The sequence below is a fragment of the Stenella coeruleoalba genome (genome assembly GCF_951394435.1).
Source record: "Stenella coeruleoalba genome assembly, chromosome: 5".
NCBI lineage: Eukaryota > Metazoa > Chordata > Mammalia > Artiodactyla > Delphinidae > Stenella > Stenella coeruleoalba.
Genome location: NC_137150.1, coordinates 116,099,799 through 116,243,977, shown reverse-complemented (window position 1 = coordinate 116,243,977; position 144,179 = coordinate 116,099,799). Strand labels below are relative to the sequence as shown.

The window sequence follows — 144,179 nt, the reverse complement described above, 5'->3', positions numbered from 1 at the left end:
CATCCCTAGTCTCCATCCTCTGGGGTATTTTCCCAACAAAACATGTTAGAACAAATTCTAATAATGAGGACATGCCTGGTGTTCAGCGGCTTTTAAAGTTGTTACTGCCTCCAGGGCCCAGATGAAACATCAAGGAGACACCTGGCCAGTGACACTCTGACACCTCCTTTTCTCAGTCCATCCCCTATTTTCAGGAACCTACCTTCTCTCAACTCAAATGATCTCATTCCTTCATACTGTTTTCTAGCTACTAAATACCCTCCAGTGTGGCAAGCACACACACACACACACACACACACACACACACACACACACACACACAATTGTCCCTCCTTCCTTTTCCCACATCTTTTCCCCCAGATCTCATTTGCTCACTGTTCAGGTCAACCCGTAGGAGCAAAGAATCTGACTACATTGATTAAAGTAATGAACAAGCATAAATCTCGAAAACAGGGAAGAGAAGAGAATTTTGAACAGAGGAGTGGGTTGTCTAATCCCTCTCATCATTGCCAGGTCTCCCCCAACAGACACCAGAAGAAGAGGGATTGGCTTGAGAACATGACAGCTTATTTATGAAAGTTTTCCAACCCTTAAGTTATAAATCACACGAAAAGTGTAAGAGACATCTGGATATCCAAAATTTTGCAATGCTAACATATGTGTGCTCTGGAAGGAAGCACACAAAAAGACATGTTTGAGACATTGGTCTCTTTCACAAAATTAGTTCAGAGCTACATAGGAGAACGCTAGTGGCAAAAACCAAATGCCAAACAACACTAGGGAAATACTGGGCAAGGAAATATTTCTAAAATAAGTTCTTATGTAAGAAAACTTGATTTTTATTTCCTTCGTGGTTTGGAGTAACTAGATGACAGTGACCATTATGTACTATTGCTTTCTCAGACAGCATCATGTTAACATCATAAATTGAGCATTTTGTGATGTTTATTTGATGTGTTTATGAAAATGACACAACATTTTTATTGTCAGTTACTTGAATCATCACTTTAGACTCTGGTAGAACCAGGTAATGCCCAGCTTTGGAATAATAACAGTTGATTAACATGGAAAAGAAAAAAAATCCAAACAATTTTGCTAATTAGAATTTTACACAAAACTTTTTCTCCCAGAATAACAAATTGCCTTTTGTGTTTCATTTCTCACTTGACATTTTTCTTTTAAATGAGAAAAGGAGTACCTGTGAAATTTATTGCCATGTACTGACCCAGAGTGGGAGCAAATTATGGAGACAGGAATAGACTAGGTTTCTCTCTTTTATTCTCTCGTTTAGTTTATATGCAAATTTCTTCACGCCAATTTGAAACTATGTACTATTCAAGTAAATTAATCTCTTTTATAAACCACCCATCTGTCCCTTTTGTTCTTCCTTGAGTCGTTTTGGAATTCACGATTGAGAATAAAGTTAATATCTTTAACCTATGTAATAACTGTACATAGGACACATAAAGAAAATGAAAACATCAACATTTGTTCTCCTACATTCATGACACTCATTATCAGAACCAGAAAATTATCACAATAGTAAAAATACAGACTCCAACAGACCAATGTGCTCCCAAACCTTTTATTTCCAAATAGGTTGTTTAGACCATTAACGCTTAAAATAGAAATAATGTTCTACCTCATAGTTAGGACCCTCAGTCATTCTGTGAATGTTTATTTAGTCCAGAAGCATGGAAATCATAGTCCAAATGGACTGATTTCTCCAAATGGACAGATGGGTCCAAGGATGAATAAGAAAGGGAGAGGAAGAGAGGATGGAAGAGGAAAAGTTTATTCCCCTCCACGGTACAGACCTGAGCCCATTTTTGAAATGACCAAACTCGCCTTTGGCCCCCTCCCACTTCCCTTGTGGCATCCCTTCCTGCCTTTTGGTACCTTTAGTTTTTGGTTTCCAGACACTTGGACCTTTACATTTCCCTAAGACCCGCATTATAGAAATCTAGACAGATGTGTCCCCTTGAACCATGTGTTCCATGGTAAAAATTAACCTATCATCAGACAAAAAGGTCTATTCTTTCTGGTAATATTTGTTCACTATGATATCCTCCACATTTAGACTAATGCCTGGCGTATATTAGGTGGTCAATAAATATTTGTTGAGCGAATAAATGAGTGAGATATAGCTGATATCAACACCATGTGAAGGAGGAATTTCTAAATTAGGGAGAATTATATTTGCATTGGCTTGGAGTCCTTAGTTTTGTTGAAATTCATCCATAATTAGTTTTGCTCTCACTGTATTGTAGGGAGCTGGTATACAAAGTTATTCAATTATCCATAGTTTAAAGTGAAACCTGGTGGCTTCTTCAAATTACCTTATAATGACAACAACAACAATAATAACAGGTAACAGGTATAGCACGTGCTGTGATTCAGGCATTTTTCTAAGTGCTTCTCATATCTTAATGTATTTAATCCTCTCATTAACCCTACGGGCATGTACTATTTTATTCCCACTTCAGAGATGAGCAAACTAAGGCAACGTTTTATCAACTTCCCAAAATCACAGAGCTGCCCAACTTAGTGGGCAGGTTTAAGCCTGAGCGCTTATCTCCTCCACCATCTGTGGGGTAATGTGGTCTCCTTTCCCACTGACCATTATCTATCCCTGATATGAATGTTCCTTAGTGAGAAGGAGTCATCCCCGATAAATAGGCTGTGTTCTACTTGTCAGAGTCAGTGATGGTGTCACCACTGTACACTCACAATCCCAATGACAACAGGAGAAAAAACGAAAGTGGCAGAGTAGTATGCAAAAAGAGCTCTGCCACATTTTTCAGATTTCTCAACATTTCTCTAAACACTAGATAGAATGAACAATTTCTAGCCTTCAGGATTGATAATTGACATAGGAATTTCTTTTACGTGGTATTTTTCATATTGCAGATTTTCGTATCATCAAAGCAGGCAGCTTGGCGTGTTGCCTCTAGTTAAGTTTCCTCCTTACCAGGTACATCTCCATTCCTGGACTAACATTGAGAAAACTGGTTTTCAACTTGTAGACTGTCAAAACAAACTCCAAACCTGCATCTTGTATTACCATAAACTTCCAATACTTTTTTTTTTTTTTATTTTACTCTGGTCACTGGTATGCTACATGATAAAATAGAATAATAGTTTATAGTGAGATGTCTCCTGAAAATAAAATGATTTAGTTTCAAAAACTAGAAACCATGAATGCTATTTTCCCTTTTTTGCAATAAATTCCTTTATGTTATCTAAATCACCACATATTATCTAAGTTAAATTTTCAATAAAAATTTCAGTGTCCATAACCCTCTTGCTGCCAGTTATGTCTTTTTTTTTTTTCCTTTGGTGTTCTACTGTCTCTATTAAAGAAAAATAGCTATCTACTCAAACCCAAACAGTTTTCTACTCAACATATTTTTTTTTGCTGTTTAAAAACCACTTATCGTTCATTTTAGAACTGGGTGTATCTGTTGGTACATTAATTACTGTCAGTGCATGCTACCTAACACTTTTTCAAGTTACAACTCAATTTTGTATCACGCTTTTTCCCCTGAGAGTTTCATGCCAGGTTGCTGATTTTCTTTTTAGAGTTTAACTTTTTTAATGTCATGAAATAAATCAATCTGTGGATTTTCTAAATTATCCCAAAAGGCAACAATAGACAAAAAACAGATTCATAAGAACAATGATAACCTTGTATAATGCTGTGTGAACCCAAGTTCACAGAGTTAAAAAACATAAGAGATTACATAATTCCTCTCTGGATTCAGTACTCACTCTTGAGTTACCCAGATACTAGAGGGCTCCTCCTCTTGGGTTGTACAGCCATGTCTCACACATCTTTTTGCCAGTGTAGTATGAAAACCAAAAACTGTCGAGAAACAGAATGAGCCTTTCTCTTTAGCTTTAGAAAATGTAGTGTATAAACTGGAGAAAGTTTACGAAAACACCTGCCAGGATAAAAACAGGAAAGGAAAAGCCATGTTAAGAAAAGGAAAATTGTATCATGCCCCCTTTCCTCTACCTTTTACCTCTTAGAGGCTACTGAATGGACAAAGGAATGTATCTTAAACCTAAAGGCCAGGCTAAGAGGACTTATGGTACCATATGGATATTTGGTATTTAGCTGATGAATTAAATCAGGACAGATATATAATCTAGATGAATCCAGTGACTTTTGGTCAAGATGTTCATCATCCGGAAATTCGCACTATCTTCACTTCACCTGGTTGAAAGGAAAACAATCAAAGAATTAGACCCCTTTATCAAGTGAGATGCCAATATAATGGGTTATTCTATGTTACTCTCTGGACTCATGGATCCTTGAGCCTTTCTTTGATGGTGCTTAGCTGGCAGTGTTTCTGCATCAGTATTCTGTGCATCAATATTTATTGAGCACCCAATGCAGCAAATGAAGAAGGTGCAGAAAATGAATCTGACGATGGACTAATCACAGTATATGACTTACATCCTTCAGTGGAGGAGCTTAAAACATAAACCCATGATGAGAGTTTATTTTTCAAGTGTAAGATACAAATTCCTCCCAGCAAAGGTGGCTGATTAATCAACATTGTGCTTTTTCACCCTAGAATACTAGGTTGTATGGCCTCTGTTTCAGTGAATGAATCTTTGGTATTGTTTAAATGTTGGATCTGTTTCATGATTAAGCATTGAAATAGCTTTGGCTGACAGTGTCATCTACGGTGAGTGCTATGGTATTTTTTTTTTTATTATTTAATCAAAAGATAAATAATGAACCACTTGCTTCTAAACAGGAATTCCAAAATGAACAGAATTTAAAAATCAAATTGGAAATTTTTGTGTCACTGAAAGTTTAATTTGGAAAAAACTTTAACTCAAACAGATACATCAGACCTTTAAATAGGTTTAAGTACTGGATGTTATGACAAGTCACTGAGTTTTTATTGCTGCCCTGTGGGCAAAAGTACCAATCTGTTGGGCTGGACTTTGACCCAGGCCCCTGGGGACTCATATTCCAAACGTTTGACTGTTATATTAAAGTGAGAGATTAGAAGCAAAGCACTGTAAATGAAAATCACATACTGTGAGTGTTGAAGAAACGTTTTTTCTGATGCAATAACTTTTTTAAGGTTTTTTTGTTGGTGGTGTTCATTACTGCTTATGCCATAAAAGTGGGGGAAAAAAATAGTTCCTTTCGAGACAATGAGTAATTCAGCCTCTCACTTTGGAAATCCTGACACTGTCGTGCCGCATTAACACAAATGTCTTAGTACTAAAAACTCAAAAGCGTGCTAAGTGAAATATGAACAGTTTATGGGTATTCATAAATTCTACATTAAATGCGAGAAAACAGGCCAGCTTTTGAATGACAGTGTTTATAATTGTTGACTTGTATACACAATAAATCCTTTATTCCTGTCTTTTGGGTTTTAACTCTTAGACTTAGTTATAAATTGTAGACTGGTCAATTTAGAGATACCCAAAAGATATTTTTCTGACTTTTTTCCCCTTTTCTGTGTTTCTATAGCTAAATCATAAAATGGAAAAGATTAATGTGAATAGTCTAATCAAAGGTACAGTGCCAAAGCCTTTTTAAACTGATAGCCATAAATTCATTTCATTAGCTTCAGTGTAATTTGTAGAACATGTCCATTGGTATCTTGGGCCAGTCTCCTCAGTATTTGATGTAATGGAAGGAGCTGGACAGATATTTGATCCCGCACAGGCCAGGAATTTAGGCCCACAGCAAGAGATTGCATAATGCATGCAGAAGGTTTGTAAATGAATGCTGCTCTTTGCAAGGTGGGGCTTGGAGATTGTGCCCATCTCCGACTGGGCCTCAGCCTATGTTTGTTCAAGCTGTATGTGCCTGGAGCAGCCTGCCAAGGGTGTGGGTGGTGGTGAAAGGTAATCCACATTTCACTACACAAGTGTCAGCCCAGAAGATAGGGTGCCTTTTTCCAATTCATCCGCCCAGAGCGGCCCCTTTTCTCTGAACTTTCTACCCAGAGGTCAGAAGTGGCGCCGTTAATAATATACACACACAGATAATCTGCCAGTTGTGACCTTGGCTGTGTCCAAATACCCATTTCCACTAGCAACACAATTCAAAGTGCAGGTCACGAAAATGACAGAAACTCCTCTTTTACATTTAAAATATGGTAAATTATACTTACTTTTGAAAATTAAACTGATTTGTTTTGTTTACAACATGAGTCTAGTATATATTATCCACATGACATAATTCATAACATATAAAAATGTTAACTAAATAAAATTTTGAAACTTTGATATTTTTAGGTAAGTTTGTAATTTGTTATTTTAAAAGATTACGATTGGGAGATCAGATATATAGACAAACTATAGAGACAGCTGAAGAATGAAGTCCCTAGAGTCAGGCCTGGGTCATATGCTAGTACCACCACTTGCTGGCTTGCAGCCTTGAGCAAGGAACCTGGCTACCTAAGTTCATTTCCTTATCCAAACATGGAGCTGACTATAGTACCCACCTCATAGAGATATTGTAAATGTTAAATAAAATAACTCATATAAAGTGCGTGGCACAGCAACTGTCAGGCACATAACAAGCACTGAATAAAATGTTGGTTAGGGGGAGGGGGAGAGGAAGGCAGGAAGAGGAGGGGAGGAGGTGACAAGGTTGTAGGTAGAATTTCTAAAATGATCCCCAAAGATGTCTTGCCTTAATCATTAATCCCCAGGATCTATGGATTTGATGAAATATCACTCCCAAGATTATGTTATGTTATATGGTACAATAGACTCCAGGAATGGGTGATTATCCAGGTGGGCCTGATTGAATCACATGAGCCCCTGAAAGCAGAGAGCTTTCTCCAACTGGTGGCAGAAGAGGAGACCGGAAAGATTCATAGCACGAGAAGAACTCAGTGCCCCATTGCTGGCTCTGAGATGGAGGGGGCCACCCAAGGTGGAATGCAGGGTGATCTCTAAGCAATAAGAGCGGCTCCCTGCTGACAGCCAGCAAAGAAATGGTGAGCTCAGTCCTCCAACCACAGGAACTAGATTCTGCCGACAACTTGAATAAGCTTGGAAGTGCATTCTTTCCCAGAGTCTCCATAATACAACCCAGCCAGGCCAACACCTTGATTTCAGTCTTGGGAGACTCTGAACAGGGAGCCCAGCTGAGTCTACCTGGTCTGCTGACCTTAACTACTCTGAGATAATAAGTGGGTGTTGTTAGAAGCTGTTAAGATTGTGGTAATTTTTTCCACTGCAATAGAACACTAATACAGGCAGTCTAAGGACTGGCTTAACTTCCAGAAAGGATTCCTGTTCTAATTGTTAGGGTGTATTTCCCAAATAAAGGACATTTCTGCATTTGCTTGGCGAGAAATCTTGTGGGAGAATTTTAATCAATAATTTGAAGTACTAAAGGGTAACGTTTTGATTTTCCTAATAGCATACAAAAATGATTCACTGTAAAGAATCAAGTGTCAACTTTTCTCAAGGTAGATAGTTTGTGCCACAAGAAAAACAAAAAGAAGTTACTTCTAGAAATAATGTTTCGGGACTTCCCTAGTGGTGCAGTGGTTAAGAATCCACCTGCCAATGCAGGGGACATGGGTTCAAGCCCTGGTCTGGGAAGATCCCACATGCCACAGAGCAACTAAACCCATGCACCACAACTACTGAGCCTGTGGCACTCTAGAGCCCAAGAGCCACAACTACTGAGCCCACGTGCCACAACTACTGAAGTCCACGTGCCTAGAAGCCCATGCTCCACAAAAGAGAAGCCACCACAATGAGAAGCCCGGGCACTGCAACGAAGAGTAGCCCCGCTCACCAAAACTAGGGAAAGCCCACATGCAGCAACGAAGACCCAACAGCCAAAAACTAAATAATTTTTTTTAAAATTAAAAAAAATAAAACAAGTACACTGATTTAAAAAAAAAGGAAAAAGAAAGAATTTTTCAAAATAAGTTTTGGAGGTAAAATCTTCACTCTGGATCCCTATGAAGAGAATCAATTCTTTCGAATTTACATACTGCTTAAACTGGTCATATATGTTAAAAGACAGAGTAGAAAAAAAGTGTCCCAGGATGGCACCTGGGATATTCCTGCTCAAGAGCATCTCAACATAGTGAACAGCTGATACTTTTGGTTTGCCTAGCATTTTTTTCTTTTGTATAACTGCCCATCTTCCCAATGGGTCAGTTCACCCCACACTATCTCTTCCTCCAGAGGGTTGGCTCTTGCTTTATATTAGCCAATCAGGATACCCCAGACCACACACCACACACCTTCTGTGCCTAAAGATTGGTTCAGAGTTGTTCACGGTCCTAAAGGCAGGGGCCAATCAGGAAGAGAGGAAACCAAACGATAAGTATCCCTAGCCTCTCTGGATAAAGATTGACTTACCCACATTAAAAACATCCAATTCTTGATGTTCCCACCACTGCTTTATCAAACTTGTAGTCTCTTCTTTGTTTTTCTTCCCATAGGTGGCTTTTTAGGTTTTCACTAAGCAGTTACCTTCTTTTGAGGTTGGGAAAGGACAAGAGAAAGAGAAAATGTATAATTTTTGCACTGGCATCTTTGGGAGGTGGGTAGTTTGGGGAGAGCTAATTTGGGAATTATGTGTGAATATCATGCACAAGTATTCCTGCATCTCATTTCCAAATAATTCAAACTGTTTAGGCTACCCCTTCACTTGCTACATGATGTCTCTTCAAATCACATATATTGCAGGAAGCGAAAGCTTGTGGTTCAGCATCTCTCTGTAGGATGCGATTTGGTCACAAGTGAGGTGACTAGCTAATTTGGCAAATTGCTGTTTGAGCTTATTTTCAGTTGAACTTCTGCTGAGAGGAGAAAGAACAAGCAGGCGAGCAGAGAACATACTATATGCATCACTGAAACTTATTGCTTATCTTTATTGCATTTGAGTAAATGCTCTTTTTTTTGCTGTTGCCAAGTAAGTCATCATATTTTAGTTCTGCACTGAATCCCTCGGCAGGAGATGAGATTTGAATAGATCCAGAGTGCAGGAAATAAAAAGAATGCACATTTTGGCTCAAATGCTTCTTTCTCCACGTTTCTCTCCCACTGCCTATATTAGTCACTTGCAGAATTCATGCTAATCTGTATGAAACATTTTATAGAAACAATAGTGAGGTTTTATGTTAAAGTTTTTATCTAATTGAAAACATATATTTATTCTTCTGATAAAAATAATACACACTCATTGCTAAAAAAAAGTACAGAAATGTGTAAGGAAAAGACTAAAATTTACCTGAAGTTCCAGCTCTCAGAAGCTCATTAACATTTCAGTGACCATCATTTAATGTCTCTGTTTATAAATAACTACTATATGATATCATTTTAAAATGATCATTGTAATATGATTTTTTAAAATTCCATCAACAACTTTAGTTTTATACATTATTTACCTCTACTCTTTTTCTTTTTCTTTCCTCCTTCCATCCACGTTTCTCCTAATCAATCATATGCCAAGTGAATTTATATTCCATATACTTTTCCGCATGTTGCTTTTCCCCCCTAGCCACATATTGTTGAAATCTTTCAAAGGCAACTGGGATAAAATTAACGCATTTCTTCTTAATGGTTATGCAATAAAACCCTACTAAAAACATACCACAAGTTATCCAATCATAGCCCTACTTATGAGTATTCAGTTTGTTTCCAGTTTTGTTGCTATCACAGACAATGATGCAATAGACACCTTTATATACTGGTGTTTTTACTTTTATAGACTAGTGTCTCAGGGTAGGATTGTTGATCCATAAGAGTAAATGGGTAAGTATACACAGACATATGTTTGATGTTAATAGATATTGCCAAAGTGCGTCCCAAGATAGCATGGACAGTGCACATGTCTACAGCAATGTGTCAGGATGTCCTTTTCCCTACAACCCAACAGGCAACTGGACATACGACAATCGCAAGTAGTGATAGCTCATTGTTAATTTATTTGCCATTTCCCTGGTAACGACTTAGGTTGACAAAACATATATTTTCCCTGTATTTACTGGCCACTTAGGTGTAAAATGCCTACTCATTCCCTTTGCCCATTTTTCTCTAGGCTGTCTTTATTTTATATAACCATTAAAAATCACAGCGATGGTTATTTGAAGAGCCCAAATGATACTGTGATACTCGTGTTTGTCCTTCCTGACGTTACCCTGTTTTCTCATCTCTCCTTACATATGGCAGAGTTGGCCAACTGCTGTCTCTTTAACCATGTTTACTTTCTCTGAGAGTCTTGAAAACCCTCCTACTGGGACAACTTCTTTGGGTGAAAATGATTTATGTGCTCCTTGGCTTTGGAGAATATTGCTATGTACCGATTGTCATGAATAGATGATAAGTCTTTAGATGAAGAAAAGGATTATTTGTGATTGTTTTTATTTATCTATTTATAGTACCACATTAAAAAAAATCATTTCTTTCCCTAAAGTCCTAGAATAAGCTGTAAATACTTCCTTGAAATATTCCCAGCCTGGGCTGGTGGTCTTCGTTGCCGCTATTTGCAAATGTCGTGCGAAGAAGACATTGCACGACCCAGTTCCTTTCATTTATTCCAGGTCATTGGTAACCAGATGAATTCTAGTTGTGTAGAAGGCCTAGTATTTACATAGACATGGGTTATGCTTCAGGACTATAGCTTTGTTTGAAAGCATTAGGGTTCTCAGTAAAGTAGATGAAGGCTTGAGGGTTAATAGAAAACAGAAATATGTGTATATTTAGCTCTGTTTGTTCCGGCAAACTTCTGAGTGCAGATCTGGCTATCTTGGCTCCTAGCAATGTGTGGCCAGCTTTTACCTATCTTTGGGATCGTATCTGAGTTTTCATTTGTCTATCAGATGCCTCATCCTCATCACTTCATCCAAGACAGTCCTCATATACAGCTCGTTACTAACAGAACTGACAAAGTGGTTGATAAATCTTCTGTCTAAATGGCAGCTCCAAACAATATAGCCAGGACAAGTACATCAGAGCTGGAAATATAATCTGCCCTCTCATTCTCAGTGAGCTCTTATAAAAGGTGGTACACACATATGCTGACAGTGGAGCAACTTGTCAGAAACTTGGAGCTCTGCTCAAGAAATAAAATAGGACTGAGTTTTCTCGGACGGGCTCAGGTATGCCTCTGAGTCAGGGAACAGTCTGCACTCCGGGCGACACGTAGCATGTGACCCCCGAATTGTGGAGCTCTCCTAATTTACTCATAAATCTTGCTTTTCTTGAAGCACTTCTTTCCCTTGAAGGGATCATTTAATTACCATCCTCTGGACTAACCAACCGAGCTGCAAAACCCTGAAAGCAGCTGAGAGAGCCCTCCTTCCACCACGGTCGTGCAGCCTCAGCGGGTTTTCCTGCCTATGGAAGCAATTTCTGTCAGCCACTTCCTGCCAAAGCACCAAACTGAATGGAGTATGTTGTTTCAGATGCTACTTCATTATCCAGAAGAACAGAAAACTTTCATGGGAACATTTTCAGAATCTGAAAATTGTCACAAGGCTCTTATGTGTAAAAAAACAAAAGATCCCACAGGCCCTTTGGGGTTAATCATATCCTTTCCTTGGGAGGGGAAGTTTTTTTTCTTCTCTAGAGTGGTATGATGTTACTATAGGGAAAGGCACACCATGATTTGCTGTGCAGAAGCAACCAAGAATTTTCCCTGTTCTAGCCGAGCTCTTGCTGGGTCCCTCCGAAATCAAGGCCTAATACAATTGTTTTTTGTGTTTTTTGGGTTTTTTTAGATTTTTTTTTTTTTTTGATGTGGACCATTTTTAAAGTCTTTATTGAATTTGTTACAATATTGCTTCTGTTTTATATTTTGGCCTTTTGGCCGCTCTCCAACCAGGGATCGAACCCACACCCCCTGCATTGGAAGGTGAAGTCTTAACCACTGGACTGCCAGGGAAGTCCCCCTAATACAACTGTCAATGGCAATGAAATAAAGTCACACTGTCCAGTATTATAGTTAAGCTCATTAGCACCCTACTGCAACCATCTGAGCAACATCTCATTGCTGCTAAATACAGATAAACAAAGAAAACATTTGCAAACAAATCGGGGTGCTGTGTGTCTCCATGCTTTTGTCCATATACAGTGTTGATCCAAAGTCGTATTGTCTACCAAGAAGAGGTAGTCAGCCGGGTCTAGTCCAAGTCTCGTCTCCATTAAAAAGTTGCACCACTCACTGCTAGGTTTACACATGGCGAAATGTTGTGATTACAGTTTGCAATAAGATGAATCACTGCACCAAACTTAGTCATGAAATAGTAGAGCTCGAAGAGGCTGGTAGACGAGGTCCAACTTTTTTGTCTGTCTCCAGGTTAAGTCAGTGAAACCATCTACGGCTACATTTTCCAAAGCACATTTCATGAAACACAAGCCAAGTTATGTACTCTGCCAAAAGAAAAAAAAGAAAAGAAAAAAGGAGACGAAGAAAGATTCTGGAAAACGGGAGATTCACCACAAATATTATACTATTAAAAGCTAAAAGCTTTATTAGGACCTTCAGTAAAAAATATGATTTAACTTGGTTTAACCTAGTGTTTCTCAAATGGATTTGATCACAGAACATTTTCCATGTAATCCCTCCCTGTTAACACCCCATGAAACCACTGTTACCAAGAAACACACTTTGAATAATGTTGATCAAATGATTATAACAGCCAGATCGCCAGAGAAACTTTTAAACTGTCCTTCAGAGAGCTCTGTCATTCTTTCAGAAACATTCAGCAATCTTCTTGATTTTAAGAGAAAACTTCCTTTTGGTAAGTGGGTCTCTATGAAAAAATGGGAAAAAATCCCTGGGTCCTATTGTTGAGGGGGAAAGATAATGCTTGTTACTCAACTCCTCACTGTTTCTAAGGTGAAGAACACTCGAGCTCTCCTCCTGGGAAAAAGCACTAGAGGAAGACGTTTCCTATCTCTGTCTTTGTTACAGCTTTTCTTCTTGGTGAAATTGGGCCAAAATCACCACTCTTGTGTAACCTATTCTCTTGGTTCTCTCTTTCCCTTGAACTATACGTGAGATAGACTATAGGCACCCATGAACCTGTGGGTTAATTGTCTTGCTTTTAGTCCCAACTCGGTCCTTGATTGTGTCTTGAGTTTAGATTTGTGAAGTTGAGTTGTGGAAGTTGAGTGGTCAACAAAGTGTTAGAACACCTTACTTGGGTCTCGGGCCCAAGCTACATCCTCCAATACAAAAAACCATGACAGTTTAGGGTAGTAAACCTCATTCTATCCTTGAATTCTCACCTGATTGCTGTGTCTGTTCTCAATTTGGTTATGGAAATTTGGAAACCAGAAGTGAAAAGGAGGATAATTCACTGGTACCCTCCATTCCCAACACCTATTATCCTTATACCACCCTTTCATCAGTTGAAAATGATTATGAGGTCACCCTGCAGCAATTTTTTCTCCAGCTCAAATAATTCCAAGTTCTTTTCCCTTTTGCTCCCCGTAGGTCCATTTGCCAACACTAATTATTTTTGTTGCTCTTCTCTGGTTCATTTCCAACTTTCCCAATCACTTGGAAAATATAAAGCCCCAAATGGAACAAAGCCTTCTGTGGGCCCGGCTTGGTCTGAGCTTCTAGATGGTTTGCTGACCACCACTGCGTTTTAGGCTTAGTGGTAAATGCCAGCACATCCCCATGTTATATTAGCTTTCATAACACTAGACTGCCACCAGTGACCCCACTCTGTGGCTTACTCTAATTTGCACTCCTGAATTGTGAGCGTATTTAACGGCCATGATATTATGAGAGTGGCATCAGCTAAGCTTTTCTCACTAAGTATCGATATTGCTCATTTTTTCTAAGTGCTTCCCATGATGTGCTCTTCCTAGTGGATCCTAGTGGGTTTCTTTTTAATTGCAGCTCAAAAATATCCAGTCTGTTTTGTCTTTTCCTTGCGGTTTAGGCTAGAAAAATTTCTCATTCTTTTTAAAACCTCCAGAATATTGGGCCGAATATACAAATGGTCATTATAATCTTGAGTTTGTTATTCAATTCCCACATATTGTATTGTTTTGCTAATGGACACTTAATGTTAAGACCTTTGCATGTATGAAGTAGGGCGCTTTGCAGTTTGCTTCACAATACATATTTTCCTTTATTCATTCACTAGACCCATATTTATTGACATGCGTCAGGCTTTGTGCTGGACACTAATGAGATAAAGGTGAATACATTAGAACTAACCTCAAGGTGCTCACAGTCTAGGGGATGATGGGAACAACAGCAGGGGTAAGTGCATGGGGTAAGTGCAGGAACAGGAGGCAGTGCTTTTTACATGGAATCAGAGGAGGGTTTGCGGGGATGGGAGCATTAGTGAGGTTCACAGGAGAGGGGTGAACCAACAGGCTGCTATGAGGGACCGAAAGGAAAGAAAACTAAAAACAAAAAAAGGTGACAGATTTTGAGGCCTCAAATGCTGAGCATCAACTCAGCATACAAACTCACTAGCTGAGATTTGTTTTATCACCCAGTTTTACAGGTGGCAAATCTGGGGACCAGAGAGACACATGAAGCAAATGTTACAAGAAAGATAAGTTCTAGTCTTTTGACTCCTAGACCAATTCTCTCTATATATGAAATGACTATTATAAAAGTGAATTGAAGAATGCAGAATATCTTTCTGATTTTAGTTTCCAAAATTTTTTTCTAAAGTTTATTCCTTATTATAGAAATTAAAATGTGTTTATTGTAGGACATTTGCAAAATAGAAACGAATGAAGAATGAGTTAAAATCATTAGGTAATAACATTTTAACATATTTCCTCTGTCATTTGTATATATAAAAATGCATACATATTTTATAAAATTAGAACTAATATGTATATACCATATTATATCCTGTTCTTTTCCTTGAACAAAATATATTATGAATATTTTTCTCTTGCAAACAAATATGCTTCCTTACTATGATTTTAAATCATTTTTAGTGAATGATTTTTATTCTATTATTTTTAATGGTTGTAGAATGTTCCATTGTATGAATCTAATGACACTAATTTGTCCATTTCACTATTATTAGACATTTAAGCAGTTTCTAACAGTTTGTATTATGAATAGCACTGCTGCAAACAACTTGTTCATATTTCTGATTTTTTTTTAGGGTGAGGAATCACTAGGTCAGAAAGTATAATACCTTTTTTAAAATTAATTAATTTATTTATTTATTTTTGGCTGCATTGGGTCTTCATTGCTGTGCACGGGCTTTATCTAGTTATGGCGAGTGGGGGTTACTCTTCCTTGCGGTGCACAGGCTTCTCATTGCAGTGGTTTCTCTTGTTGCAGAGCACTAGGTTTGCGGGCTTCAGTACCTGTGGGGGCTTCAGTAGCTGTGGCACGCAGGCTCAACTGTTGTGGCTCGCAGGCTCTAGAGTGCAGGCTCAGTAGTTGTGGCACATGGGCTTAGTTGCTCCGCGGCATGTGGGATCTTCCCCGGACCAGGGCTCAAACCCATGTCCCCTGCATTGGCAGCTGGTTTCTTAACCACTGCGCCACCAGGAAAGTCCAGAAGGTATAGTGCTTTTAAGGCTCATGACACATATTGGCAAATAGCTCCCATTTGCAATCCCACTAAGAGTGAGAAAAATTCCAGTTTCGCTATCATTGCCAACACTGTGCGTAAGATAAACAACTTCTTTTTGCCAACAAATAGCTCTTGTATTTGATTCTTTGCTACCTTTGGAGGACATGTGTCTCAGTGGTAACAGGTTTAAGAATAGTACGTTACGGTGCAAAGGGAGCTGGGGAAGGAATGGGGGGGAACTGGGGGATGGGGTGGATGTATATACTTTCCAACCATATTTGCATTCAATGACGGGCCCTTCTATTTCTGGCCATCCTGGGCCACTGTGGAAGATGTCCATCTGGCATAATCATACAGGACCAAGTAAAGTCTCTGTGATTCACACCTGGCTTGTGACAAGTGGAGTGTCAGAGCATAAGTCCTCTCCAGTCCTGAGAAGAGGAACACTTGTCATACGGTGTGACCAGACAACAGGAAGTTCTCCTTCAAGGGAGTACTGCACTGCCAGAGGCTAGACACTCAAACAGTACCCTCCCAGCATCGGTGGCTAGCCACCTACTCAGTCCTCCTGGGCAGTTACCCCCTCTCTTCAAGGGTACTTTCCTGTGACCATCAGTCAGACTTCCCCACCTCCCCCAGCATCCACTTAGCCAAGGCTTCTCAGGCCTCACCTCCCAACCCACTCCCATCCCAAAGCAAGCACTTCCGTCTCCCCTGGATGACATTTTACAACAGAACTTCACAAAATATTTTTAAGGAGTGTTAAAATTATGGAGCAGGGCTTCCCTGGTGGTGCAGTGATTGAGAGTTCGCCTGCTGATGCAGAGGACACAGGTTCATGCCCCGGTCCGGGAAGATCCCACATGCCATGGAGCAGCTGGGACCGTGAGCCGTGGCCGCTGAGCCTGCGCGTCCGGAGCCTGTGCTCTGCGATGGGAGAGGCCACAGCAGTGAGAGGCCCACATACCGCAAAAAAATATATAATAAAATAAAATAAAATTATGGAACATTTGAAACATACAGAAAAGCACGGAGGTTTATATATCAAATACTCTTCTGCTCACCACTCATCTATAACAGATAGTGATATTTTGCTGAATGTGCTTCCAGTATTGTTTTTTTTTCAAGAGCTAGAATGTTACAGACGTATTGAAGTCCCTTTATACCACCTCTCATTCTATTTATTCCCTTCCCTCCCTCCCTCCCTCCTCAGAGATAACCACAGTCTTGAATTTGTGTAGTTCCTTCTATAAGCCAGGGAAGAGTCAAAGGAAACTGCTAATTCTTTTTCCCTTTTTTGGATCAATCAGATTTCTTCTCTTTTAGACAGTTGAAGATAGTAAGTTGAACACCAAAGAGAAAGGAACTACTTGTTTAGAAGAGTTGTTTTCTTACTGATATGTAGTGTCATCAAAATGAAATGATATAGGAAGCCCCTTGACTCTGGTCCTGACCAGATGACTATGGTGAAGACGATAGAGCCATAGACGTAATAAATATGAAGATCAGGACAGAAGTAGCTGGTTAGGGCAGCAGACTTATCAGAAATGCAAATCTGGAGCAGTCCTAAAGAATGAAATAAATTCTGAATTAAAATGTTAAGTTCAATAATAAATAAATATGTAAATAAAATATGGTCAATATTTTGATGAAATATTTTGAGGCTATAAAATCATGTTTTTGAAGACCACTTAATATTGATAAATACAGGGACATGTCCTTTACACATTGTTGAAATTTTTGAAAAGGAATAGAAAAGGAAAAATGATAAGCTGCGTATATAGTATGATCCCTATGTATGTACATACATATCCTCAATTGTAAAGAGATAGACATAGATGGATAGATAGATAAGAGATAGGACCCATTTTGTTTGTGTTTGTATGTGTGAGTGTTCATGTTTGTCTTAGAAACAAGACTAGGATAAAAAGCAAACAAAAATGTTTATGGTTTTGGAGTAATAGGATTACGGTTAATTTTGGTTTTCTTTAATTTTCCCAAATTTTCTAGAACGTTGTGCAAGTATTTCTTTATATAGTGTGTGTGTGTGTGTGTGTGTGTGTAAGAAAGAAGTGAAGTTAGAGATAGGTCGAACTTAATTCAATAGTAAAGGCAATTTTGCATTCCTTTGGCAATCTGTGAAGAAACCAGCTTACCTGAGAGTTCCATGGTCTTCTGTCATGAAAGCCAGAGAAATTTTGATAAATTTAGATGAAAAGATGCAAAGTGAACCTTTGTCCTGGGTTTGTATGAAGGAAGACCTCTTTGTACAATAAACAGGTTGATTTCATGACTCCAATGGTCTTTTCACTGAATCAGGTTGAATAAGTTACCAACATGATCAACTGAACAAAACTGAATCATCGAGATGGGGAACAAAAGAGATGAAAGTAAAAGTAATTGATCTAATAACCACGTATAAACACAGAAGCAATTTCAGGGTCAAGATAATGATAAAATCAAGGTAAACGCATGCTTTGTAAACATTCAAATATGCTTGGGAACAATAATGGATAATCCTGATTTTTCGATACAGCAATTATTCTAATTATTTTCAACTGACTATTTCTAATGATTGATGGCAGACAATGTGTTTTCATAGTACTCATTCTGCCAGCTTTTGTGGTTTCAATTTCATTTTTTCACTTCTGAGTGGCTATAGACTGCCAGTCCCTTCAGAGCATATAGCATCCCTCCTTTCTTCCTTTCTTCCCAAACCACAAGAAATCTTAGCTGGGTCAGTACTGCCATGTTCTCAAAGAGTGTCCTCTGAACAGGAGAGGACTGATTGTCCTACATTCCTTTACTTTTATTGCTGTTGAAATAAGTTTTGCTCACAAAATTTCAATTTCTGATAACTTGAAGTGAAAGACTAAGCTAAGACTGAGCGGAAAGAATTATTCATAAAATGAAACAGGCTGAAAAAGGAATCTCACCTTGGTGGAAAATAAAAATGTCTCCACAGCTGGACACACATAAACACATTGTCATCCACTGACATTAACAGGCATTAACGTGCATTACCAAAATCGTAGCATCTTAGGAGTGAAAAGGGAGTTAGACATTATCCAATTTAATTCCCTCCTCATTTTTTTAGATAAGAAAACAAGGGCAAAAAAAAAAAAAAAGTGACCTGCTTGGATGGTAGCCAAAGGTTCCTAAATCTCAATCTATTTTTTTAAAAATCTCTTCCAAATAGTTGCATGGGGTCATCCCTTTTGTTCAAGTTGCACCCTGTCTTAATCCTGGGCAGTCGGCACCAAGCAGTGCCACGTCACACAAACCAGCAGGGCTTAGTGGAACAGATGCCTCTCTGAGAGCTCCTCTGACCTGGGGACCTTCTGCCCATCCAGCCCATACTGCAATTGACCAAGACAATTTAGTCTGGACAGCAGGTGAATCTGACGATGTAAAAAAAGAGACCACTTAAAATCCAATTGCTTTCAGAATGGCTTTTTTAATAATGGAGTCCACTATAAAATTGGTGATTATTGTATGTCATTATAGGAGGCCAATTTTTATGTGAAAGATCTATTTTGTTGATTAAATGAAATTCTTCTTAGTGCCATTGGGTCACACATAACACATGTCCAGTCAATTATTTTAGGAGTAGTTGAAGATTTCTCTTTTCACAGTAATAGTTTTTTTGGCAATCAATAGAGCTTTGAAGAAACATTTTTCTTGATAATGACCTAGATCTTTTCTATAGAGAACTTTTTTCCCCCAAGATGAATAGAGCTGGGTCATGAGGAAGGGTGAGCAAACATGCTTTATTGTAATTTTTCCAGAAAGATCGATGGTTTTGCATTCCAAAATGATAACATAAAACAATGGTTTTTAGTAATTTGGAATGACTAAAAACAGGTGTGGGTTTGACTTGACAGGTGTCAAATATAAATATTGATACTAAAGAAATAGCCCATACTTTTCCCAGGAAATCTCATCTCTTTTCATCTTACTTAGATCAATAAAACAAATTTACACTATATGGTGGTGAATAATCTAGCCAGGTAGAAGTCTCAGTATTAAGTATTTGGAGATTTAGTTTCAGGTCTAATTCTGATACACTGATCTACTATGGAACAATCATTTAATTTGTAATTGCTTCACGAATAAAATTTCTAGCTACCAACTGTGTTTATGAAAAAAAGTACATTTACTAAAAAAAGATTTGCTTTTATATATGGTTCTTTGCTTCCAGTTTGTGCGCATATTAAAATAAATAATCCAGAACATCTGTTGACCAGTGTAAATGGCACGTGTGGACTAAATGAATGATATTTTCTCCTGAATGGGTTGAAAGACTTAACAAATCTTAACAAGCTTAACAAGCCATTCTTACTGAATGGCTTAACAAGCAACCCCTTTGTTGATATAAAAAATCCTTAAATGGACAATTTGGTTAAATATCTCTGCCAGTCCTGTATGAGCATCAGCACCCAGTCTCTTCAAGACCCAGGGAACCTTGCTGACCTACCCTTTCCCTCTCCTTCCCATTTTCCAAGCAAGCTACTTGAAGTTGGAGCCAATCTTCATGCCTGGTCCTTAGGGACTGTGGCACTAGAGGACAGAATTTAAAAGTTAAAGAGTGCCTGTAGGCTGCACTCACTGCCTAGGCAGGAAGGGGTAAAACTGTGATAATGGGCAAGTTTGTGTGCAGGTGCCCAATCCCAGTGTCACCCAACCCACTGAAGATGGAAGCAGGCCAGGTCTTTTTTCATACCCTCATCACACCATACATAAAGACGGGAGGCAAATGTTCTGTAACTCTTGGAATTAAAGCTAGAAGGGAGCCACATCCAATTCTGATCCTTGATAGACTCAGAGACATCAAGAAGCTGCTTTTTCTACACACTGATCCAGTGGACCAGCAATCCCTAAAACAAATCTATTCCCATGTGACTAGGCAGTGCCATGGGGACTCCTAGTTGGGAAATCTGGTAGCACAAACCAGCCATGGGAGACTATTCTGTGCAGCTGCTTCTGCCCATCATGCAAATTTCTGCTCAGCAAGTATCTTCACTTGGTATATATTCAAAGTCACGTAGATAGAGACATGTATTTAAGGCTCATTAAACCCCATGGCACCCCCTTTGGAAAAGAAGTCTGGGGTTTCCACTCATACACCAACATCTGCCGTAGCCTTAATGAGACTTCATTTTGGGATCCTTACCTATACTTAAACCAGCGCTATGGAGTTTGGTCATCTGACATCATCTGACTCCAAAGTCTGCAAGCTGAATCCTTGACGTGGGAGGATGGCAAATGGAAGAGAGTTTTCTAAACTTTTGAAGGCACTGTGATTCCCACTAAGTGTACCAACAGTTGATTCTATGGATTCTGGGCCAAACCAAATTATAAGTGTTGACATCTTGATATATATCATTGAGATCCTTCCCACCAGCTCCTGATTAAGAATGTTCTAAACGTAATGTGAAAAATACCATGTCTGCACTAATACCGGTAGCATACTGAGAAGTTTGGAAGTAGAATTCTTAGAACAACACAAATATCACTAATCATGGAAGGAAAGGACAATCAAGAATGTCCACTAGTTCCTGTGATTTTCCAGACATAAACAGTGGTGCATGCCCCATGTTTTCACTCTGAACATCCAACTAAAGACCTCCTCAGGAGCTGAAATGGGGGATCTGGCCCATGGCTGAGCCTTCAGCATTCCAACAGTTGAAAGCTCTGACCCTTATCCTAACACCACCTAACCTTCCACCATCAGTGCAGCTAATGCTACAAGAGTATCCTGGCAAGTGAAATCTCAATGCCCACATCTCTAGAAACCTGGTCCTGCCTGAAATCAACACTGCATATGGGACAGAAAATTCTGCCAATGGATGCCAAATTTGAGGCAGTTCTCCAGTCCAGTGATGACAAGGCATCTAAACACGGCAGCCTAGAAAAGCCGAGGCAACCAGAGTAGATAGGTGACATGGGCTATGTTTTTAAATGCTTCAACCTGAACAATGTCTAAATGTCTTGGGCAGTTGGCACCAAGCAGATACCAGGTCACACAATCCAGCAGAATTAGTAGAACAGACTCCTCACTGAAAACCCTTCTGACCTGGGAACTTTCTGCCCATCCAGACCAAACTGCAACGGACCAAGACGGTTCAGTCTGGACAGAACACAGATGCTTGATCGTGTCAGAGCCTAACCAAGGCACTACCCAAGGTCTTTCCCAAACTTTACAAGATCCTTATTATCCTAGGAAAGTGGCAGCATATCCCAGCAGTGCTATTAACAATTGCTCCTTATTTTAGGCATGTCCTGGATCCCAGCCTAAACCCTGATCTATTGCTCCGCTCTTTGTCTATCTGGCTCCATTTTCTAGCTTTTGGTATCTGTGACCCTTATCACTTGGCAATTGTTGCTTTGGCGTTTTTGGCCTTAACTTCCTTCTCATAATAGAGAAATGAAGAAAAGAAACAAAAAGCAAAAGTAAGGATCCCACCTTTTCTTTCAGAGATAATCACTGTAAGCATTTTAGTGGTATACCCTTCCAGATGTTTTCCAGGTCTATTACACACATACATACACACACACACTAATTCTACATATATATATGCCCATATGAGATCATACATGAAAGGTGTGTATCACAGTGGCTGGCACACTCTGAACACTCAGTAAACATGAGTTATTTTTATATATCTGATTTGTAACTTGTTTACATCACTTGGTAACATATAGTGAATATGCCCCATGTTGAAAAATATTTTTCTACATGTGATTTTTAATGGATATAGAGGATGTGTCATAATTTAATCCTCTATTGTTAGACACAAGTTATTTACACTATTTTGCTATTAGAAACACTATTTTACTATTTACACTATTTTGCTATTAGAAACACTATTTGCTATTAGTGTTATTTACACTATTTTGCTATTAGAAACATTTATATTCCAGGATAAATTCCTAACATTAGAACACAGGATCAAAGAGTTTTCATAGTTAAGACCTTTGATATAAAGTGGTAAACTTTCCTACAGAAGACAAGCATATACCAGTTTATGCTCTCCCATCAACCACATGGTGGAATATCAGTGCATTTATTCATTCTTTTATTCAACAAATAAATTTCATGAACTGTGATAAATGCTACAGATACTTTGGGGAACAAACAAACAAGGACCTTGTTCTTCTGGTTATGCCATTTAAAAGGGGGAGAATAAACATTAAATAAATATCACAATAATCAATTACAAAGTTTAAAAAGTACCATGACTATAAAAACAAGATGCTATTAGATGTATATTGGTTATATATCTATGTGTAACAAATTACCCCCAATCCATAGTGGTTTAAAACAACAAATATTTATTATCTTATTGTTTCTATGGGTCAGGAATCTGTTTACAACTTGGCTATATCCTCTGAAGAGGTTTAATATGTTTATCTTAGAGGATAAGGCAGGCCTCAGTGAAAGATTAAATGTGGTTGAAGTAGAGAAAGAAATCAGAAAGTATTCCCAGGTTCCTGGCTTCAGCAATTGACTGTAGCCATTATAGGCTTTATTATTACTATTTTATGGTTGTTATTGTTATTTGCTTATTTAATAGGAAAAAGAATTTTCCCATTTGATTCTTATTTTGCATTTCTTTCCATACGTTTATTGGTCAAGGTATTTTGGTCTAGTTATTTCATGCCTACTATCATGGCAGGTATAATACTATTTTTCTAAATAGTAGAATTCATATTAGAAACTTGGTCTTCAACATCTTTGTAAGTAATTGAACCATTCGAAAATTTTAACATATATTAATAAGTGAAAAGGTAAGGTGCATAATAATGTGTTTATAAATGCATGTATAATAATACATTTATGTTTGTAGTGGTACCTGTGTTTGCAGATGCTTAAATTGTCTGTAGTAGAATACAGAAGAAACTGGTAATAGTGGGTTTTACTGGAGAGGAACTGGAGAGCTGAGGGATGGAGAGAAACTTACTTTTCCTGTATACTTTGTCTATCTTTTGAATTTAGTTCCTTACACAGACATTATCAGCTTTAAACATTGCAGTCTACTAATAAGTCAATAGGAATATATGATGGTTTTGTTGAAGTAAAGATGTGACACACTTTAGTACCCATTCTATCATTATCTCAAGGCTATTTCACTGAATGAAAAAGATATATACAAGGGCCTCCAGGAGAATTCATTTTAGAATCTGCTGGCTCAAAAACACGTATTGTATCATTGTAAGAACTGAATATAAAAAGTCATTCTTGCTGTCTGGTAGCTGGTACCCTGAGACCATTAGTAACAATAGTATTCTGCTCTGTATATCCGTGTCCTCTGTTTGTGTATTGTCTCTACCCAGGTATCAACTATTTAGCACTCGCTGTTGAGCCTGTGCTATTTGATTCACGTCCTTAGCTCCTCTGCCACCTGCCTCTTAATCATTTTCCTGCTCATTAACAGCTCCAGTGGGCATAGTCATAAAGGGGAGGCAAAATTCCAATAAATTTATTTGTTATTGTTAATTGTACATATGAAAGGTTTTAGGAGGAAAATGTTGAGTTTAAATGATTAAAATGAGATGTTTCAACCATTTCAATTTATTTTTTCTTTTTACTTTTAATTCTTTCACATTTATGAACTCTAATTATGACAAAGCACTGTTTTTTTTCTTTTGCTACCAAAAAATTATTATCTGCATAAAAGACCCCTTGGATGCTTACTGGCCACTCGTTCAACATTCCAACGTTTATCCCCAAATCTGAGGAATAAAAAGTGAAGAAACAAACACGGTAGCAGGTATTGACATGCGATGTTTCAGAATAGAAACCGAAGAAAACAACAACAACAAAACGTAATAATACATAAAACAAAGTCAAGTGGTGTGTGCATGACTCAAGAATGAATACAGAAAGCCCAGATGTAAGATGATTGCTCAGAAGCAAACAATTCCCCCAAAACCAGAGACTGACTGTTTAATATGCTTGCTTAAAGAACTGGGAGAAGAAAGAGAAATGAAAAATATGCAAAGATAGGAAGAAGTAGAATGGATAACTGCAATGGTACCATAGTGGACACATATGTTTAGTAGGTGCCCAATATCCGTTCATCCTATTTTGATAACTGTTTTCAGTTTATCTTTTTGGGGCTCTGTTCCTCTCCAGTCTCAGTTATTAAGGTCCCTGAGGGGAAAATGCTACCTCGACTCCAGATGTGGCAAGTGATCCAGGACTGGCCAATCAAAGCATCACATTTTCCTGGCAGCAGTAATTTGTTCCCAGTGATCCCATGGCCCAGGTCGGGTCAATCAAAGCCAGAAACACTGATCTGAGACAATTTATATTGTTCTTTTGAGGAATTGTATTTGTCCTTTTCTACTGGACTAGGAATTTGGGGAATTGAAAGTCAAGAGATATTTTCACCACCTTATGTCTGTGAATGAAGATGAGAATGAAGCAGACACACTGGGGGTGGATGGTTGCATCCTGCCAAGAGGACTGAGAGAAATCAAGACCCACAGGGCATTGGGTCTTGCATAAACCAACCCCACCTGAACCCATTCCTACTCCTGGACTTTTCAGTTACATGAGCTAATCAATTCGAGTTCCTTCTCCTTTACAGAAGTTTTGAATTGAGTTTTCATTGTACAGAAAAGAGTCCTAAATAATGTTTTACTCATATAATTTACTGAGGGAGAGAAAGATGGTCTCATTATTGTTTGACTAACCAGTATGTACAGGCAGGGATCATGTCTTGTAGAGCTAACTTGCCCATACATTCCCTAGGAAGACAACCCAGCTCTGGTGGGTCCATGAGGAGCAGACTCTTCTAATGTGTGATAATAAATGTTAGTATTTTTACATTCAAAAATTTTGAAAATTCCACCCCAGTGTGGAATCTCAGGAAATATCTGGCACTGGCTTACCTAAAATTTTTTAATAGAAAAATATTGACCTGTGAAAAAATGTGGTTTTGAGACTGAATAAAAAAGTGAATAAAGTTGGGGGGATGGGAAGATGGGATAGTGAAATTTAGAGCAGAAGTGTGGTAAATGCAAAGTTATTTCCATCCCTAATATAATTGAAATCTCCCTGAATCTGGCAGTGTAACTGATGCCTGGAAAACATGGTAAATTTCACTGTGACATTGAAAGTTGCTGAACTGAAACACTTTTCTTCCATCACACTTTGAAATCATCATCCTAGACTTGGACTTCTGGTAAAGTTGAACAAGGTCAAAACTCTGAGTCACTTGTGTGATAGCTCGATGCCAGGAAGCAAAGACCACTTCAGAAAAATGGGACAGTGACATCAGTTTGCAGTGGGTCACTAGGTACTATGCAGGGTGGCAATTTTTGTGCACCATCCTGGCAGATGCTTCTTGCATGAAATACGAGACCAGAACTCTAATTCTAACAATGTTATAAACAAACCTATGCAATTAAAGCCTAGATCATGACTGGAAACAGAGATAAGCTAATAAGATTATGAACCACCTAAATAGATCCCGAAGCCATATGATGACATCATGAAATTTCAGAAGATACAGCTGGCTTCCCGTGATATTTTTGCAGTTGAAAAATATGTAGCATCTGGTCTTTCGCTTATCAATTCTTTGCTGAAGTAGTTGTCGTCTTAAGTTTCTTTTTATCATGTAGATGTGTTAAGTTTAAAAATAAAGTTGGAAAATTTTGATAGAGCATTCCATCTAATTTCATGTAAAAAATAAGCAAAAATTAGTTGTGGTTTCATAAGCAAACTTTTTATAAGGATGGGCAGTGCCCTGAGCCTTTGCACTTGCATTAAGCAATTTTGTACTCTTGGAGCACCATTAACCTAGAGAATAACGATGGTCTCTTATGTGGAGCATTCAATGATTCATTTGCACATGCTCTAGGCATAGGGAAGTAGTGTGTTATATTGGGTATAGGTTTCTTTGGTTCAAATCCCAATTTCACCACTTACTAGCTGTGTAACTTTGAACAAGTTATTTAATCTCTCAAGTTTCAGTTTACTCATCTATAAAATAGAAATAATAGGATCTACTATAAAGGACACAGTATTTGTGGAGTATTTTGCACCATGTCTGACACCCATAAACCCCAGATTTATTATTAGTCACTCATTTAACAAATATTTATCAACGTCTAAATATGTGTCAGGCACTGTGCTAATCCCTGGGAATACTTGGCCAAGAAGAAATAGATTCTTAACAACTAACTGGTGTATAGGATCATCTCTGACAAGTTAATTGTCTGACACCAATCTGCTCCATTCGCTGACCCTCTGCCTAGAAGATCCTTGGGAAGCTATGTTTCTGGCATCCAGTTAGAGATGATAAAGCGTTCATCCAGAGAAACAATGTTAAGTGATGAAGTTTAGTAACACCTCTACAACATAAAAGAATGTGTTCTGAAAATATGCAATCACACGCTGTTATCAAAAATGTAATTCTAGGTGGGAAGAGCCATGATGTGGGAAGAGGCATGGAAATAATATTCCAGCATCTGTGTCTGTTCCTGATGGACATAGCTGAGGCCAATCTCACTGACCTCTCCTCTGGTTCCACTTCTATTACATCTTCTCTGCTTCCTCACCACTGACCACTGTCACGGCTGCTGGCAACGTTTCCTCTGTCTCGGCTCCTGTCACCCCTGCCATGTGTCATGTCATCTCCATCACACCAACTCCAATGTTGTCCCCACTGACATTGTTTCTAGCTGCTCCCAGATCTGCTCCCAGCTCCTCCCTAAGCTCCAGGAGCTCACAGTCTAACAGGGTATGGGGCATTTGGAAATTCGACCATATCCAAGCCTGGATGAAGTAAGTACTAACAAAGAAGTATAAGAAGTACCTTATAGAGAAGGAAAAATTTTATGTATAGTGTGGTATTTGAGCTGACTCTGTCTTTTGATAGAAAATATAAAAGAAAGACCATCTCAGCCTACGGTAATGGCATAAGCCACTAAAAAGGTCATCACTTCGCTGTTCTTTTAATAGTACAAAACCCCAAAACCAATGAAGACTTTCAACACGATGATCCAGCCACTTATATCTTCTGGAAGGGCATAGACAGGTCAGTTCTTTCAAGTATACCTGTGTGAATGACCCTTCTGGTTTTGCAGGGGGCTAGAAGAAGCTGAAAGGATAGCTTTTTGTTTTGTTTTTGTTACGTGCCTAATTTACTGCAAGTGGTAGATGTTAACACAAAATCCATCATAATATGTTTTTGTGTGCATGTGTATTGGGGGATGATGTGTGTGAATATGAATAGACAAACACACACACATTACATTTAAAACAATGATTTAGAAATAAGAGCTAATGCGCATTCTAAAACAATTAGTCTAATTTCTATAAAATAATTGTATACAGTGATAATATGAATTATTTCTACTGGTATTTGTTACTGGATTTATTTTGTTTCACATGCAAGAAGTTTCGTGTTTTCATTTTCACTACCATAGGCTAATTCAAAAAGCGTATACACTATATTTGAATATTAATTACCAACTCTCTTTGTGATGACTTGATTAATACCTATAATCCTCATTACTCACCTGAGTTTTATAATCATGGTGCCTTTGATCCATATGATATGTGGAAACAGGACATGACTAAATGAGACAGTTCAGGCTCATGGTGTTCAGATATGTCCATGAGAAACCTTTAATGCCATCACAATAACATTTCTTATCTCTCTTTACCAGAGTAGAACACAATAGAGCATGAGAAATGCATATGCCTAGGTTTTAACAAAGAGCCCATTACCATATTAGACTTAGCTGGGCTCAGTTAACTCTGAAGGATCAAAATACAGGCTAATGATCCAATGAGTGCACTTTATTGCCAAATGTCGTCCAAATTAAAGAGATTATTGTAGCAAATGTTTCATTACTGTTTGACTTAACAGACAAACCACTATTTTCCCTGTGAGCATGTTTTAATCAAAATGGAGAAGGCAACAGATGCTGCTTGATAGTTTTCAAACCTATACTAAAATTTCTTCCACCATCGAATATATTTCAAGTTCCTTTAAAAGTGATATTAAAAATGCACCTGCCCAAATTATGTAGCTCGGTTCACTTCAGAGATTTCTCGCTATTTTATGTCAATTCTCTTTCACACATCATTCAAACAGGATTAAATTCTACATGCTTTAAACATACAATGCGTTGAAGTAGTGAGAGTCAGCCTGGCTTCCTGGAAAGATTAATTAAGTGCATCAGCTTTTTCCTGGGCAGAAAGAACCTGTAAATTTGATTCTTTGATGCAGGATTGAGCTACTCTCCTCCAAAGGGGCTGGAAGAAAAGTGTTGATCACAGGTAAGTCTATCCTAAAAATTAGAATGTCTTGTTCACATCATGTAACTGAAGACATTTGAAAATGCCTGAACTAGCAAAAAAAAAACACAAAAAAACACAAAAGAACCAAAAAACCTTCATTGACCTATGAAGTGTCTCAAATTCCCACTCTTCAATTCATTCCTTGTGAATTCTCTAAAAGCTCCTCTAAGGAGTTCAACATAATAACCAGCCAACTTATTAACAGGGATTAGTGTATCTGAGCCATTGGTATATCTATGTCCCTGGAAGAGAGCAGGCTTCTAGGAGAATGAATGAAATCAAAGGTTTTCATATTTGTTCAAGAAATGAAACATCGTGGCAAAGCTTTTTTCGTAACAACCTGAAATGTTGCTACAGTAAACTAAAAATGGCTATATGTTTTGTGCAAATTCAATACCCTATGAAACAAGATTCGAGTATGGTTAACTGGTAGCAGAAACTAGGTTTAACAAAAAAAAAAATCAGAAAAATTTTAGTTAGAGAATGATCTGACAGCTGATTTTTTCCCATGCAAGTTTGGAAAAGATGATCTTTATTTGATTTTGAAAAGCAGAAAGTCTTGATACATCAGTATTTTTCTAGAGCATAGTTTGTAAACCATTGGATTAAATTTTTGATGGTTAGAGATAAGTGACAGGTAGCAGGTTGAGAATCAGGGGGTAGGTCTATGAATATCCAAGAAGCATGATGATAAGTAGCATGAAGTGGTGAAAAGAGACTTGGTTTATGAATAAAATGTCTCAGTTCTACCGAACATATTACCAACTCTACTCCTTATTAGTCTTCTGTCATTGGGGCAAGTTATTTAAATTTGAGGGACATCCAGTACTTCACTTGTAAAATGTGAAGTAATGCCTACCTGACTTAACTTACATAATTATGATGATCTTCAAGAGACAGATGTAATCAATAACACTTTGGAAGTTATCAAGTAACATCATCTATCTTTGATTCTATGCCACATACCATTGAGTCATCATTTGATGTTTTAACATCTCTGACATTGGGATGTATCTCACAGTCACTGTCTGTGGGTGTCATTTGCCGGTGTATCTGCATCAAAACATGCCCAATGGAGGTCAGCAATTTGGAAAAAAAAATCAGAGATAGTAGTGGAGCACTCTTTTAAGAAATGCTGCATCTCCAAGGCTTCCTGATGACAAAAACGACTAAACTGCATTTTAAAAATACAACACATAGACATCGATGACTGAGTCAAAAAGTGATTCTTTGGAGACAGATTCAATGTGAAAACAATTTAGGAATATCTTAAAGAATGTATTTTACTTATATTTCACTTTTATCTATACATAAAGAGTGATAAAAAGATTTTTTAAATCTATGTATAAACAAGTTTAAAACGGTTCTTCAAAAAAATATAAGATTAAAATTCCATGTTATAAGAAAGCATTATGTCATTATCTGATTGCAGTCTTCTTTCTTAGTAGTACATACTACAGTTGATGGTGTGTGAGAAAGAAAGTTGGTACATAAATATACAATGTAACTATGAAGTTTACTAAAATGAGTTAGAAAAAGGGCATTTATTGGTAACAAAGGTAAGGTTGACACATGTTACAGCTTTGTTTAAGGCTGGCCTTGATACCAAGGAAGAGATCATGGAAACAACAACAACTACTACTACAAAGAGACCTGAAAAGTTCTGAGGTGCATGAAAGCCGTCTGGCATTAGAAAAATAAATTTTACCCCATGGGAGGAATCTGAATCTGCTTCTAATTGATCAAGTACCATTCTAGCCCTAAATACTGACACATTGACAATCAGTGAAGCTTCCTGGAAGGGTAATAACATCTGTAAAAAATGACTTGATGACAGGACGTTAGAGTAAAGCAGCTTTATCAAAGCGAATCAGGGATGACCATATAGGAAAAGAAAAAGTATGCTGGTAAATTCATCACTCACGATCGAGTTCAATAGTGACTTCTCAAAGGAAGAAGCCTTTCCTTGAACACCCAAAATATGAACCAACACCTCCTTCCTCCATAACACGTATCTTAACCATATCTTTATTAAAGAATGTATCAAACTAAATATTAGCTGTCTCCTTCTATGGATGTCATAAAACTAGTAACCCTGGTTTGTTCATTTGGTATCAAGAGAACTTGATATAGTGTAACACAGGGTACCTAGTAGGCAATCAGTAAATTATTGGTGAAAGTATGAATATGTTTAATATATTTTGTATGTAAGAATCACACACATTAATTTGTAAGCAGTTTGCAAATAAGATTAACATGCTGTTACAATATTAGAAGTCAATTTTCACAGTGTAAAAGATAATGACCTTACTAGAAACATTAGTTTATTGATCTACTACACCCCATCTTACCCTTCTAGTTTTATCAGCCCTATTCACAGTCTTGGGAAAGTCAATCCTTTGTACTAAGTGAACTTTCCCTCACCTCCATTCATTGGCTCGGGCTGATAGACCAGGGCTGATAGACTTCTCCATGAAAGGAGTGGTCCACTGGCTGGTCTACAGGTAATCAACCTTTCTCTTTGGAGAACTGAACCAATAGACAGTCTGAACAAGCGGATAACGAAGGCACATTTTTGGTGGAGCACCAGGATCAAGGGCAATGGTCTCCTGAGAACTAGTGGGACAACATTTTCTTGGATTCCATATATGTTATCCCTTAGAATTTCCTTTTTTCTCAAGTTAATTGAATAGGCTTTTCTTCCTTAAAACCAAAAACACTTTTTCCAAGAGTAAGCACATTTTCTGTATCCCAACATGATCATGATATTGTATACTGGCTAATGTGGTTGACCAACTTTCCAAGAGCTAGAATACTATGAAATACGATTAATGCAAAATTTACCCAAATATAATGATCCTTGGATGAATTATTGTTCATGTTACAACCTAAGATACTTCATGTGCTTCAGAAACTTTGGGTCTTGCACTCTGCTGGATACTTGACTTCACATTCTGTCTTGATTTTGACCCACTTTCAGCTCCAGATAACTTTTTTTCTTACAACCAAACAGTCCTGTTCCTCAGGCATTCATATAAGCTTTGCTAGTGCCCCACTTGGAACCAAGAAGTCCACATGATTAGAATGAAAGAGGGTGGGAGTGGAACTGAGCAGTTACTGATTCATCTGTATAAGGGCATATATATCAAACATTTTTGAAATGTTATTACTGGCTTTAAAATAGAAAGGTAGGCCAACATACAACAACAAAACAAGAAAAGAACCTTGGAGCAAATGGGAAGCATACTGGGTCAACTTAATTCATGCTGTTTATTAATTTTATTATATATGCTGTTACGATTTTCCTCAAATTTGTTTATTAATTAAACTATAATTAAAACTCAGAAATAATCCTTCCACCTCTAGTAAATACTGCAGAATAACACACTAAACACCACTCTCTCTCTTTCTAGCATGACTTTCTGGTTACTAGAGACCAGAAAGGTGAATGTTATAGACATTTCTCAGACTCAGGTGAAGTCAGAGTTTCACATGACTTGGTTTCCACCAACCAGATGCACCTGTATAAGACAAGAAAGGTAGATATGAACATCATGAGACAGAATCTATGGGGCTGTTCTGGCAAGTAAGGGGGTTGAGGAGTTTTGTTCTTCTACAGAACTATGATGGAGGATCTAGGATTTAGTCTGTATCTTCATTAGTGTTAAGTGACAGATGATGAGTGGAGTTTCCATTTGGCCATCCCATTGTACAGCTGGACATTTCTCCTATGTATCCTCTAAACCTGGTTCCTGGGGCCCAGAAAAGATGTTGTAAATTATCTGTTACATTATAATAAACCTTTTTTTGCTTAACCTGGCAAAATTTAATTGTTTCCTGAAACCAGGGACCATGACCTATGTAGTAATTGGTACCAGAAATGAGATGCTGAAAAGTACAAGTAATACTGATTTAGTAGAAGCAGTTGGGAGTATGTGGTGAGGGTCTAATTTTAATGTGGTGGCCAAATATTTGGTTGATCTGTCACTTGCTTACCTTAAAAAGCAGGATGTTTGCTGACTGAGGCTATAATGTTCAGGGAAATAGTAGAACAAGTTCATAGTATTGGTAGGTGGTGGTTCATTTATCTTTAGCAAAATCTTAAGAACTAGATGAACTCAGTAGAGGTGGAAAGAAGCAAAGATTTGCTAAGAGAGGCATTCTCTGCCCATGCCCACTAACTACACTGATGGAGAGTCCAGTGATTTAGAACTTGCAATGTTGAACAACTCATCTGCTTTTGTATCTGAACTTGAAGAAGTTTTAAGCTGTAGCCCTGAAACTACAGTCTTAGCAGGAGGTAAGGCTCTTAGTTTGTCATAAAGCAGAAGTGATATTGCTGGCAAGAGATGATGAACTGTATTGCTTCCCCATCTAAGCCTATTATTTCAGATGCTCTCAAGGTAACCACCATTAATTTAAGGGCCAGGGGGATGGGCAGAGAACAGAGCCCAGTAAATAAAAGATGAGAATTTGCAGGTTCAAAACCATGTCTGGGCAAGTCTTTTGGCTATGGTAATTTGTACATGGAATAGAATCGAAACAAATCAAGTCTGCTAAGTGTTTGAAGGAATTATCTTCCCAAAGAAACCCCAGACTTGGTCTGCAGCAGTCTGTGATTGTTAAAACTTTAAAACAATTCCTGTGCCCCAATATTTCAAATTTCATGAAGTCTCCAAAAAGGGCATCCTTCTCATCGTGCCCACCTCGGATATATTTGTTGAGGAAAATTGACAAGGATGAACCTCCCAGGGGCAGATCCAGGAGCAATAGAGGACAAGGTATGAAGGAGAACATTCAAGAGAAAGAACCAGGAGTTTCCAGTTTGGCCAACAAAGGAACTTCCTGAAATGCTGAGGCAGAGGGTCCTGGTTATTCCTGCTCAGTAGGTTTTGATAATTATAATGGAATGGTAACTAATGTCACCAAATGGACAGGCTTATTGCAATGATCCATTTCTTCTCCATCACTGAAATCTTATGTGTGCTGGTAGCTGAAAACGTGCCTTAGTTAATTGGTTACCAGCCTACAAGAGCCCCATCTGGCCCTCTTAGAGAGGGCTGCATATCAGTTACCGAAACAACAGTAACAGAAAGAGACTTAGGTCTTGATCCATTGGAGAGGCAGTGAGACTATCTATTTTTGAAAACAAAGGTGTGCATGTTGGTTTGGAAAACCAAAGAGGCAGACCATGCCAGAAAATGGTTAATAGCCTAACCTGGAGGTTCTAAACTACATCGACAAATCATTTGATATGTTTCCCTTTAAGATGACTTTCCCCTTACAGGTGGAATTAACTTAGTGACTCACTTCTAATTAATAGAAAAAAGTGAAAGTATCCTGTGTCAATTAGGAAACCAGGTCATAAAGGACACTGTGACCTCATCATTGCTTTCTCCTGGATAGCTCGCTCTGGGGGTAGGTAGCAGCCATATCATCAGGATACTCAAGCTGCTTGTGGAGAGGTTTGTGTGGCAAGGACCTGAGGCCTCCAGCCAATAGCCGTGTGAGGACCTGAAGTCTCCTGCCAACAGCCTTGTGAGGGAGTCTTCTTGAAATTGGGTCCTCCGCCTCCAGGCGAGCCTTCAGATGACTGCAGACTCTGCCAATATCCTGACTGCAACCACGGGAGAGACCTTGTGTCAAAACAATCCAGCTAAGCTCTTTCTGAATTCTTTACCTACCAGAAACTTTTGAGATTATAGTGTTTCTTGTTTTAAGCTATTAATTTTTGTGATGATTTGTTATTTAGCATGAGACAACTAATATACGCACTCAATATCTAGTCTCATCTTCTTCCTTAGAAACCAAATCCTGATTTTATTTGAGTATTATTTTTAGCTAAAATACTATATACCTCACACTCCCTCTGGTTACATCCAATTAGATGTCAGCAGGAGTTGTTGGATGCTCCTTTCAGGAAAACTCCTTTAAAAGGTGGTAGGCCACCGACATTCTTCCTGCCTGGAATGCAGATTTGATGACTGGAACTCCAGTAGGCAACTAACATCATGAGGCAAACTTTAGGATGAAAGCTAAGAGCTAACAATGAGAGAATAGAAGCAATCTGGGTGCAATCATTCTAATAATGATGGTATCATCAAAACAGATCCCAAAATGCATTTGTGACCTTTTTTTACATTGGAGAAAAATCAACTTCTACACTGGCTAGGTCAATTTTAGTTCTTATTTCTGTTACTAGCAACCAAAAGCAGTTACTAGCTGATGGAAATTGGAATTAGATTTCTTCGATATGTGGCTTTTAGGAAATATAATACACTGAACTACCTAACAGGATAAATCATTTAGCTTTGTAGGAGTAGTTACTACTGTAAATTATTGAGCTTTGTATCTGGTATAAGCCTTTCTGGGACATGAGTGGTATATGCTTTTTATCCAGAATTCTTTTCCTAGGTCACCTCTGGAATTCTATATTGGCATTGATGGAAGACCACACACACACACACACACACAGTCTCTCTCTCTCTCTCTCTCTCTCTCTGTCTCTTAGTATGGTGTGTACACTAAATTACTGACACTTGGGCCGTCCTGACAAAACTATCCTTCATCCTTACTGTACTGTGTCATTTAAGAATTATAAAGCAGCCAAAGTTAATATCCAACATGTAATTTTCTGGATATATATACACATACACACATATATATGTGTATATGTATATATTATTGAGCAAAAATAATTTTGAATTGTAGCATATTTTAAAACATTTACAGACTTTATATATTGATACAGGTCAAAGTTCTTTTTTTTTTTCAAAAGGAGAAGCTAGAAAGGTTTTTTATTGTTTATTTTGTTTTTTAAAAAATACATAACAACTTTATTTAGATATAATTCACATACCATACAGCTTACACATTTAAAGTGTAAAATTCAGTGGTTTTTAGTGTATCCACAGAGTTATGCAAACATCATCACAATCAATTTTAGAACACTTTTATCACTCCAAAGAGAAATCCTATTAGCAGTTAATCCCCATTTCTTTCCAAACCCCTCCCCAGCCCTAGGTAATCACTACTGTACTCTATAAGTTTGCATATTATGGATATTTCATATAAATGGAAACATACGGCATGTGGTCTTTTGTTACTCAGCATAATCTTTTCAAGTTCATTCATGTTGTAACATGTATCAGCAGTTCATTCCCTTTTTATTCCTGAGTAGTATTTCATTATAAGGCTATACCACATTTTGTTTATGCATTCATTAATTGATAGATATTTGGGTTTTTTCCCTTTTCTTGATATTATGAAGGGCACTGGTGTAAACATTAATGTACAAGTTTTTGTGTGGAGAAATTTTCAATACTCAAGGGTATATAATTAGGAGTAGAATTGCTGGATCATAGGCAACTCTATGTTTGACCTTTTGAGGAATGGCCAGACTTTCTTCCAAAGTGGTTGCAACATTTAAAGTGTTCACCAGTAGTGTCCGAGGGTTCCAATTATTCTGTATCCTCGTCAATGCTTGTTCTTAACTATTTTGTTTTTTGTTTTCTTTGATTATAGCTATTCTTAGTGAGTGTGAAGAGGTATTGAATTGTGGTTTTGATTTGCATTTCCCTGATGGTTAATGAAATGGAGCATCTTCCCATGTCCTTAATGTATATCTTCTTTGGAGAAATGTCTATTCATATCCTTTGCGCATTAAAAAATATGGGTACTAGTCTTTTTATTGTTGAGTTGTAAGTTATTTACATATTCTAGATAGAAGTCTCTTATCAGATATATATATGATTTGCAAATTTTTTGCCTATTCTGTGGGTTGCCCCTGAATTTTCTTGATGGTGTACATTGAAGCACAAAAGATTTTAATTTGATTTAAGTCTAATATACTTCTTTTTCCTTTTGTCACTTGTGCTTTTGGTGTCATGCCTAAGAAGGCTTTGCCTAACCAATGTTGTGAAGATTTATTGCTATATTTCCTTCTTAGAGTTTTATAGTTTAGTTCTTACATTTAGGTCTATGATCCATTTTGAGTTAATTTTTGTGTATGGTTCAAAGAAATGGTCAGATTTCCTTTTCTTCTATGTTGACATCCAGTGTCCCAGCCACACTTATTAAAAAGACTATTCTTTCCCCATTGCATTGTGTGAAATCTTGGGGTGTGTGTGTGTGTGTGTGTGTGTGTGTGTGTGTGTGTGTGTGTGTGTGTGTGTGTTTGAGGGCGAAGGTAATTTTAATTTGGTTTTGTGGAAAGATAAACTATATAAGAATTTTATGTTTCCTAAACTAAACAAATCTGAAACAAATTTGTCAGAGTCTATGTCTTTTGAGAGTCAAACAATTGCACAAATGGCAAGCATACATCATGTTTTCTTTATAGCTTTCTTCCCCACAGAATCCTTAATAATTTAGGAAAACAGATACAGTCATCCCTTGGTATCTGCAGGGGATTGGTTCCAGGAACCACCCCCCCAAAACCAAAATCCTCAGATGCTCAAGTCTCTTACATAAAATGGCACTAGTGTTTACATATAACCTAGGAACATCCTCTCTTATACTTTAGATAATCTCTAGATTACTTACAACAGATAATACAATGTAAATACTATGTAAATAGTTGTAAACACAATGTTAAATGCTGTGTAAATAGTTGTGGGCAAGCGGCAAGTTGAAGTTCTGCTTTTTGAAACTTTATGGATTTTTTTTTTTTAAGAATATTTTCCATCCATGGTTGATTAAATCTGTGGATGTGAAATCTGCAGATATGGAGGGCTGACTGTATGTACTTGGCTTTAGTTGAAGGTTATCTGAGTAAAATCTCTAAAAATTAATAGGATCATGTTTTACCCAGTTGATTTATTATACAGATGTATGTTTGTGAAATCCTGAAATGTTGTAGTCATTTATGACAGGCTGCTTAATGAGATCTACATGACCCATTTCTACATAAAAGGATAGGATTCCATGTAATATTTACACGTACATATTAAGCTGACATATCATCAAAACTGACAGGTTTTCCTTAGCTTCATTGGGATTTCTTGGCTTTTTGGACACCTTAACTATACTAGACATTTTCTTTCTTGGAGAATGAGAAGGCATCGTCCACATTTGCCTTTCATTAAAGTATCTGCCTTTTCCTTGCACACTTTCAGCTGCTTCTATGCAAACATTTTCGGGTTGTTTTTGTTTTTTGTTTTTAAGATCCAGTTTTCAGGATTCATTTTAGTGAATAAATTGAGTGCCCTGGTTTTGCCAGTCTTTGGCACTCATGCTCCACAGAAAGTAAAAGGGCTCCGATCTCATTAGGGAAAACTGCACAGTAACCTGCAGACAGGGTGTCTAAACATCTTCATCTTAGCTCTTCAGACCTTTCTCGGTACTCAGGGTGCTATAGCACATGCTTACTGCTGCAGCTTCAGACGGGTGACTGCCTCAAACAAAGGCTAGGGTGGATTTTATACTCCCTAAGTAAGTGGGCATGGAAGAACTGGAGAGCAAAACTGTGGGTTTCTATAGCCAGGAAGATGCTTGACAGTAACTAGCATAGAAGTAGTTCTGTGATCTAAGGAAGACTTTTTACAAAAAGTTTATTCAACCCCAAATTTATAGTGTTTTTTAATGCTGTATGGCCAGTTTACATTTACAGTCCACCACCAGAGTTAACAGAAATAAAAGTAATTGTAACCACAGTATGGTTAATGGAGACACAGTACATAAAATGTAAACTTCACTGATTCTCTAATAGGCACAAAAGCCTAGACAGAAGAAAGTGGTCTCTATAACATAGCAGAGCTAAACACCAGTAATCAACACAAAATTATAGACTTCATAAGATTCAGATTTTCATCTTAAGAAAATTTCATTTGACTGTACTATTAAAGATTTCATTTGCCCTCTAGAGAGCTGCATTGCCCCATACGGTAGCCACTAGCTACACATGGCTAGTGTAAAAACCTAGGAGTTTTTACACTAGGAGTAAAAAAACCTAGTGTAAAAAGCACACTGGATTTTGAAAACTTAGTGTGAATGAAAGAATGTAAAATATTTATTGAATATTTTTTATGTTGTGTATACATTGAAATATTTTTGATACATTGAGTTAAATATATTACTAAAATTAATTTTACCTGCTTCTTTGTATTTCTAAAATGTGGCTACTAGAAAATTTAAAAGTACATCTGTAGATCACATTTGTGGCTTGCTTTATATTTTTATTGGACAGTGCTTCTCTAGAGGCTGAGGGACTATAACAGCGTAACTACACTGGAATTCCATCTGTATATATTTCTGTCAGCTGTCATAGTTCATTAGTCACTAGTTCATAGTGTATAAGGTGAGTTCAATACTTCTCAATGTATATTTTTGTTTTCTTCACACCTCACCACTGTTAAACAGTCTTTTCCCTCTCCTGAGAACCTGTTTCCCACTTGGTTACTTGGTAAATTCTAACCGTTTAATAGACAGCTGAAGCATTCTTTTCTCTGTAAAATTTTCTCTGAGCTCCCTTACCCCACACCTGTACCCCAAGTAGAAACAAAGACTTTTCTCGGGAATCATGACAGTATCTTGCCCAATATCTACTGGATATCTACCGTCTACTGTTTGCTGTGCACAGGGATAGGTGCTGGAAGTGTCCATATGTGAACCAGAGGGATACAGACCCTGTGCCCAGAGTGCCTGCGTTTAGAATGGGATATAGATAAGTAAACACCCAGTCACCAACTGGTGTGAAAAATGCTATAACGGGAGAGATTCAGGGAGTACATCATAAGCATGCCTCTCCCAGACTACTTCTTTGTGGTGGATAAACATATTGAGCCTGAACTATACGTATCTGATCCCATAGGAACCTGAGTTCATAAAAATAATTTTGTGTTTAAGTATAAAAGCTCAAGGGCATCGTTTTCACATCACAATCAGTTAAAATGAGAGTTGTCTTCAAAATACAATTACTGCATAGGTATTCTTATATTACATATATGCCCCAGTATCCTTGCAATGACTCTCTTAGCCAGGAAACTGAGGTACTGATTTTTTAAAAACAAAGAACAACAAAATAGCCCCAACACAATTAGAATGATTAAGTAAAAATGAATCCCACGAAAGGTGTGCAACTTACTTAACACTAATGTACTATCAAAAAGAGTTCAGGATTCCAATGACTGGATTTCTGTGGGGTTGAGAAGACAGATGAATAACGAGGTGAGCAGCTTTATTAAGTCATCTAACATACTGCAGTAGACTTTTTAACACTAGTGCTAAAAGGGGCAGGACCAGTATTCGGCTTGTTGTATTAATTGTGTAATCTTACTTACTTGGAGGTTGTTTATCTACCAACCACAATGATCTAAAACCCACCTAAGAAGCAAAAAGAATGCTTTTCAAAGCAACATTTGAGTAGTCCAAATATCTGTCACAAAGTCTATGCACTAAAGTTCATGTGCCTTTCTCCTTGGTAAGCACATCAGTTCCTTACACGGGACCTATTTAGTTTTACTTTAGACTGAATTGTGACAAGTGAGGCTATCTGGATTCTCAGTCTGCACCAGACTAGAAGCTGCCAATCAGAAGAGGAGGAGAATGTTGGAGACAGGCTCGCTGGCAAAAGACAGAAAAGTCAACAGATTGTCAGTTAGGGAAGGGGGAGAGAGAGAGACTACAAAAGGCAGAGATAATCAGTCATAGTATCCTGGAGTCCTTCAGGGCAGCGATTTATGGCTTATACACCTCCTGGGAGCATCCCTAACACCTAGGAAGAAGCCTGATAGAGAACAGGAACTTGATGTATTTGTTAAATCCACTAACACCTACTATAATGAATACTTTAAATAAAATTAACCCTGAATTCTCCAGAAAAAGCCAAACAAACTGCTTAAGAAAACAGAAATATTTATCATACATTTCAGAAAATCTTTAACAACAGTTAAAAACGATTTAAAAAAAAGAAGTTTGACTCCTTAAAGGGCCACGCTCCAATTATGCTGACCATCACTTAACTGGAACAGTTGCTTTGCATCAATCCTGGATATATGTTGCGCTACAGAATAGCTGACTTTACTAAGTTGCCTGAAACAGATTTAAAACGGTGCTACATACAAATAATAAGCTATCATATGAGGTTTAAACTATATAAGATGGCAACAGATTGCACAGTTGAATCACTAGGGTGATGTAAAATAATTGTTCTAAAATGCACTATCACCATGAAGCAAAATCTTCCTACCATGTGCCCAGCACTGTGCTAGGGGCTGGATTATTAAGCATTAATTTGAAAAAATGCTTTCTTTTTTAAGATTGTGAAGGTAACCCCAAACTCTTATTCATGTTTTTAAAGGTTAAATGACATTTTACACGCACAACACAGCCATTACATAACAGGCATAGAATACTTTTTACGACTTGGATAGTTCTTTTTTCTTTTTTTAAGTGCACTAGCAACTCTATTTTCAAATGCTATCGAATTCTTAAGGGTCTGAAAACCTACACGTAAGAATGGAGTGTCTCATCCACTCACTTGTTTTGTGTAATAAGTGTTTGAACACAGGCATGCCATTTCGGAGTTCACAGTGAGGCTACGCTGTACTTTAGCGTTTTCGCAGCAAGCAAAAACAATTTCAGCAACGGTCCTCATTTCCCCTGGTAATTTTTTTTTTTTTTTCTTTTCATGGCGAGTTACTAAATGCTAGATGCTAGAGTCAAAAAGAAACCTGACATCTGCGGAGGTGTTGAGGGGGTGTTAATAGTTCTAGTTAGATGTTTGGGGAGCGTTAAGGACAAGATTTTAAAACAGCAAATACAGGGAGAAGGGGGAAATGATGGTTTCAGATGACTCTCTCCTCCCTCCACTTTCTCTCTTCACCAATCCGTATGCCCCCCAGTTTAGAGGCGGGTTCAGCGAGATCAAGCTGCAGGAAACCGGGAGGCTCCTCGGCGCTGCCGCCCCGGCCTCGTGATGTAATTGTTATTTCTTACTCGGAGCCTGAACCGCGGAGAGCTGCCCGAGAAGTGGCAGCCCGTGCCTTCTGCCTTGTCTTGTAGGGTCAGATTCTTCCCGGAGATGGTGTAGATTCGAGAACTGACTCCGCTGGAGACTTCGCAGTGACAAAGCAGCTGAAGATAAACCCTGCTCGCGGGTCCTCCGCCGTCCGAGGAGCTGAATGGGGCGCTCCTCAGGTCTCCTTCCCAGTTTTCCTCTCGGACTCACTCCGCATTTATCCCTGGCTGCCTCCTACGTGCTGGGCGTGGGGTCAAAGTGACCCGCAGTTAGTGCCCGTGCCCCCCAAGATCAAAGCAAGACACACAGATTACAAGGTGGTGCAAGTTGGGGGTGGGCGAGAAGGAGCCAAGGGGACGCGTGTCGTGGGCGAAATGGGAGGAGGGGGACGCCTAGGGCGCCGGCACCCAGGAGGGGACCCGGGGAGTCCCGGCCCCCAGTCTGTGCCCCCAACACAAGCCTTTGGCCTGTGTCTCGAGATCGGTCCCCCCGGGGCCCCGGGAGGAGCTGTCCGGGCGCCTTCGGCCGTGGCGGCGGCTGGACAGAGCCGGGAGCCGCGGGGGACGGCGCGGGCGCGTGGAGCACCCACCTCTCCCCGCCGCCGCGATCCTCCCGCCGCCTCGGGGCCCCGCAGTCCCCGCCCGGCCGACCGGAGGGCGGGCGAGAAGGAAAACCAGCCAACCGAGGGGGCCCCTCAGCTCCCGCGAGCCTCCGGGACCCGGGCGCCTTCCTCCCGCCCCGGTGACAATGGGAAGGAAGGGGAAAAAAGGGTTAAGAAACTTGGCTGAAGAGCTGAATGGCGTGGAGCGGCGAGGGGAGGGACTGGGCCGCGGCGGACTCAGCGGCGGAGGGAGGAGCGCGGCTGCGGGCGGGCGGCGAGCGAGGCGCTCAAAGTCAGCCTCGCAGACATTGCAGCAGAGCCCCGAACTCGGGAGGCGGCGGCGGCGGCGACGGAGGAGGAGGCGGTGGCCGAGGCGGAGGGACGACCCGGCCCCACGCCCGCACGCCCGCCCGTGGCCTCGCGTCAGCCGCTGCGCTCGGCAGTGCCGGTCGGAGGCAAGAGCTCGCTGGGGCGCCGAGGGAGGACGGGGCGGCGGGGCGCCTTCGCGGAGTGAGCCTGCCGGAGCCCCGGGCTCGGAGCCGCGGCGGCCTCGGGTGAGTGGCGGCCGCGGCTGGGGGGCTCGGAGGAGCGGCCGCCCGCGCCGCCGGAAACGGCCGGGAAGCGCGGCCCGCGGCGGCGTTGGCGTTGGCCGGTAGGGCCTCGGGGGCGTCGGGGCGGCGGGGCCGGCGCCGCGGGCGGCGGGAGCGGACGCAGACGGCGGGGTGGGCTCGGTGGCGGGACGAGATGGTGTCGGGGGGGTGGTTTCCGGGGAAATTCCGCCTCTCCTGCTGGGTCCGAATCTCCCCGGGAACTCGGGGGGCCCGGGCAGCGGGGCCGCCAAGTTGTGGAGTTGGCCCCCGGCTCACTGGCGCGTCCGTGCCAGTCCTGGGCCGGGGGGCGGCCTCCGGGTGGCCCCTGAGCCGGGCCGGGGCGGGGGGGTGCGTGGGCCGGAGTCGCGCCCCGCTCGTCTGTCCCCTCGGCCCCGAGCCCCGGGCGCTTCTCGCCGCGCCGCTCCTGCTGCCCCGGGCGTCCTGGGCGGCGCCGGACGCAGCTCCCCGCCTCTCACTCGGGCGCCTCCCAGCTCTGTGCTCGCGGATCCCGGGCCTGGGAAAGTGGGTAAGAAAGGGGACCGCGCTCCCGACCCCCGGAGGACCCCCGGGTCCAGCCCAGCCCGTCGGTACTTGTCCTTCCCCTCCCGAGGGAGAGGCCTCTTCGACCCGAGGCCTCAACCATCACTTTACCCCTGAGCCAGAAACCGGGCTCACATCTAGGGTGAGCTCCGTGCAGGTCCTGGGAGGCTTCTGGAGGCTTGTTTTTCACTCATATCTGTGTCCTCTAATACTACTAGTGCATGTTGTTGTTTTATGAAGGGTTTGCCTGGAAATATTCTACAAACCGTCATATCCTTTCCAAAGTAGTTTCCAAATTTTAATCAAGAGTTGGTGTTCAGTCTGAAGGAACAAAGGAATCAACTGTGTCTTAGAGGCGAACAAGCTGGGAGTCTGTGACACATGTTGATCTCTGAAGCATTACAGGAGTTTCTACCTTCTATCTCGTTAGGGATGGCAATTGGGTTTTGAAGATAGTAGAAGAACAGAATGATAAGTAGTTTTGCGTTTTAAATTTTTTAATAAAGCATTTTTATTTCGGAAAAGAATTAAGACGTTCTTAGCCACAAGGATTTTTCACTCAGTTGGTGGAACTGAGTTGGAGTTTGTCTCCGGTAATGTAAACGATTAAATGTGAGATTGTGCGGGAAAACTGTTTCTAGAGGAAGAGAGACCATCCATAGGTGTTCAAAGTGAAAATGGTTGTCCGTTTATAGATGATGATTGCTGTTTACATTTGGGGGGGGGTGGAGAGTGGTATTTGTGAAGCAAAGAGCTTTGGTAGTTCATTCTTTAAAGTTATGAATTGCATTGAACCTGCTTGTTAGTGAATCATGGGTTTAGCAAGTGGGTGGCATCTTCCTGATGTGATTATTCAATGTTTAATCACTAGTTTGGCACCTTTGTTGAAGAGACACTGAAATAAGTGGACTTTTTAAACAAATGCTGCTTCATCTGCCTGGCACCTAAGTGTGGGTTGCTACCTGGAGTATTTTGAAGTGCTTTTCAGTTTCGAAGTAAGTTGCTCTGGTTTTGCCCAGCAGTTTGGTAATGTGGTTTGAGTTTAGCTGGTTCAGAGAGTAGTGGCTTCATCATCAGTGCTAACTTTTTTCTGCCTGGAATTAGTTCCTAGAGACAAAGAAGTTTCAGTCAATGGAGCAAGCCCCTATCCTGCAGGCTGTAGGATTGTTACTTTAGCCTGTTTCGTACACTCCGGTGGGGAAAGACCTCTTTGCATACTTAGCCCTGAAAGTGCCCTAGGAGCATGAGGAAAATACGTATTAAAAACAAACAAAAAAGAGGAATACTCATTGTTGGTTTTACTCCAGTGCGCTCTCTACAGTGCCTTTGAGGTAGTTGAAAACCAGTTTTAATGTCTGGACCCATTTCCTGAATGTGTCTCTAAACTTTTACTAATTTAACACCCTAAAATATTGTAAGGTTGCAATAAAAAGGTGTCTGTAAAAGAGGCTAAAGGCTCCTCTGACTCTTGCAGTTTTTTAAGAGCAAAACATCATGATAAAAAAAATAACCTATACCACCACCTAGAGTCTTGTTTGTTAGTTTATTGCTCCTGAAGTTTGCTTAAATTGACATGTCTCTTGTGGTTCCGATATAGCCAGAGAATTATTGAGAAATGCTAGCTTTCAAAACGCATTCCAAGAGAACAGTTATTTGTGTAATAAATAGCAAGTGCCAATTTAAATTATCCATGCTACCTTTACAGTGGAAAATTATGACATGTTGAGTGGGCTATTCGCCAAAAGATATTAATTCAAAAGAGTCTAAGACAAGAAATTTGCTGCTTGTGCTCTAGGTAGCTGTCACTGCTTAAAGACTCTAATTCAAAAGAATTTGAAACAAGAAAGTTTCTGCTTGTGCTCCAGGTAGCTCTCATTGCTTAAAGATTCTCTGCATGGTTACCAGAGATTCAAGAAATCTTACAAATTAAATACCATTAGGACTTTTTGAGGTCCAGGTAAAACAAAAGCAATGATCAAATAAAAATATAAGGGAGCATTACAAGTTCAGAAATGCTGGCCACTTTAAAGGTAAGAGAGAATGTAGGCTGTAGTAGAGTTGTGGTTCAGAGATGTGAAAAGTAAAATCAACATTAAATAAAGTGGTAATCTGTCTTGCTAGTAGCTTAAACACGGTAAAACAATCTGTTAAATGGGAGACCTTAGGAAGGCAGCTCTGTTGCCATGTGGTTTAGCACATTGTCCGGGTAGGAAGTAACATTCCTTCTTTAAGCAGTGTAACTGGAGACAAAGATGCCTCCAAGATCTTTAATTAAATACCAGTTGAACAGAGAGAACTAGAGCACTGTATTAATTCTGTCAAACATCACTATTTTAGAACATTGAGGACAACTAAAAAATGAATTAACTCATCTGAAAGCAGAGTTTTATGGAAGGTGACAGGTGAGGCAAAATATGTCAATCTAATGGCACAAATAGGGAGATAAGGAGATATGTCATTCTTGGCTTTCTAGAAAGATGAGAAGGAAGAAGGTTATTATTAATTGTACAGATTCCATTGCAAACCAGTACTAGAAGACAGTGGCATAGAAGTAATTTTACATCAGAGTGGCTTAGGATATATGATGTTAAAGGGATTAGGTTTTCAGTTTTAAAATTTTACGATTGTAAGAAACTTAACAGGTCATTTTTAAGTGTTTTGAAAAAGCAATGATAGCTTTGTGTATAAGGTTAAAAAAAATAATTCTGCCCCAAATAAGTTCAAAACAGCTAATTTTTATCAAGAGAAAATTGTTCACTTTAAATTGTGATAGGTTTAGTTTTGCTTTTCAAACTTTAGATTGCCGGATACAGTCAGGTTTTAAAGTGTAGGTGAACAGAGAAGAGGCATTCCAGTTTGTTTGTCTATACCCCACCTCTCTCTCTCCTTATTGCTCTCTTGCTGTCTTGTCCCCTTTTCTAAAATAAGTAGCTTCTACATCTGTGGATGTTTTCTTCCATGAAAGCTGCCTTCATTTGTAGCTTCCCTTCTTGGCTGTGCTGGGATGAAGGTTCTTTACTCTTAAGCTTTTTCCATATGCCCCTTCACGTGGCTACACACAGTGAGGGTGGGTTTTGTTTTGGTTGGTTTCATAGTGATTTACTGTTAACATGGATGAAGACTAGAGAAAAAAGCATTTACTGTTCTAACAAAACCCTTTGTACCCGTCTTCCAACTAGAGAAATGTTTTTATGAAAAGCAACTTTTGATTACTATTGAAAAGTCAAAGAACACTCTGAACAGAATATGGGGCAGGGAGGGGTGGGGGGCTTTCAGGATAATGAGTTTGAATCTGAGAATTAAATTGTTCAAGATGCATTTCCTTAAGTTGCAGTTTTTTGAGGGGACTGTCTTGGGGGAAAATGAGCAAACTCATTCTGTAATATTTAGATTAACACAACAATTAGGGAAATATGACACCAGGATGGTCGCTAAGACTTGAGAAGGTAAAAATCAAGCGTGTCAGATGGTGAAGCAGGCCAATGGAATGGAACTGAGGGTTATATCCAGGGGTTGGAATGAATAAAAAGTAAATGGAGGAGAGAGATCTTGTTTCCATATCCTGGTTGCATCTGGTGCTGAAGCAGGGACATGAATTGCTGATGGTAATGGAGTTCCTTTTATGAGGTCATCAATATTATAAAAATAGTGGTGGTTTGAGGGGGAGAAATGACAGGTTCCCCACTTGTGCATGTGTACACTGTTTTTGAATGTCTCTTAAATATATCTAAACTGGAAGGTCAAAATTGGGTACCAGCATAGAACCAGGAGTTAGGGAGTAATAGTTTATTTGGAAGGAAATGAATTAAAAATAGACCACCTTTTCTTTATTCTTTTGAGATGTGGTGTTTTCCAAGGGTCTTATCGAACATGGAAAACAGAGTGCTGAGGTTTGGGTGGTGAACTGGAGAACTCTTTCATAAGATTTCTCATAAAGATAACTTCATGTAAATAACCCCAGAAAGAATGCTTTCTTTAAGCACATTACCTTGTGATTCAAGGGTAGGGGGAAAATTGGGACCAAAGAGACCTCTGAAATCTTAGCAGGGTTTTTTTGCAAACTGTAATACAGATACCCATCTGTTGTTTTTTGTTCCTTGAAATTTAATGTTCAAATTGAATATTTAGGATTCTAAAAATTAGAGTTTATTTACAATAGAAATTTCCTATTGTTTTGCTACAGGTATGAAGAGTAATTTTAATTTTTCATAATAAGTATAGGTATTGAGATAAGTAGGATGATATACTAATTGTTGTCACTGTTATATTACATACTCTGCATTATGAACCTTAAAATTCAAATTGATCCCTACACTACCTTGCAAATACTACAAATAAAACATGGCATTTTAAGATATCATTACACCTGAAACATAATTTTTCTTAAATTCATGAAACATTGAGAACAAGAATGAGGAAAAAGTAAAGATGATACAGTTTACCATTGTTATTAGGATTTTGTTAAAATTAGCACCTTGAACCAAGCTAGAGATAACATTTAGCCTAGAACTCTAGGAGTAATATAATGAGAAGCGGATTTGAAGAATTTAGAAGACGGGCAACTCAGAAATGTAGAAAAAAATTACTCTTTGAACTTATGGAAAAAAAGGACTCCACTGTATTTACTTAGTAGTACTAAGATTTTTTTTAAAGCTAAACAAGATAGTTATTGAAGATAATGTATGGATAATTACCTGTTAAAGAAATTATAATTTATATGTTTTTTGATTGAAATAAATTCAAGAAGACCTCCAGAATATGTTGAAACTTTTTCTAGGAAGGTGCTTGTGACATCCATCCATCCTCCCCACCTCCCTCCCTCCCCACCTCCCTCCCTCCCCACCTCCCTCCCCACCTCCCTCCCTCCTTTTCATTCTTCTTTCCTTCCTCTTTCAATAAATAGTGCGGGGGTTAAAAAAAAGGGCATTTTGTTAAAACTTGGAAATGGACTTGCTTCTCTGACAGGGTTAATAGTTGTGTTTGAAATTCAAAGCTAGCATGGTTCACTGTCCCCAGTTTTTTAACTTGGTACACCTCGGGGAGTAAAAACTCTAAAAAGCTCTAAACCCATCTTCCCTCTTTAACTTTGTGTCATTCAGCAAAAATATCTTTAAGGATGGAAGAGACCCTTATTTGCCTTAAATTCCAGGTCACTGTGTGACTAAGCCTAGAGTTTCAAGAAATTAAACTAGAAGCTCGCTGGGAATTTGAGTCATCAGCTTAAGATCCCACTGGGACCAGGACAGCTCTGATTGACCTGATGTTGGTGTTTATTCAGAGCTTTGGTGGAAAGGAGTCTCTCAGCCTTGGACTTCTAATTAAGAAAGTCGTTTTTCAGTCTCCTGTTAAATGATAGGGCTACTCCTTGTTTTCAGATCTGTAATTTGCTGATGGATTGAGGATAGCTCAGGAGCTAAGGAGTTTGGAACTTGTGGGGTTTTTTGCAGTCTGCTTTGATTATTTTACTTCTACCTCCTTTACCAGCTATGTGAGGGTACTAGGTAAAAGTAAGGTGATTAGCTTTAGGTAAGAGAGAAGCTAAGCCATGTAGCGGCTAAGCTAGCTTCTTGTAGTTGTGTGCTTTCAATTGTTGAATTTGCCTGTATTGTACATAACATGTGAACATGTTAAATATGTTACTGCGTTAAAAAAAGATGATAATTTAGCATTGCAATAGTAAGAAAGGAAATTATGTTTATAAACAATCTTAGAATTAGAATATTACTATAATTGTGGAGATTTAATGACATAATGTGGTTAAGAGAGCCTGACATATAGCAGAACGCAATCAAAGTTTGAGGATTAGAAGTTTAAAAGAGACTTCTGTCTTAAGGAATTTACCTAGAAATAGAGAGATATGAAATGTTTAAGGGATTATAGCTGGTTTTTAAAAAGCATACTTTTTAAGCATTCTTTTTTGATTCCCGAATTTATGAATTTATAGTAATCTACAATAGAGTGGTAGATTTATACCCTGGAAAAGAAACAAATTAAGGGAAGGAAGGAGGACAGAAGAAGGTGGAGAACAGCAAGAAAAAGTATTTGAAAACATGTGAAACACTTACAAATGAGATATAAGAAATACCCTCAAAATGAAACTAATCACAATTGCAGTTTTTCCCCTAAAGGGAATATTTACACAATGGGTCATATAGGCTCAGGTCTGATTTTTGAAAAGCATATTTTAAAAAAGTGTTTCTGTTTTGTTATTCCACACATATTTTTCTAGCTTAGGTTCTGCTACTAAATCAATGTATGATACTGATGAAAGGAAAGGCCTTTTATGTCTCTGGGCAGCATGTGTAGAATCTGTAGAACAGGGAGGTTAGATTTCATTTCTAAATTCTGAAATTCTGACTATATCAATATATGCTGCTGTTGACAGTAAACAGTAAAGATTTCAAGGTTATAGTTTTGAAAGGAGTAGAGATGATGGGTCAAAACTTGAAATGTAAAAAGGTTATTTAGTTACCTGTCTTTTGCCTTTTCCTTTTTTATTGCGGGGAGGAGTAGGGAAAGGAAGAGGATTTGGGGATACCTGCTTTGTGCCAGACATGGTGCTGGCTGCTTTACAGTTCCCCTGTGACATATAGGTATCATTTTCTCTACTTTACATAGACCTGGTCAGAGAGATGCCTGAGTAACTTGCCTGAGGTCACACAGCTAATTTCATTGATGATAATTTGCTTTTCCATGAGAACATGCCATCTTTTGAAGAGAAAACCAGTCTCTCTCTGATTTTTAGAAAATGATTTAAAAAAAAAAAACAAACCCTGCTCCCAACCTGAGAGCCGCAGGACTCAAGCAGCATTCACCCAGCCTGGCTTCTCAAAGATCAGTTCCCACTGGGAAGGCACCCTGTTTCCAAGCGATGTTTCTGCTGCAGTTGCTGTGAGTTCTCAGAGAGCTGATGTCCTGCTCCTGCGCTTGCATAAGGAAGATGTAGTCACCAAGGGCAGCCATGAAGGCTCCTAGCTCCTGTGAAGTGGACCTCAGAATTGCTACAGTGTTCTTTGAGGCAGAGAAAGCAACTGTGTTTCTTGATATAATTCATTTAAAAAGCTTGTCATGGTCTTAATCCAAGTGTTCCCAAGGCAAATTATGTTTGTGCACTTCAAGGAGCAGTTGTAGCAAATTCAGAGCCATAGCTTTTCCTGGTTGAAAAGTTAAATCTCTTGACTGTTACGGTTCTTAACATGATTTCTATTTTTATTGTCCTATGTTCACCCCCAGTAATTTTATTTTAAAGACTGTGCTATGCTAATGAACTAGTCTCTGTAATACGAAGAGGAAATTGACAGTGCATTTGTGAATTTATCAGAAGGATGCAGAAATCAAGAGATGAGGAGTATTTGGCTTCATTTTGGGAGTAGACCATGGTCAGGAAAGAAATTTTGGAGTTAGGGAGGTTTGCAGCACATCATGTATTTTAAAGTACACATCAGGCATATTCTTTTATTGTTGGAGCGTGAGAACTGGAGTTATAAACCTCTCCACCTCTTTTTACTTTCCTCATTTAAAATTTATGGAACTTTGAACCAAAAGACTCAAGCTGAGTAGTTCCTTCTACACTAAAAGGTAGTCAGGTTGAAACCGTATTGGAGACACAAGGATGAGTAATAATGCTCATATACATAGTATTTTCTAGTGTGCTTTGGATTTTGAAATGCCAAATAAATGTTGGATAAACAAAAGGGTTTGTATAAAAGCTGCAAAGGAACATTCTTTTATTAAGAAACTATATTGTATCTGGCCAAATAAGAGAGAAACTGTGTAAGTGAACAATCTGGGTAAAAAAATTTTTCTGGAGTTCAGATATGTATGTATATTATTTCCCTAACACATCCATGCCTTTTAAAAAAGTTAATTGAAATAGACTGAATCTGCATGAGGTCAAGGATTGAAGATGGAAGGTGTTTATTATTCACCACCTGGTTCTTTCCCTATATCTGGATGTTTGGTATTATTGAGGCAGAACTCAAAGCAATGCATTGTTCAGTCTGTTAGTAAAATGCTACTCTTACCTGTCTTGGTAATCCTTGACTGACCTGAATCAACGTTATGTTTTCTTCTGTTTTTGTTTTTTTTTCTGCTTCTTCTTTTGCTTGGGCTTTCACAAACTGAAGTACTTTCATAGAATCCTTAGATATCAGGTTGGAAGGAAATTTGATAGAAGCTATGGAATTTCTGGGTTTAAGTGTGCTTGTTTTAGAGGTACCTTGTCCTACTTCCTCATTTTCAAACAAGTCGGTGTATAGAGGCATCTTACTTAGCAGAAGAGCACATAGGATAGGTAGTTGGTGTGGACTGTGAATCAAATAGTGATAAGTGCTACTATTTCACTTACACACCTTTTTCTTTTCTCTTGATCCTCCTCTATTTTTGTTTCCTTTTTCCCCTGTTTTCCCTTTTGTTCTCTTAATTTCTCACTTGTTCTTTTCTTTTTAACGGCTAGGTATCCGTGTGACACAGTAGGGTACATGATTGCTCATCTTCCAACATTTTTGACATTGTTGTTAATTTAAAATTTCCAAAACATTTTTTGTCTGCATCTTACGGAGGAGGACACACTGAGCACCTAAGAATTTAAAACCAACAAGCTGGCAACTGGCTAAACCCAGGGTGAGAAATCAAGTCTTGATTTATTTCACACTCTTTTGTGTGTTTGTTTATTTTTGCTAAAGCAATCTCAGAAAGAGGGGCTTTCTGTACCAGGTGTTAAGGAATAGTTAATAACCTTTGGTGATGGGTCCAGCAGTATACTAAAGCTAAGTTAACCCCAAGGGAGGACCTCTGATAATCAGGACTGGGTCTTAAGGAGGGAGTGAGCCGGACCGACCGTATCCTTGTTTTTTTTTTTTTTTTTGTGGTACGCGGGCCTCTCACTGTTGTGGCCTCCCCTGTTGCGAGCACAGGCTCTGGACGCGCAGGCTCAGCGGCCATGGCTCACGGGCCCAGCCGCTCCGCGGCATGTGGGATCTTCCCGGACCGGGGCACAAACCCGTGTCCCCTGCATCGGCAGGCGGACTCTCCACCACTGCGCCACCAGGGAAGCCCTCAGCCTTGTTTTTTGTAGCCTGTTTCCTTCTCATGCTATTAAAATATGGTGTTCAGGACAGTCTTGTGATTTATTTGATAGTCTAGAACTTGGGGTGTGTTTTCTAGGGTGAGAATTTAAGAAGAGAAGCTTTACAGTACAGGTGCGCATCTGTTCATGCATTAGCTTTGTCTCTACGTGTCATATACATTTTTGAGTTCTATTTAAAATTCAGTAGGGAAACTTTTGTCGATTAACAGAGCCAGGTGACTTTAGTTGACTAGTGTGACCAGAACGATCACAGGCCAGCTGCGCTTACTACCGAAGAGTAATATTCTAAAACCATTAGTGGAGGTGGTTGGGTCTGTTGGTTCAGTTGGGAACATAATACAAAGGTTATGGGCCCCACTCTGTATTCTCCTTTGAGAAGGTAGCATATCGGATGCGAGGGCACTGTGTAGACCAGGGGTGATCAGTGCCCTGAACCAAGTGCACCGAGGTCCACCCCTCTAGAAAGAGAGCAAGAGAGAAGAAACCTAATGGTAGCCGTTGATGTGGGCCACAGACTGACCACATTCCTCACCTTGGTGAAGCAAATTGGAAAGGAATATTCTCACTCATGGGACAGTGGACAAGAGAGTGTAGGTGCTCAGTACAGTCTCCAAACCTCTAACAAGATCATATTTGTCTCTCACAATTCCTTGTACCCCTGATTGTGATAGTCTCACACTTGTTTAATGTCTGTCCTCCTCAAGAGAGGGTAAGTTCCATGAATAGGAGCTTATTCATCAGTGTATTGTTGGTGCTGTAGATGCCTGGCATACAGAAGGTTGTTAAAACATTTGTTGAATTGAACTCTACCAATCCCAACTATTGGTGAAATCTGGCTTTTTTGGGGGGTTAGGAATGGGGCCTTTGTGTATTTATACATTAAAAACTGCTAAATATTATGACTAACTTATGCATAATAGCTGCTGTTCTACATTTTTTCTTTGGTCTATTTAAATTAGAACGTCTATAAGAAATAATATTTCTTCCTTGAAATTTATCATCTTCTTTCCAGGCATATTTATTATGAAGGAAAAAGTGAAACTAACTGTTGGTGACATTATAATTACTTGACATTGTTCTGTAATACTAAGTTTCTTCAAAAATACACAATTTAGGGCTTCCCTGGTGGCGCAGTGGTTGAGAGTCCGCCTGCCGATGCAGGGGACACGGGTTCGTGCCCCGGTCCGGGAGGATCCCACATGCCGCGGAGCGGCTGGGCCCGTGAGCCATGGCCGCTGAGCCTGCGCATCTGGAGCCTGTGCTCCGCAACGGGAGAGGCCACAACAGTGAGAGGCCCGCGTACCGCAAAAAAAATAAAAAGTAAAAAATAAAATACACAATTTATAACATATTAGAATGCATGTTCAGAGAAATTTGGGGGGGGCAACATTTAATTTTTTTAAAGAAATGAAACAATATTTCTAGAGCCTTATGGGCAATTTCCTTGGCCTTACTTGCAGTAGTTATAAGGATCCACCAGCTCAGCACATTTAATTGCATTGAATTTGACTGCTTGGGACACTGGAGGCATCTCAGAATCTCATGTTTAGCATTAATTTTGGCGTTCAGTAATCTTAAAAGTTAGAATCAGGAAGGACTTGATGATTCAAAACCTAGTAAATTATAGACCTTAAGTAGTATATGAAGCCCTTTTGTTATTTTTTAAAATTAGGATTTGCTCTTCACTAGAGGTGAATTTTCTGACTGTTAGAGCATTATCACGTTCAACTTGATTAATAATGCTAAGTTGGAAAAGAAAATTATTTTAAAATAGAGCTCAGAAATTTATAGACCAGCAATTAATTTTCAAATGCTAAAGAAAATGTGTAGATTATCTGGGACATACATATACAGCACTGAGATTTAACAGATGCTCTTAAAATGACTTTAACCCAGTTTCTTGCTTGTGAAGACAAAAGTTTTTACTAAACTTTATGCATGCTTAGAAATAGATGCTTTTTGTAAACAGAAAAAACACCTCTCAGGGCTCACATATTTTTCTATTCACAAGTAAATAGCTGTGAATCACATAAATCATAGTAAAAGAAGATATACAGGCTAATGGACTACTGTCCAAAGTAAAAGAGTAGAAAAATGAGCACATTCACTATTAATGTGGTATATTCTACTTTGTGTTTGCATCAGCGCTGAGCTGCTCTTTCCTCTCAGTTGTTCCTTTGTGTCAGTCAATATGTTGTAGAGTATGTGGATTCTATGCACTAGTATAACTTTCCCACTGTTAAATTCCTCAGTGTCTGAGACCCAAACTTAATTTCTATTTTTATGAGCTGACTCTTGTAATTAAGGCATGATATCTCATTTAAATTAACAATATCATGGACAAGAAAGTCCTACCGTATGGCATAGGGAACTATATTCAATGTCCTGGGATAAACCATAATGGAAAAGAATATAAAAAAGAAAGTGTGTGTGTGTGTATATGTGTGTGTGTGTGTGTGTGTGTGTGTGTGTGTGTGTGTGTGTGTAAAAAAAACATATCCTTTGCAGGAAAAAAAGGTGACTGACACTCTGAATCATTAGTTTGCTGCTAGTTGTTCTTGCTGTCAGTGTTTGTTTTCCCTTTGACTGCTCATCCACCTGTGTTATGTTTCATATTGTAAATTCTTGTGTATATTCCTTCTGATGATGCCAAGAAAGTACCATTCTAATAACATAAGCACATTCACTTTGAGTTTTACTTTTGTACACATTCTACTTTTATCCCTTAAAAAGTAGTAAATTCTGTCATTGAAGTTGTTCATCACTGTTTCTTTTGAAAATTGCTATATGTTCCACTTAATGGCATATTATCTTAACCTGTAAGGTTCCAGGTTGCTAAAGGCAAAAATGACGGTATTGGTTAATACTGAAAGTAGATAAAAATGGGTCTTTGGGCAGTCAATAAGAGGATAAAATTAAAATCTGACTTTAAATCTTTCAAAAATCTGAAATTAATATGCATTTCCTCACATGAATCACAGGTAGAAATCCAGATTTTGTTTGATGTTATTAATGTTTGTTTTCACGTGTCATAGTGAGAGTGGTAAAACAGTTTTTTCTAGTTGTATGAAGTAAGTGGAAAGGGGAATAGCACTTATTACTATATACTAAAACTAAAATTCCCCTGTGATGATAGCATGTTAGTTTGGACTATGTTTGATTTTACTTTACAGTGAATTTTAAACTTTTTTGATTTTATTTTTTGGGATTCTGGTAAATGTTGAAGAGCAATCAATTTACATATAGGTGTAAAAAAGGTATTTTTAAAGATAACCAACTTTTTCCATTTGAGGATAAGTAGCAAGTTGTAGTTGCTTTCTGTAGCTTCAGTCATTTGTTCTATTGAATACTTAAATGAAGTATCAGTGAAGAAAGAAATTTGTACTTGCACCTGTTGCCTTGGGAGTGTTGCAGAATTTAGCAGTTCTCAGATGGCCATTGTTCCTTTTAAAAAGAAGAAAAGTCATGAGCAGATAGAAAATTTTGGTGTGGGGAGGAAAGGAAATATTACCTCAAAACTCTGTGGACGTGCTCATTTGTTTTGCTTTAGGCCTATTTGTGTAGTAGTGAATTTTAGTGGGTGGTGAAAAGTAATAATGTGTTGAAAATACTAGTATCCTTAACACACTCCTGGGTGGTTTGACTATAAATCAGAGACACGATGGAGAATAAAGGATCAGAGCTAGAGATTAGATAGGTTTCAGCGTGGTTCAACTGAAGCTGTGAAATGGGTGAGTCATTTAATGTTTTCTGGCCTCAGTTTGTAAAATAAGGGGGTGAACAAGAATGATCATGTGGTTCTTCTAGACTATCAGAATCAGTATCACTTCAAAAGTGAGGTTTTACTGTCACATGCATGGAGTAACAGGGTGCATAGAACTAAGGGCTGTGAGGATGTCCCTCATGATTTTTTGAGCTTGGCATTTAATATTTTACAGCAAAGTTTTTAGTTTAACATAATTGAACTTGTACTAGATAGGGTTAATAGGTTAGAACAAAAGGTCAAAGCATAAGGCATTAGGCTTAATTAAGGGAGAGCAGGAGTGGCAGGGAGTGTGTGACAGCTAAATGGGTTTCCCACAGACTGTCGGTTCCCGTGCAACCATGCCTCAACTTAAGAGGGTTATTTTGTGCAAAGGGCAGCAGTGATTAGCAGTTTGACATGCCAGACACTTCTGGCCAATCCCATCTGTTTTAGAGGTTAAAAAAGCACACCTTTATGAGCTGATGGATTGATTTGTGTGCCCGTCTGGTAAAGATTAGAAGTCCAAGGCCAATGCAGTAAATGTCAGTTATAGAATATTGTACTTTCTTCGTTGGCTCATTGTTTTTTAACCGTCAACTGTTTTATAATGGGGGATAACTGCTGTTTATGGAGTCGAGTGCAAGATGGGTGGGGGAACAGGTGAGAGAGGAAGAAAAATATTTCCTAGATGGAACTGTCAGTTAACATATTCCATAGCAAGCGTTTCAAATGGAGATATGGACTCCTCTAGATACACTTCATCTTATGGAGTGTTTTTAGTCTGTTCCTTACAGGTTGAGTCATATTGTTCTTTTCTGAGTGTTATCTGAGCAACCTGTCAGTCCAGGATTTAATTTTACTTTGAGAATTGATAAGTTTCTTTATTTAGGTACCTCTTTTTTGGACAAGATAGATCATTTATCTCTGTACCACTGTATATATTTAAACAGTGTGTAATATTTAGTTCATTGACTTCCTAGGGAGAGGTAAGGAAAAGAAAAGAGAAAATGGAAAGAGGAGCACACACATGCATACTTGCTATGTGGGCAGGATTTACTATGCTCACCTGAGGCTGATGCATGCTGTTAAAATGAAGTGTGTCAGAACCTAAGCTTGGACTTTTTTCTTCAACTTTGAGAGCTGTAAGAGTGATGCCATTAATATAGTTCATTTTCAGTTCACGGTTGTAGCTCATTTAAAGACACACAAAGGCTAGACTGTGATTATAAAAATTGGTTTTAACATATTCTAATATCCAAGGAAAGGATAATTTATGTGTATGAAATAGAACTTTAGATAAATATTGTGATCATAATCAATGAGCTTTAGGAACATAAAGCATTCAGTCTTTTGGATGGACAGAGGGAAGTGTTTGAGAAATAACAAAAGTTATATTTATCAGAAAATTACCATGAGCCTGAGATCTGAAATCAGATAAAAATGTGACCAAGAACACTGGAAGCAATATTAGAGGAGGCTGGTTGGCCCCAGTGCTTTTATCCTTGTCAAGATATGTGAACCATGAATTGCTTGTTACATAGTTATACAGATTATCTATATCATGTTAAAGCCTGAATTACTTCTTATAGAAAGGATTAAAATATCTAAAGAAGGTATGGTCACTGAAAGTTATATGTGGATCGTAATAGTAACTAGTACTTTTTAAAATACATGTATACATTTATTTTGCTACTAAGGTATTCCAAAGTGAATTGGCTTAACATATAGAGAGAAATTGAGATTTTATTTTATTTCTCATTTAAACCGGACAAAGTGGCATCAGGGTGTTGGAGTTTGTTTAAGAATATAGTACTTGAATATATTTTCATCCTTGTGTTCTTTGTGGAGTATCATCAATTGAAATGATTGGGATCTAATACAGATTTACATGAAAAGAGTCTTGCCCTTCTAGGTAGGGAGAGAAGGTGAAGAAGCATAAATTTTATAATATCATTGCTGCTTTTTCACTAAATCATTTTTAAATTGCAAAAGTTTGGCTTGAGCAGTATCGAAATGCTTTGGTAGTACATTAAATGTGGGAGATTTATCTAATTTAATGGACAGAAACTTCTTAAATGAATCTCCTGGTGATGTTATATTAAACCGAAAAAAATATTTGAGGCTCTACATTTGTACTAATATTACAGACATTTTTAAAGGTCTCTAGATCCTAACATTTAGTTTCCTTCTCTTTTCTCCAGTAAATTCAAGTGCCAATAACATCTAGTTTGTGTTAGAATTTTACTAAAGGGAAATATTTTGTAGGATTAACTTGTTTTTGTGTGTTATGATATATTCTGAGGTTTTGAGGAATACACATTGTCCCTCGTAATTTATGGTAGTCAGTTTCTGTCAGTCAGTTGTATTTCTTTACTTTTACTAATGTGGTATTACTGGCTTTGAGACGTAAAAGTCTGCTCCTCTAAGCAAATTAGTTGAGTATTTGCTTAGGTTATGAAAAATGAAAGCAGAAATGCTTAGTATACTTAACATCCTGTGTTTGCAGTTCTTGTCCTAAAAATTGTTACAGCTTTATAACCTGAATTTTAGTTGTTAGAAATTTTTATGAAACAATGGAAAAAGTAATAGCCCTACTTCATATTTTGATTTTAAATGCTGTTAAGGCATAGAATTGCCCTTTGCCTCTGTTCAGGGAGATTGATTTTAATAAGAAAACCATAATATATGGTGGACTTACCAAGTACATATTCTTATTATATTTTATATGTATGTTTATAAAATCAGTGTGTATATGTATGATATATTTCAGATAGAGATGTTAGAGATGGCTGCACCTGTTGATTGCATTAAGCTTTGGGTGTCTCCTGATGAGGGAGGGAGAAGGTCTACTCCACTGCCCAAGTGCATCATTCCTCCTCCTTGGTAAATTGCACACATTTTACTTTTTTGTATTCTGTGACCTTGCAGTCAGTGACTTCAGCCCAGAATAGTTTCAAAGTCATGTAAATGAATGCAATTAAGGTATTGCTTATCATCTTACATAGTTCAGATGGAGCTTTATTGGATCGAGAGGTTTGTTTGCTTTATGAGGAAGGTCAAAGTAAGGTTAAATTTTATTACATAAAATGATTTGGTAATGTTTTTATTTGGTTGCTGAAAAAGTAGTGTCCTAATAGGAAATGATAAGGCTTTTTTTTTTTTTTAATCACTACTAGGTCTCTTCAGGGTTTGTTTGTTTGTTTTTTCTATTTTAAGGCAATGCCAGCTGTCTACTAGTAAAATTCTAGGAATATTCTGCCTTAGTTATCATTCTAGGTATTTTTGACTTACACATATAAGTGACATTCCCAGCTGCTGATGGAGGGTAGCTTAGGAGCTGCTGATGGTGTGCGTAGAGGGTTTGTGTTAACGTCCAGTTACCGTGCCAATTGGTGCAGGACCTCAGACAGCAGGGCTAGAATCCCAATTCACCTGGGCAGAAAGGAGCCCTGCCACCAGCCGGCTGATTGTAGGGGTTGGGAGAGTATTGACATAGATACCAGGAGAGTCTTGCTAATGAAGAACAGAGCGAAAGAAGGGAGACGGAGAGGGAGCGAGAATGAGAATTGAGTGTGCGTGTGTGTTTGGGTATGTATGAAGTATGAAATTTTTAAAAAGGCGAGTATTCTTCATTGTAGTTGGCTCATATAACTACCTGCTTCCCTTTGCTGGTATTATTTTTACTTCAGCATGGTATATGAGTTGACAAAGTCTCTCAGATTCGGTGATTCATAGAGCAGACTTTCACTCAGCATCAGCTCTATGCCTTGCACCATGCTAGGTGCTGGAGGATTCAAAGATGAATGCAAGGCTCACAGTCACAGGGAGAATAACAGTAAGCAGGATACAGAGAAAGTGACCCAGAGGCAGAGTGGTTGAACAGCCTGCCTCCCTAGGATGTTAAGGAAGCATCACTCAGAGAAATTTGTAATCTATATATGGTTTTAAGGAGACTGAAGGGCACTGGTAAAATTAAGTGATAATGAAAAATACTTTATTTGGGGAGTTTAAGGTTTAGGTTTATGGATTTATTTGGAGGCTAAGCTATAATAATCCTTGAGAACCAATCATAGGCTGTGGGATAGGAATTGAGAATTCTAAAAATGTAAACCAGACATAAATGCAGTGGGTGATACGAGTGGAATGCTGCTATGGTGGAATCTCGGAGTTTGCACCATACCTGTCTTATCACCAACTGGTCTCACTGTCCATTGGCCTATTGGTCAATATACAGTTTCCAAGGCCACCACAGTGTTAAAGTGTGGACTCTGGGTCTTGCTGGCCTAAAACTTTTTCACCCACTCTTTTGTTCTTAAAAGTATAAACTGTCCACATGTCGATGTCATTCTGTATCTACGAAGGTTCTAATTCCAAGTTGAACATTTTTTTGTTTCTAATGGTCTAGAGAAAAAAAAAGAGGTGTTTCAGTTCTTGTGTTGACTACCAAATAATTCTAATACTTTTTCTCCCAGAATCCTTGATCAGAATTCCTCTTGGTCATTGACATTAACTTCTCACACACTTGAGAATTGGTGATATAGTCTTTAATGCAGTGTAAAGACAGATAAGTAGTGTTTGGGTATAAATAATTTTGTAATGCGTATTTTTGATCAGATGTGATCGACAGCTATGCCCAAGGAAAACATGTATAATTAGGAATTTTTTTACTTGCAATACATCTTTTTTTTGTCATTTTTTCAGATTTTGTTTTTCAGTCAGTAGTTAAGGGTTGTTTGTGAAACGTGCTATTGAAATTCTTTGAGATAAGATGCAACTTGAAGTAACACTTATTTTTATTAATTTTCAGAGTGTTTGGATTGTGAGCAATTTAAGCTCTATCCTCAGGATCCATTATTTTAACATCTGGGAGAAACACATCCAGAAGGTATTGTATTTTGTCTCACTGCTCCACTTTTTAAAATGTAGTTAAGCCTTTTCAGTTATAGGAAAGAAAGAATATTATGCCATATTTAATTGTTTAGTTTTCTTAAGTTTCAGATATTGATAAACTAGTTGTTTGACATTTGTAACAGAGGAGAGGGATACATTTCAGTGTTGGTAAATTATGAATTTTGTGTGAGTAAAAGGAATCTGGTTTAGATGGAACCAGTTTTGCCTTTTTTAAACATCTGAGATATTTACATTTTACCTTTTCAGCATAGTACTATTTTAAAGAATGTTTTGATTTGAAAATGAGTTATAAAAAGTTTCTGTTTATCTAAGACCATGTGAAATATACATTAAGCATTCAGGCAGTCTTAAAGTTCTTCCTGCCTGTGACAGTTCTACCTTCTAGTGTAGGGACCAGCTGCCATCTGTGTTTTCATAGGGCCCACGGACATATTCACCCAGGTCACCTGACTCTGCCTCTGACCATCCATCTGCTAAGTTCCCTCTGCATTATCACATGTGTCTAGGTTGGTGCAGCATAATAATTCATTTGCTCATAGACCCTGAGTCTCAGGACACGTGATGTATTACTAGGAAGGAAAGAGATTAAGATTGTCAGTTGAGAAACTTACCTGCTTTGTGTTTCTGTCCTTTACAACCCCAAGACCCCGTGTGGATACACCAGCGGATCTGGCTGAGGTCAGTGGTGAACACAGTTCCCTTCAGCCATGCCCCAGGGTTTCCTTCTTGGTGTCCACCTTGATACCTCCCCACAAGTCTTGTGTTTGTCTTTTATAAAACTTAGCAGCTGTCTTGCTTGGAGTAGACACAGATGAAGGAAGAATGCATACATACATTTAATAAGATAATATATTTGTTAAAGTTGTAGTGAATAGGTCAAGTTCTTTGAGTACATATTACTCTATTAACTGGATAGTCATGATTTATATTCACATGAAATGACACAAAAATCAGTTTTACAAATTTTCTTAAATAATCACTTGTCAAGCACTATGAGTTTCTAGGATTGGATGAATATAGTCTTTTATATTTCCATAGAACATTGTATTGAACTCTGTATGTTCAAGGTTATTCACTATTAGCAAAACAGCATTTTCTCCCTCTTACTGTCGGAGGGGGAGGGTAAAAGCAAATAAGAAATCTAAATAAACACATTAGGACTGTAAAAGGACTTCTAGTGAACTCCCAAACACTAAATTTAATTTTTATGTATGCTTTATCAGTGAAAGAAAGGATATGATCAGAAACCCTGAATTTTGTGGAGTTTAAAGTTATCTTTTTAAACTAAGAATTAACTATTATAATTACATATTTTATTAAATACATAAACATTCAAATAGTTCATAACTATTATAGAGAAAATTATTACACTTTTTAAAGACATTGGGAATTATCCATTTATGAAAATTTATCAGATAATCTGAAAATTAAGAGTAGGTTGAATAGAATTGAACTGATTACTAGTTTTTATGAATAAAAAATGGCAAAGAAATTAAGTTTAGTTGTAGAGTTGAGTAGAAAAATTCTCGTGTAAATTCTGAATAAGAATTGATTTTAAGTAATTCTTTTGAAAATAACTCATGATATGTCAGACCCTTTTTTTAAAAAAAAGTTACTTATATTTAAAAAAAAAAACAAAAACCACTTTACAGAAGTCTAACTTCATGTAGTTAAATTGGCGCTCTTACTTGCTAGTTCAGAGATTTTTTACGTAAGCGTACCCTGCGTAACTACACTACACTCTACCCCAGGAGCTTTGTTGGTGTCTTTCCTGGTCAATACTGCCTTCACCCAACAGAAGAACCAGTCTTTGGCATCTTTTATCTTGGATTAGTTTTGCCTGTTACTGAACTTTATACAATTGGAATCATGTAGTATGAACTCTTTTATGTCTGATTTTTTTGATTAACATTATGTCTTTGAGTCATCCATGTGTGTATCATCTCCCTCTCCCCCCACCCAGTCGTATATATTCCATTGTATGATTATACCATCATTTATCCCTTCTACAGTAAATGGACATTGAATATCTTTCCAGTTTGGGGTTAAAATAAGGCTGCTATGACCTTTTTTTTAATCTTTTGATAGAAATAAGCATTCATTTCTGATAAGTCTATGCACAGGAATGGAACTGCTATGTGGTGGAGTATATATATGTCTAACTTCAGTAAATAGGTACTTGGAGCACTTTTAAGGCTATTTAAGAAATGTCAATCCGTGTATCTTTTACTAATGATTGTTCTTATTGTGCAATGGACTTTTCTCCAACTTTACATAAACTCTAAAGTTGTTTTTTAGGAGTTATGAAATTTTCCCATCTGTTAAAGTTAAGTTGTCTGTTTTCTGATTCCATTATGATGTGTTTGGTTCATGAAACTTAGATCTACCCTAACTCTAGTGAAGGGAAATAGGACATAGAACCCACCTATACATACTTATGATTAAGGAAATACTGAAAATGGATTTTGAAACAAATTAGACATATCATATAATGAAGACTTTTACTTTATTATTGAATTTTTTGGATACCTCTTTGAATATCTAAAACCGTAGATGCATTTGAGTTTCTGATGAATGTTTCTTGCTACCTTTATCTGTGTTTGTATTACTCTGTTTGGTGATCTAAAGTGAAATTATTCATTCTAGAATGTAAGTACTTGAGAAATTTTGTATTAATCTTTTTCTCAGTCTTTATTATAGAGAAGAGCTGTTCAATAGAAATATAATGTGAGCTCAAATTTTTAATTTTCTAGTAGGAATGTTTAAAAAAAGGAAAAATAAACTAGTGAAGTTAGTACAATATTTTATTTATCCCAACATCTGAAAACTATTATTCCATTGCTTAATTAGTATAAAATTATGAGATATTTTACATTCTTTTTTTTTCATACTAAGGTTTTGAAATTCAGGGTGTATGTTTACTTTACAGCCCATCGCAGTTCAGACTGGTCAGTTTTAAAGTACTCAGTAGCCACCTGTGTCTTGAAGACAGCATGGTTATAAAGTTACATCTCGGATTTTTTTAAAGATAGTGCTTTAGTCTAATTCATATCTAGTTAAAATTATCCTAAAAAATTCAATAGAAAGATGCCATGCAGATTCTTATATAGTATGTTTCAGTAGGTCTCAAACAGCCTGTTTCCTTCAGTGTTGGAATAAATAACATTGTTTTTTTTGTTTTGCTTTTGGTTGAACATGAGATACAGCAGTTAGCCAGTGTTTACAGGACATTTGTATGAAAAATACATATCTTTAAACTGTAAAATCACAATCTGTAACAACAGATCAACATCGTCCATCTTCCTCGAGGTTATATGCTAGGTAGAATTTTAGTTTGTTTTTTCGGTTTTTTTTTTGTGCATGGCTGGTTTACTTTTAATATGATAAATTGACATATGATGTAACCCCACTATCTTCTGAGTAAAATAGGGCAGCTAAAGAAAGGTTGTATATATACATATAGATGTACCTATGACTTTTCATCAATGAGGATATTTAAAGTTTACCTAGATTTTGAGAGTTAATGTTTCTTCATGTATATATTTGCCAAGTGAGATGTAGCAAGAGCTGTCAGTTGTCTCACGTGAACTTGGGTCAGATTTTGCTACCAGATTGGTTTGCTTTAAACTTTTTAGTGTTCAGAATTTGGAATGTGAATAAGGAACTACTAGTCTGTGAAAATGGTCATGTGTGGCGGGCTGTCATAAGCGGTAAAGCCCAGTAAGCAATACTGGCCATAATCACATGTGTTAGTGGTTATTTTGGGTTCCTGATATAAGGTAGTTTTTTTATAGCCATTCCCACCAACACGTTTTTTAATAGCACTCCCTCCTCCCTTTTAAATGAAGTCAACTATACTTTTTGACACCCAGTTATAATAGTACATGGTATTTTTTAAAAAAAGAAAATCAATCCTCTGCTTATAAAAGCCCTTCACCTCAGTTATAGTAAAACTAAAGTTCTTGCATTAGCTGATAAGGCCGCGGCATCTTCTTGATGAGGCCAGTGCTGGTGACCACTCCACTCAAAGTGGGAGCTGCATCTCCACTCTCTTTTCATTTTCCACAGCACTTGTCACCTTTAAAATACTATGAATATTTTAAATTAATTGTTTATTGATTGTTTTCCCCTTCTAGAACGAAAGTGCTCTGAGAGCAGGAATCTTTTTCTGTTGTGTTTGTCACTGATATATCTGAGAGAACCTAGAATAATTCTGGGCATCAATTGGTATGGCCACTATGGAAAACAGTATAAAGGTTCCTCAGAAATTTAAAAATAAAACTACTATATGATCCAGAAATCCTACTTCTAGGTATATATCCAGAGAAAGTGAAATCAGGATCTTGAAGAGATATTTGCATTCTTATTTCTTTGCAGCATTATTTACAATAGCCAAGACATGGAAGCAGCCCACATGTCCATTCACCTATAAGTGGGTAAAGAAAATGTATCTACATAAAGTGGAATATTATTCAACCTTAAAAAAAAAGAAAATCTGTCATTTGTGACAACATGGGTGAACGTAGAGGACATTATCCTAAGAGAAAAAAGCCAGATACAAAAGAATAAATACTACATGACCCCACTTATATGAAGAATCTAAAAGAATCAGACTCATAGAAGTAGAGAGTAGAATGGTGGTTACCAGGAAGTGTGGGAGGGGGAAACAGAGAGCTGTTGGTCGAAAGGTACAAACTTTCAATTACTCAAGTCCTAGAGATCTACTGTACAGCATATTACCTATAGTTAGCAATAGTGTATTTTATACTTAAAAATTTGCTAAGAGTAATGTTAAGTGTTCCTATCACACAAAAAGAAGGTGGGAGGAAACTTTTGAAGGTGATGTATGTGTTTATGGTATTGATAATGGTGATGGTTTCACAAATGTATACTTAACTCTAAACCCATCAGTTGTATACCTTAAATATGTACAGCTTTTTGTATCTACGTCATACCTCAATAAAGTGGTTTAAGAGAACACTGGACATCTAGAAGTAGCTCATAAGTATTTATTGACTAAATATTTATTGAATATATGAAGAAGATACACTATTTTTCACTCCTGAAAATTTGCCTTTATGGACTTTCTGGGGCAGGGAATATTTAAAGGAAGAGAAAACAAAAATCTTCAGTTATATTTGTAATAATACATTTTGATAATTTGAATTAGTTGAAAGTAGTTTATTCGTCAAACTGATATGTATATCCCTATTAAAAGTAATATGTAAACATGAGGTTTTCCACAAATAGAGTGTAATATTATGGTCAGGTAATTTATCTTTGGAGTATACATACGTGCATTTTTCCGTTTCGTCATAAAATATTGGTAATCCGTTTGAGAAATACGTTTATAAGAGATATCCTGTGTTTCTGTAAAATATAGAGACATTCATTGTATTTTGGTATCTTAAAATTAGTATGAATCAGGCAGACCTTGTGGTTTTTAAGAAGTGGTTGCTATATAGTAAAGTATAGGTTATCGTTCCGTTTTATACAGATATTTTCTGATTGTAGTTTTTGAAAATTTCAGTTTGGGGTCATCTACAATAAATGTTTTTAAAATAGCATAAAAATGTAATCAAAGACTTGCAGTATTAAGAAATGGTATTTGCTACTCTAGAATACACTCAAAGCAGATGTTATAAATGTTTATTCCATTATAGGATAGGTAACTTTATGAGATGACTTACGTAAAGTCTTTCCTGCAAGTCTGTTTGCAAGGTTTTGGTTTTATATTATGCCTTTATATATTCAGCACATGATAGCAGGCGACCATGTATATGACTATTTCTATAATCATTTTTATTAGAACAGGAAGAATTATGAGATTGATTTCTTTCTTTTTCCACTTCCATCTTCTAAATTCAAGCTTTAGTACTTCATACTTGTTAGACAGTTACTGTAGTAGCTTTCTAACTGGTCTTTTACCTTTTAGTTTTTATTATCCAATATGTTCTACACACTACAGCACAATAAAACTTTCTGAAGAAATAATCATTACCCTGAACACAAAGACCTTTGCCCACAAGATAAAGGCTAAGTCCTGTTTCTACGCAGCTCCTGCATCATATTCCATTTGCCTAATCCTTGAGCATGTTAATTGCACACTTCTTAAACTGCCACGGTTTTTGCCATCTTCATCTCAGATGTGTTGTGATCTTCTTCTGTCTCTAGTTCTCTTTTACCAAAACACTACCCATCCAGTGATTTGTATGATCACCCTAAAGAAAGGAACACATGCCCTCTTGCACTCTCTCAGTAGTTGATGAGTACCATTCACATGACATTATTTTATTGGTCTTTTCAACAAGATTGTAAACTTCTGAAGGGAAGGGACCATATCTTTTATAAAATTGTGATTTACAAAGCACAGCTTGATGCCTCCCATATACAGGATGATACAGGGTGATAAATTGAAGTGTTGATGAAAAAAACAACTCCAGGGTATACCCTGGAGCTTTAGAGACAAACAAAGGATTTAAAAATTCATCCTGTATTCATTGTATATTATGCAAGTTATTTAAACTTATTGTGCAGTAGTTTTTGCATGGGGTTTGTGTGAAGATGAAATGATAGCGTGTATGTCAGAAATTTGTAGGTTCCAGAGTTTGATGCAAGTGTTCGTGATAATACCCAAACTATATTTTGTTGTGTTTGTAAATTTCTTTGGCTTAACTTAATGTGAAGTATACAGAATGTTGTTTTAATGTTCCTTGCCTGAATGATGGCAAGATTGATTTAATGTTAGCTGAATGTGTATTCTAATAAATCTCTTTACTGTTCATCTGAAACAAGAACAAAAATCCAGATGCCTTTGGTGAAAGTAATGAGTTACCTTTTTGGACTGCAACAGTTTCAAAGATGAATGAATTTAAAAGTTTTGTTAACTTTCCAAAATTGATCCTTAATTCCTCATACTGAATTACATTGGGGTTAAATACATTTTTTGAAGGGCATCCTTTCACAGATTTCCATAAATTTCTTAAAGGTGACCCCATCCCTGTCAGTTCTATTTCCTAGGAGTATTTAAAACTAAATAGCTTACCTGGCTAGTGCAGGTTTTAAACAGGACTGAATTGTGAAAAGCTTTTTATTTGATTGGGGATAAGTTCTGGTGCTAAGAACAGTATTTTGGAATAGAAGAAGTTTCTGTCTTTCAGAGATTTTTTTCCCCTCAGAAACAAAATCTGAATGTCATGCATACCTGGATGATAGCTGTAAATTATCTTAAAGGAAGAGGTAGGTTGAGGTTCAGGGGGAGATGAGTTTCATAAGACCAGCATCTTAAACCACGAATGTTGTCATCACACATAAAATAGGCCCTGAAAATGTGGGCCTGTTATGGTTCTCTGTATGATATTGGTGACACAGAGTGGTAACAGAAACTGAATTTGTAAGGAGGAGGAGGCAATGATTGTGGCTTCTGAGTCTTCCTTACTCGTAAGAAAATATGATGTGCAGTTTGGATAACATTCTTTGGACCACTAAAGAGGCTTGGGAAGTTAACCTTATAGGCTGCCCGGATGCTTTTAGGCAGTCAGTATAGAGAACCGTTACTTTATTACCTAGGGTGTAAAGTTTAGAAAATATTAAGCCTTTTTTGTTGTTTTTTTTTTAAGGCTTGATTTTACTTTATATTACAGACAAAAATTCTGAAAGAAAGTCTGTGTTTATTCTAATAGAAATAGATATAACCTGACAGTGAAAATTATTAAAGTTACACTGACGAGTGTATTAAAAATATGTGCATGGAGGTTTTGTATTAATACTGAGTTCATGCTAAGCTGCCATTTTCACGGTAATTTCAGGAAATAAGAAATGGATAACATTTTCATTTTATTTAAGTACTCCCATGAGTTTCTATTAAGGGTGAAAACGTCATGACAGTATTTGTTACAAAGTCACATCCAATTTAAACCTAGTCTGGTGACCACAGAATACTATTATTTTAGCTTAAGTCTTCTACAAAATAATGTAACGTCTTTTCCTCTTGGTTACTTTAATGTAAAATGAAGATTATCATGCTTTTTTTTTCCACCAAAATTGTCTGAAATAAATCTATGTGAACTATTTAAGACATTCAAGTTTCAGCATTTAGATTTTTATTCTGATAGGCTTATCACATGGTCACTAGTCACTAGCTTATAAGCTTGTATTTTAAAAGAAAACATTTATTAGGGATAGGATTCCCATTTTCTCCTGGGAGAAGGCAGAAGTAGTTGTTTTCTTCCTTTGTTTTATTGAAAACAATAATTAACCCAAGGGATAGATTTCTCTTTTACCTCTTACGCAGACACTTAAAAGAGTTGCCACCATCATGGCCACAGTTCAATATGTGATGAGGAAAATGCTGGTCTTAGAATCGTAAGATTTATATTTGAGCCGTAGCTCTCCATGGGGACTGCTTGCAAATTGCTTAACCTGAGCCTCAGTTTCCTGATCTGAAAAAGGAGGATACAACCTACATCACAGGAATAGTCCACAAAGTAAATGAGGAAATAAAGTTCATTGTCACCAATGTAACATTCTAGAAAGATAACATGTTATTGACAATGTTGTTAATTCTATATTTTTCAAAATAAGTAAGTTTTTGGATGACCACTGTTTACTCAATAGCACACCCTTCTAAATTAGGATCTTTTCTTACACACATTTTGCATTTTTATTTCTTTGTTTCTCCTCCACTTTAAGGGTTTTCATAAACTCTGGTCTATACTTTTGAACGCCTTTCAAATTTGAACCAGTTAACATCTGCCACCTACTGACCCAGTTCTCTCCACTTCCTCTAATCCTGCCCTCCACATACACAGTTGCTTGTTTTTGCTGGGTGATTAAACTGGCCATCATTTGATTTTCAAAGATCTAGATTAATACAGGGTTAGAAACAGCAGCTTCTGAATGCATCTGAACGATATTTTTAGCAAGGTGCGTAACAGCCAGTAATAACTTCCCCCCCAAAGAACAGTTGGTAAAACCCCACATGGACTTGCTTTTTCTTTCATTGTATAGCATTTATAGGTTTTAAAAGTGATTTCTGCTCACATATCCAGATTAAAAACATTTTTTCAGTACGTATGAGTTTGTGAAATAACTCACCCCACGTGTAAGTACTTCAAAATGCATGCCCTTAACTACTATTTGAATTTTTATAGATTTGTACTTTTGCTGACTGCAAGAAGATAAAAGACCTAGCGCCAGTTCTTACTGGGTCAAGATTTATTTTAAAGTATCAACATTTCCTCAGCTTTTTGTTACTTAAAAAGTCATACAGATTTTCCTGCAAAGAGGTTTAACAGGCTTTATTCCAGGAAGGAACATTCAGGATGCTTATGCTGTGGTGGTAACAAAAACAGTGTACAGTTGACCCTTGAACAAGACAGGAGTTGGGTCACCAGCCCCCCAACCTGTGCATTTGAAAATTTGCATATTACTTTTGACTCTCCCTAAACTTAACTACTAATAGCCTACAGTTGACCATAAGCCTTACCGATAAAATAGTCAGTTAACACGTATTTTGTAGTTAAATGCATTATGTACTGTACTCTTACAATAAAGTAAGCTAGGGAAAAGAAAATGTTATTAACATAAGGAAGAGAAAATGCATAGTACTGTGCTGTATTCATCCATATGCTAAGTTTACATCATCTGTTAAGATGAATTGTCTGTCAGTACCTACGTCAATATTGTCTTATATGATGTAAAACGTTGTAGATGTTGTATGCTTTATTAACATTAGACATCAAACATGAAAAGATCATGTGAAAATTTCATATTTATTTGCAGACATAACAATTCATACGTTGATAAAGAAGAAGAACAGTGTGGTCACTTTATGGTAGCCTAGTGTAATCAATACAGTTGTTTCACGGCAGCCCAGCCTATACACTAATGAATGAATCCTTATAAAATTTTTATGGCATACCGTATTACACTCATGTTCGGGGAGCATGCTGTACAGTAATGTAATTCTTTGAAGGCAAAGTTATAAAACAGAAAATTAACACATTATTAATTTTATGTTAAATATCACTCACCTTATGCCTCTGTAAGGATAGACTAGTATCTACATACATTTTATACATTCATGACATACCTTTTTCTTAAGTTTTTGATATTTCTAGTCTAGGTGGTTTGTCTGAAACTGTTTCAAATTGTCACAAATCTCAAAAAAATGTCCAATATATTTATTGTAAAAAATCCACATGTAAGTGGACCCATGTAGTTCCAAACAAGGGTCAACCGTTTTTGGTGAATTTGTTAATAGAAATTGCCAGAAACTAGTCTACCCTAGAAATGTATTTTTATTTAAAGAGGCTAGTGGGGGCAGTAAGGGCTAGTATATATATTTGTGTCTTCAGCATAGCTCTAGGTGCAGAAAATTTGACTGTGATCTAAAAATAGACTATTAGTTTTTCGTGAAATGATCAGGAGACAAGTTGACCAAGGCAACTGGTTTGCCATGGTGGAGCCTTTATTGGTCAGTGGTCTGTGGAATGCATTGTAGAGGCACACTGACCTGAATCGGAATCATGGTGTACTCCTCACCTGCTGTATGACTTTGGGCAACCCACTCCACTGTTCTGAGCCTTAGTTTCTTCATCCGTAAAGTTACATAATATCTATTTTATAGGTAACAATTAAAGGAGATAATACATGACTTAACACTGTTGTCAATAACTGGTATTATTTGCCATCTAGTTAATAAAAGTTAATCATAATAGCTGGGAATTAACCCTCCAAATAGTTGTTTTAAAAACTTGCATTCCATGTTGAGAGTCATTAAAATATAGAAATATATTTGTGGCTTTTAAAAAGTCTTCAGAAAACCATATTCAAGTCAAAGCAGTATTTACAGGTAAGTGGATTGAATTTGACAAGGATTGAGACACTGTGGTGTGTGATGGTTTTGAACAAGTGTGAATCCTACCTCTGCCACGTACTTAGTGACTGTTGGCTTTGGGCTAGTAATCTTGCCTCCTAAGGCTCAGCATTCCCATCTGTAAAATGGGGATAATTTTATAGGGTTGTTTTGAAAATTAAAGGAATTAAACCGTAGAAAGCACAATGTAGTTCCTGGCACATGGTCTGTAGTAATTTTTAGTTGTTCTTTTTAGTCCACAGATAGATAACTTTTGGACACAGCCTTGAGTACTTGTGGGAAATATAGTTCCTAATTTTTTTGATTGAATGGTTAATGTTGGAATTTTGGGAGTAAATGCTTTTTTATTTGTATAACGTTTAGTTGACTTACATTAAAATAAAATACTACAATGCTCTGAATCTCTTGTAGTAAAAATGGCACCTAGTTTATGTTTTGTAAAAATAGATGTTTACACTGCATCTGCTACGGTCTGAATGTGTGTCTCCCGCAAAATTCATACGTTGGAATATTAACAGCGCTCCCACCCACTCACCCAAGGTGATGGTTTTAGGAGGCGGGGCCTTTGGGAGGTGATTAGGTCAAGAAGGAAGAGGCCTCATGAACGGGATTAATGCTTATAAAAAGGCTCAAGAGAAATCCCTTTCCCCTTCTACCGTGTGAGGTATAGTGAGAAGATGGCTGTCTGTGAACCAGGAAACAGGCTCTCCCCAGGCAATCCGCCCTCACCTTGCTCTTGGACTTCCCAGCCTCCAAAACTGTAATAAATTTCTGTTGTTTTATAATAGAATACCAGCCTATGGTATTCTATTATAGCACCCTGAATGGCCTACGACGGCATCCATTTTTGTGGTCACTCCATGGCTTTGTGCTTTTAATCTAGTCTTTATTCGTGCATCTGCTTTCCTTCCTGTTTCATTTCTTGTATGTGGAGTGACCCAAAGAAAAAACGAGGTAGAGCAGGAAGAGGCAAAGATTGTACCAGAGGTCAGTAATAGTCAACCCTAGGATGATCAGATGTACTTTCTGCATTAAAGCCCTCAGTTAAGCTGATTCATGACTACTTTTTGAAGTTTCACCAACACAATAATTTGTATTGCTTTTGTTTACTGTTGTAAAATGTGGTGAGAAGATTTTAAAGGAAATCTCTGCTTTTCTCAACAGCTTTCAATAATTTTATTTAGAGCTGTAATTCATCCAATAATTTTTCAAAATGACAGCTAATAAAAGATTGCTAATTATATAATTACCATATATTATCGGTATAATATTTAGGATAGAGTTAAGTGTATTCTATATAAAGTTAATTTTTTATATCCTCTATTTTGGGCCCAGTATGTCTAGAGTAAGTTATTCAATGGTATAGGGATTTTACCTTATAGGAATTTTCAGTTGATAAGACTTTTATGAGGAGGCATAAAAGGTTTGGTAGGTTGTTATACTGAGAACATGAAGAGTTATTAGTTTTGAATAGCTGTAGTTTGGGCTTTGTTAACGACTGATGGGTTGGCTTTGAGTTAAAAAGCAAAACCTGATGACTCTAAGCCCTTTGACTCAAACTGTAACTGACTGTCAACCCACCTTCTTTTCCAATCAGGGATGAAGGGGTGCATCTCAAATGAATGAAGGTGTCCCACAGCTGCCTTCCAGTGTGTGTTCACACACAAAGGAAGCATAATTATTTTATTTAATTCATCATCTGATTTTATTTGGCCTTGGGAACTCCGCACCTCCTTCTTACCACCTAATTTTCTCTCTCTCCTTCCGTTTCTTCCTTTCTTTGGGTGAGCACTAATAGTTTTGCAGAATCTGGCTAGGCATATAGTGGTTTAGAATACAATTTTATTATTTGAAGTATTTTAAAGCTCTGTATTCGGAATGCCTTTGCTTTGGTTATATGTTTACTTTCAATTCTTAGTTAAGAACAAACGCACTGTTTATACAGTCATTCCTATGAGGAAATATGATTCACATTGAGAGATCTTGTTTATTGTCATATGACATGTTCTCTAGGCATGCAGCATAGAAAAGGGAGAAAACATCCCACATCCATCTTCACTGTAGCTCGACCTAACACATTTCGGGAAACTGAATATTTGAAAAATGTTTGTGTTGATTAAGATGTAAGTAATAGAAGACCTTACTAAAATAGCTTAAACAGTAAGGAGTATATTATGTCTCACTCAACAGGAAGTTTAGATTACTGGTCGTTAATTAATTGTCATAATAACGTTATCAAGGACCCACGAGGTATTTTCCATATTTCTTCTCTGCCATCTTGAGTGTTTTGACAATGTCACTCTTCATGGTTGCAAGATAGCTATTTTTCCATGCCACTTTTTTTTTAAAGTGGGGAGAAACATTTTCTAGTAAACTTCATTGGCCATAATTGTATCATAGGCCTGTGCCTAAACGCCTTTTTGGCAGAGTAAACATTACTTGCCTTAAGCAACTTGACCTAATCAATATTCACCTTCTAAGGTGTTCTGCCAGCCAGTAAGAAAGGGGGAGGCTCTGAGGATAGAGCAGTGAACAGAAGGGGAAAAAACTGCTGCCCCCTTGGAACTTACATTTTATTGGTGAGATAGACAAAAATATAAAGCAATTCAATTTCATGACCTCTTATTAACAAGTGCTAACTTAAAATTAGAGAAGGGAACATGGAAGGTCTGGGGTGGGGTGTGCGTGCAATTTCAGATTATGTCCAGGGAAGTCTCACCCAGAAGATGCCTTGAGTAAAGGTTGAGTTGGCGTGGGAGCTGATGATGCAGCTCTCTGGGGAGAAGAGTGTTCTAGTTAAACGCCCTGTGGCTGGAGTGGGGTGAATAAGGAAGGATCACAGGAAGTGAGGTCAGAGGGGGAAGCCACTAGACAGTTTTGAGCAGAGGAGTGATCCAGTGTAACATTCTTACATAATCACTTTGGCTGTTGTGTTAAATGGACCAAAGGGGCGTTAAAAACAGAAGCAAGGAAACCAGCTAGGAAGCTTTTGTAATAATCGAGGAGAAATGGTGGTGACTAGGATGGGAGCAGTAAGAAATAGTTGGATTCTGAATATTTCTAATGGAAAGCCCACAGAATGTGCTGAGGAATTGGATGTGAGGTGTGAGAAGAGGAGAGGCCTCTAGGATGGCAGCCAGGGTTTGAGGCCTGAACAATTAGAAGAATGGAGTTGATATTATCTGAGATTAGGAAGAACAAGAACTCAGTTATTGACATATTAAATTTGAGATGTCCAATAAACAATTACTTATATATATATTTCTTGAAGACAGATCAATATATATTTTTTAAAAGGATGACTTTGGCCATTAATAACAGGAAAAGGCTTCAAAAATGTATATATATTCAAACAACAGCAATAAGGAGAGAATACAAAAGGGGGAAATAAAAGTGTTATGCGGGGGCAGGACTATTTTACGTTCCATTGAACAAATACAGGGAAACACTGGAACTAATTTTAAAATAGAGTATTCAAAGAAACATCTATACACTGAGCATTTATTTAGTGCCTACTATATTTTAGTTTCAAAAATTGCCTATTAAATATATTTATTCCTTGAGTCAGTACCTCAGTTTTGAAGCCCCAAATCATGTTAAAAATACACATTAAAAAAAGAAATACACCACAAGGACCAATGATACGGATTTAGAGTATGTCTGTTTACTCTGAACATGATGCAATAAGTGATCCTTCTAAAGACGTTCTGCTGTTAACTGTCCAGATTATCCTCCCACACCCCAACTTCCTCAGTATTGTGCAGCCTATAGCTAATGCACAGGCATATTATTCAGTAGTGATCCAAGTCAGGAGAGAGATCAGTACAGTATACCTTAGGCGAGTTTATCCATAAGAATGGCTTTTCTTTTGAAGAGGAATTAGTCCAAGATGTCTTTATTGACATCTTGGATTATTGCACTTATTTACATTTAATAAGGATGCCGCACCTAGCTACAGTTTTCAATCTGCGTGCATCACATAAAATGCTGAGAAGCACCTTGTAAAGTACCTTTCATATTATAGGTGCTCAAGAAATATTTAGGTAGAAAGTTTGATTTAGAACATTATCATTTCTAATTTATTTAAAAACTTAAAAAAAATTACGGGACCTGAAGTAGTAGGCATCGCTTGATCAAATGTGCCCTATCCATAATGTGAGGTTGTTGAGGAAACAAATTATAATTGTTTTGTCAGATAAAAGTACTGTGTAATAAATACACAAAATTATTTATTGAGCAAAGAAATACCGCTCTTTAAAATGGATTAGGCTTTTCTCATCACACTTTTGGCCAATCATGCTGAATATATGACCTTTGGCCTATATGACCCATGAGGGGAAATGTGTATATTTAGAGGGGAAATCTGTTTGTTCAGAACATGAAGTGTACTGAATTACTTCAGTTTACCTATTTCTCATGTTAAGTAATTTTTGCAAAATGACCATCTCTCATGAGAGAGTTCTGCAAATTTACAGTAATGAAGCAAGCACTTATGTTAGTTTCATTTGCGACCAAATTGATGGTAGATATGAATTAGACTCATTCTTTGATCGACCAAGCTATAAGTTTTTAATCTACAAATTTGCTTTCAAGTTCTTTAGAGTGTATTTCTTTATATTCTCCTTTGCTTTTGTTTTTTAAAAAAAGGAGAGTTTGCAAAATCTATTGCCTAGCAGTTAGCATTTGTTCATGTGTGCAAATGATTAAGATGCTTACCTAAACAAGATTCTTGTCGAAGTAAAACTCTTATAGCAGCTTACTTTTTTATTATGTAAACATGAATGATATAAACGAGGAATATATTTAAATTATGAAGCACAATATCAAAGTGATCTCCCGAGAACCCACCAACCAGCATGGGATCAGGACTTTACTAATAACAGTTGCATCTGTCAGCATTGTGCCTCTCCTTGCCTATACCTTTACCCTTACTGCCCTCCCTGACCCCCAGCTACTCTTCAGTTTTGTGTTAATCATTTACTTTCTTTTTATTATCACATGGTTTCTTAAATAATATGCTGTTTAATTTTACTTTTTTTTAAGTTTTGTAAAATTGGTAGCATACTGTGTGTAGTCTTCTGAGACTTTTTTTTCCCATTCATTGTGTTTCTTGGACATTTATTTATATTGTTGAATGTAATTGTAGTTCATTTATTTCACTGCTGAGTAATATTCCATTGTATGAATTTATTTTCTGTCCTATTGGTGGACATCTGGGTTATTGTTGTTGGGTTTTTGTTTGCTCGTTTTATTCATTTTTGATATATCTATTTTGCTGTATCTATACATTGATACAGATATGTCTGTGTATCAGCAATCATTTGTATGTGTACTGGTGTACATGTGCAAGACTTGAGGAGAAATACCTAAGAGTAGAAGCATAGAGAATGGTCAACTGTATGAAGTAATGCCAAATTGTTTTCTGAAGTCTTTGGACCATTTTACCTTCCACTAGCAATGTATCAGAACCCCCTGTTGAGCCAGATCATTGCTAAAACTCAGAATTGTCAGGCTTCTTAACTTCTGCTTATTTAGAGGCTGCAAAATAGCATCTTATTGTGGTCTTAATTTGTTTTTCTGTGATTGCTGATGAGGTTGAACATCTTTTCATGTGATACTTAACATTGGTATTTTTCTTACACAAAATGCTTGTTCATGTCTTTTGTCCATTATGTACTTAAGATCGTACATTAAATGCAGTTATTTTTTTAAATTTAAAATTTTAAAATAACACACTTAACAGAGAAGTTGCAAGTACAGTAAAGATACATTTTTTTTCCCTGAAGATTTGATTTGATGCTCCATCGCCCCTAAATAAATGAGTGTATATTTCCTACAAACAAGAACATTATCCTAAAAACCACAATAAAAACCATTAAAATCAAGAAATTAACACTGATGCATTGCTACCATCTAATCCTCAGGTCTCATTCACTTTTCAGAAGTCGTCCCAATAATGTCCTTTATAGTAAAAGGTTCCAATTTAGAATCACGCCTTGCATTTTACTTGTCACATCTCTTTAGTCTTTTTTTCCAATCTGAAACCATTCTTCAGCCTTTGTTTGACTTTCAAGACCTTGGCACTTTTGAAGACTATGTAGGCCAGTTATTTCATAGAATGTCTCTTCCTTTAGGTTTGTCTGCTGTTACCTTATGAGTAGATGTAGGTTATGAATATTTGGCAGGAATATCTCAGATGTTACACTGTCTTCTCTTCTCATCTTGTAAGGTGGCACCTGGTTTCATTTTGACCTATTACTGTTGAAGTTCACTTGGATTACTTGATTCAGAGGATGTTGGCCAGGTTTCTCTACTGTTAAATTACTCATTTTTCCTCTGTAATTAGTAATTATTTTGTGTGAAGGTGCTTTGGAACTGTAAATATCCCCGTCCTGGTCAAACTCTCATTTAATTAATTAATTTATTTATATCACTGTGAGCGCATGATTCTGTGTTTTATTCAATGAGCTATAATGCATTACTGTTGTTATTTATTTTGATGCTCATCTTACCCTGAGTTAGCCGGTGGGATCCCCTTCAAGTTGGCTTCTGTGTCCTTTTGACATGTCATTCCTCAACCATACTGCTACCTCCAATTTCATTCCCATATTATAGAGTTAAACCACATTTTTTCCCTTTTCTGTACCTCCTCTCTAACAGTGGGGAACTTGCCTATTGTTATCCTAAATTTACTTACTTATTTGATCAGTCTCCCTCCACCACCCCACAATTCTATTTGAGCTTCAAAGCCACTTATGTGGAAGCCCTCCTCACCCCACTTGGATTCCTACATTGCACAGCACGGTGCATCGTGCATCTCTTTATGGGCACCCTGATCAGGCGTTGACACCCATCATTGGACCACTGCCATGCAGGGTTCTGCTCACCCTAAACCACCCTTCCAGAGCTTGGGTGTGGACTCCCACGCCACATTGTCCCCTCCCTCCACCACGGACACTTGCCTCATCCTGCTTGGGCTCTGACTCCCCTTATTAGGGATGCTCCTTTGCATTTTTAATTAAAATGTTATACCACACACACACACGCACGCACGCACGCACGCACACACACGCACACACATACATTCTGGATACCAAAATCTTTTTTGGCAACGTGCTTTGTGGTATTGTAGTTTATCTTTTTCTTTGTTGTATTTGTTGATGAATGGAAGTTTTCAAGTACGATGCAGTTGAAGTTATTAATCATATGCTTTATAGTTAACTCAGGACAACTTTATAGTTGTCCTGAGAAAACCTTTGCTACTCTGAGTTCATAAAGGTATCTCTTATATTTTGTTTTAAAAATGTTAGAGACTTGATTTCTCTCCTTAAAACTTGAATTCCTCTGGAATTTATTTTTTATATAGTATATAGTAGAGATCCAATTTCTTTTTCTCCCCCCGAATGGATAACCAGTTGTTTCACCACTATTGAATGATTCCTCCTTACTTCAGTGATCTGCAATGCAACTTTTATTAAATATCATTTTCCTTATGTGTGAAGGTCTGTTTCTTCTCCAGTGGTCAGTTTGTCTCTTTTCCAGGAGCCCACTAACTTAATGGGGTAAAGCTTTAAAATAAGTCTCCATATAGGTAGAGCACATTCTGTACAGTATGCTTTTTCTTGTTGGATGGCTTGTCTCTTACGGGCTTTTGCTGTCCCGTTGTAAATTTTAGAATCATCTTATAAAACCTTTGGATTTCGATTGGCATTGCATTCAATGTATTGGTTCAGTTTGAGGAGAATTACCACGTTATAGTATTGAGTCTTTCTATCAGGAACATGGTATGTCATCCCATTTATTTAGGTTGCATTTAATAATGTCTTCCAGTATTTTCTCCATATAGAATTTGCAATATTTACAAGTTACTTTTGTTCTTTAGACACATTTTCTTGTTGGATGTTTTTTAAATGTTATTTTCTGTTTGTTACTGGTGTGTAAAAACACAGTTGATTTTCTTATGTGATTTATATTTAGTTACAATTAATTGAATACTAAAACCTGTTCAGATGAAATGTCAGACATGCTCAAAAGCAAATAAGTCAGATTAGAAGTCCAGGTTTCTACTCTGAAATTACTTTTGATATTTTAATAATTTCTAGCTAATCATCGTGTTTTTTTTACAGCTTTATTGAGATAATTTACATACCATAAAATTTACGCATTTAAAGTGTTCTTTATAGCCACACGGATGTGCAGCCAACACCACCATTGAATTTTTGAACGTTTTCATGAACCTAAGAGGCACCCCATACCCATTGGCAGTCACTCCTATCCTCCTTCATCTTCAGCCCTAGGTGATTAATGATCTACTTTCTGTCTCTGAATTCGTCTATTCTGGACATTTCACATAGATGGAATCATATATGATTTTTGTAACTGGCTTCTTTCACTAAGCGTAATAATTTGCAAGATTCATCTATATTGTAGCATATATCAGTAGTTCATTCCTTTTTATGGCTGAATAATATTCCATTGTATTGAATGTTATCGCATTTTGTTATTCATTGGTTGATAGACACATAGGTTGCATCTAATTTCTGGCTGTTATGAATAATGTTGTTGTAAGCATGCATATATAGGTTTTTGTGTGGACATAAGTTTTCCCTTCTGTTTATACCTAGGAGTAAGAATTCTGGGTTATATAGTAACTCTATGTTTAACTTTTTAAGGAGCTGCCAAACTGTTTTCCAAAGAGGCTATGCTATTTTATTTTATGTCTCATCAGCAATGTGTGAAGGTTTCAGTTTCTCCCTATCCTCCCTAACCTTTGAATTATTCAGTCTTTTAAAAAAATATGTATCTATTCTAGTGGGTGTATAATGAAATCTCGTAGGTTTATTTGCATTTCTCTGATAGGTCGTGATGATGAGCATCTTTCTGTGTATTTACTAAACATTCATGTATCTTTGGTGAAGTCTTCAAATCTTTAGCCTGTTTTTAAAAATTGATTTATCATCTTATTCTTGAGGGCTAAGGCTTTTAATATGCTGGATACCATTTCTTTACCATGTATACATGATAAAGAATATATAGAGAAAATATTTGCAAATATTTTCTCCCATTATGGGACTTGTCTTTTATCTAAATTGTGTCTTTTAGAGAATTTGATGAAGTCCATTTTTTCAATTGATTGAGCTTTTCTTGTCATATTTAAGAAATCTTTCCCTGACCTAAGGTCACGAGATTTTTTTTTTTTTTCCCTTATGCTTTCTTCTAGAAGTTTTGTAGTTTTAGTTCTTACAGTTTGAGCTATGGTCTATTTTGGGTTACTGTTTTTGTATGTTGTGAGGTAAATGTTTATACTTATTTATCAGTTTATTTTTGCATGTGAATATCCAGCTGTTCCTGCACCATTTATTAAAAAGACTTTTTTCCCCATTGAATTGCCATAGCACATTTGTTGAAAATCAAATGACCATGAATGTGAGAATTTATTCTGGGCTATCTATTCTGTTTCATTATCCAAATGTCTATCTCTATGCCAGTATCACACTGTGTTGGTTATTAGAGCTTTATGTAAGTTTCGAAATTAGGTGAAGTCCTGCAGCTTTAATCTGCCTTTTCAATATTGTTTGGATATTTTAGGTTCTTTAGACTATCATATATATTTTAGGATCAATTTCTACAAAAAACAGCATGATGGGATTTTGATAGATCAATTTGGGGAGAATTGCCATCTTAACAATACTGAGTCTTCCAGTCCATGAACGTGGAATGGATCTTTGTTTATTTAGACCTTTAATGTCTTTTAACAGTGTTTTGGATTTTAAGTGTATGGCTTTTGCATTTTTAAATTAAATTTATTCATAAGTCTTTTATTTTTTGCTACTATTGTGAGTGAGGGGAACTTTTAAAATTTCATTTTTGCATTGTTTTTTGCTAGTATATAAAAATGCAATTACTTTTTATACATGGATCTTGTATTCTACAATCTTTCAAAACTTTCTTAATTTTAATAGCTTTTTTGTTTGTTTGTTTTGTTTTATTTGCTTCCTTAGGATAATCTACGTACAGGATCATGTTGCCTGCAAATAAAGAGTTTTTTATCTTTTTCTTTTCCAATCTGTATGTCTTTATGTTTCTTGCCTGATTGCACTGAGTAGAATCTCTGGTACAGTGTTGAATAGTAGTGGCTAGAGCCGGTCATCCTTGCCTTTCCCCAGTGTTAGAGGGGGAAAGCATTCAGTCTTTCACCAGTAAGTATGGTATCAGTTTTAGGCATGTGTCCCAGAAAGGAAAGATTATTTCACTTTGAAACAATCAACTAATGTAATATACCTTATCAAAAGAATGTAGGACAAAACTGCATGATTAGCTCAGTAGACACAGACAAAAAAGAAAGGAAGGAAACAGAAAACAAAATAACGAGTTTAAACAAAAGAGAGAGAGAGAGAGAGAGCAGAAGCAGCTACTTTGTATAAAATGGTGAGGAAAAGCTACTGTGAGGAGATGAGGAAAAGCTGGTATCTAAAAAACCTGGAGGCCTTAAAGTCACACAGAGAATAAAGTGGAGAGTAAGTAGTTCAGCACTAGGGTTTGCACTTGTCCTGTTCACTTTGTAATTCCAATACCTAGCACAGTGCCTTGCCCCTATAATTTGTTCTAATATCAAATACATAGTTTAGTATCTTGCTTTCTTGGCAGTCATATTCTGATCATTGTATCATGTCATTAAATATTCTTTGGAAACATATCTTTTAATGATTACATAATATTCCACAGTATAATTATAAGAAAGTTATTTGAATGTTTTATTATTCATAGACATGCTTCCTTCCTACATGATTTACAACACATCTGGCATATTTCATTGATTTGGATTTAAGGCTAATTTTTCCATTTACTAATAATCTATGATAGTGGTTTATTTTATATTATCTTTTGCTAATTTTTATTTAAGTATTCTTCTAATTTATCCTTCCTGTGGTCATATGTTTAGCTCAAAAGGGTTATAATAATGCTTTAATAGAGACCAACCATTAAAACAATTCTAGAATGTGGCAAAGTATCAGACATAAACTGTGGGCACTGAATATTTTTTCCTCTCTGCATGGAAAAATGTAGACTCGTGAACTTTATGTACTATTGCCAGGTGTTTTGCACTACCCAAATTGAGACTATGGTAAGTGAGTAGTACTAGAAAAAAGCCAGTAGTACTAGAAAAAAGTCAGTAGTACTAGAAAAAAGTCAGCTCCAGAGAACTGCCAAGGCCCTGTCTTGTTTTCAAGTAAAATATACCAGAGTTTGAATTCCACTTTAAGTTCTTACTAGTTTTGTGATTTGGGGTAACTTAAACTCAGTTTCCTCATCTATAAAATGAGGATTATAATCATCATCTCATAGGGTTGTATATAAAGGGTTTAGTGCAGTGTCTGTTAATAGTAACTGCCCAGTATATGAGAGCTGTCATTACCTTTTGTTTAAGTTTCTCACTGTCGCGGGAGTGGTGGTAAGAGTGGTAGCAGGAAGGGTTCCTTATGCTTCAAGGCTTTGTCAGCAGATACCAACCAGCTCCTCTGGAGGTATTCACTTTTACTCGTCAGGAATTGGTCGTTTCCTTTGGTGAATATGCCTGTTTAGAGACTATTTCTTGTCTGCTCATGTGCCAAAAAAGATACAGCCAAAAAGGTGGTATTTTATTTTATTATTTATTTATTTTTTTTAATTACATTTTGCAACTTTTTGTTTTTTAATTAATTAATTAATTTGGCTGTGTTGGGTCTTCGTTTCTGTGCGAGGGATTTCTCTAGTTGTGGCAAGTGGGGGCCACTCTTCATCGCGGTGCGCGGGCCTCTCCCTATCGTGGCCTCTCTTGTTGCGGAGCATAGGCTCCAGATGCGCAGGCTCAGTAGTTGCGGCTCACAGGCTTAGTTGCTCCGCGGCATGTGGGATCTTCCCAGACCATGGCTCGAACCCGTGTCCCCTGCATTGGCAGGCAGATTCTCAACCACTGCGCCACCAGGGAAGCCCCAAAAGGTGGTATTTTAAAGTAAATTAAGTTAGACCTTTTGACATCAACTTGTAGGTTACTCCTCCCATCATCCATAAATATAGTTATGGTTACTTTCTTTTCCAGCTTGAAAACAAAAGGTAATACATGTTTTTTTCAAGAAGGAAAGAAATGTGACTAAAAATTGAACAATTATAATGTTGACAAGGGGCAAGATGGGGTTGTCTTGGGTATAGATTCTGAGATTGGGGACTGGGAATTTAGGACATTTCCAAGGCCCCTGGCGCATTCTAATAGAAATACTAAATTGATTGTAAATATGGTTATTTTTAAGTTCACGGGTAAAGTACTGCCTTGTAGTTATAGATTATCAGAAGTGATTTTTCCCTGCTCTCTCAGAATTCCTATCAGGATTTATAGTCAAGGTTCAGTTTGAGTCCAGGATCTATAATTTGGGGCATGACACTTAACCAGCCCTGCACACTGTTTGTTTCTCCTTCATAAAATGGGGTAATGCCTTCTCTGCTTGTTTCACTGAGTTATGGAGATTCAGTGAGGTCTTGTCCATGAAGTGCATTGTAACTGGTAAAGCATGTAGCTTACTAATTGTGACTCCAGTTCATCCTGTCAGACCTGCCCTTTTCTCACTATTGTTTGTTAGGTCGCTGGTGAGGGTGACATGATAACCCAGAAATCTGTAATGTGCACTACATCCTAGGAGTGTTTGTTTTATACATATACTAGGGAGTGGACAGTGGTAGGCTGTTGCTATTTTCATCCTTTAATTTGTTTTATTTATTACAAAAGTAATATGCACTTATTGTAAAGAAACTAGAAAATATAAATCAGGAAAAAGGAAAAGAAAAAATCAGTTCTGCAAAAATAACTACTATATCTATTTTTGTATAATTTTAAAACAAAAATTCAGTTATGCTAAACATAATGTTTCCCATTTTTATCACTTAATATATAATATAGTATATTATTCCATGAAACTTAATTACCTTATATAACATTTTAATGGCTATGTAGTACATAATGATATGCTTATAGCTAGATATTTGTACATATCCTCTATTTTTTTTTCCAGTTAGGATAAATCCTACACTTGGAATTGCTACATCAAGGGGTATACAACATTTTAAGAAATATGATTTCTTTTTGCTTCATTGAGATGTAATTGACATATAATAAACTGCATATATTTAAGGCATACAGTTTGATAACTTTTGACATGTGTGTACGTATGCCCATGAAATCAGCACCACAATTAAGATAATACTCTTTTGTAATCCCTTCTTCTTGTACCTTTCCACCCTGCTATCCCCAGGCAACCACTGATCTGTTTACTCTCCCTGTAGATTAATTTGCATTTATTACATTTTTATGCAAATGGAGTCACACACTATGTATTCCTTTTTGTCTGGGTTCTTGCACTCAGCATAATTGTTTTGAAATTCATCCATATTGTTGTTTATATCAATAATATATCCTTTTTTGTTGCTGAATAGTAAATATTCCATTGTACGGATATACCATAATTCATTCACCTGTTGATGGGCATTTGAGTTGTTTCCAGTTTTTGGCTATTAAAAATAAAACTGCTTTGGACATTGGTGTACAAGTCTTCCTATGGACATAAAACATTTGATATTTGTTACCGAATTTTGTGCTGAGAAGGTTACATAGGTAGTATTTTGAAACAGACAAAGCTTAATATGAAAGAAACTAGCTATTTTTTTTCTTCCTTTTTAAAAAAATTTTGGAAATACATCCTTGGGAGGATTTAGAATTTTTACATGTAACTTAACTGAATTCGTTTGATAGAAATTTGAAATTAACAAAGGTTAATAAGTGCATCCTAGCAACTATAAACCTTTTTCACAGTTTGTTTTCTTGAAGCATCTACTTTTATCAAGTAAATGTATTATCTAGAAACCAAAAACCTTTTGCTTTCCTTTAGTGATCAATTTATATTTCATAAACAGTCCATATTTTTCTGTCAAATGACTCTTTCTGTATTGAACTTGAACAAGAAAAGATACTGAGAAAAGTTTACAGAACTTCACAAAAGATATTCCAGAATCTGGTTTGGAATTGATGCCAAGCTATCTTTTTCCTCTTCTTAAGATACACACTAGATTGAAGGAGGAGTGGGGAATCTGAAGACTCCAAATGGCATCAGAGCTACTTTTCAACAGCCTTCTCAGTTTCCTTTCTCAGAAAGCAGAGACTCAATCCTTGGAGACGGATGGTGAGAATATTTTTCCTGAGTTCATAAGGCTTAATCATCGTGACTTTAATATATTTCAGACAGTCCTTTCTTAGTTACCAATTAGCTTATAATCACCAGATTTGTATTTTGTGCTTTATCTGTGCAAATTACTTCATTAGGCAGTGTTTTTTGTTTGTTTGTTTTTTTAAGTGAATAGGATACACTCTCATAGCTAAGGAACTTACAGGGAAAGAATAAATATAGATAGGTAAATAAAATCAAACAGCAGAAAGAGGTTAAATGCCATGAGAAAAACACAAGCAATATTCTTGAGAATTCACAGGTGTAGATTACTTCTGGAGATAGGGATTAAGATGTTTGAAAGAATAGCATTTATGTTGATGATGCTTAATTTGTTTTTACCAAAAACAAGGGAAAATGGATAGTTAATAGAAAACCGAAAATAGCAATCTGATTTCAGATAAAAAAGTTAATTATTGTTTGGAGGAAAAATAGAAGGATATTTGGTTATTGTGGGCTTATTATAGTATAAGTCAGTGATTACTTTTTGAATTATATAAAATGGTTACCTCTTACAGGGCAAATGATACTGTATCAGCATTTCTGAGAAATGATTTAAAAATCTGATTAAATTATCATAAGTAGGTGGGCAATGCAACAGAAAGAGATGAGTGAGTGGCTAATTCTACTTGGATTAACTTGCTTGTTTTCTGGTATAGCTACAACCTAAATGAATCGGTCATGTCTTAAGCTCTTGGACCTTATGCTGCTCACGCATGGGCAGAAGAACTACAAGTAAACTGGGAAAAGCCACAGTGATTGATTATTGTGCTCATAATTAGTTGTTTGGAAGAGAGATAGCAGATAGACTATCCTAAATTCATGGTGTTTTAATGGGCCATGATGTTTCAAAAGGGGGATGGCAACTTTGAACCAGATTTGTCCTCTACCTGTAAGCATAATATGGTTGGCACAGTGATAATACTAACTCCTTTTCCTTCACTGTTGTGATTATGTTCAGAAAATCTAGTGATGAAGTTTTTATTTTAATCATTCTACTTCTCTCTTATTCTAATTACTCTGCTTATTCTTTCTTGTAATTTCAGCAAGGAAATCTTTAAAACATTATACTTATTAAATAAAAATGCTATAAAACTATTAGTAATTATTGGTTGCTAGTCATTTTTCACATTATCACTTATTATTTTTTCCTCTAAATTGAGATTTTAAATCTACCTAACTTTTATTTATAAATATTAAAAGTTCTTTCATTCAGGTATAATTATGTGGTAATGTCTGATAGTCTGAAATCTGCTTTTATATTTGTTGAAACATAGTTGATATTGAACCCCAATTGTCAACTTTTAATTCTGTTAAAATGAAAATTATAATTATGCATATTCTTGTGACCAGCAAGATATAATTATATCTTGTTTGTTGTTCTTAATTTTCATCACCCTTGTTTTGTGGTAAGCACCAACCACTTTTAACAGTTGGTAAATAAATTGTAGATAGCCAGATGGTAAATATACATAGCCAATAAATTGTCCTTGAAAAATGATCAAATCTAGATCTTTCTTCCAGATAGAAGATGGATTATTTAGAATACACAATGAACAACTTTGAAAGCAATTAAAGTTGAATTATTAGTGATTATCTATATCATTTACATATATTTTAAAACATTTCAAGATTTTAAAAGTGAATATGTTAAGTGTGTTTTTTCGAAAGTGTGTTTTGTTAAACAGCTTTTCCTTTTGAATGAGGAACCCGTGATCAAATAAGTTTGGGAGATGTTGCATCATAGTGTATAATACCTGTTCACTAGAACTTACATTAGCCAGTGGACTGTCAGTCTCCAAAAGGAGTATCTAGTCCTTTTGGACAGAGATACTGTCCTTCAGATACAGAGTCCAGTACTCTGTCGTATAGCTAGTATACGACAGAGTACAGTTGAAGACTCTGGACTAATATATTTCATAAGGTTTTACTATAGTTTGTTTGTCATACAGCTCCACTTTGAAACCAGTCGTGTTATATTTTTAGGTATAGTGATGTCCTGAATGAGAGGCCAAAGAGGATGATTAGGAAAAAAGGAAAAGGATTTGATTAATTGAATATTGCAAACCATATGAAACATGAAGTGTTTATAAAGCTTCTTAGTATCTTAGACCAAGATTTCCCTTACTCACTTGATAGCTCCCCCTTTTGAAAGAAATAGTCACCCCATCTAAGTCACAAAATACAGTCACCCTTTATTGTACTTTAGAGGACTCCATGTGCTTTCTGTGCTCTGTTCACCTCAGTGCGTAACGTTTATTAGCTAATTTTGATAAATATTGATAATACAAAAGTTAATATCTTGGGTAGAATTAGGTAATTGACCATAAATCAGTTTAGTTTAAAACACTTGAATATACTCATTTTCTAAGTGGAGTTTTTTTTTGTTATAGCTCATGATTTCGCACTGAGAAGAGTGCTTTTTTGTACAATTTTCCCTAGTTCAGTTAAGTTGTTGGTGATTGTTTCAACAGATGTCTCAAGTGTTAAAACTTTTATGTCCTATATAGTATCTATATGAAGAGATGAAAATGTGGGCTGGTGAGTTCTAACAGATTGGGTTACCAGGTTGGAAGTGAGGCTAATTGTCAACATGGAAAGTCTTCCCCAAACTTTATATAACACTTCTCAAAGTAAGGTTTTTAATTTAAGAAATAATACTTTAAAAAAGGTGTTTAAACTTCTATACAAAGTTTTCAATGAGGACATGGTACTGGTGAAAGCAAGATCAATCCAGAATCTGGGTGAGTCACTGCGGTTGGGGTTAATTGCCGTAAACTAACTTGGCTATCTCACTGATGTTTCCCTGGATTCGTGGACAACCTGGGCAAGAAAATTTGGGTGTTCAGCTCAAATGAAGCATCGTTAATTTCCGACATAGCTTCCACCCACTCTTTAGTTTCCTTTCCCATGACCAGCATCTTGGTTCAGAGTTCTTTTCTCATCTGGAGCTCTTATGCTGCTAAGCCTCCATACTGATGTCCTTGCTCCAGTCTCTCACAGGCGCTAGATCTTCCCCAAACTCCAATTTGCTGTGTCACTCCTTTGATCAAAATAATTCAACGATCCCAGTAGCATAATGACCATAGAAAAATAACAGACCTTCTTTAATCAATCCTAATTTACCATTACAATGGGAAACATTCATATAATTAACATTTTTCTGAATTTGATGTCTTTGAAGAATTGATTTTCCCTAAGTCTTTTACTTAATACCTTAATTGACATAACTAACATTATTCTGGGAGGAAGATTCCCACTATACCAAGCCTCTGGGTCAACTAAGGTTTTTTTCCCTCTCCCATGAAAGGTTTCAAATGAAGTAATTAAAATAATTTTAAAATGTGTTGATTAAAGTGTCAATTCACTTTCTCTTCTTACACAGACCGTAGTCTTTTTTTACTTAAATTAACCGTGTTGAACCTGATAATTTTCCTTGATTCTCTGGTACATTTGCCCTTCAACCACATGGCCTGTGGTTTGCACATCTGAAATTGGTGTGATTCTAACAGTAGAGCTTATTATGCACTTTATTCAGATAATTAGACTCTCCCCATTCTAGATTAGAGACTACTAGTAATTTTCAAACCCTATTTATTTTCTCTTTTGCATTTACTTAATAGAGAGATTGTTGATAGTACAATCTATGCAAGCTTCTAGCTTGAAGCTTTTATCTCCCGCTATTGCTACTCCCTCATTCCTGCCATCTTGCAGCTTGTCCACTAAGCTTCTCGAAATATTTGTGGTGATGGGCGAGTTTTTGTTTTGTTGTTTTTGCTTCATTATTTTAGTAAATCACTTTTATTGTGTTTTTAAGAAGCTTCTATCTCTGGCAGATGGGAAATTAAGAAACAAACATACAAATTATACATCCAAATCTTTCATCATTAAATTCAAAAGACATCAAATTACTTTGTCAAATTGTATAAAAGTTTCTAATTACTTGTAGTTTGTGTTGTTTAAGTGGATTACCTAAAGTTTCTAGAACATACTGTGTACTGCTGTGCTTCCCTGCTGGGACTAATGCTCCTCCCACTGCCTAAAGGGTGTTTTTCACTTCTTTTCAAATTGGCAAAGCCTCACCTTTGTTAGAGCCAGTTCACATGCCACCTCTGTGGAGTGCCTTCACTAAAAAAAGTGTTGCCTGCCTTCTCACCCCATCTTCTTCCCAAGAATTTGCCCTTCCGTGCTTTTTTCCGCTTTGTTCATACCTTCTCTTATAGTACTATCTCATTATGTCACTGATTATATTTTTTCCTGACAAGATTGGGTCCACAAAAGGCTAGTTTATCGCTTAATTATCCTTCTCTCCTTAGCTCTCAACACACAGCAGCTTCTTTATAAATATCTGTGGAGTCGTTACTTCGTGTAAATTCAGAATAGCACTGACTATGGAAAGATGGGAGATATTTCATATCCCCTGTAGGCTTTTTAAAAGGTCATGCTCTTCTTTTCCCACCAGAGTTTTGGAAGCATTTCTGCACAGAGAACAATGTTTATCTGTCATAGTTATAATGTAAGTTCTTGAGAATCAGGAAGTAGAGATTTCATTTGAAGAGTAGAACCAAGATTGTACTTCTCAAGAAGCACTTCTTTACTGTTGCGGCTCAGCAGCAGTTCTCAAACTTCTTGTCTCAGGACCCTTTCATACTCTTAAAATATTGAGAACCCCAGAGAGTTTTTGTTTATGAGGGTCATATCAGCCGATATTTACCATATTAAAAATTTAAACTGAGAAAAATTTTAAAACACAGAAGTACACAAGGATGCACTCCAGTAGCCATCAACACAGTGCCATACATCCTGTAGCCCCAGACAAACTCCACTGTAGAGTTATGAGAGAAAGAGACAGGAAAGCAGATAACAGTTTAGTGTTATGAAAATAGTGTTGACCTCACGTTCCTCCTAAATGGATCATGGGTACCCTTGGAGTCCCTGGACCACACTTTGAGAACTGCTGCTTTACAGGAATTCACTTTAATTGCCAACAGAATATTCTGTATTTTTATTTCAATAATGTTTTAACCTAGCTTTTGTGTTTGTGGGTTAGTATTAATAAATTGCCTTTTTTTTTTATATGTCTGCATGGTCTATCATGTTACCCACTCTTCTATTAATGTCTAGACATAGAATGTGCTGGAACCTATTACCAGTGTTGGCTTGGCAGCTGTAAGAAGGAGATGCTTACTCAAGGAGAAGTAATTTTATTTGTGGATACTCAGTAAGATCATTCCTAGTTATGCCCTGTCAGTACCCTGGCTTTTTTGTTTTTTAATTAATTTATCTTTTAACATCTTTATTGGAGTATAATTGCTTTACAGTGGTGTGTTAGTTTCTGCTGTATAACAAAGTGAATCAGCTGTATGCATACGTATATCCCCGTATCCCCTCCCACCCTCCCTATCCCAACCCTCTAGGTGGTCACAAAGCACCAAGCTGATCTCCCTGTGCCATGCGGCTGCTTCCCACTAGCTATCTGTTTCACATTTGGTAGTGTATATATGTCCATGCCACTCTCTCACTTTGTCCCAGATAACCCTTCCCCCTCCCCGTGTCCTCAAGTCCATTCTCTACATCTGTGTCTTTATTCCTGTCCTGCCCCTAGGTTCATGAGAACCTTTTTTTTTTTTTAAGATTCCATATATATGTGTTAGCATACAGTATTTGTTTTTCTCTTTCTGACTTGCTTCACCCTGTATGACAGACTCTAGGTCCATCCACCTCACTGCAGATAACTCAGTTTTGTTTCTTTTTATGGCTGAGTAATATTCCATTGTATATATGTACCACATCTTCTTTATCCATTCATCTGTCGATGGGCATTTAGGTTACTTCCACGTCCTGGCTGTTGTAAATAGTGCTGCAGTGAAAATTGTGAGTACCTTGGCTTTTAAGTGCTAATCCTTTTTATGACTTGTGAACCTCCAAATACTTCTTCTGTGATGATTCTCTGTACTCCAGAGGGTTTGGAGATTTGGTCATTTTCTTAATTATTTCACAAAGTAAAGTTTGTATCTTTTTCAGGGGAGTGAGAAGTCTTCCCTTGGAAATCTTTTCTTCTGGTCTCCTTTGTTTGACCTTCCCCTCCATTTGCCTCAGCCTGATCCCTGATGCTGGCTCTCCTTTTCTGAAAGTGCTGTCTGCTTTCTGGTAGACAGTTACTTGGCCCTAGTGACTCCTGTTCTTTTTTACTCCCTACCTTCTTACCTTGGCTGATACTCCGTTAAGTTCTTTCTGAGGTCTTAGCAGGACAGTTAGTCTCTTACACTATTTGATGACTCTCTTCAAATTAAAAGGGTACTTACTGGTTCTTCCCCGGAGAGTTTTGGGAATGCATTGTGTATACCTGTCAGCTGCATGGGAACACCAAGATGGCTGCTCATTCAGACTCTTGTTAATTCACTGACAGTTCAATATTCTGTTTACGCATCATCTTTTTATTGTGTGGTGTCATGGTGTGAGCTGTAATTTGGGGATTTATCATTATGAGTGATAAACTAGAAGCACAAAGCTGATAGAATGTTGGGAACTTTTTATTTTTTAATTCTGTGTCCTAAACATAGTAGGCAGTCAGTAAATGTTTGCTTAGTTAATTTTATTTTCATTAGTGTTGATGAAACTCTGAGCTCCAACAACGACCTTATGGTTTAAGCCAGGTCTCTCCCTTTTATAGCCAAGGGAGCTATGCCATCACACTGTTCTGAAAAAGTACATGTCGCTGCCTTATCAGCAGAATCCTTACCCGATACTTAATGAAGATTGCCATTTGAAATATACAAAATTCAAATCTCCAACAGAATTCTGATTCTGACTCTTTGTTGAATACCTCCTCAAGAGTTCTTAGTTTTCTTGAAAATTCGTTATGTCATGTTACCACAGTGTTTTACAAACCTGGGCTTGAGTCACCATAATTTTTTTCTTCCTTTTTTGATTTAATGAATGTGGTATTAAAAATACCCTATTTTATAACACTATTTCTGTGATATAAATTGCTTACTAAATATTTAAACCAAGCTTCATTGTTTTTCAGAGTTGTCTTGTTTCTTCAACTCTCCTTCCCCTGCCTTATTTTGACTGTGTTTTCTTCTTTGCACTAATTTGCTTCAATTACTTTTCCCCTCCAAGCCATCAACAACTCTACAGCTTCTGTTTTTGTTTTTGTCTTTTAACATGCATTTAGTCATACCATTGCCCGTAAACCTACTGCTCACTAGATAAAGGCCAGCTCCTTGGCATGACCTTGATTCAAAGTCCTTGGTCCTGATTGCGTTTTCAGCCTAATCTCTAGTCACATTGGACCACCGCGTCCTGTATCACACTCAGCAATACCCTGCCTTTAGGTGCTGTTTTTGTAACCTAGAGTGACTGCCATTCTCTTCTGCCTACTCATTTTTTTTAACCATCATTGACCACCACCTAGGGCACAGACACAGATAAGCTGAAAACTTAGTTACAGCCCACTCTGTTCCTAGAGCACTTTTTACAAACTTCAGCCGTAGCATTTAGCACATAAACTCTGTCTTCTTTTGCACAGTGACTAAAGAAAAATTCACATGTACTGTTCACTCTCATATACCTACTGGGTGTTCCTTCCTACCCCATTTGTATGCCATTTGGGAAGGCATACCTGAACTCAAGTGAGTTTGGTTGCCACTCAGCATAATCTTGAACTCAGTCTATTTTTTTAAATGGGTATAATTTGCAACCTATTGGACCTTAATACATGGTACACCTTACACTAAATACTCTTTACAACTAATTATGACGTGTCTTATATCTGATGATGAGAAACTAACATCATAAGGTGGAGATACACTGATTTTAAGTTATTGCATTTTAAATATTATAGCTGTTTGTTCCCCTAGATTATTTCTTGAGAGCTGTAGCTACTAAATTAAACTTTAAGGGTATTGCAGGGAAGACTCACACCCTCTGCTGGTATTAATACCCTCTCTTTTGGCCTGCATTGGAAATACTGTAACATTACAATAAAAAAGTGTTCTGCTGATTGCTTATAATAAGACTGAGATTGCCTTATCTTGTTTTACGTATGTTCACTTTCACTATTCTGATTTTTCCCCCTCTTACCAGTGTATTCATCATGCTAGGAATAAGGAATTTAGTAAACATATCACGTAATTTTTTTCCCTGTTTTAATTTTAGTAAGCTGTATGCAACATGCATGACGTTTATGACTTAACCAGCTAAAAGCTTGTTCTTTTAAAAAAAATGCAAGACATTAATGTTGATGGAAATATACTCTCTTAATGTTAACCTATCACTTGCTGCAAATCTAAAAGATAACAGATAGACTCTTTTAAGTCTTCCATTCACTACACAAAAATATGAGCCAGAAAAAAATTCCACCCGAATTCAATGGGAGGGTTTAGTTTTAAGGACTAATAGCTGCCTCATCCTTTGTGATTGCTTGCTTACATAATTTGTTATGAAAGAATGCTTCTAGGTAAACTGTGTCTCCAGAATGCTTGTGATTTGTTCTGTTTTGCTTGGGAAAGGGTTAAGAGGAGACAACATCCTGTCAAAGACCTTGTTTTTAATTTTGCTTCTCACACTGGCACAGATCCTGCTAAGAGCAGCCCAGATTAGTTCGGAAAACCTTTGAAGAGATTTAAGATGTCCTTCAGCCAGTTTGAAGGTTTTTGTCTTGCAAATCCAGTACAAGGGCGCCTGCAGGCATCTCGACCCTTGCTGTGCTGCTGATGCAGCTCAAGGTCACACTAACCCGCCCTGTGACATTCAACAACAACAAAAAATTATGCGGTGAAACTGCTTCAGCGTTCAGCCAGCCAACAACTTCCTTTAGTGAGGAACTGAGGAAGAAGTCTTTTTTTTTTTCCCCCCTCTTTTTCTTTTTCTGGGGGCTCTGTGAATTTTTGCTGTAGGAAATAATCCTGGATTTCTGGTATGTGTGATGACAAGGTCATTTCTTAATTAGAACACATGTAAAGAACAAAGCTAAATGGCTTCAAAACAGCTTTGTAGTTGATGGAGAGGATTTAAATTATTTAAAGAGATAGTCACCCGTGTATGATGAAAGCTGAATTCTAAAGGCATTAACTCCTTCATTCCTGTCTATATGCCATTACTTTGAATTCCTTAGTCTGACTTTTAGAAGGTTGCGTTCTAAACTTAAGAAAATTTATAAATGGCCGTTTTTTAACAGGGTGAAACATAATTTATAAATCAAATTCTTGGATAAACTTTTAATGGAGAAGTTTTCTCCCCACAACATTTATCTCCTGGAAATTTTATCAAATGGTTTGGTTTAGGAAGTAGGAATCAGAAACTTTTTCTGCTGGCAACTGTGATTTATTTATAATGTGTTGGGGAGGGTTGAATAAAATGCTTCTTTATCACCTCACCTTCTCTGCCTCACTTTTACATTTGTGATTTGGAATTATAGTAAATCACTTTGCCCTGAGTCTTTAGAAAATATAGCACATATCGTTCAGGTTTCTCAACTTTCAAAGAACTGGTGTAAAAAGACACACGTGTTTTTCCTAAGGGGGAAGAAAAGCAGTTTTAGTTTAAAATGGACTTTAAGAAAGTTGTTTGTGAACATAACGTGACGTTTTTGAGGCACAATGAAACCATGTCCATAAACAATAGCCATATTGGCCTCCCTCTCCTCTGTGGGACTTGTTTCCCCATTTTGTTCCTCCTTTGTTAGCTGTGAGTGCTAAGTACCAGACATTAGTTGGAAAGAGTCCAAGTAAATTGGCTTTCTAAGCTTGCGACTTAACGCATATCACCTCTATAGGATTAGAGCAGAATAATCAGAGAAGTTAAATTTATAGTTGATACTTTTTTGTGTGTATCATACATAGAAGCGCATCTTGCAGTTATTCCTTTATACACAAAATCACATCTCACATCATGTAGAGAAACTTTACTTCAACATTATGATATTAACATACGTTTCCTCAGAATTTGGTTGTTGCTTTCTTAAAGAAGATGTCTCCCTGTACGTGTGACCAGAGTAGATCCAGGGCACATACTTCAGGAAGGTGGATATGATATTTTAAGTGTGATTATTTGAACTGATATTTTGGACTTTGTGGCCAACAAATAACTAAGTTTCAGGGGATAGCCTGATGGATTGTATTAGAGGAACAGTTTAGAATTGACTAGATTTAATATTGTGGAAGATTTTCTCCTGTCAAGAAGCAGTGTATTTGGGTCCTCCATGAAAAGTAAAAAGGTATATACACTTTTAGCTTAGGGCTATTTTAAAGGATTTTAGGTTTGCCAGAAGAAAATGCTGGCGGGGAAATCGACATGCAAGGAAATGGGTAGTGCGATTCTGCGCATCCCTGCCCTTGCATGGAGTCTGGTATGCCCTTATGTCATGTATGACCCAAGCTCACCTGCTAGTAATTTCTAATTTACTGTCCTAATTCATCGATTTGTTATCGCTAATTGTTCTTCATTTACTTCTGTGTAGTTTCCAGTACCTAAAGGGTTGAAAGGTTGCTGTAACTGGCACCCGCAGCTGCTCTTTCTTTTGACAGGGGATAATTTTGCAGCCTATGCTTTGTGTGACAGCTGCCTAATTGGGCATTCTCCCCTTGTAGCAAGCCTGCCTTCTCCAGCCTCCCCGCTGACAAATGGTGGTGGATTATAGATGAGGACACGCTGACCCATACGACCTTGCTGAGGCAGCGGGGAGGGGCCTCCTGCTACTTGAGGGAAGCTTTAGGTCATTTAGAGGACAAGGTCACTAGCCAGGTGGGGAAATGACATGATATCACATGACAGTAGCCTGATGACATGGTCAGTGTGTCAAGGACAAATGCATCAGTCTCGGTTAAACATTATTGCAATACTTCATAGAAGGCTTAGTATTTCTTAATTGTTCTGCTGTTTTTTTTTTTTTTTTTAGAAAAAGGATGAGGGCAGAATAATACACGTGTATTTTAGCAGTTTAAAGCAGTTGTTTACATGAAAATAGACCTGGTTTAGAAAGCCTCCTCATAATTTTCTCCAGTCATCCAGAGTGTTTTGTTCTTAATTATTGTTTAGTTTGCAGTCCTTTGACTATCGGTACTATTCAAGAGTTACTTGAAAATTAAGGCAGGCACATAAAAATGAGGCATTGTTATATTGTTAAAAAATATTTAACAACTTCTGTCATCACCCTGCTCAATGATTGGCATACCTTTTCATATTTCGAATAAAAGAAAAGTAAACCAAGTGAAAATGCTTAATTGAAAGGAACCTCAAAACTCTGGATTAATGAGATCATAAATACCACCATGCCGTCATAATTATAAAATGCTAAAGATGTTTTTTAAGTAATTTTTTGAGACCTGAAAATATTTGTTAAATACCATGGGATTATATTTAATGTAAAAACTAAAAGATAAATGAAGATCTTTTAGATATCGTTTCACTATTGGTGATATACGTGTTTTTCTTGGATAAGTGGATTTGAGCTATTATAATACCCTTTTTTAAGTGCAAACTCTTAAGAATCCTTGCTGAGTCTGTTAACCCTATATTAATACTTGAAAGAGTAAGTCCATGTAAACTGTATTGGATAGTCCAATTTAGAAAAATGCCTTCTTTTAAAAACAGTGAACAGTTTAATGCAAAAAATATTGTTCATGATTCTTGTTTTCTGGAAAAAAAAAAAATTGTTGTTGGGTACCGTTGAATCTAAGCCCTCAGTTCTATGGGAGATAATTTTATGCCCCTGAGGTAAAAAAAAACTATCAGTGGTAAAAGTGTGATGAATTAGTTCACTGAAGTAGACACATCTGTATTTTCATGGTTTGTGCATGGTGTATGAGTGTGTGTGTGTGTGTGTGTGTGTGTGTGTAATTTTGACCGTGCTGTGCATGTGTTTAGCTGCTCTCAAACTCTGACTCAAGCTTGGTGGAGGTTTAATCCTGTGCCCTTGTACACGTAGACTTGATTAGTAGTTGTGGTTATCTCAGCAGAAGACATACCGCCCTCTTCCTTGTATTGGTCGGGACCTGGGCATTGGGGAGTCAAGGCAAAGGAGAAAGAAAAGAGATTTTCCATTAGTATTCTGTGAAAGCCTTACTGTCTGCAGAACAAATTGATTGCTCCGGTGTACCTGTGCTTGGCACCACTGCTGTGAAAGAAAGGTAGGGTTGTAATCTGTTTTATTGTATTACATATTGTGACACTCCAGGAATATTTAACACGCGCTCTTTCTATGGCACGTGCTATAAGTCTAAGTTTAAAAAAAAAGGAAGTAAATGAATGGAAAGTATGCAAGAGCAGTGGGTTACAGCTTTATTTACTTCAGACCATGAGAGTTCATTCGAATAAGATCATTTTGCTGAAAGCATCGCTGGGAACGTAACCTGATTGATAACAAAACACTATAAAGTGTTCTGAGGCACTAATCTGTTTCACTGCTTGAAACGTGTCAGGCAGAGATGAAATTCAAGCCAGTAATGTAAAATTTTAAGCACAAGATGAATGGGAGAAGTCAGGGAGGTGGTTATGAACCTAATTAGTTTAGGAAATGATTTTTAATTATTTTCCAGTACGTTATGTTGTTAAAGGTCCTACATAACGTGATGCAGAGAATAGGAAAGAGATTTTCATTAAAAAAAGAAAAAAAAAAGGTAGCCACTATACCACCTTAAGCTACATTAAAGAAATTAAGAAATGTATTTAGTTTATTCTTTCACTAGTTTTGTTGTATAAATATTGTACTGTTTGATTCTGCTGTGGGAAAGGAAATTGCAATGTTTCTTCCAGTTTTTTTTTTTTATATATTAATTCTGTGAACGTTCTTCGGATAGAGACTTACGGTGTAAAATTTGGGATTCCTTAATATGAATTGAATAAATGTTTTAATATTTCACAAAATGATTGAAGCACCTATGATTGGGGTTTGACCCCTTGCCATTTTCAGGCACTCTTGAGATGTTGTCGTAGCTGCACTCTTCAGGTTATGTGAAAATCTGTACTGTGAGGGTAGAGGAGAAATTCCTCTTGTCCAAGTCTCCTGCCCTGTGTGAACTGCAAGTGCCCTTTGCCTCCTCTGTCCCTGTCCTGATCCTTCGATTACAATCAGAGCACTTGATTTAGGAGAGAGAGCAAGCAAAATAGTTCACTGATGGAATTAAAGTTGTTTTCCATTGTTTCCTTTTATGTTCTTAAAATCAGTATATAGCTTTACATTTTTTAGATTACATTTCACTACCATTTAAATGTGTGAGTAATTGTTCTGCATATACTAATTATACATTGTAAAAACATTCTGATACGGAAGATTGGTGTAATCAGAGGCCATGCATATTGGTCTCGACTATTCCCAGGTACTTTTGTAGAAAAATGTGTGAATGGAGAAACATTTTTAAGCATTTGGTTTTTGTTGTTGTTGCTGTTTTTGTTTTTGTTTGTTTTTTTATTCAACAGGTTCTTTAATTTTACCAGTAATCTTGAGAAATAAGGAATGAATATCACTATTTTCATTATAAAGATGAAAAACATGAAATTAGCTAAATTTCTAAATGGTTATCTTGACTACTTTGATGATTATAAGCATTTGTGAAGTTAACGAAATACGGTTTTCTGACATAAAACATGGATTAAAATTAACTATTTGAGGTCATATTATCTATTAAGGAAAAGAGATGTTTTTAAGAACTTTTTAACTCAGTGACCAAATTAAGACTATTAACTGTTTTCAGTTGAATATCAGCCATCAAAATTATTAGTATTGTACTCTTACATAGTTTTGTGGGAAGTTTTTTTTTTGAAAAAATGTGGATTGAGAAAATGTAGAGGAAAAAATAAACCATAGAACTAAGAATCAGAATATTTTATTTTCCAGCATAAAAGATGTTCTGAACTCTTTCTAGTTAAAATTTTAGTTTTTAATTTTGTAATTATCTTACAAATTTTGAAAATCCTGTTATCTTTCACCCTTACAAAAGAAGTACATGGAATGTGTATATTTAATATATAAACAACTCAGAATGGGAAGATGATGGAGGAACTACCAAGTAGAGGAAATTTATGTTTATGTTTTCTTTTCTTGCGTTGGTGGTTGTACTTCTTCTTTTTGATGGAGTGGGAGATTGATTTTTACAGACAAAAGCTGTGTTCTTTATTTGATTGTTTTTTACAGACAAAAGCTGTGTTCTTTATTTACCAAAATAGCCATAGTGCTTGACACTGTACCTGGCACCTAGTATGTGATCAATAAATATTTGTTAGTCAAATGAATAAAGGACACTCAACCACTCTCCCCCACACACACACACTTTGTTTTTACTCTTGTCTATTTACATTTCCACTGTTCTCACGGTAGTAGTTTTTAGCATCTGCTTCCCTTCTGAAAGCATTATAGGTGTTGAAGGAATGGGAATTCAGTGTTTCAGAACCAGAGTAGGAACTGTGTTTGCAGAATTGTTTTTTCAGTCAGAGTAGTTCAAGTGACTGTGTCTTAAATTGTTCTTCCTCTGAACACAGACAAGCACGTGTAGACAGACACACTTAGAGTCCTTCTTCGCCTCACTTTGCGTCCATTCTTTTTTTTTTTTTTTTTTTTTTTTTTTTTTACCGTACGCGGGCCTTGCAGAGCGCAGGCTCCGGACGCAAAGGCTCAGCGGCCATGGCTCATGGGCCCAGCCGCTCCGCAGCATGTGGGATCTTCACGGACCGGGGCACGAACCCATGTCCCCTGCATCGGCAGGCGGACCCCCAACCACTGTGCCACCAGGGAAGCCCTGCGTCCATTCTTTTTCCTCATATGCTGGCCTGCTGTGATGTTGAATTTTTAAAGCGGTGAAATCTATGTCTTCTTAGATTCATTGTATGAGTCTAGATACATTATGCTTACTAACCAATATCAACAAATTATTTTAAACATCCAAGAAAACTGCACTGTAACTTTAGTCAGAGAGATTTAAATCTTTGGAGGAAATAAACGTTTGGCTTGTTATTATGACTGTTACTAATACTTTAAGCCATGAAATGAAAGTCATTCGTGAGGACAACTTTAAATATGTGGGTGATAACTTCTCTCAGCTCAGTTAATGAGCAAATGTTTTTATTGTTAGGTGTTCAACATTAGCGAGGCTTAGACCAGAGTTTTTGAGTGGTAGAACCTTACAGATCAGTTAATATAAAGAGTATATTTAACACATGAGAAAATTGGCCTTTACAAAGGTTGATACTTGGTCACTGTTATAAAACTACTTAGTAGCTGAGCTGGGGCTAAAATACAAATTGCCTAGTTTTATAAAAAGTGATCATTTTTTCATATGCTGTCAACTCTTTGCCTGATATTATCCTTCTAAAATAATAATTGTTATGTTGATACTAGCCAAATCTTATACCTATAGCCACAGTAATTGTAATTCATAACCAAATGGACTGTAAGTTAAAGCAAACGGACATTAAATCATTATATATATGTTTATGTATATCACTATATATATTTAAAATGATATACTTTCAGTTTAATTTACAGTCTATTTGGTTATGAATTATACACACAATTACTGATTGCTCGCTGTGAGTGTGGATCCAGTGTACCCTTCCTTTTCTCGTTTTTTCTTTTTCTACCAGTGTACTCTTACTCCAGAAGAATGACAAAGATATTGCATATCACTTAAGAAATATACTAAAAACGAGGAAAATATATACAATTATAGTATCTGTATTAGAATAAATTTGTGAATTTATTTACAATCTCAAATAATTACACTATAATCCATTAACATTTAATATCTTACAGCAGTGTTTTCTTTAATAGTGTAATCAGGCTGAGCAAAGACAGTGGGCAGCCAACTGAGACTCTTGCCGTGTAGGGACCTCCAAGGAGGGGTACTAACCAGGCATGACCCCCTGCAAACATAATTAAATGTTGAATTGCCAAATTCAAGAAATATTCTAATTCAGATTGTTCATGGAAAGATTAGACTCCAGGGGGTAGAGTTTGGTTTGCAAATACAGTAGGTCCTGGCAGTACATGTCAGATGGGTATCCAAGTTAAAGACTGAGAGGGTCCGTCCAAAAAGCAGTGCCTGACAAGACTAGACTTGCCTTCATCCAGCTGGGCTGGTTTTATTTCCAATGGAGAAATGAACAAAGAACTAGAGACACTGTCAGAAAACCAAATTGGCCAAGCATAGGGGCAGTGGGGAGACCAGTGGGCAGTGGAGGTGTGGTTTAGGGACTTGGCTCATGCTCCAAATCAAGTGTACATGAAGCGTATAAGTCGTACGGATGGCAGTAAACTGTTTCCAAGCCTTTCCCTCCTATTAGTAGATTAAAATTCACACCTAGCTTTTTGAAAGTTCAACAATTGGACAGAGCAAGGTTTGCAGGCAAACTATTTAACCTCTCTAAACTTCACTTTGCTTCTCTTCAAAATGGGGATTATTATAATATCAACCTCGCTAGGTTAGTATGAAGGTTAAATGAGAAGACAGTGTGTAGTGCCTGGACCATTATACATATCTGATAATTATTTATTTGTAGGTGTGCGTGTCTGAGTATAAGATAGTCATGCCCTCTGTGGATGTATGCTTTATACCACTGTTAATAAGAGGACTTGTCTAGGTAACCATAATATGATGTAGTAGAGCTGTTCGGGTATCTCAAAATGAATGACACAGTCTTTTCATCTTCTATATGCAGCGTGGTGAAGCCGAGTTTAAACTCTTATTCCTATTTTTTTACCTGTTAATTTAGTCTCATATTTCAAACTAAAAAAAAAAAAAAAAGGGTCTGTAACTTTAATAATATGATTCCCTCTCACAAACTACATATTCTTTGCCTTGATCAGTTATGTGATTTTTATTTGTAGGAGTGACTTTATTAAAATATGTATCAAAACTGTGCATAATTTTCAATGACCACCTTTCCATCTAACAGTATAAAATGTCTAAGTGAATCATGGACCTCACTTTAGAATTATAGAAAATAATTTGGAAAATGAGAACCCAGAGCAGATAAGGTAAAGTTTAATTTGTTTAAATCTTAGCTAAAAAGTTTTCATTTTCTTCAAGTGCCACTCATAGTTTCTAGACTTTTCTTCCTTTAATTATAGAAATTATTTAGCAGTTATAGACTTTTGCAGATCCTTAGGACACTAGGGTGATCTGAGTTTAACAAATGTAAAAGCCAAATAAACAACAATTAACACAGTACTTTTCTCTGGACTGCACAGAAGAGAGGAATATTAGAAATTTCTTACGATTTGATCTCAGCTTAAATAAGATGTTACTTTTTCATTATATCGTACTTGTAATTTTAAGTGAAGTGATTATTTCTTTTGATCTTTATAAAAGCGTATTACTTGAAAATCAGAAGGATTTCTTAAAGTTATACCTTGTAATCATCTTTACTTGGCTTACATGATAAATTTAAGTAATTGTATATGTATTTCCTATGCTGCCAGTTGCTTTTTAGTATTATGTATAGAATTAAGCGGTCAGAGAGAAACTAAGAATATGTATAGACATCCACTTATTCAGCAGAAATTGTGTCTCAGCTGTGCCTGTAGCAAATAGAATAAAACTAATCCTTGTCCTCCTGGAGCAGTAAGTACGGTGTAACAGTAGAAGACAAGCAGTAAACAAGTATTAAAAAAACAAAAACAAAAAACAAGGAAAAAGTGTTACAGAATGAGAGAAGTCCTAAGACGATTGATCTCCTGGGTGCTCTGCTAGGGAATACATGGGGAGACCCACTTAGGAAGGCCGTTGGGAAAGGCTTGTCTTGGGAAGTAACATTTCAGGTGAACTGTGTGAGGGAGGCAAAGCAGCAGCTGTAGGAAGAGCCTTCCGGGAATCAGGACCCACACGTGCACCCCACTGGCTGAAGGGCCGGGAAGAACTGTCTGTTTTGGGATCGAAGGAAGTCTGTGTAGTTAGGGTTATGCTCTCCAGTCTAGTAGCCTGGAGCCACACATGGCCTGTCCGAATTGAGATGTGCTCTAAGTGTAAACTACCCAGCAATTTAGAAGATGTAGTATGACAATAAAAAGATGTAAAACATTTTAAGAATTTTCTGTTGGTTTCATATTGATACCATAATATTTTAGATATATTGGGTTAAATAAAATATATTCAAATTAATTTTACCTTTTAAACTTAAAAAAATATGACTACTAGATCATTTAAAATTACATTTGTAGTTCTCATTACGTTTTGCTGGACAGCGCCTGACTAGGGTATAATGAGCAAGGGGCTAAATGACATGAGATAAGGTTCGTTAGATTCTCTGGAGCCAGATTATGCAGGACCTTGTAGACTGTAGAGAGGAATTTAGACTATTTGAAGTGAGACGGGAAACCATAATGAGTTTTTAGTCAAAGGGATTTGTCTTTTACGAAGAGCATGGGCTACAGTGTGGAGAATGTTTTGGAGGGAGCTCAATTCGGAAGCTAATGCAGTACTGTACACACACACACATACACACCGCTAAACCAGTTAACACAACAGTTGTCAGATAATGTTATATAAAAAATATATCTCTAATCATCAGTGAGTTTTTCAGTCTTATTTGATGGAGTTTCCTTTTTTTTTTTTTTAATATGTATCCATTTTATTTATTTGTTTTTGGCTGTGTTGGGTCTTCGTTTCCGTGTGCAGGGTTCCTGTAGTTGCAGCGAGCAGGGGCTACTCTTCGTTGCGGTGCGCGGGCTTCTCACTGCGGTGGCTTCTCTTGTTGCGGAGCACGGGCTCTAGGCTCATGGGCTTCAGTGGTTGTGGCTCGCGGGCTCCGGAGTGCAGGCACAGTAGTTGTGGCGCACAGGCTTAGTTGCTCCACAGCATGTGGGATCTTCCCGGACCAGGGCTCAAACCCATGTCCCCTGCACTGGCAGACGGATTCGTAACCACTGTGCCACCAGGGAAGCCCTTGATGGAGTTTCTTAAGCTATGGGTACAGGCATTTGGTTTAGGGTTTACATGTGTAGGAATTCTCTTTCGTCCAGTGTTCATGGAATATTAAAATTCTTACAAAATTAAATTCCTACCAGGCTTCTGAAACACTGGAATTCATGGAAATAGTAATACTTTAAAATCATTTATATCTTTAAAGGTTTTTAAACTTTTTGACAAACCTGTGACATTTCTTAATATTTTGTGGTTCGAGTAATCGTTTGGTAATTTGATAGAAGCTATGGACATCACAGGTCCCGCAGGACTGTATAGCCTTTAACCCTCCCAACTGTTCTCTGTGATACAGCTTGTTGTCTCTCTTTTGTAAGTGAAGAAACTTGAGAGACTTAGAGTAATTAAGAAAGGGGCCAAGGTTATAGGGTAGTAAGTGACAGGCTCTAGGCTGAAACTTAGATCTCTCAGGTACATGTTGTGATAGCCTCTTATCAGAATGCTCCTTATGTAGTGTGTGTGTATGTATGTATTTTTGGGCGTGAATGTGAATTAGATGTGCCATGTTTTATTTCACTCAGAAGCTGTAATTGTAGTACCACTTTTTAATTTGTATAAAATTGGAATAATGCTTAATCTTTGGCTTTTTACTGTTATTTATACTACTCTGATGATACAAGTTCTGGATTATTTTTCATACTACAGAAAAATGCAAGACATAGCAGTATAGTTCAGTTTTTTTTTTTTTGTTTTTTTTTTCTGAGCTGTTTTTGGTTTTTTACCTTAGAAAGAAATTTATTTGCTATAGAGTCTGCTTCCACTTATGAATACTTAGGGGACACCATACACAATGCTATGTGCTTTGCATGTCTTAGTTCATTAAATCTTTTTTATAGCCCTATTAATTAGGTAACATTATCTCCAGAATCTCAGAAAAATTAAGTTAGTAGGTGAACGAAGATTCAAAACCTGAACTCTTAGCTTAATGTATTTTAGGCATCTTTGAAGTTAAGTATCTTCACAGTATCCCTGTTAATGACCATTTACACTATCAATAATATTTTTCACTATAAAAATCAAAAGACTTCTGAAATTCAAGTGAAAATTTTTAAGATTTTTAAAAATCATATGTCTTTAACAGAATTGAAATTGATTTGTCTCTTATCACTGACAAGACTGATACTTTTTGGTAAACTAATAGGTTTATTTCTTCTAGTTAATGAAGATAAGAAAAAGAAAGATTAGGCAACACCCAGAGAAGTTCACTGTGCAGCATAAAAATCTGGCAGTTTCCTTTTTTTTAGCTTCATAATATTTTATTTTTATTTTATTTTACTTTTCTAAACATCTTTATTGGCGTATAATTGCTTTACAATGGTGTGTTAGTTTCTGCCTTATAACAAAGTGAATCAGCTGTACATATACATATATCCCCATATCTCCTCCCTCTTGCGTCTCCCTCCCACCCTCCCTATCCCACCTCTCTAGGTGGTCACAAAACACCAAGCTGATCTCCCTGTGCTATGTGGCTGCTTCCCACTAGCTATCTATTTTATATTTGGTAGTAAATGTAAGTCCATGCCACTCTGCCACTCTCTCACTTCGTCCCAGCTTACCCTTCGGCCTCCCCGTGTGCTCAAGTCCATTCTCTATGTCTGTGTCTTTATTCCTGTCCTGACCCTAGGTTCTACTGAACCATTTTTTTTTTTTTTTTAGATTCCATATATATGTGTTAGCATATGGTATTTGTTTTTCTCTTTCTGACTTACTTCACTCTTTATGACAGACTCTAGGTCCATCCACCTCACTACAAATAACTCAAATTCATTTCTTTTTATGGCTGAGTAATATTCCATTGTATATCTGTGCCACATCTTCTTTATCCGTTCATCTGTCGATGGACACTTAGGTTGTTTCCATGTCCTGGCTACTGTAAATAGAGCTGCAGTGAACACTGTGGTACATGACTCTTTTTGAATTGTGGTTTCCTCAGGGTATATGCCCAGTAGTGGGATTGCTGGGTCATATGGTAGTTCTATTTTTACGTTTTTAAGGAACCTCCATACTGTTCTCCATAGTGTCTGTATCAATTTACATTCCCACCAACAGAGCAAGAGGGTTCCCTGTTCTCCACACCCTCTCCAGCATATATTGTTCGTAGATTTTTTGATGGTGGCCATTCTGACTAGTGTGAGGTCGTACCTCATTGTAGTTTTCATTTGCATTTCTCTAATGATAGTGATGTTGAGCATCCCTTCATGTGTTTGTTGGCAATCTGTATATCTTCTTTGGAGAAATGTCTGTTTAGGTTTTCTGCCCATTTTTATTTTTATTTATTTTTAACATCTTTATTGGAGTATAATTGCTTTACAATGGTGTGTTAGTTTCTGCTTTATAACAAAGTGAATCAGTTATACATACGTTCCCATATCTCTTACCTCTTGCATCTCCCTCCCTCCCACCCTCCCTATCTCACCCCTCTAGGTGGTCACAAACCACCGAGCTGATTTCCCTGTGCTATGTGGCTGTTTCCCACTAGCTATCTATTTTACGTTTAGTAGTGTATATGTGTCCATGTCACCCTCTCACTTTGTCACAGCTTACCCTTCCCCCTCCCCCTGTCCTCAAGTCCATTCTCTAGTAGGTCTGTGTCTTTATTCCTGTCTTACCCCTAGGTTCTTCATGACATTTTTTTTTTCTTAGATTCCATATATATGTGTTAGCATACGGTATTTGTCTTTCTCTTTCTGACTTCACTCTCTATGACAGACTCTAGGTCCATCCACCTCACTACAAATAACTCAATTTCATTTCTTTTATGGCTGAGTAATATTCCATTGTATATATGTGCCACATCTTCTTTATCCATTCATCCGATGATGGACACTTAGGTTGCTTCCATCTCCTGGCTATTGTAAATAGAACTGCAATGAACATGTTGGTACATGACTCTTTTTGAATTATGGTTTTCTCAGGGTATATGCCCAGTAGTGGGATTGCTGGGTCATATGGTAGTTCTGTTTGTAGTTTTTTAAGGAACCTCCATACTGTTCTCCATAGTGGCTGTACCAATTCACATTCCCACCAGCAGTGCAACAGTGTTCCCTTTTCGCCACACCCTCTCCAGCATTTATTGTCTCTAGATTTTTTGATGATGGCTATTCTGACCAGTGTGAGATGATATCTCATTGTAGTTTTGAGTTGCATTTATCTAATGATTAATGACATTGAGCATTCTTTCATGTGTTTGTTGGCAGTCTATGTATCTTCTTTGGAGAAATGTCTGTTTAGGTCTTCTGCCCATTTTTGGATTGGGTTGTTTGTTTTTTTGTTATTGAGCTGCATGAGCTGCTTGTAAATTTTGGAGATTAATCCTTTGTCAGTTGCTTCATTTGCAAATATTTTCTCCCATTCTGAGGGTTGTCTTTTGGTCTTGTGTATGGTTTCCTTTGCTGTGCAAAAGCTTTGAAGTTTCATTAGGTACCATGTGTTTATTTTTGTTTTTATTTCCATTACTCTAGGAGGTGGGTCAAAAAGGATCTTGCTGTGATTATGTCGTAGAGTGTTCTGCCTATGTTTTCCTCTAAGAGTTTGATAGTTTCTGGCCTTACATTTAGGTCTTTAATCCATTTTGAGCTTATTTTTGTGTATGGTGTTAGGGAGTGTTCTAATCTCATACTTTTACATCCACCTGTCCAGTTTTCCCAGCACCACTTATTGAAGAGGCTGTCCTTTCTCCACTGTACATTCCTGCCTCCTTTATCAAAGATAAGGTGACCATATGTGTGTGCGTTTATCTCTGGGCTTTCTATCCTGTTCCACTGATCTATCTTTCTGTTTTTGTGCCAGTACCATACTGTCTTGATTACTGTAGCTTTTTAGTGTAGTCTGAAGTCAGGGAGCCTGATTCCTCCAGCTCAGTTTTTCGTTCTCAATATTGCTTTGACTATTCGGGGTCTTTTGTGTTTCCATACAAATTGTGAAATTTTTTGTTCTAGTTCTGTGAAAAATGCCAGTGATAGTTTGATAGGGATTGCATTGAATCCGTAGATTGCTTTGGGTACTAGAGTCATTTTCATAATGTTGATTCTATCAATCCAAGAACATGGTATATCTCTCCATCTATTTGTATCATCTTTAATTTCTTTCGTCAGTGTCTTATAATTTTCTGCATACAGGTCTTTTGTCTCTTTAGGTAGGTTTATTCCTAGATATTTTATTCTCTTTGTTGCAGTGGTAAATGGGAGGGTTTTCTTGATTTCACTTTCAGATTTTTCATCATTAGTGTATAGGAATGCCAGAGATTTCTGTGCATTCATTTTGTATCCTGCTACTTTACCAAATTCATTGATTAGCTCTAGTAGTTTTCTGGTAGCATCTTTAGGATTCTCTATGTATAGTATCATGTCATAGCAGACAGTGAAAGCTTTACTTCTTTTCCGATTTGGATTCCTTTTATTTCTTTTTCTTCTCTGATTTCTGTGGCTAAAACTTCCAAAACTATGTTGAATAATAGTGGTGAGAGTGGGCAGCCTTGTCTTATTCCTGATCTTAGTGGAAATGGTTTCAGTTTTTCACCATTGAGGATGATGTTGGCTGTGGGTTTGTTGTATATGGCCTTTATTATGTTGAGGAAAGTTCCCTCTGTGCCTACTTTCTGCAGGGTTTTTATCATAAATAGGTGTTGAATTTTGTCGAAAGCTTTCTCTGCATCGAGATGATCATATGGTTTTTCTCCTTCAATTTGTTAATATGGTGTATCACGTTGATTGATTTGTGTATATTGAAGAATCCTTGCATTCCTGGAATAAACCCCACTTGATCGTGGTGTATGGCCTTTTAATGTGCTGTTGGATTCTGTTTGCTAGTATTTTGTTGAGGATTTTTGCATCTGTGTTCATCAGTGATATTGGCCTGTAGTTTTCTTTATTTGTGACATCTTTGTCTGGTTTTGATATCAGGGTGATGGTGGCCTCATAGAATGAGTTTGGGAGTGTTCCTCCCTCTGCTATATTTTGGAAGAGTTTGAGAAGGATAGGTGTTTGCTCTTCTCTAAATGTTGGATAGAATTCGCCTGTGAAGCCATCTGGTCCTGGGCTTTTGTTTGTTGGAAGATTTTTAATCACAGTTTCAGTTTCAGTGCTTGTGATTGGTCTGTTCATATTTTCTATTTCTTCCTGATATTCAGTCTCGGCAGGTTGTGCATTTCTAAGAATTTGTCCATTTCTTCCAGGTTGTCCATTTTATTGGCAATAAATGGCATTGTCCATTTATTGGCATTTATTGGCATAGAGTTGCATGTAGTAATCTCTCATGATCCTTGGTATTTCTGCAGTGTCAGTTGTTACTTCTCCTTTTTCATTTCTAATTCTATTGATTTGAGTCTTCTCCCTTTTTTCTTGATGAGTCTGGCTAATGGTTTATCAATTTTGTTTATCTTCTCAAAGAACCAGCTTTTAGTTTTATTGACCTTTGCTATCGTTTCCTTAATTTCTTTTTCATTCATTCTGATCTGATCTTTATGATTTCTTTCCTTCTGCTAACTTTGGGGGTTTTTTGTTCTTATTTCTCTAATTGCTTTAGGTGCAAGGTTACATTGTTTATTCGAGATGTTTCCTGTTTCTTAAGGTAGGATTGTATTGCTATAAACAACTGCTTTTTTTAGAACTGCTTTTGCTGCATCCCATAGGTTTTGGGTTGTCATGTCTCCATTGTCATTTGTTTCTAGGTATCTTTTGATTTCCTCTTTGATTTCTTCAGTGATCACTTCCTTATTAAGTAATGGATTGTTTAGCCTCCGTGTGTTTGTATTTTTTACAGATCTTTTCCTGTAATTGATATCTAGTCTCATAGCATTGTGGTCGGAAAAGATACTTGATACAATTTCAGTTTTCTTAAATTTACCAAGGCTTGATTTGTGACCCAAGATATGATCTATCCTGGAGAATGTTCCATGAGCACTTGAGAAAAATATGTATTCTGTTGTTTTTGGATGGAATGTCCTATAAATATCAATTAAGTCCATCTTGTTTAATGTATCATTTAAAGCTTGTGTTTCCTTATTTATTTTCATTTTGGATGATCTGTCCATTGGTGAAAGTGGGGTGTTAAAGTCCCCTACTGTGAATGTGTTACTGTCGATTTCCCCTTTTATGGCTGTTAGCATTTGCCTTATGTATTGAGGTGCTCCTATGTTGGATGCATAAATATTTACAATTGTTATATCTTCTTGGATCGATCCCTTGATCACTATGTAGTGTCTCTTTGTGTCTTCTAATAGTCTTTATTTTAAAGTCTATTTTGTCTGATATGAGACTTGCTACTCCAGCTTTCTTTTGATTTCCATATGCATGGAATATCTTTTTCCATCCCCTCAGTTTCAGTCTGTATGTGTCCCTGGGTCTGAAGTGGGTCTCTTGTAGACAGCATATATATGGGTCTTGTTTTTGTATCCTTTCAGCCAGTCTCTGTCTTTTGGTGGGAGCATTTAATCCATTTACATTTAAGGTAATTATCAATATGCATGTTCCTATTCCCATTTTCTTAATTGTTTTGGGTTTGTTATTGTAGGTCTTTTCCTTCTCTTGTGTTTCTTGCCTAGAGAAGTTCCTTTAGCATTTGTTGTAAAACTGGTTGGGTGGTGCTGTATTCTCTCACCTTTTGCTTGTCTGTAAAGGTTTTAATTTCTCCATCAAATCTGAATGAGATCCTTGCTGGGTAGAGTAATCTTGGTTGTAGGTTTTTCTCCTTCATCACTTTAAATATGTCCTGCCGCTCCCTTCTGGCTTGCAGAGTTTCTGCTGAAAGATCAGCTGTTAATCTTATGGGGATTCCCTTTTCTGTTATTTGTTTTTTTTTTTTTTCCCTTGCTGCTTTTAATACGTTTTCTTTGTATTTAATTTTTGATAGTTTGATTAATATGTGTTTTGGCGTGTTTCTCCTTGGATTTATCTTGTATGGGACTCTCTGTGCTTCCTGGACTTGATTAACTATTTCCTTTCCCATGTTAGGGAAGTTTTCAACTATAATCTCTTCAAATATTTTCTCAGTACCTTTCTTTTTCTCTTCTTCTGGGACCCCTATAATTCGAATGTTGGTGCATTTAATGTTGTCCCAGAGGTCTCTGACGCTGTCCTCATTTCTTTTCATTCTTTTATTCTGCTCTGCAGTAGTTATTTCCACTATTTTATCTTCCAGTTCCCTTATCCGTTCTTCTGCCTCAGTTATTCTATGCCCAGTTTTAGATTGGGTTGTTTGTTGTTTTGATGTTGAGCTGCATGAGCTGTTTGTAAATTTTGGATATTAATCCTTTGTCAGTTGCTTCATTTGCAAATTTTCTCCCATTCTGAGGGTTGTCTTTTCATCTTGTTTATGGTTTCCTTTGTTGTGCAAAAGCTTTTAAATTTCATTAGGTCCCATTTGTTTATTTTTGGTTTTATTTCCATTTCTCTAGGAGGTGGGTCAAAAAGGATCTTGTTGTGATTTATGTCATAGAGTGTTCTGCCTATGTGTTCCTCTAAGAGTTTTATAGTGTCTGGCCTTACACTTAGGTCTTTAATCCATTTTGAGTTTATTTTCATGTATGGTGTTAGGGAGTGTTCTGATTTCATTCTTTTACATGTAGCTGTCCAGTTTTCCCAGCACCACTTATTGAAGAGGCTGTCTTTTCTCCATTGTATATTCTTGCCTCCTTTATCAAAAGTAAGGTGACCATATGTGTGTGGGTTTCTCTCTGGGCTTTCTATCCTGTTCCATTGACCTATGTTTCTGTTTTTGTGGCAGTTAGCTTTGAATGCATGATCTTATAAACAGTGGGATAGTGGAATCAATAGGTATGTTATCACTAACAGTGTCACATATTTTAAAGTATCAAGTCATAGTAAAATACCTATATATGGGTCTACTTTAAATTGCAGATTCTGGTAGCTAGGAATTAGAAATGGCAGATTCTTGGTTTGTAGTACTGTTTTACAAAAAGATAGTTTAATATACCAGAGTATCCAAAACATTTGCAATGTGGTACTACTTCAGTTTCCATTATACTGTTTAATTTTGGAAAGGATAGATTTTGACTAATTAGTATAAAATTACATTAAAACAATTCTGTAGGACTTCCCTGGTGGTACAGTGGTTAGGAATCCACCTGCCAATGCAGGGGACGTGGGTTCGAGCCCTGGTCCCGGAAGATCCCACATGCCGTGGAGCAACGAAGCCCATGCGCCGCAGCTACTGAGCCTGCACTCTAGGGCCCACGAGCCACAACTACTGAGCCCATGCACTACAACTACTGAAGCCCGCGTGCCTAGAGCCTGTGCTCCGCAACAATAGAAGGCACACAATGAGAAGCCCGTGCACCACCACGAAGAGTAGCCCCCGCTCGCTGCAACTAGAGAACGCCCACGCGCAGCAACAAAGACCCAACGCAGCAAAAAATTTTTAAAAATTAAAAAAAAAGAGTATTATACTTTCTGACCTAGTGAGTCCTTATCCTAAAAAAAAACTCAGAAATGTGAACAAGTTATTCGCAGCAGTGCTATTCATAATACAAACTGTTAGAAACTGCTTAAACGTCCAGTAATAGTGAAATGGACAAGTTAGTGTCATTAGATTCATAGAATGGAACGAAGACCCAATGCAGCCAAAAATAAATAAACAAATAAAGAAAAAAAGAGTAAGCTATCATTTAAAAAAGCATTTATGTAAATTATTAGCAATATCTATTAGAGATATAAGGAGCATAAAGAGGGAAAAGGTAGCATTTCTTGAGGACTTGCTTTATTGGATGTTTTATATATGTTATCTAATTTTCACAACTGTCCTATTAGATAAGTTGGTATCATACACATTAAACTGAGACTCAAACAGATTTACCTAGTTACAGAGCTAGTGGATGAGCCCCAGTGTTTTTATTTTTAAAGCTCATGGTATCTTTTAGAAATGAAAACTGGAAGGAATTTTTTATTATACAGATTGTTGGAAGGTGTAAAAGAAGGTCTTTCAGAAGTAAGCTGTGGAAAATTTGACTCTAAGAGTTTCTTCATCTTCAATTGTTAAGATTGACAGCTGGTGGATTGGAATGGTGTCTAGTCCTGTCAGTAGCCAATATAGGACTGTAAAATAGTTTATGAAGTTGAGTTTCTCAGTCCTGATTTTTTTTGTTGTTACTGTTCTCGATTTTAGTTGGTTTTTTCCAGTCGTCTTTTGTCCCCGGGTCCATCACTGATAACACACAGGTCTAAATAGTTAACACTGCAAAACACAAAGCTTACCCTCTCTAATCATAGAAGTGCTCTTCCTATTGGAATTCTTTCTAAATAAGTAAAAAGCGATTATTGAACAGAGATTTTAAGAAGGTTTAACCATTTCTATCCCTTCTCAGACATAATTTTTACAAATAAGGTTTGACTGGTATCAACTATCTGATGACCATTTTTCTTGATTATATAGTAGAGATTCAAGGCACGTCCTTACTTAGTTTTGTTCCAGTATGCAGTTTTCAATGTATAATTTTGTTCTTCCATTTTGCTGGTTATACAGAACTCGACCTAGCCCTTTTATTCTGAACATGTGTTCCAGCCGTTTCTACTGCACAGTGTTTATGCTACTGAATAATATATTTAGAACAAAAATATTGACAAATTTGGGGACTTTTTTTTTTTAGTACACTGTAGATGTTTTTAGTAGATTGAAAGAGTTTTATTCTCTCCCGTTTGTGTCACTCTTCTGAGTATTCCTGCAGTGTATGTACTTGTGAGGGTGTAGGCGGAGGAGACACCTTACTTGGTAAATCAACTTCAGTAATAATTTTGTAGCAAACCTGTGTTTACAGTTAGATTTTGGGGGGGGGGGGGGATACTAAGTTTTTGGTTTGGAAAATTTGAATGGTATTCTCTTATGTAAGTATAATACAGAAACTTATAAACCATTTCTATTACTATATCAAAAACCACAAAACTCAGTCAAACTTAATTTGTAGGTTAAATTGTTTAAGTGATATCCTTGCCTCTGTAATTTATTTAAAAATAGGCTGAGTTCCTTGAGTATTCAGAGTAGAGGCGAAAACAGTGGTCAGAGAAGTGGCAGAAAGTCTTAAAGGAAAAACCGCCTTTTAATTTTGGATGAGATTTCTGACCATCTCAGATATAAATGGACAACATTTGTAGTCATCTTCTACTTTAACGCTGGGAGTATATGGGCAAATTCTTGTCATATGCCTGGGCTCTAAGATTGCTGGGGAGGAAAGTAAATGGAACAAGGCCATGTTTCTTCTGATTTCTTTCTTCTCATAAAAGAGCACATTAATTTCTTTATTCTGTTTACTTTTTGAAAATTGGTATCATTTATGCAAGTCTTTTTATTTCCTTCTGATATCCATGAAATTGTCTCTAAAGCTCGACTGCAAAAAAATTGGAGTGACACTTATAAACATCTCCCTTCTGTGGGTAAGAGGGAGGATGAAAGAAAGCATTTTATTCTATCTAGAGTGGGAACACATACTTACCCCCGAAAGGAGCATCAGTCCTAAATGATGCAGAAGAAAAAGAAAGGCAAAGTGATTATTCTTAGCTGTATTGAGAACATTCTCAAGGACTTCGAAATATGGAGCTAAAATAACTAGAGCCGGGGAGATGCAGTAGAATCTTAAAGGGGCTCTTGTTGAGCCTAGTGCTTTTCAATGAGTAAAGTGAGGCACAAAAAGATGACAACACTTGGTCACTTTTTTCTTTCTTCACTGTCTCTCATAGCCCCAGAGTTCCAGGAGTTGGTCCATCTGGCCGGATTCAGTGTCTTCCCTATGTTGATCCCACACAGGTCCTGTTGAAAGGAAGAAGCATTTTACCTGATATACAGGAAGAAATTGAGTGAGACATAGTTGGAGAACTGTAGCAGTGGAACCTTCTGCCTCTTCTTCTTGTTTCTTCCACCATGGAGTAGTTGTTATTTCTGACTCCTGCCTTTGGGCAATTGTTGTTGAAACATTTGGGGCCAAGGCTGTTATCTAGGGCCCCACCAAAGTTTATTTAAGAAGAATTGGAGACAGGTGGAAACCCCGTAGTTTACAGCAGCAAATGAAATTAAAGAAGTACCTGGAATCCCTAGGTATAACCTGGCCTTGCCTGACCCAGGGTAACCCTGCTTCCCACCCACCCAGCTTCACTAATGAACTTTGACTGCAGGCACTATAAGAGTGTGATGCTGCTTGCTGTTAGATGCATGACCGTTTATGGGCATATTTTGCTAGAGATGGTAGAGGTGGCTGAATCAAGATCCCCCTTATGTGATATTTTGCTATTTGGCCCTCTGAGCAAGAACCATCTGGTCTTTATTTCCTTGCCAACTTCAGTATAACCCATCCACCTGCCTTTGTGCTAGGTTCCACTTTAAGAATTCACTTTCCAGTCTGCTCATACATACAGCTTGAATACCAGCATCTCCCTTAAGATTTGATTACCTCTTATCTGGTTCGTGCTATAGCTCCCTGGCATGGACCCTTACCGTCTTCTAGCTAATAGGCATAGTACCTAGGCTGTGTATTAGATTAAGGCATTCCCCCTGAGCTTGCCTGTTTTTCATCCATTCATTCTCAAGGCCTTGCAGGTTGCTCAGGGCTCAGCATTTAGGGCTTGGACAACCCTGGTCTGACCCACAGTTGGACATTAATACTTGCATTATTAAGTATTAATAACCCACCCCATCCCACCTCATACACATTTCCCAACATAGGAAATATGGTCTTCATGTCAGTATCAGGAGCCTTTGTAGTTATGAACGCCAGCAGCACCATGAGTAAGTCAGGTAGAATTAATTTAAGACTTGGGAATTAAAAGATGGAAAGAAAAATTAGAGAAAGTAGACCATTTGAGAGGTTGGGAGGGGTAGAGGAAGGCAGGAAGAAAGAATGGATGGAGGAAAAAAAGTACATGTTTCAGGGCTGGAACAGCTCTTGACTATGCCCTTGGCTAGTGGTACTAGAGTCATGAGTTGAAACCAATTGATGGGTTCTGACTCTGAGGTCTTAGGAAGCGCTCTTGAATTGAATAGTCCAGATTTGTTGTCATCTTAGCAAAATGACAAAGGGGACGAAGTCAGGAAAATGGACAAGGAAATAGTCTACCTGTGTTCTTTCATGGTTCCTTCTTTTCCTTGATTGAGAGGAAGATCAATATTTTGTTTTACTTTTCATGTGAAAAGAAAAATGAGTCTTCATTTCTTTACTAGTGGCCATGGTCTAAGTGAATTGTTCATGAATATATACATTCATGTAGATTCAGTAACTTCAGAGTCAGTTAAACTGCTTGGCTCATATGAAAATAAAGACTTATCTACTTTTAAATTCAATGGAGTAGGGAAAATGATAAAACAAATTAAACTGTAAAGTTCTTCAACATCAGTAAGTTTCACACCGCTGCAGGGATAACTTGACGAAAGGACACGTTCAGCCAGATGGCCTGTGCTGGCCTCCTTCCCATCCCTGCAAAAGGTATGTTATTCACTCCCAGGATAGCTCAGGGAAAGAGCCGCTTATGGAATTAAAACAACCAATGTCCAATTAACCCCTGTTTTGGTCAGTGTTTCCTACACAGTTTGGATAATTGGCATACTTTAGTTCCATCAAGGGAGGCAGCTGGTTTGTTGGTTAGTTCAGGCCCCTGGGCATAAGAAATCTGAAATTCTTTTATCAGCTCTGTCCCTACAAACTCTCAGTGTGACCTTGAACATCTTATTTACCTCTTTGTGTCATTGGCTGTCCCCATTTGAAAATCGGAGATATGTGTTGGAGGTAGACCATACATGAGGTAGAGGTACTGTAGGAAAAGTGAGGGAAAGGAGCGTTGATATGTGCAGAGGTCTTTAAACCACGGATTTAAAGGTGTAGTTTTTCTTACATAGTACTACTGCCGTATCTTAGGGATGCTGCAGTTGCATAGAACAGAAGCCTACTCAACAAAGCTCAAGTACAGGGAGATTTATTAGCGGCATGTAGCAGGCTCTTCAGGAACCCAGTGATAGGAGTGCACTGCACTTTCTTGAAACTGGAAAACCATTCATCAACTCCTTGCTGTCTCTTCTCTCTCTCTCTTCCTTTTTGCCTTCCTCATCTCTGCTTCTGTCTCTGCACCTACTTCGTTCTTTTCTCTCAGCATCCTGACTCCTCTGTGTACTAATCTGTGAAATGTGGCCTATTAAAGCAACCCCAAAATGAAGGTTTTCAGTCACTTTGAATTATATGTCCCAAGAGAGGAAACGAATTGGTCCAGTTTAGTCACATTCCCAACATGGTCCATTCCCCTGATTCTTCATGAAGAAAAGTCTAGGGAAGGAAAAATGATAGGTATCTTTTGTGCATGAAATGAATGACTCTTTGGTTTAAGTAAACATGTCTTACAAAATTAAGGAATTAATTAGCTAGGTTATTAAATTACAGATCCAAAGTATTTTTTTAGTTTTACAGGATATATATAGAATATGTTCAAGCATTTAACAGAAAATATCAGGCATGGAGATACAAATGCCAAAGACAATCCCAACTCTCAAGGAGCTTTATGTGGGGTGAAAGTGAAGAAAGTTTTTTTGAGAAAGTCCTCTAGTCTGGAGCTGCGTCCATAGAATGATGTAACGTTAATCTAATGCTTAGAAAACGCCAGGCATATTTCATGTAATGGAACATCTTGATGAGGTAGGTACTATTATGATTCTAATTTTACAGCTAAAGAAACGGAGCCCCAGAATGGATAGGTAACTTGACTAGAGTCACCCACTGACAAATGGCAGAGTGAGGAATCCAAAGAGTGTTCTCTTAACTACTGTGCTTTGTGGCCTTTCTAATAAAAACAAGAGACAACAACAGACACAGATTTTAGAGTAGGAAAAGTAATCCAAAGTTCTCCAGGTGCTACAGAGTCGTTTGCTTTACCAAATGCTTTCAAATTCACCATTGTTATAGTCTGTGGCAATTTAAACTAATAGGGAAAGCTGGAACTCAGAAGACCCTAAATTATTTTTTTTTAAATAAATTTATTTATTTACTTATTTTTGGCTGCGGGGGCTAGTCTTCATTGTGGCATGCGGGCTTCTCATTGTGGTGGCTTCTCTTGTTGCCGAGCATGGGCTCTAGACGTGCGGGCTTCAGTAGTTGTGGCGTGTGGGCTCAGCAGTTGTGGTTCACGAGCTCTAGAGCTCAGGCTCAGTAGTTGTGGCGCATGGGCTTAGTTGCTCCGCGGCATGTGGGATCTTCCCAGACCAAGGCTCGAACCCGTGTCCCCTGCATTGGCAGGCAGATTCTTAACCACTGCGCCACCAGGGAAGTCTCCCTAAATTAATTTTGGATGAGCCACTTATTGGCCAATTAACCGATCACTCAGTTGCTTGTTTGTTAAAATGCAAATGAAGGTAATATAATATTAACCAACCCCAGGAGAAAAATCAAAGAAAACATATCTTGGCATTTCATTTGAGGAGGAGGTATGGCTTAAAGCACTTGGAGAGAAGCAGGGCTTTTTTAATGTATAGTAAACTCAGTAGGAGTCAACAGCCTGTGGTGGAGAACTCCCAGGAACATTTATACACTACTTTGGCCGGTCGAGAATTTATAAAGAATTGCATCTTTGCAGACTGGCACCCAGGTGCATGTGTCTTCCTTTGTTTGTCCTTTGCTAGACTCCTTCAACAGTGGAATTTAACTGTCTTATCTAGACCTTAACAAGGTGATGGACTTAGTCAGTGGAATAATGTTTCTAATGTTTGAAGGATAATTGAAGGATTAGCCTTGTTTTCTGTGGCCCCACAAAGGACTAATGATCAGAGTAAAGGAGACAGATTATAGCCCAGGGCAGGGAAGAATATCATACTACTGCAGTTGTGCAAATATGGAATGAGTTCTCTGAATAATGGATAATCCTTGTTGAGTACCTGCATTGTGCCCAGGCACTGTGCTGAGCACTGTATGAGCACTGTCAGATTTATTCCTCATAGTGGCTCTGTGAAATAGGTATTGGTTTTTCCACACTTAAAAATAAAACTTTCAAGAGTAGTTAACTTGCCCGAGAAGGTCAAACAGCTGGCAAATGGAAGAGCCAGAAATTGAACCCAGAGCCATCTGACTCCAAAAGATACCACCTTGGAATACAATCCATGGTCACTAGAAGTTTTCAGAAGTAAACTAGACAACCAGTGTTAGCAAATAGATTATTAAAGGTGTTTAAGCATTGGATGGGATGACTGATTAGGCAGATGACCTTTCAACTGTCTCCTAACTTTTAAATTGGTCTCATTCATTATGTTTGTAGAATCTATTTGCTGTTAGGAAAAATAGCTAGTGGTAGAGCCATCATAGGAAAATAGGTTTCTCTTCATAAAAGTTAGCTGTTCTGTCATTGTTATACAACTTCCATAAATTTGTATTCCCGGCATTATGGAGGCTAGGATATTTGTCAGTTTAGCTTTAAAAACAAGTCATTAGTCCAAGTGAATAAAGTGTCTGCCCAAAAACCCTACAATATTTTATGATAGACAAGGAAATTTGAATTGATAGTGTGATTACTTTAAAACAAATGCCTAAATAGCTTTTGGAGTATAGTATGATATATTTTGTTTTTAATATATATTAAAGAGTATCTTATTGTACATTGTAGAAAAATGTGTGTTCAAACTTGTATCCATCTACATCAAAGTTAGATATTTTCTGGACCTACATGACTTCTTAGCCTCCTCAGACCTGAGAAACATTTAGATTTGATACCCTACCATGAAGCAAGTGGGGACCTGAAGCTTACCCCTTCAGTACAGGTCAAAGGAGTGAATTGCCTTGATTTTACATTGCTGCTAACAGCAGTATGCAGATGTGGAAGAAGTAGGAAAGGCAGGGCAATGACATGTTGACTCTTCTTGCATCAGTATTCCAGACCTGCTTGGGTAATGTTTGTTTTTGTTGAATTGGTTTTTAGATTTTCAGGTATAGTCTTTTTAAAGTAATTTGATCACTTTCACATATTCTAATTGAATCACTTTATGGCAGGATATTGTTTTTATTTAGCCAGCCACAGTAAAAGCTCATGCTTGAAGCTCTTCAGCAAACACAGGTTCAAATGAAAAAGATCATCCTAAGAATAGCTTTGACCAATTTGAGTTCATCTTTATTGCACAATTTAAAGGGTTCAAGTTGTTTGGTATATAAGTATTATATACTTCAGTGATTGATTTTTCAAATGGACAAAGAGAAATAATTTCTCATTTGTGGTTAATATGTGATACAAAGTTAATTCATAAAGGCTTTCTTTCCCCATTTCATTATAACTCTTTTTTAAGGAAGAGTTTGATTTGTCTGATTTTAGGGATTAAATCTTTCAATGTGATACTTCATTTCTTAAATACATCTCCATTGTAAGAAAATTTAACAATGAAATATTTTAGTGTAAATGGATTTTATTCAACTTCCTGTGAAGTGAGTAGTTTGAGAGGGGAAAATGGTGAAAAGCTTTATGATACCAGAATTTTAAAACATTTGCTCATTCTTGTCTGTAGTCTATGGGCATGTTATGTCTTACAAACCTTAGCCAGGAAGACACTGGTTAGAGGAAACTGGATGAATATGATCATTTTTTTATGAACAGATGTTAAAGACCCTCATAAATATTTAAATCTTGTATTTTTCTAGCAGAATACTAGTCACATATGTTTTCCAAACCCGCAGAACTTCCTGCATAGAATAAAGTACTTTATTGCTCTTTAATTTTTTTGGTTAATTTATATTCAGAGAGGGGGATGATGTCTTGAATTTGAAACCAAACATTATAACTACCATTATTACATCGTTTCAAATCTTACGTTACCTTAGAATTATGGTACACCCCGTGTTTTATAGTCTGAGGCTCTAGGAGTTTGACTTGTTGCATGTTCTACTGGAAATGCTGTCTCTGCCAGGTGCTGGGATGTACGGTGACAAAGACGTAATCCTTGCCCAGAAGGAGTTTACATTCTAGTTGAGGGCCGTGCATAAACAATGCAAACTACAGTTTTGTGATGAGATGATTGAAAGATCTACTGAGTGCTGTGGAGTCCCAGAGATGAGAAACTGCCCTCAGCCTGTATAGTTCAGGGAAGGCTGCCCAAGGAGGAGGGAGGGGGGTATAGCCCTCAGCTGAGACTTACAGAATAGAAAAGATATCTTATTCCTTTAGCTTGATTGTGGGTAAGTGGAACATCTTTTAATTCTGATATATTTCATCAAATGATGATGGTGGTAGGGGTTGTGTGGGTGAAGAGGTAGGGAAGGGCACTGAGCAGAAGATTCTTTTCTTTTTATTCTGCATCACAATTATTTTTCCCACTGTTACGTCTTACTCATCTCCTCATGGGTAATGGCAAGAATTTAAATATGAAACAAATTATTCATTTTATATTAAGTGCTACAATTGAAAGCGTGATAACTACCAAACCAATAAAGCAAAATATAAATAGAGGAAATACTGACATAAGAATTTAAGTAATTGATACTGGAGTTGAACAAAGTACTGAACAGAGACGTTTCAGTATAGTATATACGTGCCAGCCCATGTGTCATCATTCTATCTCCACCAGAATAAAAAGAAAGAAAACAAGAAAAATGATGTATATGATAGAAATTCTCACAAAGCTAAAGTATTTCATTTTTTGCTGTTAAAATAATTTTATTAAATAATGCTTATAGTAGATAGTAGTAATTGTTTCTGATGATCTTAATTGCTAAAGTAAAGGTTGTTCTGAAATATTTTTGGTCCAGTAAGTGAAGTCAGGAAGGCACAGACCTATGTGACCTAGACTGGTCTTCCTGCTTCTTCTCCAGCTCGTAGGAGCCTCTTCTAAAGCCTCCTCACTACCCACACTCCAGTCTATAGCTGAGTGTCAGGTGCCATGGCCAGGGCCATGCAGACTGTCCCTGCTCATGGACTGAACGTGCCTGACACCTGGGTAGCAGGTCTCAGGTTGGCAGCCACTGGCCATAGCTCCTAAGATTATTACTTCAGACGTTTGCTTCTGTGTACTGATGAGCAAGAGAGACGTTGTGGAAAGGTATGGGTGGTAGTTTCTCAGTCAAAATGAAACCACTTAAAATAAATAACCTACTGACGGTGTGCCAGTAGCTTTATCTCCCTAGTTGAAGAACGTATTTTAGCACGTTACCTGTTACTATTAACATTACCTGTCAGTATTTAAAGACATAGAAATTCTCTAGGTACATTGTGCGTATTCTTGTTGTTTTGCTCACTGATCCCCTGGGGTGGGAGCCTGTTAAGTTCATTGACCTCTTTCTTCCCTTTACACATATCACCACGATGTCTCTCTGTCCGTGGATTGTGTCTGTAGCGATACTTCTCTGCCACAGACTGGCTAAAGCCCTCAATCTAGAAAGCTTTGTGTTCTGGGCCATTATGGGCAAGCGTGGTGTCATAATGTTTTTATTATTTCTGGAAAATCAAGTCAGAGCTCACACAGCAAGGCGGCACTTTCACCCAGAACATATTTATTCATTGGTAAGTGATTCCTCTAAATAGACTTTAATATAGTATATTTTACAAGGAATTCTGTTTGTTTTAAACTAAAAAATATGTCAATAGATTTTGTGATCAAAGTTTGATGTACAAATGGGTGTCCATTACTGGTAATTTTGATATACCCTTGGTCTGCTTCTGCCTGGTAAAGGAAGTTCCATTTTCAGTGGTATTTAATTTGATAACTTGTTTTTTCCTTTTTCCTTTGTTATTGAGAAACTAGCAGACCTTCTAGGATAGGATAATTCTGGTATTTTCATGCCAACCTACTTAATTCATCAAAAATAATTTTGCAAAATAAAAAACTGATAATCGAGAACATTTACATGTTCATGTATCATAATTTGCAAGTTAATCAAGTTACAGCAGGTGATGCTTAATTTAACAAGGAAGGCTTTTATATTATAAATTTACCCCAACAGCATTATGCATTCTTAAAAATAATTTCTTGGTCAGAATGCTTCAGTAAGAACATTCATCACATAACTCTTGGTTTCATAAATGTAATTTAAGATAAATTAAGCATCTTGTTTGAGCAGCTGAAACAAAAGGCATGGTTTTGTTAGATAATTATACTGTTCAATAATATACTCCATTAAGAGTCACTTCCATTGCTGCTGTTGATAACCAAAGTTTCTTCATATATGTATAATTTGGAAATTATCATGGAAGACTATGGACACATTGTAAAGTTTTTCTGGTTGAACCAATTTTTAGCAGTTAGATCTGTGTATTAGGGAAGAAGTGACCCAAGACGTTGAGAAATAAGACAGTTTGCATTTCAGCTGGTACAAAGGCTTAGAGGTGTCGGGGAGCATGGTCGATTCAGGAACCTGTAAAATCAGTTTCAAAGTTGTCACGTGGCAAGGATCAGTTATAACAAATGAATAAATAAATACCCAAGAATACCTACACATATACATACACACATGTAAAAACTCATGATTCTGAAACATACATACACTACTCTCTTTCTTACTCTGTGATCCAGTACAACATTTTTAGTAGAACATACTTTATAACAAAAAGCACATAAAGATCTTGTCTTCAAAGATGGGGAACATTTTTAAAACAGAGTGTACCCCTGTGAGTAAATGCAGAGTGTCTGGTAAGTGTACTAAAAGCCCCAGGATCAATGCCAGCTGTTACATCAGTTCTGTTGGTAATCTTTCTTACTGATCTATGACCTTGACCTTGTGTTTATGTCTGTATGTCAAATCTATTTTAGGGCTAGGGAAACTATAGTTGAGTTTAATAGGATTTATGCTCCAGTCTCAAAGAATGTTCATATATATATATATACACACACACACACACATACACACACATGTATATATACACATATATATGTAACGTGTATATAGATATAGAGATTGTATATATCTGTATATATACACACACATACTATAAACACTCAAACAATTCCAGGAGAAGAAATCACCATTTTCCATTATATTTCATATTTTGATAGACATTGGAAATTATTATGCTTTTCAAATCTGATAGAAAGCACCAGTTACTTTGAAGGGCTATTGGAAAAGGTAAGGAGAAGCTCTACCCTGTTAGTTTTATATTTAAACCCTTTTTTCCACACTTATGTGCCACCAAATAATTTGTTAATAATTGTTTTGTGTTTCTTCAGAGAAACTATTGTTTAACTGAAGGCAGTGAACAGACATTAATGTTAATGCTGAGTATCAGGTATTCTTTATCATATAATAATTCTCTTCCTGGATTTCTAAAAATTACACTTAGAATTTAATTTTATTTAAAAATATTCTAGTTTCTGTGTTTTCAAGGTAATACAGCACAGCATCCATGAAGGTGTTCCATTTTGGAGTAGAAATTGTTTGGCAGTTAAGCTCTGTCTCTAGCTCCTTTGATTCTGTGAGCCTTTTTAATTTAAAATCTCGAACTTTATACTCTTAACTTTGATTATAAATTAAATTTTTATGTAAACTACACAGGCAGAATAAAATGGATAGTGGACTTACTGAATCTGATTCATAGACATAAGCCTTTTGAGAATAATTCAGAACAAAGAAGCTCTTCTTTATTTCACTGTATCATTTATAGGGGATACATGTTTCTGTCTCCAGGATAATGTTTTTTACCTCTCTCATGCGTTTGTCTATGTCATCAAGGGTCTTAAATCTTTACTATTGCATTTTATTCAGTATATAGTCATTGAGAGATAAGCAGAAGCTCCAGTTTGAAAATAAGCTCATATTTAGCTTTTAAATAAACATCTGTTTGAAATTCTGTGCCCCAGTAAAGAAAGTAGTGAAGATAAACAACTGGGGGATTGGATGGGTAGGGTGTATGGCTGTTTCAAAATCATTTCCTTCCCCTAGAATTCACTAAAAAGGCGATAGAACATACTGGTCAGGGCTATTTCCACAACTTTTATGACAGCTTGTCATCTTTCTGGTGAAAATGCTTGTCATTTTTATCAACTACAGTTTGATACATTACTTGGAATCATGGAAATAAAATTTTAGAGTTGAAGAGGTCCTCAGATACATATGTCCTGTTGAACACTCAAGTCAGTCAAGCACTAACGTCTCCTATTGAGTCTCTTAATAGGGAAAGTGAGTGACACTATTTTACTCCTGTGGAAGCAGCTGACAGCAAGTTAAAGCTGATGGGCCTGGAAGGTAGGAGCAAATTTGCCCTTGGGCAAAAATATGTAAGTCCCTCAGGTTGCAATGGAGAGCAATCTGGGCAGCTGTTTTACTCACTACAGTGTCAGTAGCTTCTGTTACCAATCTCTGAAGAGTATTTACACCTAAAATGAGAACCCCTGGGACAGGGCCAGAAGCTCTTGTGGTCTAATTTTAAATGTTAAGGCCCTCAGTTGAGCAAAATGTTTTCAGGTAAGTATTTTCTTGGCACCCATCAGGTTGAACATCTTTTGATAGATAATGCTACATCGAAAATTGTCTTGGAATTTAAATTATATGAAAGGACATATACTAATTCTGATTTATTTTTCAAAACCTTAGAAGTATATCTAATAAATGAATTACCAGGCCCCCTCCTCTACGATGCCCATTATTATTCTCAGCTGTAAAATGGCAATAATCGAACATTTCTTTTATTATTTTTCTTAACTTCTTTTCAAAAACTAACTTTTAATTTATAATAGAGGATTCACTATATTCTTCACTTTTCACTGAAGTCCAGGACCATTATCTGAAGTTTTACTTTCCTTTATTGTTCTATGACATTAAGTGTTGGGTTTTATATATTCTAACTTTTCATCGGCCCTTGGTTTAGAAAGCTAATCTCATCTATTTGCATAAAATGTTTGGTGTTACATCTTCTTGATATATTTTTCTTGGTTTTTTTTTTTTTTTTTTCCTGTTCAGCTCCTAAAACTTTCTTTCAAAGTCTCACCTTGGAGACCACCAAGAGTTCTCTGAATCATTTACCTGGATTTGTATTGCTTAAGTAAAAGTTTCAATAATTAGGACTTTTGAATCTTCTTAGTACTTACATATTTTTCTTCTAATGCTTACTGAAACATCTTAATGTTTGTCTTTCCTTGTGCATAAAATTGCATCCCCAAAGTACTCTACAGTGAAACTCAGGTAATATTGTCCAAGAGGAGTAGCCTCTCAGTTCCTTCTGCATTTTGAGGTATCAGAGCCAAGAATCCAAATGCTCATTAAAGTGGCATTGCAGAAATACCTTTCAGTTCAATACTCAAACAGGGGTTACTTGATAATGCAGAAGAAATTGGAGATTTCATGGAAACAATTGGAAGTCGTGAGGTATTCATTAGACGTCATTTAAATAGCATACAAAGTTGACTTCATAGATGTTTAATCATTGAAATGTGTTTTTAGTGGAGAATTTGATTACTAGTGAGATACTGAATCCTTTCCTTAAATACAGCTAGAGAAAGACCTTTCTCATGTATTTTCAACCAAAAGTAGTCCCACGTGTAAGAATCCTATTAGATGCGTCCTTCATTTATCCAAGTAAAATTTTTTTACTTGGACTTTACCATTTATAAAAGTGTTTAAATATTCAGCGAATTTTCCCTTTGCTTATTAATAAACCATTTCCAAATAGAAAATGTAAAACAGTGCAATGGAAATATTTTGCTTTAGAGAATCAATATAACACCTAGTTAGGAATTGTTAATATGCAAATTATTTACAACTGTCTTTTATCAACTAAAGCGCTAAGAAAAAAGTTACATTATGTTGAGTCTTATTTTTCAAGTTCTTTTTTTTAAATGTAGCTTTTTAGAAAAACGTACTTTGAATTCAAGCATTTTACTAGATATTTCATTAAACTAGTCTGCATATTGAAACTTGGATCTTTGCCAAAATCTATCTATTCATATGGCCAAGACTGCTTGAAATTCATTTATGGTTTGGTTTGATTTTATTTTTAATAATTCTGTCCTGCCACAACAATAATTCTTTTTGCTGCATGCTAGTGGACCAATAAAATCTCAATTTTATTAAATTTAAAGATATTTTTATGCTTATAAACAATTTTATATTAATAAAAGGATTTCATTTATAATTTTAACACTGTAAAATGGTTATACATGAATTTTATTAAATTATCTTGAAATGCATTAACCCTTGGTATACAGTCAGGGTTCTTTGAACCCAGTTTTAGTTTGAAGTTGTTTGTTTGGTAGGAAGGATTGTATTATATGACTTTTATTCTTTTTTAATGTTTCAATGAATGTGTTTTCAATAGGAAAAAAACATTATATCTTGTTATTACCCTGTGTATCCACTGGAACTTTTTATGACTCAAACATACATTATGGAATCTTAGTGATCTTATTTTTCCTGTATCTTTAATCATTTTGCCCTTTTATCATTTTGGAAATTAATTCATCATTTACTTCCAACTGTATGATATAAAGACTAAGATTATATAAGCCAAAGGAAGTTAATGAAAGTGCCTAGAAAGATGATGCAGTAGTGAAATATGTCATCATTATTGTATCATCTTCAGTTTTCTAATAGCATAGCCTGTTAATACTGTATTATCTTTCAAGAGTGTAAAAAAATGTTTGGAGATTATCTTTGTAGTCTTTCTATTTTGTTTTAAATTTGTAGTAAGTATAGTTGAGAATTCAGTATTTTTTATTTTCCATCCCTAATGTTAAAGAGAAGAAAGTTGGCATAGGAAGATGCTTCAATTAGATGAGTCACTGGATGAGTGCGAAGAGACTGATAGTAGCATTCTATACATGATTGATGATGGTGACATTGAGTGTATAAGCAACATTTCGGACTGTTTTCTTCAGATGACAGTATCCAAGATGAATTTTCTCAAACTCAAGGATCAATGAGTGAACAATATAGTTCTTATTCCCCCAGCTTAATTGAGATATAATTGACATATCATATTTTACAAGGTGTGTAATGTGATGATTTGATATGCACATGATTACCAAAGTGAGGTTAGTTGACATATCCATCACTTCACATAGTTACCATAACAATATAGTCCTAAAGACAAAAAGGAAATAACAGTATTTTCCTCCAGTTAGTTGCTTATTAGGAAGGACTTCATTCAGTATTTTGTGACAAGAACCTCGCCTGCCCTTTCTTGGTTCTTTTATGATGTTGACACACCCACATTTTTTGAAACAGAAGTGTACAAATACACACGGCTGGTGTGTAACGAGATTGGAAGGAAGTGTAGATGACATGAAAATGACATAATTCTTTGGATTGATCACTGTAATTGGTATTAATAAATCTAAAAAATAGAAAAAATATTTTGCAATTACGTAACAAGGAAGATTTCTGTCCCTCTTTCCTCGGTATAATTTTGAGCTGTCCAAGTTTTCCAAAGTAACACATTTTGAATTATACAAGTACAAGAAGAAGACTCAGAAGTGATGATTAAGCTAGAACCTTTTAGACATGTATTTGAAATCTGGAACTGGTATTTACAGGGTATTTCCAGGTTTGTGCATGACAGTAGTTGAGCTGTCAGTTCCAAAGTGCCTTGCCCATTTCAGATATGTTATCCTTCAAAACCAGGAAAATATAGAATTAAGAACTGGGTTTGCCATGTGTAAGTTCTTATTAAAAATTCTAACGAAGTTGTTTTACATTATCTCTTTATTCTTCTGTAAATTATTCATAAGTTGACCTAAGTAGTGATGAAATGTTCTTGGACCCAGATGGTAAATGGTGATGACTGTTTTTCTTGGTATACTGAGGGTTAAATGAATTCATTAAAATTATAAAGAGCTGATTTTGATTTAGACTGATAATTCCAAAATCAAACTTAAGTCATTTCTTGGTATAATAAATGTTACACTAAATTTTTTGTTAAAACCAGAAAACTTTTTCTAAAAATTTTATGGAATCACCCTATAAAAATGACAGCTAAGTTGAAATAGACATTGTTCAGTCAGCTTTTAATTTATCACTGGGTAGGTTTTATTTTTTTCCCATTCACATATATATATATATATATATATATATGTATTTTTAGTGTTCATTAAAGAAATCTTTCTTCATTTTGCCTATCATGCCTACGAACCCAATGTTTAAAGACAGGCTATTAATGTATTTTAGTTTCTAAACTGAATTTTTCCTTCTAAACCTCATGAAAGTTGCAAAATTTGTGAGACCTTCATTTGAATTCTTTTTCCTATTCTTTTTTTTTCTGCCCCCTCAGTACTTTTACTCCCTTTGGTCCTTCTTACCTTCCATAAACCAAATATTTTGGATAATTCTTTTTCCCTTTCCGCAGAAATCACTTTAACAAGTGTTTGCTGTACAAGTCAAGTCTCTTCCTTATTTTGTTTATGAAGAGAGTATGGAATATTTTTAAATAGACATGTATACAAGCTCTAATATTTAAAATCATTGTTGAAGTTAAAAATAAACCAGTAGGGGGCTTCCCTGGTGGCGCAGTCGTTGAGAGTCCACCTGCCGATGCAGGGGACACGGGTTCGTGGCCTGGTCCGGGAAGATCCCACATGCTGCGGAGCGGCTGGGCCCGTGAGCCATGGCCGCTGAGCCTGCGCGTCCGGAGCCTGTGCTCCGCAACGGGAGAGGCCACAACAGTGAGAGGCCCACGTACCGCAAAAAAATTAAAAAATAAAAAAAAATAAACCAGTAGATCCACTGACAAGCTAATGAATCACAGTATTTTGTAAAATATTCCAATTGTTAAATATATTGCTTGCAAATCTCCAAAAAAGCCTAATTTTTAAATGTGTGTTGACATTTAGGTATTTGTAACTGACGGTACTCAGGTAGTGTTCAACACTTGGCAGCATTCTTAAGTAATATGTATGTAAAATCAAGTAAGCCAACTATATGTCGGTGATTCAAAAATAATGTGGTTGGTTGCCTTTCCACCGAAAGAAAATGAGTCAGGTTAATAATACTGGCTTTAAATCAAACGATTTTAACCTTAGAAAGTTTAAAAAAAACAGGTTTCTATGAAAAGCTCTTTTTCTTCTTGTTCATGTAATTGGTGCTGTTTATAGAATTTTCTTTTCAAAGAAATTAATGAAAAATAACCACTTTAACTTAGAATTTTCTGAGAACGATTATTCCTCTTTCCTTCAGGTCTATTCTAAATTTGTTTCTTGCCCACTCTTCTACAGGATGATGTGATAGCTTAGTGTAAACACATAGTTATACTTTTATGTGTTACAGTAACCACATTTTCTAAACTAAAAATTGGTGCAAGTACCCTAATACATTTTTTTTAAATAATGACTTGAAGTCTTCTAAAAAAATTTTTTTAATCACATGTAACATTTTATCCTTATTGATAACAGTTTTGTTATCAATAAGGATATCAATGTTATCCTTATTGATAACATTTTGTTATCAATAAGGATATCAATGTTATCCTTATTGATAACATTGATAACACACAAAGAGATAGCATGGGTAGGGAGGAGGAGTATTTTATTATATATTAGGAACATTCTAGAAACTTAGGGCTATAGATTCACCTGTAACCTGTATTCTGCATCTGCTAGGAATGGACCTCATTTAAAAAATTCTACATGGAGCACACGTGTGGGGATTTTAAAACAGATACGTTAAGCCTTTGATAGACCTGAATGAGCATCTGAAGGATCACTCTTCTGTTTTTAATAAGTTGTGGTAAGAACTAGGGGTGAATAAGCTTGTGATGATATGTAAACGTTTGTACGACTAAGACTCACAATTTGCACAGGCCTACAAAAGAATCTTATACTTGTTAGGGCTTCCAAGTCTTTGAAAACGGAAATGCTCCAGATTACTTATGGGATGTCTGATGTTTGGGGGATGATATCAGAAGTGAATCCATTGTGTCGGCCTCAACCTCACATCACACTCGTTCGATTGAGTCCATGTCACGTGGATCTCTTTTCCTTTTTTGATACTTCTCTTGTTCCTTCCTAAGCTCCTCATAACGTAAGGAAGCTCATTCTAGCCCCTCATAGAGCTGTGGTGCTACAGAAAAGACTTAGCATTCACATCACTTTGCAGAAAGGTGTTTATGAAAATTCAGAAACTTGGTGGACTTTTGAAGACAGTTACGTAACATTAAAGTATTTTCTCTTCTCTGATTGGATCATTTTAACAATATGGATTAATCCATAGGATTTCCAGTAGAGATTTCCAATTTAATAGGAATAACAACATAAATTACTGAAGAAGTGACTACAATGCATATATATGTATATTGTATATATACACTGAGAAACTGACAAGTGCTGTATTTTTCTGCTTCCAGGTATCACAGCATAATTCTAATGCTTCACCTCCTTAACTATTTTTATTTATTTATTTTATAGAACACTGATATTTGCATTAATTGTGGAACAAAAGGTGAAGAAGGAGAAGCAGTATATTCACTAAGGATTCTATCTGCTTGCTGCTGCAGACCTGTGTGTTGAGGAATTCTGCTGCTGCTTCTTGCTTGGGAGTTATCAACTCTGCAGTCAGGCTGCGTTGGGAGCCTGCCTGCCTTTTGTCTCCTCATTGCCAACCAGCAGACCAATCCCGGTCGGAACGGAACAGTACACCTCTGTCTAATTACTATGGAAGGTGAGAAACCGACATTCACTAATTGAAGTTACGTCTCACTCACCCACAGAAAACCATTCTTCAAAGTGAATAGAAACCAAGCCTTTGTGAACACTTCTATTGAACATGACTCATGGAGAAGAGCTTGGCTCTGATGTGCACCAGGATTCTATTGTTTTAACTTACCTAGAAGGATTACTAATGCATCAGGCAGCAGAGGGATCAGGTACTGCCATCGACAAAAAGTCTGCTGGCTGTAATGAAGAAGATCAGAACTTTAACATTTCTGGTAATGCATTTCCCACCTGTCAAAGTAATGGTCCAGTTCTCAATACACATACATATCAGGGATCTGGCATGCTGCATCTCAAAAAAGCCAGACTCTTGCAGTCTTCTGAGGACTGGAATGCAGCGAAGCGGAAGAGGCTGTCTGATTCCATCGTAAATTTAAACGTAAAGAAGGAAGCTTTGCTGGCTGGCATGGCTGACAGTGTGCCTAAAGGCAAACAGGATAACACGGTACTGGCCTCTTTGCTTCAGTCGTTCAGCTCTAGGCTGCAGACTGTTGCTCTGTCACAACAGATTAGGCAGAGCCTCAAGGAGCAAGGATACGCCCTCAGTCATAATTCTTTAAAAGTGGAGAAGGATTTAAGGTGCTACGGTGTCGCATCAAGTCACTTAAAAACTTTGCTGAAGAAAAGTAAAGCTAAAGATCAAAAGCCTGATACCAGTCTCCCTGACGTAACTAAAAACCTCATCAGAGATAGGTTCGTAGAGTCACCTCATCATGTTGGACAGAGTGGCACAAAGGTCATGAGTGAACCCTTGTCGTGTGCTGCGAGGTTACAGGCTGTCGCGAGCATGGTGGAAAAAAGGGCTAGTCCTGCCACTTCACCCAAGCCAAGTGTTGCTTGTAGCCAATTAGCATTACTCCTTTCAAGCGAAGCCCATTTACAGCAGTATTCTCGAGAACATGCTTTAAAGACACAAAATGCAAATCAGGCGGCAAGTGAAAGACTTGCTGCTATGGCCAGATTACAAGAAAATGGCCAAAAGGATGTGGGCAGTTTCCAGTTCTCAAAAGGAATGTCAAGCCATCTTAATGGTCAGGCAAGAGCATCATCAAACAAACTAATGGCTAGCAAAAGTACAGCATTTCAAACTCCGATGGGTATTGTTCCTTCTTCCCCCAAAAATGCAGGCTATAAGAACTCACTGGAAAGAAGCAATGCAAAACAAGCTGCTAATAACAGTTTGCTTTTACATCTCCTTAAAAGCCAGACCATACCTAAGCCAATGAACGGACACAGTCATAGTGAGAAAGGAAGCCTTTTTGAGGAGAGCAGTACACCTACAACTATTGATGAATACTCGGATAACAATCCTAGTTTTACAGATGATAGCAGTGGTGATGAAAGTTCATATTCCAACTGTGTTCCCATAGACTTGTCTTGCAAACACCGAATCGAAAAACCAGAACCTGACCAGCCTGTTTCTCTGGATAACTTAACTCAGTCCTTGCTAAACACTTGGGATCCCAAAGTCCCCGAAGTAGATATCAAAGAAGATCAAGATACCTCAAAGAATTCTAAGCTAAATTCGCACCAGAAAGTAACCCTTCTTCAGTTGCTACTTGGCCATAAGAATGAAGAAAATGTAGAAAGAAACAACAGCCCTCAGGAACCACACGGTGATGGGACAAAGTTCAGCACACATAATTACACGCGGACTTCTGTCATAGAAAGCCCTAGTACCAGCAGGACTACTCCAGTGAGCACTCCACCATTACTTGCATCCACCAAAGCCGAGTCTCCCATCAACCTTTCCCAACACTCTCTGGTCATCAAATGGAATTCCCCACTGTATGCCTGCGGCCCTCAGTCTGAAAAGCCAACGAATACCGCATCGAACCACCTGATGGACCTTACAAAAAGCAAAGAATCGCAAGGGGAGAAACCAGTCCAAAATGAAGGCACACAAAACTCTGCCACTTTCAGTGCCAGTAAACTGTTACAAAATCTAGCGCAATGTGGAATGCAGTCTTCTGTGTCAGGGGAAGAGCAGAGACCCAGTAAACAGCTGCTGAGCGTAAACACAGAGAAACCTACAGGTATGACTGATAGACTAAATAGCCCTCTGCTCTCAAATAAAACAAATGCAGTTGAAGAAAATAAAGCATTCAGCAGTCACGCAACAGGTCCTGAACCAGGACTTTCTGGTTCTGAAATAGAAAATCTGCTTGAAAGGCGCACCGTCCTCCAGTTGCTGCTGGGAAACCCCAACAAAGGGAAGCCCGAAAAGAAAGAGAAGATGCCCTTAAGAGATGAAAGTACTCAGGAACATACAGATAGAGCTTTAAGTGAACAAATATTGATGGTGAAAATAAAATCTGAGCCTTGCGATGACTTGCATACGCATACCACAAATGTGCCCTTGAGCCACGACGCTCAGGGTGCCCCCTTCTTAGGCGTGGCTCCTGCCTTGCAGGGAAGCACAGCTGTCTTACCAGCATCTGAGGACTTCAAATCGGAGCCAGTCTCACCTCAGGATTTTTCTTTCTCTAAGAACGGTCTGCTAAGTCGACTGCTGAGACAAAACCAAGAGAGTCACCCGGCTGATGACCTGGACAGCAGTCACAGAAATAGTGAACTGACACTTGTAGACTCAAAGAATCTTTGCATGGTCCCTAAAAAAAGGAAGCTTCATACTGAGCCATTAGAAAATCCATTTAAAAAGATGAGAAATAACATAGTCGATGCTGCAAACAGTCCCAGTGCTCCGAAGGTGCTGTATGGGTCCTTGCTTAACCAGCAAGAGCTGAAGCTTAGCAGAAATGATCTTGAGTTTAAATATCCTGCCAGCCATGGTTCAGCAAGTGACAGCGAACACAGGAATTGGGCCAGAGAGAGCAAAAGCTTCAACGTTCTGAAACAGCTGCTTCTCTCAGAAAACTGTGTGAGAGATTTGTCTCAGCACAGGAGTAGTTCTGTCGTCGACAGTAAAAAAAAAGGACACAGAAGCACTGTGACCAGTAGCAAGCCTGACTTCAGCATTTCTTCTTTGAACGGACTGATGTACAGTGCAGCTCAGCCCAACAGCTGCATGGGCCACAGGACATTTCCATACCCCGGTGTAGGAAAACCTCCTGTGAGCCCTCCTTTCCCTGAGCACCTGGGCTGCGCAGGGTCTAGACCAGAATCTGGGCTTGTGAATGGGTGTTCCGTGCCCAGTGAGAAGGGACCCATCAAGTGGGTTATCACAGACGTGGATAAGAATGAGTATGAGAAAGACTCTCCGAGACTGACCAAAACTAACCCAATACTGTATTACATGCTCCAGAAAGGAGGCAATTCTGTTACCAGTCGAGAAACACAGGACAAGGACATTTGGAGGGAGCCTTCATCTGCTGAAAGTATCTCACAGGTTACAATCAAAGAGGAGTTACTTCCTGCTGCAGAAACTAAAGCTTCTTTCTTTAATTTAAGAAGCACTTACAATAGCCATATGGGAAATAATGCCTCTCGCCCACACAGTGCAAATGGAGAAGTTTACGGACTTCTGGGAAACGTGCTAACAATAAAAAAAGAATCAGAATAAAATGTACCTGCCATCCATCTTTGGATCTTTTTAAAACTAACTAGTATGAGCTTGAGATCTGTATAAATAAGCGCATGATTTGAGAAAAGCATGGTATAATTGAAACTTTTTCATTTTGAAAAGAATTGGTTACTGTGATGTTTAAATATGCATACTACTTCTTGCTTTACATTAGATGTCATGAGGAAGCTGCTGAACTAGCAATTGGTTGTTTAACACCTTCTTATGCATCAGACAACAACTGTGAGTAGCCCATGAATGATATTCTTTTTTAATCATAAATAATAGGCATAAATTAAAATGTGAATCTCCACCCACAGTGGATTAATGCATTGCTGCCTTTATTAGGGTACTTTATTTTGCTTTTCAGAAGTCAGCATACATAACACGTTTTTTTAAAGTCCAAATTGTTAAATAATAACTCCTAAAGGATAATTATTGAATCAAAGAACCTGATACTGATTCATTTTTTCAGTTCAAAAACAAATTAGAAAAAAATATGCTTACATTTTTCACTTTTGCTAAAAAAAAAAAAAAAGAAAGAAAACACATTTATTTTTAATTCTTGGAAGGGGTTTTGTGGTTCCTCAATGTGTCTGCCCCACCCCAATCCTTTTCAATATACTATACTTCTTTAAACCTTGTACTACTTAGTAAACATTGATTACAATTGATGGAAGTTTGATAGATCTTTAAAAAAAGGCAGATTTCCATTTTTGTATTTTAACTACTTTACTAAATTAATATTCCTCCTTTTACAGAATTAGGAAAGTTAACATGTATCTTCAGGTGGTTTCCTGAATAGTTGAAATAAGAAGTTGTTTTTAACAAGCAAAATGGCTTTTCTTTGGACAGTTTTCACCATCTCTTGTAAAAGCTACTTCTCACCGTTTCTGTGGTACCTGTGAGTCTTATGACCAGGGTTTCTTAAAGTTGGACTCAGACCACCTGCATTAGAATCATCTGGAGCACTTGTTTTAAAATGCAGATTCCTAGGCAGCATCTCAGATCTACAGAACAAGAATCTCTGCTAAGTGGACCTGGGAATCTTCCTTCTGCATCTTAATATACTCCCTAGGTGTTTCTTCTGCACACTGCAATTTGAATTTTGAAAATTGAAACCATTGTGTATGACTTCTCTCAACACAGGATTGTGAACAAACTATTTGATGCCTGTATTTTCCCCAGTACAGTCACACATCAACTCAAAATTTGCAATATTGTACTTCATATATTACTGCTATGACTTTGGAAATCGGGTTCAGAATACTTTTTATGACAAAAAAAAATCGGGTGGAGGGGACAACTTTCATATTTGGCTCAACATCTCAGGAAAATCTGTGATTATTTGTGTGTTCTAATGAGTAACATCTACTTAATTAGCCTTAGGGATGGAATAACAGGGCCACTTACCAAACTCAGGTGATTCCAGGATGGTTTGGCGACTCCTCCTGAATACATCCTTAACTTCTATTAAAACCATTGTCCTAAGAACAGTGCTGACAAAGATGAAAACATTTATTTCAAACCCAAGAAAGGCACTAAACTCAGATTGACTAAACAAAAAAGTACGAAGGGCACATATACATGACAGATTTGTACACAGTCACTCCATCGGATCTGTTATTTTAAAATAGTGATTAAAAGTAAACATTGATGTTTTCTTGGAAGAACTTAATGTATTATCGAGCCGCATGGGGTTTCTATCTTGAAACAAGTCCATGCTTTTCAGTTCAGTTTTTACAATCCACAATTCCTTCACCAGATATTTTTGGGTTTAATTGTGAGCTGAGTTAGCAACTGACCGATCAAAAAATTGTTATATAATCGACCGTTAATTAGAAGGAAATCTATTTGAAATTGTTCTACTTGAGGTTGTTTCTAAGATTTTTATATTAAAAATGGGCGTTATTTCCTAATATGATCTAAAACCCTAAATGATTATTTTTTTCTCAAAATAATTTGTAAATAGTTACTGGATATATTATAAAATAATAGGAGCGAATATTATGCTACATCATGAAAATTCCACGGGCCAGTGAAGATATTCAACTCCATCCCATCTTTATTCTGTGACAATCTTATTGTCTACACTGTATAAATAAGCTTTTAACCAAGTCATTTTTTTCTGCCATTGTGAAAGGTCTGGAGCCTTAGAAGTATGCTAGAAAAAAATATTGATATTCCCCCTTGGTTAGGGGAAAATGGGCTTTTACAAGGGGGTGAAACTTAGGTCAGGAAAAAGAACATCAAGGGCCAGCTTTGCTTTTTTTGTTTGTTTCTTTGGTTGGTCGTTTGTTTTGTTGTTGTTGTTACTGTTGTCAGCAGTCAAAGAAACGAAGGTATGTCATATATAAATAAACATGACCACAAAGAAACCTGTTCTGATTTACCGGAGTGTCCCCAATTTGAGTTTAGTATGATTTTAAAGAAGAGCGGTGAGAAAGGGCCTACATCCATAAATGCAGTTCATTTATGCATATGTAGATACAAGGATGCACATATACACATTTTCAAGGACTATTTTAGATATCTAGACAATTTCTTCCTAATAAAGTCATTTGTGAAAGGGTACTACAGCTCTCATTGACATCAGTAAGGTAGCATTACCTGTTTATTCTCTGCTGCATCTTACAGAAGAGTAAACTGGTGAGAGTATATATTTTATATATATATATATATATATATATATAATATGTATATATATATATATTGACTTGTTACATGAAGATGTTAAAATTGGTTTTTAAAGGTGATGTAAATAGTGATTTCCTTAATGAAAAGTACATATTTTGTATTGTTCTAATACAACAGAAAAGCCTTTTAATCTCTTTGGTTTCTGTATATTCCATGTATAAGTGTAAATATAATCGGACAGGTTTAAAAATTGTGCATGTGTGTATACAGTTGCAAGTCTGGACAAATGTATAGAGTAAGCCTTTTATTTAAGTTGTGATTACCTGCTGCATGAAAAGTGCATGGGGGACCCTGTGCATCTGTGCATTTGGCAAAATGTCTTAAGCAGTCAGATCAGATATTCATCCCAACATAACAGTATTCCATTTCTGGACATGACTTCCGTGGTTTAAGCTTTGTGAAAGAATGTGCTTTGAATCCAAGGGTCTTAAAACTTTTTAAATCAAGTCAACCACTTTTCAACATAAAGAATTCACACAACTACTTTCATGAATTTTTTAATCCCATTGGAAGCATAATAATATACCAGGAGTATTCCAGTGTACTGGAGTACAGGCACATTACCATTCATGGTATGAATTCTGGGGTTTACACAACCAATTTTGATGCGATATGCTCAGTAATATAATTTGTCATTTTTATTAGAAATTTAATTTCTTCATGTGATGTCATGAAACTGTACATACTGCAGTGTGAACTTTTTGTTGTGTTTTTTAATCTTTTAGTGTTTACTTCCTGCAGTGAATTTGAATAAATGAGGAAAAAAAATGCATTGTCTCTGGTTTGAAATGATTGTTATTTTCTGGGCTGTCTCCGATTTTCAGGTTTTCCATAAACATAAAAGTCTCTGGTCATGAAAATAACAAGTCTTCAAGAATGCTTTGCCCTTCTCAGAAAAATAAAGGGAAAAAAAAGAAGGTGGCCTGCGAGTTAGTATATCTAGAGACAGGGCAATTGAAGCATAGCTCAGAAAGACAATCAGCCTATAGCCTCTGCTACCCATCCTTGATTCTGTTGCTTGGTGTGTAACTGGGTGGTCATCCTGGATTTTTGAAGTGGGAAAAAGTTTGTACAGTGTTCAAAAATAAAATTGATTTGATATAAACTTGTTTTAAGATAGGATTTTATTAGGTTTTTATCCAAGTTTCGACGGGTGTTAATTTTGGGGTGTTTTTTGGTTTGTTTTTTTTTGTTTTTTTTGCGGTACGCGGGCCTCTCACTGTTGTGGCTTCTCCCGTTGCAGAGCGCAGGCTCAGTGACCACGGCTCACGGGCCCAGCCGCTCCACGGCATGTGGAATCCTCCCGGACCGGGGCACGAACCCATGTCCTCTGCATCGGCAGGCGGACTCTCAACCGCTGCGCCACAAGGGAAGCCCTAAATGTATTTTTTTAAGAAGTCTCCAAACGTTTTGCAAAAATGAATGTGTGCGCTTGCACACGTGTGTATGTATACTATATGTGTATAGGTAATGAGTAGTTGAGCATAAGCAATGTCCTTATGTAATAAGTAATAGAGACCAATTTATTTAGAAAAAGGAAAAAGAACTATACCTGTGAACTGATGATCTGGGGTGGGGAGGGCATTATTTTTACAAATATATTAATAATAATTTAAGAGGAAGGCATTTTCCCGAAGATCAGTTTCTGTTTTCTGACACTAAAATAGGCCTATTAAAATCTCAAATTAAAATCTGAAAATTTTGCACCTTCTCCCTAACAAGTTTATAAACACTGTCTAAAAAAATATCCAGGTAATAGAAATACATACAACTGTTCTACATGATTAAAATGTTGAAAAGTTATGCTTTGCCGTCTGTACAGACACTGTCATCGGAACCAGAGATGCACAGCCACGTTTTGTTTTGTTTATTGATTTATGCGGTAAAAAGGCATAACGAGCTCATCATGTAATAAATTGAGGGATTTTTAAGAAGAAAACCACCCCAGTTAGTAACTCCTCTTGACTATAAGTTAGCGCCAATGACTTTAATATGGAAAGTCTTTCATAATCTAATCAGATTATGATCACCCACTCTGTGCCAAGTTCTATTTCAAGCTTGTTAATGTGGAAGACTCCTTTACAAAGAAATAATTTTGAACAAGTTTTCTCCTACCACTACTATCACTAAACTGTGACCTATTTGTTTACAGAAAATAGATTTTAAATGTTAAGCATGACATTCTTCATTTATTCCATCAAACTTAAGAAGTATCTGACGCTAGCACCTTGTAAGGGTTGGTGGAGGGATCTGTTGGCACCTTTTAGCGTTAATTTACTGCTACATTTCTCTAAATGGTTGGTACGATAATACTTAAAACATTTTAAAGATGCCGTCCTCGTAGGCAAGTTAAAGACCCTTGCTCTAAAAAGCCAGAGTTAATGTACTCTTTAGTTGGTAACAGAATAATTGGAAATAAAATTCAAATCCCATAAACTTCAGTCCTGGAGAAGTGCTGCTGCACTTATGATGCCCTCATTTGCGTGTCTAAAGGTAAATACATAAACCCTTCCAGCAATAGCCAAATTTTAAAATATCAAGAGTACACTTCTGTAGTCAGAAGAGGATTTTTCAGCCATTCCAAACAGTCCTTTTACAGCCTTTTTACCGACAAAGACCTAGACAGCCTTCTACTGTCCAGCCTTTGCTTTTACCAAACTTCATTGGTTAGGTGCTCTGAGCTTTAAGAAAAGTTTACAATCCTTTTGGACTGTTCGTTTTGCTCTTTTTTGCTGATACTCATTCACCTCCAAACACATCTGGAAAAGGAAATGGCCTAACATTGTATGGGTTTCATAGCCCGTAGTTTTTTTTTGTTTGTTTTTTTTGTTTTTTTGTTTTTTGCGGTACGCGGGCCTCTCACTGTTGTGGCCTCTCCCGTTGCGGAGCACAGGCTCCGGATACGCAGGCTCAGCGGCCATGGCTCACGGGCCCAGCCGCTCCGCGGCATGTGGGATCTTCCCGGACCGGGGCACGAACCTGTGTCCCCTGCATCGGCAAGCGGACCCTCAACCACTGCTCCACCAGGGAAGCCCAGCCCGTAGTTTTTGAAAGCTGCACCAGCGGGGCCCCAGAGTAGAGCTTTGGTGTTGGTATGTTTTCTGAGATTGTATTTTCCCTTAACTGATTTGAAATGGTAATTTAAGGATAGAACAGTAAGATGACTTCACTATAATTAGAAAACTATAGATTTCTCCCAGGTTGCCCCTAGCAGCCATTGTAGCCAATCTTTCCATGAGCAGCAAATTCTTATAAGACTCGCAGCACCCAGTTGGATATGCTAGCTGGCCTTGCCGCATCTGGTAGAGTGCCCTTGGACTTGTGGCCCTGACTGCATTCTCACATTTTCAACTCATTCTCCCACCATCTAACACGTCTCTGCCCATCGCCACCAATCATTCTAGTGTTCAAAACCTTCCCAGTAGGAATTCAGTTTCCTGAGCACATCTGCCTTCCTGGCACCAAGAAGATGCCTTCTTGGCATCACCTTCAACCATGTGACACTCTCTGCCTAAAATACCTCCTTCCTTTGCCCTCTCCTCCCCATCTGCAGCCTTGTAAATTTGTATTTATCTTCAAAACCTAACAAATATTGCCACTCAAAGAACCCTCTGTAGTTCCTTCAGGCAGTGTGTTCCTCAGCCCTCTGCAGTCCCATAATGCTTTGTGTAGACCTCTCTTAATTTCCTTCATTAGAGTGGTTAACAACATACTTCGTATTCCTTCTAAAGGCAAGAAGTGTGAAGTGTGTCCAAATCCTGATATGTAACAGTTAACTCAGTAAATGTATGACCAGTCAAAGAATGAAAGAAGGTTGATTTCTCCCCACACAAAAACTGAAAGGCTGTCTCCCCTTCCCCTGGGCTGGGAAACAAAGTAATTTACAAGGTTGGGATGCATCCATTTCCCTGAAAGGATGCGCAGTCTCCCAGGCTACCTCTAGCCCTAGGGCTCATGGTCTCTGTAGGCCAAGCCAGGCATTCTTTCTTCTGTCCTCTCTAATCTGCAGAGATGCTATCAGCTGAGAAATTCCTAACAAGAGGAGCTGGTTCTCGAGAATGGGACGGGAACTTTGGGGTTTTTGCCAATGTAGGTCTAATTACCTGTTGTACCATATCTTCTTACAAACAGCGGTGAGCATCTTAGAATTTTTGCCTTTAGCAGGGAAGCTTCCAAACACCACACTGAGATAGGCCTGAGGCAAGAATCCATGGCCTCTCCTGCCAATCATGAATAAGTTCCTGATGCACAGGGCTACACTCTCCTGAACTATGGAGAATCACACCCAGGCAGAACATGCTCTCTTGGTGGGTGTGGTGCAACTAACTCCTTGATGGTAAGACCCTCACCAGGGTAGGACCTGGATTTAGCATTAGGCTATTTCAGATCCTCAAGGAAATCTGAGTCCCTACAGTTGTGGAAATGCAAGAGACCAGTGCCACATACGAACTAGTCCACTAGCACACGTATTCACGTTCATCGGAGGGCTTTGACAGTGGCAACTTACCTAGAAAGCCACGTCAACAGGTTCTAAGAGTATCAGAAAAGTAATACAAATGTTCAGTGAATCAGCAGGTGCTTAAAGGTGTGCTAAATCACTGTGACAGCAGAAGCTCATCTCTTTTGTATGTGTGGAAGTGGACTGAGAGATGTTAATTTCCTTTCATTCTGATAACATAAAATTAATAAACTTTTTTTTTAACTGCTGCATTTTATTTGTCCAGAGAAACCACATTTCGTGTTCCCAACCCCCAAGAGAAAGAATAAAGTCTTAGATGAAATCGCTCTTATCATATGTCCAAATGGTAGTGGAAAATCCAAATACAGAGCATATTCAGGAGGAGGAGATTGGCTTTCAGTGGAGATGAAATGGTCCCCTTTCCCTAGCCAAGGACTGATGACTCATGATTTCTACCTGATATTAGGCCATGGGGAAGAAACAGATGGAAACCTCTGTCTCAAAGGGGACATTTTTAAGTGGATGTTTTATGTAATTAGATAGTGGAAAGAGCTAGAGACATATTTAGAGGACAGAGAAGTTGGAAGCACAG

General features: G+C 37.3%; 1 protein-coding gene across 6 annotated transcripts; it reads left to right on the top strand.

Annotated features, from left to right (window-relative positions):
* Window positions 1–39,567: 39,567 nt before the first annotated feature.
* On the top strand, window positions 39,568–139,883 carry NRIP1 (nuclear receptor interacting protein 1). Of its 6 annotated transcripts, none has more exons than XM_079923182.1 (4): window positions 39,568–41,991; window positions 61,184–61,261; window positions 86,250–86,373; window positions 132,603–139,883. In XM_079923182.1, exon 4 carries the CDS (start codon window positions 132,961–132,963, stop codon window positions 136,429–136,431), a length of 3,471 nt encoding a protein of 1,156 aa, XP_079779308.1. In that variant the 5' UTR covers window positions 39,568–41,991; window positions 61,184–61,261; window positions 86,250–86,373; window positions 132,603–132,960; the 3' UTR covers window positions 136,432–139,883. The 6 variants fall into 6 exon arrangements, with proteins under 6 accessions (XP_079779308.1, XP_079779309.1, XP_079779306.1 ...); XM_079923183.1 differs by lacking the exon at window positions 39,568–41,991 and adding an exon at window positions 42,028–42,129; XM_079923180.1 differs by lacking the exon at window positions 39,568–41,991 and adding an exon at window positions 42,738–42,868.
* The last annotated feature ends 4,296 nt before the right edge of the window (window positions 139,884–144,179 follow it).

Coding starts and splice junctions, on each gene's coding strand:
- NRIP1 (XM_079923182.1), top strand. CDS start 132,961: ATGACTCATGGAGAAGAGCTTGGCTCTGATGTGCACCAGGATTCTATT.